Source organism: Pogoniulus pusillus, chromosome 4, assembly GCF_015220805.1.
Source record: "Pogoniulus pusillus isolate bPogPus1 chromosome 4, bPogPus1.pri, whole genome shotgun sequence".
Lineage (NCBI taxonomy): Eukaryota > Metazoa > Chordata > Aves > Piciformes > Lybiidae > Pogoniulus > Pogoniulus pusillus.
In genome coordinates this window covers 7,173,658-7,317,836 of record NC_087267.1, presented here as the reverse complement: position 1 = coordinate 7,317,836, position 144,179 = coordinate 7,173,658, and the positions used below count along the sequence as shown (strand labels likewise).

Genomic DNA, 144,179 nt, shown 5'->3' with positions numbered 1-144,179 from the left:
GACTGGAAGGAGGCAGAAGCTTGCTGGTGTCAGTCTGTGTTTAGCATGCCCTGGAGCTTCAAGCTCCTGTGGGTATCAAAGTGCACTAATTAAATGAGGGGTCCACAATACCGCACTAAACATCAGAACGAGAGAAAGAGTCCGGTGTCCTCAGTGCCTTTGAGAATCCATGGCCCACGCTAATTACCCATTGTTGAATTGACTTCCCATTCTACAAGGAATGAATGGTGCCTCGCTCCCCCCCTTCCCCCGGCTTCCTCCCCCCCTTAGATTTTACCATCTTTGCTTTAGCCGCCTAATTAATCTTATGGAAATCTCCCGAAGCCAGATTCCAGCAAGGTTGCCCCGATGTTTATAATTTGATTTGTGATGATAAAAGTGAAGACACTCGGTGATGGAACAGTGTCATTTTCAACACTCTTGAGAATCGAAGAGGCTATCAATCTTTCCCACGTGCATGGCAAACTGATATCCTAGAAAATTAACTTCAATTAATAACAGAAATCCCCAGGCACTCGGGGAAGTAGAGATGCTTTGAAAGAGAACCTTCAAAGATGTCTCTGGATTGTCTTTTATATGCAGACTCTTCTTTTATATAGAAGAAATTCTCAATAAGGGAATGTGTGGCAATGGGGGGAGTTCCCCCTCTTCCTTTTAATCTGAGCATGATGAGGTAACATCTTACACTTAGTTTAGGAAGAAGTTAAACAAAGGTCTGCAGGTTAAATCTGGTTTTGCTTCCTCTCTACAGATAGTACTACTTAAAGGATTATACTAAAGATTTAACCAAAGAAAACAAAGGTAAACTAAAAACGTGGTTTACTCTCATTCTCCCCTCCCAAATTGCTGGAAAGTTGAGCTGGGCTGCCTGCCATTGCCAGCCTTCTTTGCCTTGACAAGATTTGTGATCTAAAGCTGAATGTTCTATCAGGGAAAAGAAGAAAGAAAAAAATGCTTTACATGTTCTAATAACTGCAATGACACATATAATAAAGGCTCCTATAAAAGCAAAATTCATTCCTCTAAAACCTTGCAAATTATTAAGTTTACTCTGCCAAAAAAAATTTCTGACATGTCTAAATTTGTGAGTGGCATTTCTGTGTTATTACTGCATAGTGTAGCTGGTTAGAGAGCACAACTTCAGTTTATTACTAGCAAAACAGAAACAGATGGAACATTTCACCACTTGTGATATAGAGAAATTCCTGCTGAATAAATAAACAAAATTTACAACATCCTCAGCAATATTTTTTTGTTTCAGTCGGGGTTTTTTTTCATTTAATATACCACAGACAACAACTCTAAGATTAATTTGATGCATAAACAAAACTTATTACCTCGCATCCCAACGTTCATATCGCAAGAAATTTTCAAGATAGCTTGAAATGAACCTAAGTTACAGTCTTAGCTTAGCAGCAAGAATGGGTTAAGTTTATTGCGTTTCAGATTCTTCTTATAATCTCTGTCACGTGAATGAATTCATGTTGTGCCATTTCTTTCTCTCATTACAACCTTTGTTACGAGAATGAGGTATTAGGATTTTAATGCCTCATATATTCTGTGAATTATGTTAGTGTGCTGTACTACTTTGACCTTTTAAGTATTCTGTAATTTGATTGGCTGGCAATTCTAGTCCTTTCTTGTTGACAGCCTCAATAACCTTTCAGACAAAGGTGGAATGGCAATCCAATCAAAATACAGAATATTTAAGAGTTCCAAATATGTAGTATAAAGGGTGGCTGTAGTTCGCTGGGGGAAAACACAATTTTATTTCTTCTAGTGCTTACAAATTGGGACATAAACAGAAAACTGGAGAAACAATGCATTCCAACGATAAAGTCTAGGATAAAAAATGAAAGTGATACATTGAGTTCTGTTAAAACTTTGTGAAACTTATGATAACAATGATAACTTATGATAATTATGATAACTTGAGCTAATTCTAACTGATCAGACAGGACCATATTTTTCTCATAATCTTGTAAATTATCACAGTATCACCAAGGTTGGAAGAGACCTCATAGCTCATCAAGTCCAATCCTTTACCACAGAGCTCAAGGCTAGACCATGGCACCAAGTGCCACGTCCAATCCTGCCTTGAACAGCCCCAGGGACAGCAACTCCACCACCTCCCCGGGCAGCCCATTCCAGTGTCCAGTGACTCTCTCAGTGAAGAACTTTCTCCTCACCTCCAGCCTAAATTTCCCCTGGTGTAGCTTGAGGCTGTGTCCTCTCGTTCTGGCACTGGCCACCTGAGAGAAGAGAGCAACCTCCTCCTGGCCACAACCACCCCTCAGGTAGTTGTAGACAGCAATAAGGTCTCCCCTGAGCCTCCTCTTCTCCAGGCTAAACAGCCCCAACTCCCTCAGCCTCTCCTCACAAGTTGTTGCTTATCAGTACAAATGTTAAATGTCTTCCATCACAAAAGTAATTTTGTGATGGAAGCAACAGCTTCAATGACCATGTTTTTTAGTAGTGATGGAAATGGTTCTTCTAATCTAAAATTTGAATTTTTATGTCTAAACTCAGTGATTTCACCATTTTGCCAGTAGTAGGTCACCTCTGCTGGAATTAAGGCTGCTTAACACACTGAACATTAAATAAAAAGAAAGAATGTGTTGCAGTAAAATGCTTTATATTCAATAAGATAATCACTGTACTTCACATGTGCCTTCTTAAAGTGCTTGTTCCTGTCCTCTGGAGGTGACCTGCAAGTAGCCTAGGAATAGTATTTAAAACTTCTTGCTTTGTTCAGTTAATAATGCATTTGGATTAGCTGTTTTTCTCTTCTGGTGTTCAGTTCTGGGCCCCCCAGTTTAGGAGGGACATTGAGATGCTTGAGCGTGGCCAGAGAAGGGCGATGAGGCTGGGGAGAGGCCTTGAGCACAGCCCTACGAGGAGAGGCTGAGGGAGCTGGGATTGTTTAGCCTGGAGAAGAGGAGGCTCAGGGGAGACCTCATTGCTGTCTACAACTACCTGAGGGGAGGTTGTGGCCAGGAGGAGGTTGCTCTCTTCTCTCAGATGGCCAGAACCAGAATGAGAGGACACAGCCTCAAGCTACACCAGGGGAAATTTAGGCTGGAGGTGAGGAGAAAGTTCTTCACTGAGAGAGTCATTGGACACTGGAATGGGCTGCCCGGGGAGGTGGTGGAGTCGCTGTCCCTGGGGCTGTTCAAGGCAGGATTGGACGTGGCACTTGGTGCCATAGTCTAGCCTTGAGCTCTGTGGTAAAGGGTTGGACTTGATGATCTGTGAGGTTCCTTCCAATCCTAATAATACTGTGATACTGTGATACTGTGATAACGTACATCAGTTCCATGACTGAGAGCCTGGATTGACTGTTGAAAGAGAGACAGAGTGAAGTCAAGCAGTTTAGAAGCCAGTGATTGCAAAAGATGCAGAAAGCAGTTGTCTAACAAGGTCAGGTGTTTCAAATCTATCTCCTTTAACAGAAGCCTTAGCTTCATTCTTTTCTTATTTAACTTAAGAACCACTTGATTAGATTCGTTAAAGTTATACTAATTTAAAAAAAAAATCAAAATTTTATTGGTTTCAAAGTGGACTCTAAATTAGCTAAGTTTTTGGTCCAGGAAAATGATCACTTGTCATTGCACTGACCCATCTGAAGGATAAATAACACCTCGGTACAGCTCCCATGAGGAAAGGAAATTAAACCCAATACATTCTACATTTAATAAGCATTGAAATCACAATTCTGCTCTTTAGTTTTAGTAAATAATAGAGGGCTCAGAGGAGTGCCTTTGAATTCAAATGGTTCACACGAAAGATGAAGTTCCTAGACATGTGAACAAATTACCAAAGGGTAACAAATTCCTGTGTACCCACTTACGGTAACTAGGAAAGTTCGTGCCACTGGCTCGTTCATGCGTCATTACTCACTTCAACTCACTTTCTGAAGATCTAATTTGCAAATGTGAATCATTCACAACTGTGCCAAGAAACACAAAGCGGTATCCACAACGTGAACAGTTAGAAAGGCCTGGTTCAGGGAGCTTGACTGCTTTCTCAAGGTATTTTCCTTCATGTACCTAAAGCACTTCTGTATTTTAAAAGGAGATGTTTTCAGAGAAAATATACAGTGACTTCTTACATAACACATGCTTCCCTGCCTTTCAGCAGTGACTGGAAAAGCCAGGGCTACACTGGGAACACCTGCCCCAGCCACTTCCACAACTCTCCCCTGAAGACTATCACTGCACACAGGAACTGTTCCAACGGGGACAGCTGTGTTTCACCACGTCGTGAGACTATAGACAACTCAAAACCACTCAATGAGATTCCTTACTCTTCCCTGCATTCAACATACAGAAAGAAAATGACTCATCAAAAGTTAACAGTTAAAACTCATTAATGACGGTTAAATTTCTCTTCCATCTACCCACTCATAAGAGCACAGAGTGCCATAGAGTCAGAAGTCACACACAATTTTAAAACTAATGGAGTACGAGTCATGACAGCTGTGACAGGTATTTTCACTTGCACTGATCAAGAATTAAAAGACTGAAAATGTGGGGGGTTATGTGCTTAATTCACAGTGCTCTTCAGACTTTTTAATACTCTAGAAAACTCGTTGCACAGAGAGTGTTCAAACTGGAGTACACACCACTCACAGATACCTCATAAATAACTGCACTCTTGATTCTCACATGTAATGCCTCTGGGAGGACAAATAAACATATTTTTATCAATTAATCAGGCAATCATTTCAGTTAGGTGTTTTTATCCAATCCTTGAAGTATCACCTTTAAGGAGTGAATATGCAAAAATCAAAGATCACAGCCGCTACAAGTGCAAGCGTTTCTCATGGTCTCCCGGCATATTAATTCCTGCTCTCACCTCAGTATCTACAATCCTCAATCTCCAGTGCATGCAGACAAATAAAACTGTTTTCAGAAACAGATAATTCAGTGGCCACATTTTGATCATTACTTTCATACACTCCTGTACATGAAACAGCTTGACATTTTTTATTGCTGAACCAATTTCTATTTCTCCACTGCAGGCCCAAATGAATCATATTGAAGGGAAGTATTCACTTTTTCTTCAGTCAGGAAAGTTACTTGTCTGATTGCAGTGCAAATCGGATCTGGCAAAACTAAACCAGTTTGCAAGACCATTTTTCTCGTTGGAATGAAAAAAAAATCAGATTAAAAAACCCTTATTATAAGGTCATCTCTAAGATTTATTTGGTGTGATACAGAAACTTTGGAGGCGTCAATATGGGACCAGTTGCATATTGCATCTTAAATTCAAAACACCAAGACAATAAGGTTAAAGCAATCCACTTTATGCTGATTCAGACCGGACATTAGATAGTGATAGACTAGCACTATCATCTTCAAGCAGTCCTGGATAGAAAATTTTGTTGCATAAGCAAACAAAGCAGTTAAAATGTCTCAGAAGAGCAGTAGCCTTACGAACTGAAGGGAAGAACACTGCTACGTTTTTTATTCCTTTCCTTATGCAGCGTACTAAAACGTTCCTCTTTTATGGAAAACCTGAGGTTTTAATTGGGATGCAATAAAATACTTAACAAGAGGCAATGACTTTGCCTGAAGATATTCTGCAGACACAAAAGGGGCAAAAAAGGATCTTCTATCAAAACCAGTTTCGTTGCAACAGCTATTCTTCCTATTTTTTTTTCCCATTATGCCATGCTGAAAGTTCAACCAGTTTGCTGCACTATCTCACAGTAGGCCCTTGTGACCCAGAAACTTTTCAAATATTATCCTCCAGGTGAATAACTCTGTTTCATATGATCTCCTTCTCTTGATACGTTATTTTGCATTTTTCTGCTTTGATTCTCACCTATCTGAACTTATTTTCACTGAATATTACTAACCTCTGCAGCCTCCATATTATTTTTCTGCCCTGACAATCACTTGCAACACCTCCCAGTTTTGTATAACTTCCAAATATGAAGCCTTGTTAATGTCTTTTGGGAGGAAAGAAAAAAAATAATATGGAATTAAGCAGAATTAAATCAACTGTATCTATAAAATAAAACTCCAGTTTGGTCAAATGACTCCATACTTATGTGAATGATATTAAAGAGCAGAATGAACCTTCTCAATCTCAATGTTGATATATAGCAGGTAATAGATCCAGAACCAGTGAAGTAAATTCAAAACTAGGAGCATTTTCATTTAAGCAATGAACCTGGAATACTGATCATTACTTCTTCAACACATCTCTGTGAAACACGGTCATTTCACTGACCAGGCACCAACCAGCAAACACTTTCACCTCCAGTTTGGTCAATATGGTAGGGATATGAGGCTTCCATAGACAAGTAGCCAACTTCCGAGAGCAGATTGTGCACAGACATAGCAGTCAGCTCCCGTCCATGTCTTAAGTAAGGCATCCTTGGCTGAAGAAAGAGCTAAACAAGTGACTGTTTTTTTACTTATGTTAATACTACATTATCACTGCTGCAATTGTCAGCATATGCTTTGCAAAGAATTGAAAAAGACAAGGAAAAAGGTAAGTTTCATTCCAAGAGTGTAAATTGATTGCAAAATGTTCAGCCAATAATCAGGCTTTATATACTTTGGCTGTTTTACTTAACATAGTGTGATAACATCCTCAGCTCGACTTGACACAAATATGACTTTCCCCTTGGAAATAAAAAATAGCAAACTAAATGAAAGCTATTCCACAGAAGCATAGCAATGTTTGAACATTTTAATGTCTTTTATAATTTCCTTGCTAAGGGTCTCTCAATATTAAACAGAAATATACTGTTGGGGTACTATAAGAATTCTTCACAGAAGTTACCTGAAGAAGAAAAGTTTTAGTGCCAGTCAGAGAAGATATTAAAAGATGGGCTCAAGCTTACAAATTTCACTGATGCCTCAAAGCATGACCTTGACTTATTTCCATTTAATACACATCTATTATCACTAAACCAATAACAAGTAGAACTGAAACCAGTACAAGACAGGAATGCTTAGAGCAAATCTGTGTAACAGATTTACCCTAAGCAGTGATATGTTATCCAAACATATTTGTATGTGAGTGACGAGAATCAAACATGTTCTAATCTATGCCTTCCTTACTATTTTGTCTAGGGAAAGGATGACAGAGGTGTGCACTTTAGTCTTCCTAGATCATTTTCTAATAGAAACCATGAATGCAAAAGATGACACACATTTTATTAATCTACTTCCAACATCTTCTTTTATAATCTATTCAGAGCTTTGCTTTTCCATTTTTAAATAGGAAAAAAATTGGTTTGGGCAGTGTAAAAAGAAGAGGGAGAAAGCTTTTCATTCTTTACACAGAGATTTTCTTCTTCTCATCCCTGATAGTTTTACCAAGAGATAAACCCATAGAAAGACACAAGCATTTGCTTCTTCTGTAGCATATCTGACTACTGAAGAAATATGTCTTTGACTTAGGTAATCTTCATCCTCAGAATACTCACCACTGATGGCTATTGAGATTTTTACAGTATTATACACACATCCCATTTATTATTACCATAAATGTGAACCTCGTGTTTGAACCTGCCAGAGAACAGGGCACACAATAGCTCCACAGACTTTACTATTCTAAGTCTTAAGAGCCAGGCAGAAAAGGGCAGGGGCTCTCCATAAAGGGCCTCTTGCTGTAGGAAGCAGCAGCCCATCATTTAGGCAAGGCAGTTCCCTGTGAACACAATCGATGATCAAACTTTTCATGCTGGCACTTTCCATCCTAATGCAAAATTAATTGATATATGCCTATTCTGATAGTCACAGACTCTTCCAGGAAATTGGCAATAGTTATCTTAGAGATTCTGCTATTCCCTTCAGAAATAAAGTTCTCATTCTACAGAGGCTTGCAAGCCCTGGTAATTGAGCTCTTAAGGGATCATGAAAGATCCTGTGAATTCCTTCATGATAATCATGCAAATAAAGGCATTTTTAGATTTAAGTACACTGTTTTTTCAGTTATTGAATCCATTATTTGACAGAAGCTGAATACTTCATACAGGTACACAGAAAAACTTATCAACTGCATAAGAAGAATAAAAGGAAAACACAAATTGGTGGTCTTTGCCAGGTTTTAAATAGCTAAACAAGATGCTCTGGGACATATAAACTGTAAGTGCCTAGACAGACTAATACAAGTCTTACTGAATTTAGGAGGGAAACTTATCTAGTTAGGTAATATATCTGCCACTTCCTCTGAGACATAAATGATATTGGATAAAACAGCAAACATGGCTGGTTTGTGAAATATGATAGCAGTTGCAGCCCATCATGCTTCTACCTTCTTTTATATATATATATACACACATATGTGTGTATCTTGGAAAGAAGTAGGAAATCTTCAAACAGATGAGAATAACAATTGTCTTTCAGAAATTGGTTAAATATTGCTAAGGACTGACAGCTTTTAAAAACTCATTTTTGCATGCTTTATGGGAATGAGTTACCATTCCCAATCCCATTTCCTTAGAAAGTAAGCACATGGTAAAAGTAATATGGTGAAAATGGAATCTAACAATATTTAGATTGCATTTTAAGGGCAATATACCTTTAAGCCACTAAAATACTCTTTATAGGGAAGAGCATACAACAGTTCTGTACTGGCAATTGTTTTTTGCTTATGTCATTCATAATAATATAGATCTTTTTAGACAGAAAATCCAAGAAGAGAACCTACTGAATCTACTAAGTCTCTTCTCAGCCATTCAGAAAAAGAGCAGAATACTGTGAAGCGTGTTCTTTTTGTTAGCCTCCTGGTTTCTTATCCAGCCTCATTCCCTCTTTCCATTCCTCTCTTACTCAAAGGAGAATCTTGCCTCTGTTTTAAAAACTATGTTTACATTAGTCTGGAGAACTTTGCTCTGCTATCACTTGGATTCCTGAATAAGAGAAGAGTTGGTGACTCTGATATGTGATTTTAAAATATTCCTCATATTTGCAAGCATCAGGAAGGACCACAAAGCAAAGACGATCATGTATGCAGGAGATGTATGCACTATATGTTTGTGCCCTTCTTCCTGTACTTTATTTTAGGGCATAAAACTCAGAAAACTTCCCTCCATCGTTCAGATGTTGGGATAGCTTCTGAGCATACTATCACCCAGGTACAATGTGTTCTCTGGAAGGAACATCACACTAAGCTTGTTGTAGACAGTTGCCAGATTCTTTGACTAGTTACAGGTGAAAACTAGGCTTTAAAGTCCTGTCAAACCAGCACTGGGTTTGTAAGACATTTTGTGAAGTTATGCTTTCTCTGGAATAAGGATAAGCCACTAGAGAGACATATCCCAACAGATCCACGAGAATTTAAGGCCACAAATCATAAGACTTGTATCACATCACATACATTTAATATCTCACTGTTTAGAAGTAGAATAGGGCAAAACTAATTACCTTCTAATACTTAACAGTTGATATAAATGCTATTCCACTACATCAAAGGTGAATTCATCCAGCAGTTAAGTATACAAATGACTTCTAATAAAGTGGTAATTTTTCTATACTGTATAAATGTAATCATGTTAAACTCAAATTAGTGAAAAGCTAATTCACTTTTTAATGAGCTCCTTTCTCATTTCTGATTTTTTTAAACAACTTTGAACTGAGTTGGTTAAAGACAGTTAATAAGACAAAAAGGGTGGGCTTTTTATAAACTCAGACAAAATATACCACCGTATATATGTGAGTTATTAAGATAGTGTGAGGTAAGATTAAAATTCAGGTTTTGCTGCTTCATTTCCTTGTGAGCTCTGAACTTTGAACAGAGCAACCTGGGGTGTGGAGGAGAGGTATCATACCACTGCCTCTCTGAAACATGTATTTTCTGAGGAATGCTTTTAATTTTCCTTTTGGACATGACTGAAATATTATTGATTAGGACGTGTTCTTCATTCTGACTCATGAGAAAACAAAAATACTGCAACAGTCAAGCCTGGTTATGCCATAAAATCTAAACGGGTCATTATGAGCTTCTGCATTGACTCTGACACTGCACAAAAGGACAGGAAATTATTTTTGAGGCCCCTTTAAGGCCAGTGTCCTAATTCAGAGATATTCAAAATAAAACTGATTTCCCCAAAGCTTAGCAAAAGTAAGTTATACCCTATACACCTCTGCCAGTTTGCTGTCTGCAAGCCTGACTGAAAGCTGGCCAAAACAGTGGATATCTTGAAGATTATTTCAGTAGGAAGTGTGATCAGGGTCTTGAATGTGTGATTATGTGACCATTATCAATCTAGTAATGAAAAAAAAAAGCTCACTAATTGAAATCCCACAGACACAAAAAAATGTCTTTTCTCATATGCTGCTCAGCTCAGGCCTCAGAAGGAAATCTACTCTTGATTTGCTCTGGCATAATTGAGCTCTGGACCTGATCTACTCTAGAAATTGCATTGTGCAAGTGAGCAGTAGTTCACTGGCAGCTTACAGCTGTTGCCAACCATCAGAAGGTTCACTACAGAGAATAAAATCGAAGCATCAGAGAGACCTAACAGTATCCACTGTCTTCGCATATTTTCCCTGGCATAACTTGGAATAATCAACCTCAATAAAATGTAATATGTTAGAGCAAAATCCTGGTTTTTCCACACATCAAATTTTCTCATGCCATTTGTGTTTTAAGATTTGGAATCACCGATTCAATGAAATTATAGCTTTTATTCATGTTTTGCAGCTGTTGGACCTGAAATTGAAGTCCTCCCTGGTCACCAGTTAGAGAGTTTTAATGATTAGGAGTTTGAATGAAGGTCATTATATCATATCCCACATTACATGCAGGTAATAAAATTCCTTTCCTACTTTGATTTTAATTGAATACAATCTTTCAAGTGAAACATGATATCAGAAAGAAAGATTTGCTTTGTCTAGATAGTAAAGTAAATGTGGCCTATTATTTGTCAATTTCATTGTCATTAAATGCTTCATTGTTACAGAAACTCAGTATTGTTTCATTTTCATGCTCTTCAGGAACAGGTCAAAATGTTTTGGAAACCCTTTAAAAGTTGGAACAGTTTGCCTGCAAGATGAGACTCAGGATTCATGGTTTTGTTACACTAAACATTCCAAGCCAGGAAACCGCAGTATTTTCAGAGCCTCAGCTTCTCTCCCTCCTTAAAACCTTGCAGAACACTTTGGTTTAAAGACTACCTTTTGGTTCACAATCTTAGTGTTCATTTGGTTTAGATTCTTGCCTAATTCTGAACAGATGGATATCTCACAACACTGACATAATCACACCACTATTTGCAGAAACCCTAACAACTGTGATAAGAAGCTCTTCAGAAATGACTCTGCTCACACAGCCGGTTTGCTGCTAGCATCTGTCCCCTAAGAAGCGCTCTGGCTGAGTGTTTGGGTGGCACTTCTGAGCAGACAAGCAGGTGGGATAACATGCTCCCAGAGCATCTGCAAAGTATTTGTCAATCAGATCTTTTGTTACTCAATACTTTTAGCTAAACCTCAAGGATTGACAGCTCTGAACCTTAGCCTATGACTTAGCTAATTCCACATCCACTTGATGAATAATGATGCGGAGCTCCTTGTTTATTTGCTTATTCTGAAATCAGATATTGTTTATTCTGTGTCCCTTTCTAGTCCTGATATATAACTAATTGTTGGCAGATGTGGCAAGTATCTAGGGCCAAGATATATTTGTTTGCACAGTCTGATTTTTGAGCCTTAACTAGTATCAGGCAATTGCAGATGGTTTTTATCAAGACTTTGTACACTGTAGACAGTCCACCTGGCAAAACAAGATTTGCCCATACGACCTTCATATAAAAGCTCTAAATACAGGAGTTCTACTCAAACAATGTTTAATACTTTTGAAAATATCTAATTAAATTAACCAACTGAAGAGAAATGCTAATCAGTGTTTATACGTGTAGAAATTGCCCTATGGTTCATATACAATGGCTTGACAGTCTTGTTAATTTTGATTTAAAATTTGAACCATATAATAAGGGTGCTAATTCTCTCAGACAAGCTTTCCTTTTTGCAACCTAGCCAGTGTCTACATTTAATTATCATGCTTGAAAAAAATGCAGAAAGTTACCATTTGTCTAATGTTTGGAAGCAAAGGAAAAACAAGAGCAGTAGCAGAAGCAAACAGCATGAGTCCAGTTTAGCTGATTAGCATCAAGACTTCTTTCTTTTCTGATGAGGACCTCTCCCTTTGAATATGCCCACATTCCAAATTTTTCTTTGTGAGTTGCTTTTACAACTTTCTTCAATTTTTAAATACAAAGAAAGGATTAACACTGAAGCCAACTTGTTTACTTTAAGCTATAAATTCTCTGAGCCACAGCAGTACTTGTGTTTTCAACTTCCCATGCTCTTCTATCAGTGGATTAATGCAGTTGACTTGTTTCACCCACCCAAAAGTATTTTAGAGGTGCAGCACTGTGGAAGATTGTTTATGTGAAGTGATAGTGAACAATCTGAAAACTCTGTGGCTATGTGGTACTATTCCCTAATAAACTGGAAAATCTGCATTCATTTTCTGTGCTTGGTCTGTCACTCTCAAAAGCAAATCTGAGAAGAAGAACAGACTGTTTAGGATTATGTCAGCTGATGGAGTGGAAATCCTTCAAGCTAACGTGACTGAAAGATAAACCATTTCTTTTGATTTTAATAACACCTGCAATTTCATTCAGAATTGTCAAATGCCTGTGTGAATTTAAATAGTGTTTGTGGTCTCAACAAAAAAAACAAATACAAATATGAAACTAACACAATATTTTCTTCTTTTGTTATCAGCCAATATTTCTAATTTCACTTTAGAAAATCCTTCCCTTCTCTTGCACAACATGTACTTCTTTCTTCATATCCCATTCCACTTGAAACTGAAATAAGTCCTACAGGTCTGTGGGCTGAATCTTCCTGCTATTGCACATGTACAGCAAAAACAGCTGATAGACCATGATCTGTAAACCCACCTCAGTGTCACGCCTGGAGTAAGGGAAGAAAGAGTCATTGGATACTGGAATGGGCTGCCCGGGGAGGTGGTGGAGTCGCCATCCCTGGAGCTGTTCAAGGCAGGTTTGGACATGGCACTTGGTGCCATGATCTAGCCTTCAGGTCTGTGGTAAAGGGTTGGACTTGATGATCTATGAGATCTCTTCCAACCTTGGTGATACTGTGAAATGTGTGCTTGAAATGAAGCATGGTTGTGACTACAGTTCCAAAGTGATGCACAGTTTTAATATGATACACCAATTTCTCATGCCTGAACAAAAGAAGAAAGTTGAATTCCTTTTAGAGGCCTGAAACATATTTGTAATGTTGTTTATAGACTCATAGAATCATAGAATCAACCAGGTTGGAAAAGATTTCTGCCCAGTGGTACTTTTTATAAGATGATGCACTAGACTCTGTTTCTAAGCCATTGAGTATGATTGCAATACCACAGAACTTATCTTCACTTGTCATGGACATTCCCCACATATTTCAGGATGATTTAGAGATTTTCTTTCTTCTCAGTGACTGAAAAACTAACTTAGTTCACTCTTTTGCTAGAAAATAATATGAGGCCTCAGTAATTAAGTGTCTGACCTAGTGAATTCCTTTTGCTTTCGTGTTTTGTCCACAGTCCATGAAAAATTGATGCTCTCTCAGGTAACATGCTTCTTTTTATCTACATGCAACACATTGATCCCCTTCCAATTTGGAGTTAGCTTGTTCATTTCACTATCATTCCCAAGGTAACAAATGATATTTTCATAGGCATGGTTAGTAATCAATATACACAAGCTACTGCTATTGATCTGAGTAAGACCCTTGATCTAGAAAATCACCAATTATAGCTATTTAAAACAGACTCAGCTGGATCAGGTGGAACCTAGAGAAAAACATTACCAGGACATTTTGCATAATGATGTTAAAGCTAAGGTGAAATAATTTAATTAGATGATATTTACACAATGAACTTCAGACTTTTACCACCTTTAAAGAAACTGCTTTCTGAAGAGTATGGCAAATGTCTTGATTTGTACTTATATATGTACAATTATTGCAGAAACCTACATAGAACAAGGCCTAAATTTGTTTAGTAACTTAATTTTTACTCAATGCAAATAATTACATTTAAATGTTGATGTAATTTCTTATATTACAACCTCTTACACTGGAAAGTGTGAGCTGCTTTTTTGAGCTTGAGCCTCCCACACTCTGCTGTATTCTGTGTATTCCAGCTGCAGCTATTCTGCAAACAAGTGAGCTTCCTACACCTGCACAGCTCAGGAAGATAGGACCAGACAACACACATTTCCATAACCCTGTACAGCAACACAAGCCATGATAAATCAGCTGCAAGTATTTAACCATATAATTCACACTCACTTTAAAGACTCTTTGTTCTGCCAAAGATATCTGAAGGGGCTTTAATATAGCAGTGAATCAAGCCCAGTGACCAGCTGTAGCTTGGTATTTCCAAGCTTTTATCAGTTTTCACCACAGCTTTCATGTTATTTTTAGAAACCGGCTGGAATCAGAACTTTAGCCTGAAGCTGTCTGAGTTTGAAATGACTGATTTTGGCTCCATTTTTTCCCAGCCATTATGATTCTACGATTCTACATAAATGCCTCTGACTTTGCTCAGGCATGCATCCTATCTTTCTCTTCTCTGGTGGGCTGTACATGCTGTACCCACGGATTTGGTTCCAGGAAGGTTAATAATCCTCAATTCTTTCACTGTTTGCACAAGCCACTTTCTCCTGTTTAACCAATAAATGGATGTAAGTTTTGATGACACCGCTGTGATCTGTACAGAATTATACAGCTGGAATATCCACACAGAGTATTCCTTGAATGTGTTTCAGTACAAAAGAAAAGTGCTTTTGGATTTCGAGGATGTAAAGGGACCACACAAAACACACAGTGTCTTGCAAGACAAAGAAGAATCGTTCTGCAAAGAGGGAAGGGAAAGTTGTAGGGGAATAGGCAAATAATTTTGCAGACAATCACAAGAAAGGAAATGTTCTCCTTTCTCAGCATTGCAACAAAAATTCCTATACAAAGTCCAGCAACAGGCTTTTTGCAAGTAGGGAAATTTACATATTCTCTCCCTTCCTGCTACCTTGAGTAACTTAAAGCTTTAATCATGTTGTGGCCTGCTACGGGCTCTGCAGTTGCTTGTGATGGGAATATTTGGCTTGATGATCCTTTTGAAGCCAAGACAGGCTGTGGATACCTCTTCCCTGAAGGTGCTCAGGGCCAGGTTGGATGAGGCCTTGAGAATCCAAGTCTAGTTAAGAGGTGTACCTGAGGGAGGTTGGAGTAGATGATCTCTGAGGTCCCTTCCAACTTGAGCCCTTCTGTGACTCTGTGACAGTATTTGAGCATTGTAGTAATTCATTAGTAAGGAGCAGCCACTACTGTCCATGAGAGTAGTAGTATGACTGTGAAGCATGGCTAAGGGAAGAAGGAGGGTATGAGAGCCTGAAAATCACTTTTCCCATGAGGTGCACAAAATATGAAGCGGATTGATGTTGTCCAAAACAAGCATTTGTTTCCAGCTGACAAGCTAGAAACAGTATTTCAGATCAAAAATGTCAAAATACTTCAGTCAAAAAACCAAACATTTAGGCAAACCTTTTCTGTTGATTTTTTTCAAGAGAACAAATAAAAATAGCTGAAATCGTTCTATATCTTCTGTATCTTTCAACTGGTTTAGATTCTCTAATGACAGATGTTACCTCTCCCATTAATTTTCCCTTCCATAGTCTTAAACTACAACAGTTGCAATACTCCCACAGAGAAAGTTAAACTCAATTTCATGACTTCAGCACGGGTACAAAACCTAAATTAGGCTGAGCAAGGCCTATGAGTTTCAACCCCAAAGCACACTGTGGAAGCTGAGAGGAAAACGTGGTAGACGTGAGAAGCTAGTGGAGATGACATGCATAACATGGAGACATTGCTCAGTGTTTATGCAAGGCAAAAGGTCTTCCTAGGAAAGCCTTCTTGAACATTATCTCAAGTATTTTTACTAATTTAGTCTCACCATATCTGATTGAATTAAATGTAACCACCAATTAATTCAAAATTCATGACTTAACCTACCTCTAGGGATTTTCTGCAGCATGTCAGACATAATTGTTTAGGGATGTTGTTACTCAAACAGCCCAGACTCCAAGATGTTGACTTTCACATTCTCCATTTTGAAGCTACTGACAGGCACATCTGTTCCACAACAAAAATCACCATATGTTGACCTGCCTATCCTGTTAGTGAGCTTATTTAAATTTCTTGGTTTATTGCCACCAGAGCAATTCTGTTAGTAGTGGGCAGGAGGCACGAGTGAGCATCTGGTGGATAGCCATCCTTCTCTACCAGGGCTGGATCATGCAGAGGATTTAGCACTAAGTTGTAGTATGCTAAAGCTCCTAATCACTAGTTAGGCCAGTTGAGGTTTCACTAGTGTGAGTGGGCAATTAAAAGACATTTTAGAAGGCAATTTTAATGAAACTGCTCATGTGCAAAAGGCTTTGGCCTCTGGCTCTGAAATAGGGTATTAACATTACCAATCAAGATGTCCAAAGTTTTATTGCATTGCAGTCTGCTTAGGCAGAAGATCTAATCTCTGGGTTTCCTTGACCTTCTGATCTTTTACCTCAAGTGAAAGTCTGTGTTCCATTTTAGAAATGTAAACATTATTAGTGCATATATGAAAGACCACCTCAGCTCCATGATGGAAGATAAATGAATCCAGAAGAGAAGACCAAGACCTAGTCTGAATCAGCTGCATGTGGTATGAGCAACCAAGTTACCAGAAAGAAAAGAAAAATAGAAAGTCTTTATTGGGTTATATGAAAAGATGCAGAGAGTTAAGAACACCAAATAGTTAAAAAAATGTTTTATAGTATTTAACCTAGATACTGCTTTTGAAAATTTCAACTCTTGACTTCATATATGAATATATGTACAAATTCTGAAGTTTTTATACATATAGAATCATAGAATCAACCAGGTTGGAAGAGACCTCCAAGATCATCCAGTCCAACCTAGCACCCAGCCCTACCCAGTCAACCAGACCATGGCACTAAGTGCCTCATCCAGGCTTTTCTTGAACACTTCCAGGGATGGTGCCTCCACCACCTCCCTGGGCAGCCCATTCCAATGCCAATCACTCTCTCTGGGAAGAACTTCCTCCTAACATCCAGCCTATACCTCCCCTGGCACAACTTATATAATTTTACAAGTAATTTCTAGATCTATTTACTCCTCTGGGTAATGCTTCCATGACCACGTGAAGAACCTTTTATTATTATAATTAGTGGTCAGGTGTGGAGAGATTTTTGCTAACAGGATATGAAATGATAAACATGAGCAACCCATGCTGGGAAGTGTCCTTGAGTCCATCTTGGACTTAAGATACCAGGTGCTGGGTGGCACCCCCTACAGGCAGCTGCAGGGGATGGAGTGCCAGCTGCATGTGGGCAGAATTAGCCAGCCCAAGGGGACTGGGTTAGCTGGCCCAGGGGCTGGCCCTGTAGATTGCTATTGTATGATATCCTATGCGTACCATGCTGATAAGCCTGGACCAACCATGAGCTATCCACATGTACCAATCCTAAACTGTTAGCTGTGCACGCCTCTTCTAAGTAAGCACATAACTCACTGTAACACGGAAATAAAGCGGAGAATGACCATCTAACCATACTGGTGAACCAAGAGTCATTTTATCCCAGATGCAAGGCCAGCAGTCGGGGGGGGGGTGAGACTTCTGAATATCAAAATTAATAAACAATATTCATTTAGGAAAAATATCATCTCACATTAATTAATTACCCCTCTATTACAGGCAACTGAAGTGACCAACCCACTCCATATAGTATCCGCAGCCCTTACTCATTGCTACTTCATACATTTCTGAACGTATCACTTTGATGTTACCTCAATTTCTGTAAAAACTGTTTAGGTTTGAGTAGCATTTGTATATTTCACTATGTCACATACCCTTGGTGCTTTTAGATTCAAAACTAATTAGACACCTTATTTCACCAGGGTATCTTTCCTCCAACATACAAAGCTCTGCTTACAAAAGGCATCAGCTTGGGAACTTTAGAATGGAAAAATAGTTTTGGATTGAGTTTCTAACTTTTTTTTCCACTGGAGAAATGTGAGCAAATTGCCAGCTGAAGCATGGACTTGAAAAACAGAAAAACTGACACATTGGCCATCATACTTTATTTATCAGCTTCAACTTTGTTGTGAGGGAGTCAAAATAGCAACGTTGCTATGTAAACGCAAAATTTGCAAGCCAGGTAAAGGCAAAGCTTTTCTGTTTCCAAAAATTAAATGCTAATTTCATAAAATATATTTCTCTACCAAATATTCTCTGGTTACTGGCAAGAACAGAAATGTTGTGTGTCTTGTGTGTTGTACTAATGAAGCTGAAAGCTTTTTGTGTAGAACAGTGTGTGCTTTGAAATAGTTTGAAAGGCTAGCCCTGGTACACTGTAGTATCAGCTGAAAGTGTGAGGAGGAAAAGCAGGCACTCTCCAGCTTTAAAACCTAGAAATGTTTTCCTGAAGTAATGCATGGAGTAAACTACTTACAATAAATGACTGTAATACTGCAAAAATTTTCACTGATAGAGGGATGTGTGTAAGACACCCTGACATAAAAAATAAATCAGCTTTGGCTTCAATTATTAAGTGCTAAAAGTAACATTCTCAGATAGAAAAGGGTAGGCTTCCTGCTTTTTAATGATAAATATGTATGAAAAAGAGAAGTGTCACCATGGAAACTAAAGTCTTGCCATAGTTTTTCAGACAGGCAAATGTTATAATGGAAACTTGTATTCACTGCAAAAACAAACAGCTTGAGACTGAGTGGAAGGTAGTATTACAGCATTGTCAACTTTGTCAGCTTGAGCCCCTTTGCAGTTCATTTTCTTTTATCCAAGTCTTCCTGTGTTCCCATCTGGATTACACTGTCAAACTTCAACCTGCTGTCTAAGGTGAAAAGTTTAGTATTTTTTCAGTTCAATAAAAAAAAAAAAAATTAATAAAGATCAAAGGAAGATAAGTACCCAAAAATATTTCTCATCACCTGCATTCAATCATAATGACAAAAACCAACTTAAATTCATTTTAAATATTAAACAAACAACACCACCAACAACAAAAAGGAAATTAAATTAAGGCACTAATCTTACACAGTTCTTCATGAGTTTACACTCATGAATAACTTTAAGTTTACACTCATGAATAACTTTACTGTTGTGACTAGTGCTGTTATAATCAAGGAGATGTTTGAGTGTTCATTAGCAAGCTCAGAACTTGAATGTACAAGTATAGAAAACACATAGAATAATGAGCTCATAGATCATTATAGAGCTCAGAAGATCATTAAATAATATATCATGAAGAAGAACATGCAAGGAAATGAGGCTAACATGCAAAAACTGCATGCCAAAATACTGGCAAGGATTATGGCCCCTGTTTGTTACTTCTGTTTGGTAAACAGAGATAGTGAAGCATGTGCTAATTTGGAAGCGGTGCACTAGAGCAAGTGCCTTTCAGCATGTCCCCTATGCCAAGATTATATGTCAACTTGCCAAAACACATTACCACAGCTGGGCAGCTCAATGTTGCAGTGCAATATGGCTAAAGCTCACTTTCTTGGAATCAAATGAAGGACCCACGGCTCACAAGCAAGAAACACTATTCTCCCAAGGAGTCCTTTTGGTTTTAATAGGACTCATTGTGTGAATGAATAACCACAGAGGAATGTGTGCAAGAGGTTCAAAACCTGGCTGCTAGATTGCCTCTCTGCAAGTGAAGTCTGGGTAAGTAAAGACTACTGACATCTGTGGCATCATTTCCTGTCATACAAACCTGCATGCTATGAGGCTCTCTAAAAATCTTTATGGTAACTTGGCTGACTTTTTACTATCAACTATTCTATTTCTTCTATACAGCATAGGAGTTCTTTGAATTATTATGGGCTATTACTTAAATGCATATTTAAGTTCCCGTAGACAGGAGATTTTTAACCCCAATAGACTACAACTGCTCCATTAAATCTGTTTCAGCATTTCATGTCTATTTGGCTGCTGCACATACAGAACAATCTGTAAGCAGTTATGAAATTGATTATTTTTAAAATTAGGTTGTGCGTATATGCATGTATGGATGACCACTCAGGACAAGTATCAGTAATCTGGCATTTTCAAAATAGCCCTCAACACTTCTTTGCCTTTTAAAGCCTAATGACCTGCAAAATTTAATTTTAAAGTATTTTTTTATTCATTTCATAAGCTAGAAAAGTCATTTAGTATCACACCATTCCTATATCTTTCTTGTGTGTGACATAGTAAGAGCCGAAACAACTTGCTTCCACTTCTGTTCTAAAGATCATCTGCATTTGAACTAAGAACTTAGAGCTTCATCCCAGAGAAAACTTCAGCATTGGACCTACACCGTATGCCCAACCTTAATTCTATGTGCTCAGCTGTCCCACTGCAGCTAGCAGGACTACTGAAACAGAAAAAATCATAGTGCTGTATTTACAACCACATTTAACTTCACTACCAAGACTACTCTCAGCAGTCAGGTTAAGCATATGCATATGTGTTTTTCCAGGACCCAGGTCTAAGTATTTTTTTCTTTTACAGTACTGGACTCCTAATGGTTTCATCATAAAAATATGAATCAGGGAGTTATAAATGAAAAATACAACATAAATGTACCTGGAACAGCACAAATGGCATCATCATAGTAATCACACTAGAGACTTTCAGGGAGCAAAACAATATAAAATAATTCACATCTTTCTACTGAGAAAAGGAAAAAAAGAGTTAATTGAATAAAGTACTTCAGAGGATTGTAGCCCACTTATGTTTTCATTTAAATACACATTAAGATTTTTCTAAAAAGGCCAAAGACAGCTTTTGTAACACCACATATGGATGTCGGCAGCATATGTAAAATGGAGAGAGAACAGCTCATTCTTGTTAGGTTTAGTGACATATTTTTCTAGGTAAGATCAGCAATAATAGTGGTATTTCATTGTGATTTTGAACCATTAATTTGCTCAATAAAAAGTGCTGGATTTTTAATAAATGGAAACTTCTGAACGCATGCATTTTCATGGTCAAGTGCCAAGCATGATTTAAAGAAGGCTATTGTAAGTCTACTTTTATTGTTCTTCCTAGACCACCAAGATCAAATAGTGTGTGGCCTACAAAGCAATTAGGCGTTTACAAAGGATGCTCTGATGGAGTAGCTTACTCAGAAACAAAAGAAAACCTGATTTGTAAACAGCAAATAAGTCAGAAATCCATGCAGCAATTCTCTGGTCTTTATAGTCTGCAAAAATAGACAAAGGTTTATCATGTGAAAAACAGAGTGGTTATTGAAATTTTCTTCAGGTCACATAACAGTTGAAATTGTGTACTTGATCATACTATTTTGCATGGTGTTGAATGTCTGATCCTTGTGCCAGATAATGACAATGAGACAGTTTCATCTTGCTTCCTCATAATTCTTTCCAAGTTTCAACACTAGGCAAAACAATCTGAAGCCCATATGCCACTCTCCCCTGGTTCATCTGAGTGGCTGTACAGAGGGCTACATGCTGCTTCTCCAAAGACTGAACTAGTGTGTATCATTCACCCTGTCACTCCTGGATTGGATGGTCTTGACTCTCCTTATTTAGCAGTTGATGTATGGGCAGAGCAAGCACTGGGGATGTCTCTTGTCTGTTTCCTCTGTACGGCCTTACCAGCTGGGTAAACAGCCACTACCCAGACTAAGTGCCATACTCTTCAGGTCATACAGGCTTATGAAAAGCTACTAAAGACACACTTTGCCTGAGGCATTGCTGGTAGTAGCCCATTTATTCCTTATCGATGTCCTTCAGCAATGCTAAAGATAAAATTTTGTCCCTCTCCTCTCCTCTCCTCTCCTCTCCTCTCCTCTCCTCTCCTCTCCTCTCCTCTCCTCTCCTCTCCTCTCCTCTCCTCTCCTCTCCTCTCCTCTCCTCTCCTCTCCTCTCCTCTCCTCTCCTCTCCTCTCCTCTCCTCTCCTCTCCTCTCCTCTCCTCTCCTCTCCTCTCCTCTCCTCTCCTCTCCTCTCCTCTCCTCTCCTCTCCTCTCCTCTCCTCTCCTCTCCTCTCCTCTCCTCTCCTCTCCTCTCCTCTCCTCTCCTCTCCTCTCCTCTCCTCTCCTCTCCTCTCCTCTCCTCTCCTCTCCTCTCCTCTCCTCTCCTCTCCTCTCCTCTCCTCTCCTCTCCTCTCCTCTCCGTTGAAAATATCCAGAAACCCAAAATGTAACTTGTAAATAATTTTTGGCTTGGCAAGCTCTCATGTGCACTAATGGTTTACATATTGTTTTGATTAGACAAGCTAAACATGGTACTAAATATGCAGACGTGTTTCAACTCATGATGACAGCTTGTGTATGATTTACAGCTCTAGCTGCTAACAGCAATTGTTCTGGTTCAATATTCCTATTTATTTGTGCCAGTATTTTGCTGTAAACAAAGCCATTGATGTATCAGATGGCTACTGACAAACAGTTCAATACCAACAAACATATATATATCTCCACACTTCAATATGTATGTTGGCAATCTTTTATTTTTCTGGGCTGAAATCAGACTGGAGAGAGATATTTCTATGGCAATTCAAAGGTAGGGCTTATCTAATTCTCTTTCCTCATAAACAGAAATTAAATGTCAATCAGTCTGGTAATATCTCAAACACAAAAACAGCGCAAATGTGATGGGTAAGGAATCTCCACAGCACAATGTGGAGAGAAAAGTTATCCAAATATTTCCTCCTTTAGGTCAAAATTAATTCAAGAGAATTCTGTTTCCTTGGGCTCACAATGGAGTCAGGCCACACCTTGAGTCCTGTGTCCAGTTCTGGGCCTCTCAATTCAAGAGAGATGTTGAGGTGTTGGAACGTGTCCTGAGAAGGGTGACAAAGCTGGTGAGGGGCCTGGAACACAAACCCTGTGAGGAAGAGGCTGAGGGAGCTGAGGTTGTTTAGCCTGGAGAAGAGGAGGCTCAGGGGTGACCTCACTGCTGTCTACAACTACCTGAAGGGACATTGTAGCCAGGTGGGGATTGGCCTCTTCTCCCAGGCAACCACCAATAGAACAAGGGGACACAGTCTCAACATGTGTTGGGGTAGGTATAGGCTGGGTGTTAGGAGGAAGTTCTTGCCAGAGGGAGTGATTGGCATTGGAATGGGCTGCCCAGGGAGGTGGTGGAGGCACCGTCCCTGGAGGTGTTCAAGAAAAGCCTGGATGAGGCACTTAATGCCATGGTCTAGTTGATTGGGTAGGGCTGGGTGCTAGGTTGGAGTGGATGATCTTGGAGGTCTCTTTCAACCTGGTTGATTCTTTGATTCTATGATTCTAATACTACATATACAGATATGTACATACACCAGCAAATAGCTGGCATGTCCTGGTGAAGCAGGTTTACAAAGTTCAAAAGCCATATTGTCTGCTCCAAATTCCTTTACTATGTGACCAGAGCACAATGTCCTACCTGCATAGGCAGAATGGGTAGCTTCCATTAACAATGAATGGCAATAAAAACAAAGTCTACTTTAGTGAGAAAATCTGTGATGCTTTTAGCAAATGTGATGAAAATAGACTTTCTCTATCTCAATGGGTATTGGATCCTGGACCTTTAGTAGTTATACATGAGCTACTACACCTAGTGTTTCCCAAGAAGATACTGTACACATATGCTTTTCCCTTATCTGAGCTAACAATCATCACACTTAATCCCTATTTCAGTAAAAAGTAATTGTCAGATACCTGACCTCATGCTGCCAAACCAGTGGTATGTCTAGCAACTCTACTAGTCCATAGAGCAGTGAGCAAGTTACCAGCTTGGAATAGAAAGTACAAAGCCCTAGCAAAAAGCAGCATAAGCAAACAGAAGTCTCTGGAATTATTCTTTCTGCATCAAAATATAAGGTAACTTCCCCTACCTAATACTATTCTCTTTTGAGACTCCTAATTTGCAAATTTCTTTCTTCTCTTTTATTTTACAGGATGAAAGCCCATCTCCAGAGCACACATACTGGCCACAGCATCTAGGAAGGAGCCTTTGCTCCTATTCTGGGTAAAATTCCCTTCTCATGGTGTATGGGGGTTTTCTCAGTAGCCACCAGTGGCCACTGGATTTCCTGAGAATTACAACCTCTGCCAGAAATCTCTACAAAAGCCATGGTGTCATTCAACACACAGAGAGACATCTTCTCAAGGAATTAACATAGGACAACAATGTGGCTAGCGCTCCTGCTAAAGAACATCACCTATAACCCTTCCACACTGATCGTGATTTTTTTCTCCTACATGAACATAAAAAAAGAAAAACAACAAAGAAATGAGCAAAACCCAAAACCAACCACCCAAAAAAAACCTACCTAAAAAAAAAAAAACAACAACAACAAAAAAAAAGCCCCTGCAAATCACAGGAGTATCTTAATTGAAAGCTGCAGCTACTACGGATAACAGGTGAGGGGGCTGCAGAACAAGGACACTTCCAGAGATAATACAATCCTTTCTCATTTTCCTAATTTATAGTAATAGCAAAGCCAAGGTCCAGGAAAAGATGAACTAAAAATATTGGGGTCATGGGTCTATTTAATGCGGCAGTTATCAGCAGTAGATTTACAGGAGAAACTAAGGGGCACACACTTTGGGTCAGGAGCTGAAGAAAATGCTGCTCTTTCTGTATCACCATTACAGCTGTACCCAGCTCCAACTAAGTATGTGGTAGCCCTCCCCCATCACTTACTAGGATGGGATGCTTCCCAAAACAGGCAAGGCGTGGACTCTCAACCTTAGCTGTCTCTTCGTAATCCCTACTCTAATGCAGTACTGGGGCTGCTCTGTCCCAGGAGATGGGTAGGAACTACACAGCTTATTGGGCAGATACTTGTACTTAATACATTTCTTACCCCTGACGCATGCCAAAGGCAGCAGAGCCCAGTGGATATGCTGCGAATCGGGAAAACTGGGTTCTGCGTATGACCACTCTGTCTCTCTGGATTCATTCCCTTTCCCTTCAGTACAAAAGAATAATGAATCTGGTCCTTTTTTTCCCCTTATGTGAGCCCTAGCAGTAATGACAGCCCTCAGGCTACAACGATCTGTGTGGAACTACTGTAAAGGATGAAGAAATTAACTGCATTGAATGTCTACCAGGATTTCAAAACAAAAATGGCCTCCTCATGCAGAAAGAGGGGATGAAGAAAGCTTCTTATCCACACCTCCCTCACCCATAATGGAAAGAAATTCGCAGCCACTGGGCTCAGAAAACTGTCCAGCCTTCTCAGTCTCCCAGGATTTTCCCTATTCAAGGAAGGAGGGACTTTCAACATTGAGACAAGAAGATGCTCACTGCTTGCAGGAAACTTGTGAGTTTAGAGATCTTGGTCTACAGGTCACTGGTTTTACCCTCAGCATTGCCCTCTCTGACTTCAAAAATCTATTTCTTTCTTCACTTGAGCAATAGAATTTAAATACACAAGTTGATAACTGCACAATTGCCTCTGTAGAGGTAAATCAACAATGTCTCATCAGGTGCCAGCAGCTTCAATAAAGCAGGTCAACAGTCTCATAGTGTCAGCCTACCTTAGCAAAGTGTAGGTGTCTGGCTCTGCATAAGCCATGTATATTATGGTCCAGAGCCTGGTCTATTAAACATATAAACAACATAATTATAGTAAGAATTTTGACTGCGAGATTTTCTACTACCTAGCACTTGCATAACTTTGTGTGCTTTGGCAGATGGAGTGGCAATAATTGAAATTGGGAAAGCAGCATTCTAGACTCACACCAGGAAGGTGGAAACAGTGAGAGAGATGCAAATGGAAAATCAGACCCTTTAAAATCTTTAGGAAAAGGATTTTTTTTTTAACTGAACAAGTAATTTGTAACCATAAAAGGAGTATCAAAGGACACCTTTGCTTTTTAAGATATGGAGTGCGATCTCACAAGGCTGTAAATAATCAGTAACTCCAGTGAGACTTCCAGCTGTGTTGCAGCAAAAGCAGTGTAAATAAAATCAGAATCCTGACCCACACTATCATTTTAACAATCTCAATAAAATATTGTGGGGAATATGTACCCATATTGTAACTCCACAGTTTGGTAGTAGGCAACAGGCTTCAGCTTGAATTCTTTCAGCACAGCCTGAATGGTGTGGTTATAGGCCCAAAATAATTCCATACAGTGCTCTTTCTTGTTCAAGTCATAGTAATTTTTGCTACAGCATCTTTTGCTTTCTGTGGTATTTTTCATCTCCTAGTTTTGGTCAGGTTACATCACCCTGCTGCTACAAATTCTGCCCAGGGAGGTGGTGGAGTCGCTGTCCCTGGGGCAGTTCAAGGCAAGGTTGGACGTGGCACTTGGTGCCATGGTCTAGCCTTGAGCTCTGTGGTAAAGGGTTGGACTTGATGATCTGTGAGGTCTCTTCCAACCCTGATGATACTGTGATACTGTGTGATACTGTGAAATTGAAATCCCTTTGTTTCCCCCCACCGTTGTGCAGTGCTTACCTCTGTGTTTAACAGGAGAATCTCCTCCCTTATTCTAACTTCCTTCAGGATGATACTGGCATTGGTTTGTTTCAGTATACTCTTTGCCTCCTGCATGCAACTTTATGTACTAAAGAAGATGCTCTCCACTCACCTTCCTCCACCACCCTCAGAAACTGGAAAACTCTTTCTATCCCATGGATATTTATATTGCCTTCTAGCTGATATCAATGTGCTTTGCTATATTTTCTTCAGATATGGTTTGTCTTGTTTGTAGGAATTGGATTCTGTTTGCATTGAGTTCAGTTTCCCTCGAATCCTTCACTTTTATTCATCAGAAGAACATAACTTTTTTTTGTTGAACTGGATGATGCTGTGTTTCATCTGTGTAGTGAATAGAAGGGGAAAAAAAAACATCCTACAGGAATTTGAAACATCAACAAATAAAGATTTAAAAAACAAATTCCTTTTTTTAGTCATGATAATGTTGCAATAAAAATTCTGATTACCAGAGTTAATATTTCTTTTATTAGAAGAAAAATGCACTACAAATTGGAAGCAGTTATGGATTAGAAGTTTACTGACAACTTATATGCAAAGGGGGGTTTGTTTGTTTGCTTGTTTCGTTTTGGGGTTGGGGGTTTTTTGGCTGGTTGGTTGTGGGAATCTAAGTATCCTAGGTGTCCTGAGAGAGTGTCTTGCTGTCTGTTTCATAGAATCATAGAATCAACCAGGTTGGAAGAGACCTCCAAGATCATCCAGTCCATCATAGCACCCAGCCCTAGCCAGTCAACTAGACCATGGCACTAAGTGCCTCATTCAGGCTTTTCTTGAAGACTCCCAGGGACGGTGCCTCCACCACCTCCCTGGGCAGCCCATTCCAATGCCAATCACTCTCTCTGTGAAGAACTTCTTCCTAACATCCAGTCTAGACCTCCCCTGGCACAACTTGAGACTGTGTCCCCTTGTTCTATTGCTGGTTACCTGGGAGAAGAGGCCACCCCCCACCTGGCTGCAATGCCCCTTCAGGTAGTTGTACACAGCAGTAAGATCACCCCTGAGCCTCCTCTTCTGCAGGCTAAACAGGCCCAGCTCCCTCAGCCTCTCCTCATAGGATTTGTGCTCCAGGCCCCTCACCAGCTTTGTTGCCCTTCTCTGGACACCTTCCAGCACCTCAACATCTTTCTTGAATTGAGGGGCCCAGAACTGGACACAGTACTCAAGGTGTGGCCTGACCAGTGCTGAGTACAGGGGAAGAATAACCTCCCTTGACCTACTGGCCTGACCTACTGGCCACACTGTTCCTGATGCAGGCCAGGATGCCATTGGCTCTCTTGGCCACCTGGGCACACTGCTGGCTCATCTTCAGCTCACTGTCTATCAGTACCCCCAGGTCCCGTTCCTCCTGGCTGCTCTCCAGCCAGCATATTGTTTTGTCTGGTCAAGTTTTCAATCTTTTGGAAGCCACGGTGAAAGTTCAAACTTCTTTGCTGCAGTAATACCCCTTGTGTATTAAAATATCCGATGGTTCATCCAGTCAGCCCAACATCTACTCATTGCATGTTCCTCTGGCACACGGCTCAGCGAGGCACAGCAGCCCGAGCGGCGGGACTGCCCCTCCGAGCGCCGCCTGCACCGTGCGGCAGCGGCAAAGCTGTGACGAGAGAGACCTCTAGTGGCGACAGCGCCGGGATCGCCGCCCAGGGCCTCCTTGTGCTCTCCGCCCCACAGCGCCCGCCGACGCCTCTTGGTTGGCTGCGCCCCGCCGCGCCGGGCGCTCGGCCCTGGGCGGAGAGTGAGCTGCGGAGCGGAGGCAGCGAGGGAAAGGGTCGCGCTGCGTTGTTGAAGCGCATCTTGCTCTTGCCGGGGGATGATTCGGCTAAACGGGCACAAACCGCGTTTCGCTCGGTTTTGGGCTTTACTGCGTGATGCGGCAGCATGCTAGGGGAGGCCGCCTTAGAAATTAAAATGTTGCTATAAATCCCTGATAAATAAAATATTTCAAGGTACAGAAAATGAGTTTTGTGTTGCTGCAGCTGTTTGTGGAGCCCTCGTAAACTCGCTCCAGTGAGTAATTCAGGAAAAGAGAATTCAGTGATGCAATTTGTGTTCTGGCACGCAAGAGCCTGCCCTTTGCTGGCACACCTTGATAATTCGGTACATAAATGTCCACTTTCCTTGCTCGAGGGAAGGAGCTTCCATTTGGTTTGTGTTTGGTTTTCTTTTATTGTTCCCATTTCACCTTAGCAGCCCAAAGAGTAGCGATTTGACTCGTGTCCTTTGCAGCTACAACCACTATTCAAAGCCTCACCTCGCAAAGTCTTTATTTCTGGATGCAGCGCTGCTGCAGGTGATCCTGTTACTTTCACAGCTGTTAACACAGAGTTGTGCCTGCGGGACAGCTCCACCGTCGTGCTCAGTGCAAAGAGTTTGCACAATTAGGCCCAAAGCATGTGAAATCTAGGGGGAAAAAAATCATCAGGGCTATTTCTTAGTTTAATAAGCAGATTCAAAACACACAGGGGCAGAGAGAGAGAGGAGACATGCAGCGTGTATTAAGTGCAGGTTATCAAAAAGAAACTGTCTCTGGATTATGTACAGTTTCACTTGACTGAGGCTTCATGGAAGATTAAGCTTCTTTTGTTCTCTGTGCTGTTTCACATAGATCAGTTGATGATGTGCAGAATAATTTTATCCACATATTAAACAGTGGTTAATCTAAGATAAGGAGAGGAGCAAATATGAATAGTGAATGGTGCTTTTTATCCTTCATGCTAATTACAGATGGAGGAAGCAGTACATCAGAAATTTAAACTCTTTGTGCAGGGTTCTCAAAAATACATGTATGAAAGGCAGGCCTGCTTACTATCACAATGTTTACCAGCCAGTCTCCTGTGTGGTACCCATAATTTAGAGAGGAATCAATCACTTCTCTGCTTTATGGAGAATAATAGCACTGAGGTGACTGACTTCTGGGACTGCTGCAGACACGGGAAATAAAATAGGCAGAAAGTGTTAAAATCCAGGACTCTGTGTCAAAGAGTTGTGAGCTTTAAGCTAGTTGGGTAGCATTTTAACAGGAGAAGGAGGTGGAGTTCTGGGGTTCTGCAGCATATAAAAATAACACATTATAGTCCCTTTAAATTATGGCATCTCCAAAATAGTGTGCATCAGACTTTTGCTGGCCCCACAGGAGACCTTTTCAGTGCCTTTTGTCTCGTGAAGATTGAATTGATCTCTTTTGAGGCTAGGAGAGATCTAATATTTTGCAAATCTATTTTTATTTTCAACTTTTTTTTCCTCAATTCACTTCATACACCTTTAATTTCTTCATTTGAATTAATCAAGCTCTCCTCAGATATACGAAGATGATGATATTTTTAGACCCCATTCATCATGCAGGTTATTCACAGTTCTTCCAGGAATTTTAGCAGCAGTTCTCAGCAATTTGCAGAGGAAGGAAACCTATGTGTTCCTTGTGTGTGTTTCAGCAAGCCATGGATCAGACAACTGGCACTTTGGAATTTGCAGTGACAGTGTTCATCCTTTTCAATAGACGCTAATAGCTTAGAATGTTTTCATATATAGCTTGGTTTTCTATGTGACAATAGGACATCACTGGGGAAAAGAACAAGCACGTAATAGTTTCTGAAAGCAATGACATTATTAATAGAAGGAGAAAATGCTTAATTCCTTCCTTCTGAACTCTTAACTTCTTGTTTTCTTTTTCGTTTTTGAAAGACAAAAGGCAAGGTAATATTGTGGCCCATATGCTGTATTATCTCCTCCAAGCCACTTGCTTTTGTGCTCTGAACACATTTACCTTTATATGGTGCATCTTCATTTTTCCTTCCTGATCCTTCAGATATTTATTTCAGGAAAATAAGCCTTATAGATCAGTTCCTTGAATATATTGATGGCAGAAGAACTATGGGGCCTACTGTGATGAGTAACTTCATTATCTTTGCCTCACCACCTCCAATCAGATAGCTCAGCTGTATTTCCCCTGCAGGTGGACTCCTCTCTACTGTTTAGACTGTTGCCGGAGGTGATCTTCTGCAGAAATGTACTTGGCATGGCCATATTTGTGCATAAAAGTATGTACTGATCTTTTAAATATGAACAGATTCATTGCTAGTCCTGCCAAAAGGTAAAATAGACCTTGAAGAAGTGTACCTTATTAGGAATGAACAGGAAGAAAACGGTTTAACAAATGTAACTTACCAATCATTCCTATAAAGAACAGCACATGGTTTCAATTTTCTTATTGAAAATGAATTATTAGTTTAGAACAGGTTGGCAGAGTAAAACCATTTCATATGTAGCCATGCAATATTCCCTTTCTTTTTAATCTCCAAATATACCTGACAAGTTCAGAGATTGTTTTTGAGAGTTAAGAGATCCCAAACTACTACTCCTCCTCACTGTGATTTTTTTTCCTCACTTTTTACTTTTCACTTTCTGATAGTACAGGTAGGACTTTATAAGCTTAAAATGTTGGACAACTCTTTCCTCTTCTTTTTGAATATACATTTCTTAAACCTCTGAAGAAGCAAACAAACTCTGTTCCTATGCCTTCTTGCAGGAAATAAAAGCGTTTAGGAGTATACTTTTTGTGGGGAATGAGGTTAGTTATATATGCCATTGTTACTTGCATTGCAGGAGAATGCACCTAGGAAAAGTTTTTATTCCTTTTGTCACTATTACAAACTATAGGAAACAAATATTCCAGTGTAAATGTTAAAGAATACCTTAAGTAACCATTACATTTGTTAGTTTTATTGTACAGTTAATTTTTTCTATAAACATGCAGGCAACATGTTGGGGCATTCACAACTCATGCTCATTTGTCTCCTGGGTTTCTACATTATTCATGTGCTTGCACCATAGAAGAACAATATTTTCTTGCAAGTTATCTGTAGTTGCTCTCTTTTTGAGGCTATTGGTGTTCTTTTTCATTACAGTCTCTTCAACACTTGACTTTAATGAACCTGTTTTTCCTTGCACTGAGTTCACCATCAGAGAGCCCAGCAACCAGCAACAGAACAAGGGGACACAGACTCAAGTTGTGCCAGGGGAAGTACAGGCTGGATGTTAGGAGAAAGTTCTTCACAGAGAGAGTGATTGGCATTGGAATGGGCTGCCCAGGGAGGTGGTGGAGGCACAATCCCTGGAGGTGTTCAAGAAAAGACTGGATGAGGCACTTAATGCCATGGTCTAGTTGACTGGCTAGGGCTGGGTGCTAGGTTGGACTGGATGATCTTGGAGGTCTCTTCCAACCTGGTTGATTCTATGATTCTATGAAGGGTGAAAGCTATGACAGAGTTGTGATTGCATCTCACACTGCTGTAGCTGCTTTGCAAACAAGGTTACACCTACAAAGACTTTCTTTTCATGAACATACACATAACTACCAAAGTCCTGGTTGTCATCAGTCACTCAAAGCATCATATCCTATCAAAATTTATGCCCTGCTTCACTTAACCTACTAGTCCCAGTCTAGCAGATATCTTTAGTGCACATTCAAGCTACACCAGATACGGTTTGGAGAAGACTGTACACAGTAAATCAAAAAGCAGTACTCTGAAACTCAAATGGCAGCTGATCTGAAAAAGGAGCCTGATCTTGGGTCTTTTGTTGTCAAAGAAGCTGCATGGTTCTTACCACTAGGCTGTTATCTTGTGCTGATTTCTTAATAATATCTCCTGACAGTTTTGTGTCCTGTTAAAGAGAAAAATAAATTAATTTAAAAACAAAACAAAACAAAACAAAACAACCAAAACCTCTAAATTAACTGGGAAAATATTGATGCTTAATTTAAAGTGCTTCTCAGTACATGGCTGGAAAAACCGCTAGTCCTGACTTTAAGGAGGGACAGATAAAGTTTTTTATTTGGTTGAGGAAGACTTGATGGTTAAATCTTGTTTTGAATTTTCATTTAAATGCCACATGCTAAGGAAAAATCAACAGCTGCAAGAAGGGCAAAACAAAGTGCATCACTCTGGCACACTCAAAAGGCAGAAACTGTCCTTTTTCTGATGCATCCCAGAACATTTACAGAATCATTCTGGGCAGTTGGTTCTCAGATCCCTGCCCTGTGATGCTTAATTAACCTTGATCTAATCACACTGAACTTGAGCTAGAGGTCTTGTACACCTCTTTGTGAAGCCCTGTGCCAGATGCCAAGCCCAGAGGTGCCCCAAGCTTCTGGAGAGGGAGAGACTAACAGCTGCAGGGTACCCCACGATGGGTGAATCAGGCTGTGAAGAGAAATTTGGTTGTTTTCTGTGGTTTGCAATAAATGATGAGAGGGGGCAAGTTGAAAAGTTCCAAAGAAGGAGGAGAAAGGACATTCGATATGAATGAAGAAATTGTGATGACCGATAAAGACTTCCCAGTTTGGGTCAACATATCTCATAAAAAAGAAAAGCTACATCAAACTTACCACTGCACACAGGAGCACCCTTGGTTTCTTGACTTATCACAACAAATGACATCATAGAATCATAGAATCAACCAGGTTGGAAGAGACCTCCAAGATCATCCAGTCCAACCTATCCCCCAGCCCTATCCAATCAACTAGACCATGGCACTAAGTGCCTCATCCAGTCTTTTCTTGAAGACCCCCGTGTCCAGTTCTGGGCCCCTCAATTCAAGAAGGATGTTGAGGTGCTGGAACATGTCCAGAGAAGGGCAACAAAGCTGGTGAGGGGCCTGGAGCACAAATCCTATGAGGAGAGGCTGAGGGAGCTGGGCCTGTTTAGCCTGGAGAAGAGGAGGCTCAGGGGTGATCTTATTACTGTCTACAACTACCTGAAGGGGCATTGTAGCCAGATGGGGGGTGGCCTCTTCTCCCAGGTAACCAGCAACAGAACAAGGGGACACAGTCTCAAGTTGTGCCAGGGTAGGTATAGGCTGGATATTAGGAAGAAGTTCTTCACAGAAAGAGTGATTTCCCATTGGAATGGGCTGCCCAGGGAGGTGGTGGAGGCACCAATCACAGAGCTGCTATCTCAGCTCCAGAATGCAAAAATAGATTTTTTTTTTCTAAAATAAATAAAATAGAGCTAAGAGGTAAATAAGATCATGGCTCACAAACAGTAAATTGAAGACAGGAAGAGGCTCTTGGTTTTTTTTTTTGTTTGGTTTGGGTTTGTTGTTTTTTTTTTTGTTTTGCTTTGTTTTCCACATGGAATCCTTTATTAATGCCATATACATAGGGACAGCTTTTTGTTCATAAACAAAAGAGTGACTAATTAATAATGGTTGCCATCACCCTCATGCTTTTTCTGTCAGGCAGACCCTCCAAGAGACTCACGGATGTGGGGGATGTAGTTGTGCCTTGCAGTGGCCTCCTCTTATTTCTTCTTTTTAGTATTAGAAAGCAATCTTTTGCCTTAGCTAGAAGACTCTATTTCTAGGCAGCCCTGTCAATATCTATTATTTCTTCTGATTTCTATACAATTATGGAAATATTGAAAATTTTATAGATCACTTACAAAGGGATATTTTAAAATGTGTGTTTTCTTACTGAATTACAAAGCATCTCTGAAGTAACAGCTAATGATAGTGTTTATTTCCAGTGAACCTTGCAAACCTTGATCATATGCACTTTCAGAATCTTGAAGAGGATTTTTTTCCCTAAATGTCAAAGGAATATTTCTTATTTTAACCTAATGGATTTTTCTGTGACACTTTGTAAATTTAAATACACTTTATAATCCATTTGAAATGGGACAAGTGTAAGTCTGAGTGGAATTTTATCTCATAAACATTTGTCTTTTGTTTATAAACAGTTCTGTTCGTGAAGAGGAAGATATAGACAAAATGCTGTGTCTGAAACATGAGCAATTCTAAACCTTCCTTCCAGACTGACCCACAGAGACAAAGTTCTGCTCTGTGACTCCTATAGGGAAAATGGCCACTGGCCACAGTACAATCATGAGGATTTCTTACTTTCCAGTCATTGCTGAACATGTTTAAGACACTTACGAACTGTTTTGGCAGATACTTATTGATGCATTTGAAGTCTTTTGTTAGCTATACTCTTTAGCCATTTTAGTACATTGAGAACTAATCTCCAAGTCTGTCAGTTCCATTTTGCATTACAAATCATTTGTAGTTTTATAACTGTCATTTCCAAGGACATCTGGAAAAGATGGATTTATGAAAGGTTATCGTGCATTCTAAGGAGGCCGGGAATTAGCATGACTTTGTAAAGGTTCTTGTAAATTGAACAGCAGCCATCACTGGCAATAAGCTGTTTTCTGCTCTAGTCAAGTATTTTTATTTAAATATTAAGGAAAAGGTGTGACCTTTGGCCTCAGAGATCACTATGATACAGCGATAGCACAATCTATTAGCTGTCAATGAAGTATTATGGCCCTGGCTCTCTCAAGACACCTATTTGTGGACAGTGTTATAATAACCCCTCCATTAGGCATCCCCAAGGCAAATAACCTTGGCTTTAACAGAGTCAGTTTAAAATTCCTTGGAGTAACATTAAGAGAATATCTGGTTTGTGTCAGTTTAGGATCAACTACCAGGATTAGTCTCGTTCTGTAAATTGTAAGTAGCTATGGATTGATTTGAATTTTTTTTATACATGCCCACAGGTAAATATTAAATACAAAGGATGTGAAAACTTATATTGCTTTCTACTTCCTATGAGGAATATATGGATTAATGGACACCTGACAGGTCTGAGTGTTTTAAAGCAGAATCCATTTTTTACTGTATACATTTTGTTCCTTACATGGATGCGCAGTGCGACTAGAATTAAATTGCACTCATAAATATAAATATAGAGAAAGAAAGAAAGAAAGAAAGAAAGAAAGAAAGAAAGAAAGAAAGAAAGAAAGAAAGAAAGAAAGAAAGAAAGAAAGAAAGAAAGAAAGAAAGAAAGAAAGAAAGAAAGAAAGGAAGAAAGAGAGAGAGAAAGAGAGGAAGAGAGGAAGAGAGGAAAAGAGAGAGAGAGAAAGAGAGAAAGAGAGAAAGAGAGAAAGAAAGAGAGAAAGAAAGAGAGAAAGAAAGAGAGAAAGAAAGAGAGAAAGAAAGAGAGAAAGAAAGAAAGAAAGAAAGAAAGAAAGAAAGAAAGAAAGAAAGAAAGAAAGAAAGAAAGAAAGAAAGAAAGAAAGAAAGAAAGAAAGAAAGAAAGAAAGAAAGAAAGAAAGAGAGGGAGAGAGGGAGAGAGGGAGAGAGGGAGAGAGGGAGAGAGGGAGAGAGGGAGAGAGGGAGAGAGGGAGAGAGGGAGAGAGGGAGAGAGGGAGAGAGGGAGAGAGGGAGAGAGGGAGAGAGGGAGAGAGGGAGAGAGGGAGAGAGGGAGAGAGGGAGAGAGGGAGAGAGGGAGAGAGGGAGAGAGGGAGAGAGGGAGAGAGGGAGAGAGGGAGAGAGAGAGAGAGAGAGAGAGAGAGAAAGAGAGAAAGAGAGAAAGAGAGAAAGAGAGAAAGAGAGAGAGAAAGAGAGAGAGAAAGAGAGAGAGAAAGAGAGAAAGAGAGAAAGAGAGAAAGAAAGAAAGAAAGAAAGAAAGAAAGAAAGAAAGAAAGAAAGAAAGAAAGAAAGAAAGAAAGAAAGAAAGAAAGAAAGAAAGAAAGAAAGAAAGAAAGAAAGAAAGAAAGAAAGAAAGAAAGAAAGAAAGAAAGAAAGAAAGAAAGAAAGAAAGAGAAAAGAAAACCAGAAAGTTAAATAAAAAGTAGTCTAGGTAGCAGTCATATGAGTTGGTATGTTGTCTTATCGTGAGGTACATCTTCAATAAGATTAGAGGACTATCTAAAAAGCTGAGAGATTTTCACATGTTTCTTGTTCATCTCCCCTGTGTTTCCTGCTCTTCAGGTGCCACCATATTTAATACTCAAAGCTAAGTCCAAGAGCAGGTATTTTTAAACTTGTGGGATGTTTAGGACAAGTCTTTTCTTCATGTCTCCTCTGTTGTTTAGACAAAATAAACCTGATTATACTCCTCTAGTATCAGCTAAACTGCTTTGAAAACTGCAAGAGTTTGACTGCTTATATAAGATGAGCTAAAGTGTTGGGTTCTTTTCACCTTCTACGAGAGACCAGCTCTACAGATACCTTTTGTTAGAGGTAACAATGAAGGTCAAACTCCATGTAAATACTTTGAGAAATCAAAAGATACCTGCAAGTATTAAAAATAGCCTAGCAAAAAATCCTGTTAACGTTTCAAACATTTTGGTCAGTATACTGCTTAGAGTGTTTCTTCTGAATCAAGATTTAATGTCTGATACAAACGGGTTTTGTTGCTGAATTAAATGCTAGCTGCTGTGAAAACAGGAGTTTGGCTTGTTCTGCAAGAGCAGCTTCTATGCAACTTTATCTTCTGCTGCTTTTTAGCAGTAGTAGGTCATTTCATAGGCAGGAATAAAATCATTTGTTTGATGGCAAACTACACGAGCTGTCCCCTTGCGAGGTTTAATGCCTCCACATTACCTCCCTGTCCACAGAATGGCTTTGATGAAGCCAAGGCAGTAATGGATCCCCTCCAGCCACTGCCCCCAGGACTCCTCTGCTCAAGGAAGGTTTACACATTGCAGTGGAAGAAAGCACCTGAATTAAAATAATTCAGTGGTAAATTGGCCAGTTCTTTTTGCTTAGTTTTGAAGAGTCCCCTCTTCCATCCCCTCACCACCTGCAGTTCTTGACCTCCTTAGAGGGTTTTATAGGATGAATATGAATAAAGGAAAAAACAGCTATGGAGGCATAGTCTATCATGCTGTGATCCACCTCCTAATGGATGCATTGGGATTTACTCCCTTGCCTAATGAAGGCAGAATAGACAACTTATACCTGGGTCAAGACCAGAAATAATCAAAACTGCCAGTCCAGATTCACACTATAGACAAGAATATTTGACTTCTTTACAAATGCCATCACTAGTCTGAAAAAAAATGGACTTCAGGATGAGTCTTTTCATCAAGAGAGCTCTGCTGTGCACTAGCATGTTCTGGTGAGGCAGCCAGCCCCTGACAAGAGAAAGAAGCTCCTGAGTCAGACTGGACAATGCTAAAATTTTCCAGCACCCTGACATTTTCAGAGTTAAAATCCGTGGGTCCAAAAAGTACTGCACAGTGGCCTCACCTTTCTTGTGACCCTGACAAGCTTATTTCAAGTCAGTGCTAGGAAACTCTGCATAGTTTCAAAGCAAACTGTTAAGATGAGGATTACAGTAGTTGTTTTCAAGTGTTCAGTTCTCACATATTGCACACTGTCAAGGCAATATTCATTCTCAATAAAGGGCACTTGACTTTTGGTTCATTCTCCCTTTAGCACTCCTCATACAGTGATATTGGATAGAAAGTCATTTTCTTTCATAGGGGCGATACATGGCAGAATCTAAGATGTAATTTAAGGGCCTCTATTGATGTCATAAATTACAAGAAGTCTGCTGAAGCAGTTTATGAATGACAGTAAAAATCTGAAACTGATTTACATCATTAGAATAATGCACCACATACATATATTATTATTTAGAATATAGACCTAAGTATCCCTGTATTTTATAGACAAGAAAGATACTGTAGGATGTTTTGCTAAATAAGAACAGGACTTCCTCCCTCTCTTGCTAGCACCAATAACAGAATAGAAAAGTTATGTTTAGGAAGTTATTTCATTAAAGAGGGAAAAAGCTCATGTCCAGAGAAGGGCAACAAGGCTGGCGAAGGGTCTTGTAACACAAACCCTATGAGGAGAGGCTGAGGGAGCTGGGGTTGGTTAGCCTGGAGAAGAGGAGGCTCAGGGGTGACTTCATTGCTGTCAACAACTACCTGAAGGGAGGTTGTAGCCAGGTGGGGGTTGGCCTCTTCTCCCAGGCAACCAGCAAAAGAACAAGGGGACACAGTCTCAAGTTGTGCTGGGGGAAGTATAGGCTGGATGTTTAGGAGGAAGTTGTAGGCAGAGAGAGTGATTGGCATTGGAGTGGGCTGCCCAGGGAGGTGGTGGAGTCACCATCCCTGGAGGTGTTCAAGAAAAGCTTGGCTGAGGCACTCGGTGCCATGGTCTAGTTGACTGGCTAGGGCTGGGTGCTAGGTTGGCCTGGATGATCTTGGAGGTCTCTTCCAACCTGGTTGATTCTATGATGATTCTATTTACCTTGGAAAATGCAGTATCACTGTAATGCTTTCTACAGCACTGTGCTACTCTCTGAGCAACATCTTAGCTCCACACACTAGAGTGAGTTTGAGAACACCGAGGGTCTTAACTATTTCAGTAGGCATAATCTGTGTCTATATTTCAGCATCTGTATATAAATCTGATTTGGCCAATAGCTGTAATTTAGATTGGTGTTGCTGTGCTTTTCAATTCTTTGGCTGCTACCACAATCTAACAAAAGCACTTTAACAACACAGTCAAACAAAGACAGGAAGAACTGTAGGAAAGCTATAGCCTCACAGAAACAGTCTGTGAACAGTCCAGAACCACTTGCTCTCAGTTCACTTAAGAAATTGGCTTCCCAAAGCAAAGTAATGCACGGCCTGTATTCAGACAATAGACACATGCTTGTAGGAAATGGGTTTTGAAGGGGAAAGACCAAATAGATACCTTTTTGTAAGCATTTTTTGTGTGAAATGTATTTACTTTTTGGCCTTGCTACATTGGTAAATGAGGCTAATAAATGCAGAAATAGCAATAATTTTATTGGCTCATTAAACAATATAATTTTGTAAGCTCAAACATAAAACCCTTTGGTTTACTGTCCTCAGTAAAGCCAACAGACCTGTGATGTAAAGTCCATCCAGTTATCAAGAGCAAGCCACATGCAGCTCTTGGTAACACTGAAAGTGCCCGGAGCCAGCAACCATTGAGTTTGGGATTTCAAAGACCTAAATAACACCAACCATCTATTTCTTGCTGGATTTCAATACACTGAGCATTTAAAAAAAAAAAAAAAAAAGAGTTCTTCTGAAATGGGAAGACTTAAAGGACAAATAAATTTTATTCCCATACTTGCTAACATGGAGGATCAAGATATGTGGAAAACTATTTATGGCCTGCTTATAATCACGTAGTTACTTGTCACCAGTAGTGCATTGACACTGTTTCACAGCTACCATCCTGTTAAACACTGAATGTTCAGCCCTGTACAGCTGAGGCTGCTGATGGTCTCTGACAAGCAGGACAAGCTGAAGCTCCTCATGCTTACATCAGCACCTGGATGAGAAAGAGCAGTAAGAAATGGGAGAAGAAATGATGTTTGTGGCTCATGATCCAGAATTTGGAACAGTTTCAAAAGGTAGAGAAAGATGTGAGAGAGATGAATGAGGAGAGGTACTCAGAACTTATTGCACTGTAAGGTAAAAATATACAGCAGTAAGATCCTTTCTTTTCCCGAAGGAAGAGACAGGCACTGGCAAAACCCAGCTGAGTATCCCCCTGCCTGTTTTTCAGGCTGACATTTGTCTTTGAGCAGACATTTTCCTTATGGTGCATGAGAGCTCATTTGTAATATTCTGGGATCGAGTATATACCTTCTTTTGGTTTCTATGGCCCTTAATCTCAGTTCTCTTAGGCTTTGCTTTCACTTGCCCAAAGGATGATCTGCCCACTGCAGTCAAAGTCTGCAGGTCAAGTCAGATTTAATGCAATTTTGAGTGCAAATTCCCAAGTGGAGCCAGTGTTTATTGCAGAAGTCAGTTCTCTGGTCTGCACTTGCAGCTAGCCAGCTTACTTTACTTTGCAGTGAGATTAAATGACTCTGTGTCATTTTGGTTTCATAGCAAACTGCATGCATATTAACTGTCCTGCTGTAGAAACTGCTTTCCAGCAGAAATACTGGAATGGTGTTTCTGCAGTGACTTTACTTTTTAAATGTCTGTGTATCAGTGCAGGACTTTTTTCTTGCTAAGTTGCCCTTTCCTGATGACGAGGTAAGGTGCCCATGACACAGATCAACTCAAACCAGCTGTTATATTAAGCATTTTTAATGCTATCATGTTATATTTTTAAAAGACACATTTCCACTCACTCACTCTACTCCTGGGAGAGTATGCAAAATACTCTCCTAACAGTATTTTTCTAAATTATATATATATTGGACTCAAATAATTTGTAAATATTTGGTGACTGAAAGCAAGTCTATTAGAAGCAAAATCAACGTGCAAATGTAAATTCATGTAAAATGCTTAACACTCCTCTTAATCAACCTTCACAAATGAATGCTCTCACAGGGCTTGTAGAAGGGAGAACTCTTGGCCTGCGCTGGATTTGGGCTACCTTCTTGTTCAAACACCTTTGAGCTTAGTGGAGGAAGCCTGGAAAGTCTGCAGAGAAGCTCAAGCGCATTGCCAAATCCCCGCTTGTTGTCATGGGCAACCAGATCGTGTAACCTCAGTTTTGTACTTACAGCTTTTGGACCTATAGGTGTTAGCTGAGTTGCAAGGTGATTCTGCTCTGGATTTGATGCAAGATGATTAGAAGACCCGAGCCAGATCTGAGAAAGCAGACCAAGTAGAGAAAGTGAAACTTGAGAGAGGTTTCCCTGCCTAGAGAGAAGGGAGAACAAGGTTCACAAGCAAAAGCTTTACTCCTTTGACTCTGCCAGTGGTAGATGGTTGCAGAAATGAGCAGTTGCCATTACTGTCATCTACATCGCACAGACACATGGTCCTGGGACATCCCTCGAGTATCATCAGGGAGTGACATAAGGCACATAAATATGCACTTGAGCTCCAGAAGCCTAAAAGAGAAAGTCCATTTCTAAGCCAAGGAGTAAGTTTTTTAAATGCTAAAGCACTTTGCGGAAGTCACAGTATCACAGTATCACAGTATCATCAGGGTTGGAAGAGACCTCACAGATCATCAAGTCCAACCCTTTACCACAGAGCTCAAGGCTAGACCATGGCACCAAGTGCCACGTCCAATCCTGCCTTGAACAGCCCCAGGGACGGCGACTCCACCACCTCCCCGGGCAGCCCATTCCAGTGTCCAATGACTCTCTCAGTGAAGAACTTTCTCCTCACCTCCAGCCTAAATCTCCCCTGGCGCAGCCTGAGGCTGTGTCCTCTGGTTCTGGCGCTGGCCACCTGAGAGAAGAGAGCAACCTCCTCCTGGCCACAACCACCCCTCAGGTAGTTGTAGACAGCAATAAGGTCACCCCTGAGCCTCCTCTTCTCCAGGCTAAACAATCCCAGCTCCCTCAGCCTCTCCTCATAGGGCAGTTCTGCTGCTGCCAACAAAGAAGCTGTCTAGGAATGTTTATGTTTTGATCCTTGAAAATCAATAGTTATAATATTACTCCACTCAAAGCACCTCACAGAAAACACTGTTTATTGCCTCCTTTCACACGAAGGGAAGTTTCTGGCATTAATGTATCCGCCAAACACAGCAATCTTTGATAATCTGTGATGTATCTTTCTGAATAACCCAGAACTAAACAAAAAAAACCCCAAAATAAAACAAAAAGTAATAAGTGAAAGGTAACATCTGAAGTCACACCTAGAAATCAAAGGGGGAAAGATCTTACATCTCAATTCAAGAGAGATGTTGAGGTGCTGGAATGTGTCCTGACAAGGGCTACAAAGCTGGTGAAGGGCCTGGAACACAAACCCTATGAGGAGAGGCTGAGGGAGCTGAGGTTGTTTAGCCTGGAGAAGAGGAGGCTCAGGGGTGACCTCATTGCTGTCTACAACTACCTAAAGGGATATTGTAGCCAGGTGGGGCGTGGTCTCTTCTGACAGGCAACCAGCAATAGAACAAGGGGACACAGTCTCAAGTTGTGCCAGGGTAGGTATAGGCTGGATGTTAGGAGGAAGAGTGATTGGCATTGGAATGGGCTGCCCAGGGAGGTGGTGGAGGCACTGTCCCTGGAGGTGTTCAAGCAAAGCCTGGATGAGGCACTTAGTGCCATGGTTTAGATGACTGGCTAGGGCTGGGTGCTAGGTTGGACTGGATGATCTTGGAGCTCTCTTCCAACCTGGTTGATTCTATGATTCTATGATTCTATGATCCAGGTGCTGCTGCAAGAACTGCTAGGTTTGCCAAGGAAGCAATATGACTAGGATAATCTGCTATCCAAATAATTCAAGATAGAGAAGTTTTTGAGATAGAGATGCTAATATACCAAACTGAATGAATGGAATTATTGTAATAGCTATGATCTTAGCACTTTAGTACAAATGCTCTTATTTGGGGTGGGGAAAAGAAGCAGTTTGGAAAGTAATGAAGATGACATTTCAATAGAAGGTAGCTATATTCATTTTCAATGATATGTGGAGAAAAACAATTAAATGGTTATTTCTTATGTTTTAGGGTATGTCCCCTTCTTATACAAGGTGTTATCTATCAAACTCATAAGCATATGAATCTCTTTGACTATACTATTGTTCAATCTGCCTGTTCATAACTTAGCCTCTTATTCCATTATAATGCTTGAATGATTCACAGGCAATGTTTCCAATCCACTTTTCCTGTCTTGTGAAACTTTTTCATGAAATGTTAGCATTTGCAGGCACCAGATGTTTTGACATAAGGAGAAGCAATATGTAAATTTTAATCCATGCTAGGAACAATAGCCTGGAGGCACCTTTTTCTTATTACATGAATCATATACTTAACCACAATGTGGTGGATTATATCAAAATCATCACCACCCTGAATATAGAACACTTGTCTTGTGGTTGCCAATTAATGAAATGGATATATATTTAACTTGATGGGTACTAGTGGTGTAACCAACAAACCTTAGCATACTTCACTGCCGTGGCTTCCTTTATAATTACAGATTTGCTCTGATTATTATCACAACTTCATACATTTTCCTCTAAACTGCCACTGGTTGTCAGTATAAATGACACTGACATTAAATCTATTTGTCTTTCAGATGTGAATATCACTACTTTTAATCAAGCAGTTTATCACATAGGGCTTCTCTAATCTCTGAAATCACTTTTATTTTCGGATGCTGTGTATTTAATTGTTAAGTGTCAGTCTGCAACAGGCTGAGCACTGCCTTTCTTCAAAGTGAACTGAGGGCTCTCGCTCCCTCACAAATGAGCTGAGTACCTTTTATGATCAAATCTTAAGTATGTAATAAATATGTAAAAAAAAAAGCAAAGCTTTCCATGGTTAATCATTGAACCTTAAATAATATTTATAATAATATTCTGCTTTAATACTGCTAGGAGTGTCTCTATGATTTGATGAAATAAAGAGCCTGAAGAACATCTTTGTTACGAATAGAATGTTTAGCTGATGTACATGAACGTGAAACAATGAACTATTACAAAACTATACTGATATGTGTGTTACTACTTTGCAATCTTTATGTGATTTTGTGCACAGGAAGCACCAAATGTCTTGTAAAGAAAGCAGCACTTGATCTATTAGGAATTCAAAATGCAATCCGAATGCTTACTTAATTCATTAAGTAAGAATATCTTTGGGTGCCAAATGCTACCTAATTATCAGCTTTAAAAACATGTTTTACATCCTAAAATACAATATTCTGTTTATCCTAGATTGTCTGGGGAATCTAGTACATTAAAAGGCTTTTGTAGAGCTTCTTAGTGATTTAACTGATATCATCATGCCTGCTAGCAATTCTGCAACATTCTGAAAACACTCTCCATAAATCAAAGCCTTAGCAGCAGGAATAAGCAGATGGTAGGAGACCATATTAAAGAATGTATCAATTATTTTTATTAATGGGTGGCTACTGGATCATGATGAATCATAATGGGCTAAATGTTTAGCAATTGTGAAGTGTTTTGTCTGTTAGGTATCTCAGATGTTCTTAGCGGATGTTATTATATTGTCTTGTGATGGCATTCTTCGAGGGATCGGATAGTGAAGTTTCACAAGGGACATATAAAGAGATCTTTTAATTTCAGCCCTTTAATTGTATTCATACAATAAACATAAAATACCAGCATGTATAAAATGTAATTTTAAAAAGATTGCATGTACAGCACGTAATAAAATACATTCTGTCTGCGTACGTTGACTTAGAAAACAAGATACTGTATGGTTAACAATGAAAAATAGCAATTATTATCAAATCTTCTACAGTCTCATAACAGTAATGTAAATGCCTTTACTTATCTAAGACTTAACATAATTTTAAATTACAGTAATTTTACATTCCCCATTCATATATACAACCCTATTAAAGTCAAAAGGTATTATGCTAACAATGTTATTATTGAGATTAAATGACTGAATTATATTTAGTAGTCGTTTTACTACATAAAGCGACTGTGTTCCTGTTTGTTAAACTGTTTGCACTTACTGGAGCTTTTCACACTATCCATGCTATGCACAATGAAATAATTTAGGTTTCTAAGTATAGTATCTGTATCAATTTCATGAATTAAACAGGATGTTAATATTTCAACTCCCTTTCCTTTTGTGTAATTATCAATCCACTGGTCTGTGTATTCTGCGAGAATATGTCCACCAGCTTTGAACAGCTGCTACTGAAAACAAGCAAGAACTCCTCATTTAATACATTTTGACAAAAAATAGACACTTCTCCTCATTCCCTGCCCTGCTTGAGGTCAAACTCTCTAAGTCTTTAAATTATTTTTTAGGCCCAGAGCCACAGACATATTATGCATCTCTTTCATGAGATTTCATTAAACAGATCTCTGTAGGAAATAGCTAAAAAGTGTATTTTGCTTTAGGATGTCAGGATATGTCCCTGTAGTCATGAAATCCCTTACCTCTGTGCAAGCTGTTAGGACCTTACTGTGCTCTGCTCTAATAGTCCTCTCAGTTTCACAGCAGCCTCACCAAACCTGGAGTAGAAGAGGCAGTGTTCACTCCAGAAAGTCTAGAATACAGTTATCAGCACAACTATCTCCTACACACCTTCAGTACCACCTATTCATCCCCCAAATGTCTTAGGTTACTGTTTCTTACAGCCAGGACTGCCATTTAATTGCAAGAGTGTATGCTGTTAGATAAAATACTACTTAAGGTGACTTCCTACTAGAAAAAAACCTAATGGTAGTGAAACAACATTGCCATAATATACACCTACAGGTATGAATATGTTTAGTGTTTTGGACAAGGGGGTTGGGGACTTTGTGTAACTGAAGGCAGCTCGAATATCTTTAATGATAGATGCAATATGTATACTGCAAAAGGGAGCATTCTGTACCTTCTGTTAAGCTTCTCATGCAGGAAGAGGGGGGGAAATGGTGCTTCACATTGAAGCAGTTGTCAGAAGAATGAAAATCAACTTTAAAAATTTAATGGATGCACTATAGTGTTTTTTTAGAACAGTGCTTATAAAAGTGGTGAAATTCAGGATGTTATTTAAAGTCAGTATAGTTCAGGAGTATGGTCTAACTCCCATGCAAAAGTTCAATGGGAAAATCATGTAATGCATTCATATTTAATTTCTTTTTCTCCATTATGAGCAATCCACACTGGTGTATTTAAAACTAATGTAGTAGAAACTGCAGTACAAGGACAAATGGCATTTGATATCAGTCAAATACCCCTTCCTCTCATCAGCTGAAATGGACAATATGCATCCTACACTAGACATAACGTGAGCACAAATGTTACTTTTAATTCATCATACTTTGCATTCATATGCCAATATTAGCTACTTTTTGGCGAAACCATGACAGTGTTTCCTCTTTTAATAAGCTTAATTTATAGAAGTATGCCAAATAAAATGTGCATCAGTCCCATGTTCTGTTACCTTTGGTTAAAAATCATTTGTATTTCCATTAATTTCCCCAATGCTACAAAAAAAAAACAAACAAACACACAAACAAACTCCCCCCAAGCATACAAAAAAAGCACCCCAAAACTCCACACAGAACCCTGTTTGTTCTTATTTTTAACCATACAGAGGAATCTGCTTCTAAGGGAGACCACACATATGTAACAAGATCGGTTTCATTGCATTCAGCTTACCACCTAAACTTCTTTAGGTGGTTTCCACAGGCTCAAAAAAATCCTTCAGCTTTCAAAAAACATAAGTATTCTTGTGAAACTGGATCCTCCATCATCTTTCATAGCCATTCAGACGTAATTCATTCTCCCACTGCTAACTTTCCAATTAAGAAACTATTGTGACACTCGCTGAGTTGGTCAGGAATGGGCTGCAGCACTAAAGGAACACAAATCTCACAAGGACTGAGAGGAGGGCCCAAGGACCAAGAACAGACGAGGCAATGGGGAAAAAAAAAAACAAAACAATTGGTCTGTTCTTTGATAATATATTTAAATGCATTTAAAATGTTCATGCAAGCACTCCACTTCAGTCTCTATCACTATCCTGTGGTATTTCTGGGGCGTGAAGCAGGCTCAGTGACAACAAATTAATACATGCTTTGGAAATATATTTTGAATCATTAGGGAAATCCCTAATGTGATCTTTTGGCTTTGGCTGAGGAAAAGCTATGAAGAACCTCTGCCAACTTATTTTCTCATGTATTAATATTACAATTAGAATGATTAAACATAATGTCCTTCATGAACATACATCACTCTCCAGAATTTCACTATGTGTAGAAATTATATGCCTTCTACCTGCCCTCTGACTAACAAGCCTTTAGTGAGTCATCAAAAGACAATTTCTGAATGATCCTTCCTAGGAAGCTAGTTATGAGAAGCAGTGCATCACACAAACACTTCTTAATATCCCCTTCAATTTGAAAAAAAAATCTTCCTTTTAGGTTTTTATTTAGTGAACTCAAAGCTAAAGTGGAAATTAAATTCTCTTTGTTTCAAGTGCATGCAACAGGAATCTAATTTCCCTCTGTTTCCAAGCGGATCAAAGGCATGCGTATGGCTAGCATCCCTTTGAATAAAACTTCACCGAGTGTTGGGAATCACGTTCGGTGGAGCGCTATGGGAAGATGACTCTTTATTCACCAATATGGTTAGATGGTCAAATCCCCTTTATTTCCGTGATACAGTGACTTATATGCATTCTAGCAAGAGGCATGCTCAGCTTAAGATTGGTTACAGTCAGAGGGTCCAGGGTTACATGTAAGGTGTGCATAGGTTAACTTATCACAACATTCTAAGGGTCAGCCTCCCAGACCACCCACTCCAGCCCCCTTGGTTATCTAGTCTCTGCCCACTGCAGCTGTGTGTGGGGTGCTCAGTTGTTTACATCTCGATTTCCTAGCCTCGCTGGGAACCAAGGACGTTCTCAGCGCCAGTTACCCATGTTTATGACTTTATGTCCTCGACTGGTGAGAAATTCTTCCACAACCGAGGTGCCAAAGGACACTGAAATATTGTCAAGAAGCACACTGGCATGTCTCTGAATTCTGATCTCTTTCTCACAAAAAAGGACTCTGAATATTCTTTGAGTAAAACAGTTGACACAGCGTTGTTACCAGTAGCGCTTATTTTAAATTGTGCTAATTGCTGAGTCTTGTACATCCATGCAAACCTTCTGCTGAACTGTCATATCTTCTTCTGTCTGCCTTTGAGTCTGTCATTATGTTAGTTTCCATTTTTCTTCTGCCTCATTAAAGTATATATTAAAAATCTGTTCTCATTTCTACAAATGATTTTTTTTTAACTGCAATTCCATGAAAAGCTTAATGGATTTTTTTTCTCCTTTTAAATAGAAGCCTACACGGTTAAATTTCATGCTCACTTCACCTGTGTGAAAGTATTACCCTCTGTTTTTTTTCAGATATTAAAACTTGGAATGTCTCTACAGTTCCCAGCTTAAACAGTTTTCTATTGCTTCACGTTCTGTAGAATTTTTAGTTATATTAGGGGGAAGGGGAAAAAAAATTAACAAATGACTGGAACTCACATTTATAGGAAAGAAAAGTGAACACAGATTGAAGTGAGTTTGCATACACTTTTGTAACACGGGTATTCCTTTCATGATAACCATTTTCATAGTGCTGTAAGAAATCATGAAATGATAGTAAAAATGTTCCCGGTAAGGAAAGATTTGTGCAAGTGTCAGCTGTGAACAGATGGTGTGAATTTGGGGCAAAGTGGTATGAGTTCGTGTCCGTCTCATTTTCCTGTGAAGTAAGGGCTGATTTAAACCCTTGTCGTGTAGTAACTTCTCTTCGCAGTGGCTCTCCTTATTCGTATTTCAAATAAGCACAAACACCACACTTTTGTTCAACGCAGTCATTTAGCAAGTGTTTTAGAGAGTATAAAGCCCATTCTGCTTTTATAACTCATCTCCATCATCTGTGCTAAAGCTGCTTCTCCTGCTGCTCTCTTTTGATGCGCCTGGGGATGTGGAGGACAAGAGTGGGTCTGTCCCAAACGGTGACACTGTGTCATCTAGTAAAATCTCTTCTAGTCGTTGCTCTTCTTTTAAAGCTGCACTGAAGGACAAATCCGTAAAGTGTGAAAGCGGATCAGAAAAGGCTGTAGATCCATCACAAACATCAGAATTTAGTCCATGTGCCAGAGGCATTTGTTGAGAGTAGTCTACAGAGTTCTCCTCTGAGTAAGATTGTTGCTTGATGACCTGTGCAGCTAAATCGACTGCACTGAGTGAAGACATGACTGGGAGGCCATGTGCACGTGCCTGGATCTCTAGTTCCTAACATTTAAAACAAAAACAATGAGATAATGACTTCAAGAGATGAAAGTGTCTTCGGAACTATTGCAATAAGTATATGGATTGAACATGCGGATTAATTATACCTTTGGCCTAGTTGTGAAACTACATTTTAAAATATGAAATGGTTCATTTCATGACGTTTGATATGAGAAAGGTTTTCCCTTTTATTTACCCCTCTGCTGTTAAAAAACTGTCCTCAGGACAGGCCTTCCAAAGCCATTACTTACTGCACCCACTAAAGGTGACAGAAACAGAAGATACTTTACTTGATGCTGCTGCTGATATACAGATATATGTGTAAATCACCATGTATGATGATTGATTTTATGTACACCTGTCTATCTATCTACCTATCTATCCATTTACCTCTCTACTTGTCTGCCTCATCTTCATATGTGTCTGTATTCAACTCTCACGTTTCAAGGAGTGCAAGGCTTCATGTCACAAGCAGTTACAACACTGAAAACTGTACCTAAACAGTTCTAATGTGTGAAGTAGTTACAAAGGGAAAACAAATATCCTGAATGGAATTTTACATCCAGTATTGATTTTTGGCTGCAGGGATATATTTTTGATTCCTTTTTTTGCCTCCCTCTGGCTCTAAGAAACACAAAAGGAGACTGCTTGTACAAATACTTTATTAATTTTCCATGTATTCCCTTATGTAACATCTAATTATCAGGAGAATTTCCTAGTAATCTAAAAAAAACCAAACCCCACCTCCTTCCCAGTATACACAGCAATAAATAGAGAAATTCAATTCACCTCTAATAAATGCCATTTAGGGGAAAAAAAATATATATATATATATATATATAAATAAAATTTGATGAGGGATATGTACTGAGAAAGCTTTGTAGTTCATGGCAATGCTCTGATACAAACCTGAATTCGGAGTAGAAGCCTTCTGTTAGCATGCTCTAATTTCTTCTGCCTGTGTTCTAATTCTCTGGCTCTCTGTTGTTCTTTTTGTAGCCACTTGATGTACTCCACTGATGCTTTTAAAATAGTTCCTTTGTTCCAGCGCATATCACTGCAGAATGTAGAGATAACCTTTTCACAATTGTGCATGTCAGCAGAATTCATAAGAACTTACAAAATCTTTTACATTAATATGAAATAATGATTTACATGACTATTATTCACTCTTAGATATTATTGCTTCTGAATGGAAATTTTAATAGAATAGTTAAGAAGCCCTTATATAGTAAAATTAATCCCAGAATGAAAATAAGTGTCAAAAGAAAGTAATAAAGTGACTTTTTGTGGGAGAGCTAAATGCAATATCATGATTCTACCATTACAGTTTTTATATTTTTAGTGAAAATTGCTTTTATTATTAACTCTAAGATTAAAATCTATGTGCAATATTTCTGCATTAATGAACTAGGAAATATACATTACTGAGGACTTAAGCCTAAATTTTTAAAGATCATTTTGAATATACTACTCCTTATACCTGACTTACTAATGAGGTTGCTTTTATGCTTGTTGAGAAAAATATGATCTATGTTGAATGCCATTGCTCACTGACAATAGACCAGACAAATCAGACTTTTGTAACCACAGCAGCTATGGAATGACAAAAATCGCATTTTAAAGTCTTGAAACAATATAAATCAAGTTAAAATTCACATTTACATGTATACTCCAACTCAAAATAAAAGCCTTGCAAAACACTAGGATTAAACTTATCCATCATTCAGGAAAACATAATTTTAAGTTCCAGCTTACAGGTGGTTTTACTAACAAATAAACCCTTGTTAAAGTGCATCTGTTCAAGGATGTAAATGCATGCATTTTTGATCTTTCTGTGTATTCCTTTATGTAAGGTCTTGGAGGCCTTGAAACACAAATAAAATTCGTTGGAAATGCTTTATTTCTAATAAAATTAAGTATTTTATGATACAGGATGGGCAAGCTGGATCTTTACAGTGAGGATGATGGAGCACTGGAACAGACTGCCCAGGGAGGTTGTGAAGTCTCCTTCTATGGAGACTTTCAAAACCAGCCTGGATGCATTCCTGTGCAGACTACCCTAGGTGATCCTCCTTTGACAGGGGCATTGGGCTTGATGATCTCTGGAGGTCATTTCCAACCTCTAATGGTCTGTGATTCTGTAACATACAGACAAAAGGGTTTATCCAAACTACCCATTTCACTGAAAGGAGGCTTAGACTGATCAGAAGGCTGGTAGAGATTCTGGCTCTCTAAAATAACCCTGAGAGGCAAAAAGCTATAAAGCCCAGTAAGGATTTGAGGCTGGGAGTGACAACTTGACATCTTAGTGCATTTATTTGTACTACCTATCCCAAATACAAATATATTGGCATTTATAGAGTCAAAAAGAAATATAAATTATACTCCAGTCAGTCATTGCTTTCCATTATTCATTGGTTACTTTATTTAAAGAGACTTGCTGCTACTCACATGCACATCTATGGTGAGTAAAACAGTGATCTTGGATGGATTTACTGTGTACTTTACATTCAGCATCTCAGAGTAAGTGCCTTAGTAACCTTGCATTTTTACCCCAAGGCTAAGCACCCTTAAAGACTTCTTGCAAGGCAGTTATATCATAGATATATCATAGAATCAACCAGGTTGGAAGAGACCTCCAAGATCATCCAGTCCAACCTAGCACCCAGCCCTAGCCAGTCAACTAGACCATGGCACTAAGTGCCTCATCCAGGCTTTTCTTGAACACCTCCAGGGACGGTGCCTCCACCACCTCCCTGGGCAGCCCATTCCAATGGCAAATCACTCTCTCTGTGAAGAACTTCTTCCTAATATCCAGCCTATACCTACCCTGGCACAACTTGAGACTGTGTCCCCTTGTTCTATTGCTGGTTACCTGGGAGAAGAGGCCACCCCACACACAGTTGCCTTTGTTGAATATATAGAGGAAATGCCAGGCAGGTACAGGACTAAGGGACCTACACTAGGGACAAAACCATATGGAGCTGACAGCTTTAAAAATTCTCAAAAGAATATACAAAATTATTTGTGATAGAGCATCGTGGTGTTCAACCATATCCTAGCATTTATGTCAGTTGAGAGATCCAGCTTTTTGATCAGGCAACCTGAATTCACATCCCCATCCTTTCTAGGCAACACGCAAGCCATGGGGTTCCAGCACACTGGGATCTCCCACTGTCTCAGTGAGGTGGGCCAGGAATGCACAGCTTTGGGGATTAGAAGGTGGAGAGGTCAGAGAGAAAATAATGTGTCTCAGACATAACATCAGAGGCTGCTTGCTGCAGTGAGCATGTATTCTCATTTAGATATTCCTGAGTCAAAAAAAATAAAGCATAGATGGAACTAGGAGCCAAGAGCAGAACTTGTCTCCCTCACGGCAGCTGAATCATCTCATGGCAGTCCTTCTGCTTCCTTCTTCCTCTGCCTCCTGTACTTCCTGTCCAGGTGGAAGGACAGAACGTTTTCCTGTCAGCATCCCATAGACTCCCTTTAGGAGAAGACTTTCTCCTTGCATCTAGGACAAACTGTAAAGGTTAGCTAAGCTTTTTTAGTACATGCAGTGCTTATTTTCTGGACAACTCTTTGATTGCCTTCACTATATTAGAATCTTATTTTCTTTGGTCCTCTTTGGAAAGTTAGGTAAAATACTGAGGGGTCCCAATTTTCACCTGAATTGCAGAGGAGTTTGAAAGACAGTCAGGTGCCTGTTTGTCTGCACCCAACTGCTTCTGAATAAATAGGAGCAGCTAAAATTAGGAGGACAACATTTCAAACTGGGAACCTCCACTGCCATCTCAGATATGACCTATTTATGCTACATATAGGAGCAGCTAAAATTAGGAGGACAACATTTCAAACTGGGAACCTCCACTGCCATCTCAGATATGACCTGTTTATGCTACATATAGCTCAAAATTGCAGTAGACATTTGTTTAGTTTCAAGTGAAAATGACTGATTTAGGACATTTTCATGACAACTTTGAAAGCACTACAGTAATAAGTATATCTACAGCATAAACTTTGCAAAAACACAATTTGCCTAATTAAAAGAGGGTCAGATTATCCTAGCAAGTAATTATAGAATCATAGAATCAACCAGGTTGGAAGATATCTCCAAGATCATCCAGTCCAACCTATCCCCCAGCCCTATCAAGTCAACTAGACCATGGCACCGAGTTATGCCAAAACTAAGCCAGTTTTGGTCTGATGGTCTGAACATAAAAATGTAGCACTAAGAAATTAGAAGCTGGCAAATTGGAAATAATTAAGGTGCAACAGAAGGATTAAAAATAACCATATATCACCCATCTGGCAAATATTTCATAGTGATTTCATGAACAATTTCATGTTGTCAGTTATAAAATGTTGTGAATCGAAGGAAGACAAAAATACTTTTTTTTTTCCCCCCTGATTTACATATGAACAAGCCATGCATTCATTGTTCTTTGGTATCTTGTGATTAAATTCATTCATGTTACACATAATTGACAACCTTTGTGGTTTGGTTTAATTTTAATTCTTGTTGCCATGATAGTTTGATTTTTTACATATAGGATAGTGATATATATTTATTCTCATAGATAGCATTGTGCCCAGGTGGCCAAGAGAGCCAGTGGCATCCTGGCCTGCATCAGGAATGGTGTGGTCAGCAGGAGCAGGGAGGTCACTCTGCCCCTGTACTCTGCACTGGTTAGACCACAGCTTGAGTGCTGTGTTCAGTTCTGGGCCCCCCAGTTTAGGAGGGACATCGAAATGCTTGAGCGTGTCCAGAGAAGGGCAACAAGGCTGGTGAGAGGCCTTGAGCACAGCCCTATGAGGAGAGGCTGAGGGAGCTGGGATTGGTTAGCCTGGAGAAGAGGAGGCTCAGGGGTGACCTTATTGCTGTCTACAACTACCTGAGGGGTGGCTGTGGCCAGGAGGAGGTTGCTCTCTTCTCTCAGGTGGCCAGCACCAGAACAAGAGGACACAGCCTCAGGCTGCACCAGGGGAAATTTAGGCTGGAGGTGAGGAGAAAGTTCTTCACTGAGAGAGTCATTGGACACTGGAATGGGCTGCCCGGGGAGATGGTGGAGTCGCAGTCCCTGGAGCTGTCCAAGGCAGGATTGGACGTGGCACTTGGTGCCATGGTCTGGCCTTGAGCTCTGTGGTAAAGGGTTGGACTTGATGATCTGTGAGGTCTCTTCCAACCCTGATGATACTGTGATACTGTGAAATCTTCACTGAAGGGCAAGTTCCTGGATTCAAACTGCCAGAGAGGGGATCTGGCCAGTTTCTGCAAGAAATACATGTGGATAGATATCTCTTACAGTAGTAGTTACAGATTTGAGAGGCAAAACCATCATAGAGCTCTAGGATGAAAATGCTATGTTTACTACCATGTAAGAGACTTATTCCTTGTATGTCATGTGGGTGTGCCTATGCACAAAATCTTCTCTATCTCTACTCATATGTACATATACTGGACTTATTAAATGAGGAATATTGAAGTTGAATCTTCCTATATCTGAAGATAACACAGCAAAGGATCAGATGATGAGCTTAGAAGTCAACATGTCTTTCAGTCCATGTCTCTATTTATAGCAGGATCAAAAGAAAACACTGAAGATATCTGTGCTGGTTCTGCATTGCAGACACTCTCCATCCACTCTACCTCAAAGCACCATACAGCAGCCACAGGACAGTGCTATAGCAGCACAAGTAGTGAGTATGGAGGTAAATGGAGGCAATGGCAAGGGGAGGTGCCAGCACAGCAAAAGTGCACTGCATCTAATTCTGCTTAGCAGGCAGGCAAGCCTGCTAAGATGAATCTCTGGTGGGAAATAAAAGAACACCTAAGCATTTAAAGATGGATAGATGGATTAAATCCAGGTACAGCAAGTACACATGAACAGTTCAAAAATTCTCTCTCTGAAAATGCTGATTTCTAAATAGGTGCAAATAAGCATCAGAAAAAGTATAAAAGTAGCACTAGGAAATTGTGTGGTTTGATTTTTAGGCATTTATATATTGTGCTTGCTCAGTAAATAATCCAGATAAAATCTGAAAGGGTAAAGTCTACAGACTCAATTTGAGAACCTTTAAAAACTAGAGCAGTTTATAAAACCAGACCAAACAGTTGCACTCATAACTCTGCTCCTATTCTGTAGAATCATAGAATCAACCAGGTTGGAAGAGACCTCCAAGATCATCCAGTCCAACCTAGCACCCAGCCCTATCCAATCAACTAGACCATGGCACTAAGTGCCTCATCCAGGCTTTTCTTGAAGACCCCCAGGGACGGTGCCTCCACCACCTCCCTGGGCAGCCCATTCCAATGCCAATCACTCTCTCTGTGAAGAACTTCTTCCTAATATCCAGCCTATACCTACCCTGGCACAACTTGAGACTGTGTCCTCTTGTTCTATTGCTGGTTGCCTGGGAGAAGAGGCTGGACCTCCAAAATGAGCTATAATAGAGATTAGACAGTCTTTGGATATGGCAGATTTTTTTATTTTAATCTTTTACTGCCTTTTTTTTTTTCTTCATGTATGCATGGTCCCATCCTGTAAACACTGAAATACATGGAAAACTACATCTGAAGCAAGGCAGTTGAGAGCAGCAAGAAGTTTTCTTTTCCATTCTGATCAATAACAATGACTGTGCAAAGGGGTGCTGTGTCTTTGTCTCTGTGTAGGCATGTGGTACCATATTTTGAATTGTTTTATATGCTACACATTCTGATTAACAGAGTTCTACCATGCTTAACATGACTTGCATGGCAAAGTAGCAAGTGAAAAAACACATTGTGGTTTGTTAGTCTCTGAACCCTAGATCCTCTTCACTTTGCCAAGTGAATCTCTGCGAATCCCAAGGGTCCAGCTCAAAACATGACTCGTGGGTAGGAGAGTATCTCATTTAGGGGAAAAGGAACGGCCATCAGACTGGTACTTGGCTCAGTTTTGTTAAGGTAACTTTTGTGCTAAAGGAGCTTCACTAGTTTACACAAGTCCTGTTCAATATCTTTTTTGATGATCTGGATGAGATTGAGTCCAGCAACAGTAAATTTGCAGATGACACCAAGTTAGGAGCAGGTGTTGATCTGTTGGAAGGTCGGAGAGCCCTGCAGAGGGACCTGGACAGGCTGGATGGGTGGGCAGAGGCCAAGAGGATGAGATTTAACAAGGCCAAGTACAGGGTTCTGCACTTTGGCCACAACAACCCCAAGCAGCACTACAGGCTGGGGGCAGAGTGGCTGAGAGCAGCCAGGAAGAAAGGGACTTGGGGGTACGGATAGATAGTAGCTGAAGATGAGCCAGCAGTGTGCCCAGGTGGCCAAGAGAGCCAATGGCATCCTGGCCTGCATCAGGAACAGTGTGGCCAGTAGGACAAGGGAGGTTTTTCTTCCCCTGTACTCAGCACTGCTCAGGCCACACCTTGAATACTGTGTCCAGTTTTGGGGCCCTCAGTTCAAGAGAGATGTTGAGGTCTGGAACATGTCCAGAGAAGGGCAACAAAGCTGGTGAGGGGCCTGGAACACAAACCCTATGAGGAGAGGCTGAGGGAGCTGGGGTTGTTTAGCCTAGAGAAAAGGAGGCTCAGGGCTGACCTCATTGCTGTCAACAACTACCTGAAGGGAGGTTGTAGCCAGGTGGGGGGTGGTCTCTTCTCCCAGGCAACCAGCAATAGAACAAGGGGACACAGTCTCAAATTGTGCAGGGGAAATACAGGCTGGATGTTAGGAGGAGGTTCGTCCCAGAGGGAGTGATTGGCATTGGAATGGGCTGCCCAGGGAGGTGGTGGAGTCACCATCCCTGGAGGTGTTCAAGAAAAGCCTGGATGAGACACTTAGTGCCATGGTCTGGTTGACTGGCTAGGGCTGGGTGCTAGGTTGGCCTGGATGATGTTGGAGGTCTCTTCCAACCTGGTTTATTCTATGATTCTATGATGAGAGCACCTGATCATCTAAGATTAAACTAATTTATGAAAACAGAATTTGGGAGAGGGTAATAGTCACAGAGTTTGCCAGATAGAACATTTATTAGTCAGAAATAGATTTGTGAAGTTGGATCTATGTTTGCAGACCATTTCTTTCCTTATTTCTGAGAAATAAGCTGTAAACTATGCTTGCTCAAAGAAATACTTTGAAGGACTTTGTACGTGTTTTGGTGACCTGTGCAATTACAAAGTGTATTCTCCTGAAAGAGGTAGCAAGTTTCCACTTTATAATAGCACGAGTGAACACAAGCCTTTCCTTTATAAGAAACCTGTCCGTGCTGGCAGGTCTGTCTACAGACAACAGAAAGAAGGTCAGGCACCGGCAAATGCAGAGAGCAGAGAGGAGAGAGTGAGAGCAACCCACGACTTCTGCCCAAATTCTCATCGGTTCTCAACACAGCAGTTCTGTAAGGTGACCAGAATTCTTAAAGGGAAGACTTTTTCTTCTTACTGTTTCTGACAATTCTAGCTCAACTACCATAAAATGGTTCTTGTGTAAGCATTTCAAGACTCCATTACAACCTGAAGGCTTGTTAACGATCTAAAAGGTGGATTCTGAAGTGCTGAACACAAAGGACCCATGAGTGGAAAGGTAGGCATATTTAAGGGGGCAGGTTATGAGCTTCTCAGCAAAACATGCCTGAGTATTTTTAGCCTTTCTGTAATTCTATTTTTGAATTATTCTATGTAACTGTTTTGCATTTCTGCACTTGGATAACTAAGCATTGAAAATTAAACAAAAGAGTCAAAGTTCTTTGCAACTTATCTCCATTTCTAATGCTGATGAAGTGAATTTAAAACACCCATTCATTTAAGCAATGTAATCCACACTTTTCATCATTAAATTAAAAAATAAAGGAGTGAAAAGAATAGAGGTTTAAGCCAGTCAAAAGAAAGTCCCTGTGGAAGCTCTGCAGGAGCCAAACAAGTTCATTATATAACTAACAAAACAAAAGTGAAATAAAGCCCCCACACAACACTTCTAAGAAATATAAATCATAAAAGGTTTCCAAATAGCATCAGAAATGTCCTTTTTTGTTCCTGAGTCTGAATGTAATCTTCTTGAAGCAAGCCATCTGGGACAGGCATGCTAACCACAATGGCTTAGTTGTAGTATTTGCTCTTCAATGCGAAGGCTGATTTGCTTCACTGTCATTAGTCCAGCCATCAGTAACATTTCTCCTTTTACAGCTAAGTTCCTACTGTAAGAAGAATCTTCTAAAATCAATATATGAGGTGAAAATGCTACGTGTGATAAAATGTTACAGATAAAGTGTTGTTAAAAAAAAATGATACAGCTCTTCCCTTCAAAGAAGGGAGCAGATTGGGGGCACAGGAAGGTGTGATGAAGGAAAAAGTAAGAACTGAAAGAGAAAGCAAGGACACTGAATTGTAATTTGGCAACACAGGACTATACCAGAGAGTAATAATAATTTTGATCTGCTCAATCAACAAAGCAACATAGTCAAATTTCCACTCACACATGCATTTCTTAAAAACTGTTCATCCTTCTTGGGAATAATTTAACCTGTCACAGCAGTTACGTTATAATCCAGGTTTTCAAAAGCACCTTTTGATGCCTCTTTTTCCTAAGACCACCTTGAAACTTCTCTAGTAAGTCTCTTTTCAACAGGAATACTGATTAACAGATTTTGAAGACAGCAGTCCTCAGAAAGTGAGATACTTAAGGTGACCTCATGCTTTTGTAAACAAAATTGACTTTGGGTTTGTCACACTGTCGAAGTCAGTCATGGGTCTGCAGACTAAAACAAGAGAAGGGGATGTCTTCAGCATCTATACACAAACATTTTTCATCAGGCAACACCAAAACTTGTGGCCAAAATCCATCATTTACTTACTTGAGCACTTACTGCAGCAAAATTATGAGTTCAGATCCTTCACTTTATGAAGAGCTTAAGTGACTGATCTATGTTTTGGGGTAAGTTCATAAAGTAAATCCAAGTCCAGACTAAAACATGTAAGTGAAAGACCTCTGTGGGCAACCAAAATATCAGCTGGAATTTGCACCTCATGCCCATTTCTAACTGCAGTATAACTTGCTTTCATTATTGCTTTATAGCTGCAAACCAACAGTGCCATCCACTGTTTTTCTGAGAAATCATTCAGTTATTTGCCCAAATCATCCTGCATACTGAAAGAGCCACCAGCAATATTAAAACTTTTCTATCACTCTGTGTTTGCAATGGATCATATGTGGCCAAACTTTTACATAGGTACTTCAGGCATTCCTTATTTTAGCTCAACTCAATGCTTATTTCTATATTAATGACAAGACCATGCCCAGGTATCTAATCTTGGGTAGGTGCTGTAGAAGAGATGAGTTCATGAAGTTTCTTGAATGGATGCAGTATGTTAAGTTTCTGCCTGATGATTTCACTCCAAATGGCTTGTTATGTGAAGCTTTTACTTAATGCAAGTCTCATATAGCTTTATATTGTTACATAAATCCTTAAGATAATCAAAAGGAGGGGGAAAAAAAACCCAAACACTTAAATATCAATAAATGTTTTCATTTGAAGTAGCATGCAGGTCTGTATTCACATGAAAATGTAAAGACAAAATCTGTACAAGCAGTCTTATGAAAGTCACAATCATGCTGTTGCATGGTCTTGAGGCTTCCCTGAGTGATATCAGAAGCCTAAAGCTAAAGCTCAGCATTAAGTATCACACAGAACTGCTGTTGCTAATCTTGCAATAGGCTTTCCCAACAAAATGGCTTTTTTTTCCTATTGATGATATGTTTTAAGGGGATGCAAGTATAGTTTTTGCAACGTGCATTTTGGTACTGCTGAGTATAGGCATTGCTGCAAAACGATACTATTATAGCAATTATAACTATTCTTTTTTTTCAATCTTCGTATTTCAGGACTATTGTTTTCCTTCCACTGCATAGAGGAGTCCTAAAAACTGTTCAGCCCACACACTCTTAAAGGTGTTTGGTTTTTTTCCTTAGGCAAAGGACAGCGACAAGATGCATTTTGTTTTATCCCACTAGAGGGCCCATGGCAAGGGCTGAAAATCGCTCCTGCGTTCTCTAGAGGCACCACGCAATTGCATCAAGGGACAGAGCGCAGGACTTTCTGTTGCTTCGCTTATCTTCTTTTTCCTCTTCTTTTTCCCCCCCCCCCCCCCCCCCTTTTTTTTTCCAGATTGGTTTTGTTTGTTTCTTTGCTGGGTTTTTTTTTGTTTGGTTGGTTGGTTGGTTGGGTTTTGTTTGTCTGTTTGTCGACTTGCTTGTTTGTTTCCCCAATGACATTGCAGTCTCACTCCCAAACTTACCCTGGAGTTACTTCGATTTTATTTTCACATCAGTTTTCCCAACAGGCACAAAAAAAAAATCTGTCAGAGGCTTCTTCGTTTAATAGTCTGATCTGAGTCAGTGACCCAGCAGGGAAGATTTTGTATCCCATTACTCAGTCCTATAGCCAGTATACACAACTGTCTTTTTCCACCCCCCCTCTCTGTATTTAAACTATAAACATTATTATAGTAAGGACTGTTGAACTCACGGATCATTAGACTTGGGGATGAGTGTGCCAAGCTCCTTGATTCGGTAATTAATATTATACCTCCTCCTTCTTTCAACTGTTAAAAAGAAACAGTTAAATAGTTACTGTTTTTATGGTGAAAGTGCTTGGAGCATTTCAACATAAAGCATTTTACTTGTTAAAAAAAATTCAATCGATGTACAGAAGATTTCTTCCTAAAATAGACATCTCAGCATCCCATTTGCAACTACACTCCTGAAGACTTAGTCACATATTGCTTAAATTTGAGATAATTAATTTTTCTGATATTTCTGCACCCTTTCTCCACTCTGCCCTCACACAACAGAGTTTTCAGCTTACTGGATTTTTGCAGATGACTTCAGCAGGGACACAAGACAACTCATCCAGCATTTAATATTTTGGCAGAACTCCTGATCACAGTTAGCAGCTTCAGTATCTTTTTTCTTTTTCTACATTTCTCAGCATTGCAAACCACACTGCTGCAAGCACATCCCTTCAAAGAAAAGATTATGTACCAAACCCCCATCATCCACAGCACCTCTGTTTCCTTTAGCAATGGACAGCACAAGCATATTTACAATCATTTTATTTTAATACAGGAAATTAAGAGAAATAGAAGAGTATAATAATATACATTTTATACTTCTAACTCAAACCACATATGGTATCCTTATTTACTTGTAACTTAGCTGGAAGTGAAAATAAGTGAAGATAAGCCTCTTAAAATTAGCTCTCCTTCTCTGCATACTCAGTCTACTCTGTATCAGCACTGTGCTGGTATCCAGACTGGATTGTGTGACCCTTCTTTGCACAAAAGAGTCTGTCACCTTTCTGCTCCCTTTTCACTGATTTTGACAAAATGATCTTCTGCTTCCTCACCAGCTTTTCTACAATCACTTTTACAGGCAGAGACTTCACATTTTCTAGTGAACAGGCCCAAATGACATCTCATCATTGTGAGGGATTTCTTGTCCATGATTGTGACACAGAAAATATATTCAGTGCCATTAGCTGTTAGAAACCAGCAGTGAAGTCATTACAGGGGTGGACTCACACTTTTGTCCACTGCTAGAATTGAATTGGATTGTTTTCCTTATGCTTTGCTTCTTGCAAGATCTTACCTTTAGTGAAATGTGCTGATGCCACTGTACTCTGTTAGATCAGTCCTGGCCTGCCTAGAATATGAGTAGAATGTAACCACGTTCCCCTTATCCATTAATGGACTTGTGCATTTGAAGTTTGATGGTCTGGTTTTGAATATATATTAGAAATGTGCAGTCAAGGGCAGCCAAGTGGGTGTTCCTAGGCTGACTTTCAACTTTACACAGTCATCCAAGCACACTGCTTTCCATCTCAGTCTCACAACACATCCTTACTTTTTCCAGTAAGATGTTTTATCTTCTTGCCTGTGTGAAGCTCTTAAGTTTTCTGCAGCAGTTACTTCCTCCCCAGCTGATTCCATCTCAAGGAACTTCCTAGCTGTTATTATTTACCCTGATGAAGTGCTCTGCCTTGGTGAGATTTTATCTTGTCTACCCTCTATAGGAACAAGTATTTCACTCAACAGATAAAAGCATCTCAGGTTTTGTAGTCATGACTTATATGTTCAGGAGACAGGACTGTTATCCTGAATTGTACTGTTAAGTGACCCTGTGCATCCCATTGACACGTTTGTGTGTGATCTCATCTGAGAATGCAACATATAGCTGCATGTACCAACTGAGCAATGTAAAAGATAGATTTCAGTTCTATGGGCAAAACAATGACAGGGCAAACTGATTGAAAGAATATGCATTAAATATACAATCCTATGGCATAAAAGCTGTTCAATTAATTTTTGGAGCACGGATAGAAGATACTCATCAAAAAAAAAGGTCAACTATATGTTGGCTGAAAAAAAGGCAGACAGAATTTTCTTTACATGTGTACACTTACAGAATTCACTTTCTTTGTTTGGGTTTTTTGGGTTTTTTTTTTTTTTTGTTTTATCTGAAAAGAAACTTCCAGTGGTTATATTTTGAAGCTTGGAAACATGTTTCAATAGAACTCTCCTGATTTATATCTGTTACAGTTCCAAAGGTGTCTTATCAATAATATTGCAAGCATGAAATGATACTAAAACCAAACCAGAGAATAGTTTTTTTGAGCTACATGGACAGGATGAGCATATAATAAACAAACTGTACAGTCTTAATGGCTTGTTTGGAAAAAGAAACCTCAAACAAAACAAGAAAATACATTTAGTAATGGTTTAAAATCTTGCTGTGACATGAAGAAGCAGTTCCATTTCTTAAATCTACGTCCTTTATCATGGCTTCATTTTTTATCTAACCTTTCAAAGGGTTTTTTTTCTTCTAATTCCTCCTTTGTGTGAGAAAGTATAAGAACATTTCTATAAAATATGGACTTAAATTCAACCTGAAACACTAATAAAGCCCTTATGTGTAATGCATTAATATGTCCAAGACATCAGAAAGTGGAGCTATCGAGAGAGAGACTCTGACCTCTGAAATATTCACTTAGAGCCAAACTATAAGAGTTGTTGCATGTCTGCATACTCTCATCCTGGCATATAATCTTCAGCACATCGCCACTGGTGAGGGACAGCTCTCAGACATGTTTTCTGTGTTTGAGAAAGGATGAATTCAGAGCCAAAAAAACCCCAAAAGGATGAATTCAGAGAAAAAAAAAAAAACCCAACAATTAAGGCAATGATAAGACTTGGTACCCCTAACATCTGGATGTACCTGTCTTTTGCCTTGCAATTACAACCCTGACTCACTGCCTTTTCTAGTCTGGCAAAACCTCCCCATTCCTGCCCAAGCAAGAATAGCAGCAGCTGCAGTTGTGCTTCAGAGAAGGTGTGCTAGCAACAGGCCTAAAAATATACATGGTCTGTCTGTAATCCATGAAAAATGTACAAAGAAAAATAAGGATGCCTTCTGGAAAGTCAGAGTAGCAGTAATTTGTCCACAGTGGCTGCGAGCTAGCACAGTGTACCAGTGGATGTTATACTTCCAGGTACGTAATCTCATGCCAATAAAGCCATAAATCTCTCTAAGATTGTCAGAATTGCTAGAGAACCAAGATATAAATAAAAGAACAAATATATAAATAGTGTCTACTAAGTAATTACTAATTTAGGTTTAAATTTATAGAATCATATTAATACCTCAAGTTGAAAGGGACTCATAAGCATCATATTTCTGCTGCAAAAGAAGGAAAGGAAAACTGCAAAATGTCATTGCTTTAGACAACACTTTTCAAAATTAATCCTTTAGGGTTTTGTTTGTTTCAAAGTCCTCTTTAAGAGGGAAAAAATGCTAAATACTTTCAAGATTTTTTTTTTCCTACTCTAGATATATCACAATGTTTATTTTTGTAAGTTTACTATTTAGGAGGCATGGAACTATTAATTTCATTATACCTCAAGCCTCCTCTAGAATTGAAATGCCCAATATCTTCACATGGCTTCACTGTTCTTCATAGAAGAAACAGAAGTATATCCCAGCCTACAGAGTTTAGGAAGCTTATGTATCACAGCAGAGTCAGAACACCATGAGTCTCGGTCAGTCCTGCCCTGTGACATACAATTTTCACAGCTTTAAGTGCTTAACTAGTGTTTAGAAGCTGTCTGATATCCTCTGTAAGTTCTTCTTGTTTTGTCCCTACCACCCATAGAGATACACTCTCTTGCTTGGGTGCTTCAGTAAGGTGTGAAAACTGGATTTTCACTGTTTTCATCATCTCTATACTTTCTTATCTGTTTTGCACTGTAGTTCATAGAGACAGCAAGTGTGCAGGATACATGTAGAATGGCAGAATAAAATAATAATAGCAGGAGATGATATAGAAAGAAATTAATTACAATATGCAAAGTGTTTTGAAAGACAAATATCAAAGACAAAAATCAGTTTTAGGGAAGAAAGCTCTGTGGTTGGCTGTTTGTAGACAGTTCAGGGGGCTTTTATTATCCTGGTAAGATGCTGATCTACAAAAAGACAAGAGATGTGGTAGCTACTGTATATTGGGTTTGCATTACCCATACTTTCCTTTGAATGAGATGGAAGATGAACACATACTTACTGAGATTGTGGTTATCCTTTTTTTGTCTCTCCTTTGCCATTGCTCGTGTATCTGCTTCTGACAGAAAGCAACATTTATTAAAACAGTCCTCACATTGTAATTCAATACTTTCCCTTTTCAAAATGGCCTTCTGCGACCAAGAGCAGCCTTGTAGTCATTCTACTTCATTACTTCTTATTATTAAACAAGATCATAAGAAAATCTATATTGTACCAGTACTGTATTTTGATCAAATCTGGCAGGTTTCTTCAGATTTTGTATTGTGCCTTTTTTTATTTAAGAACACAGAAGTGCCATGGAGGGGTATTTTTCTCCAATTTGCTGTATTTTACAACAGGATAAAACATACAATGCAATAATGTGAATATGGATTTGTATATCCCATAATGCAAGAGTTAATCAGATTTGTAAGATACTCAACAAACTCCCTGTTTCCTCTGAGTGACACTAATAAACTGTACATAGTTGTTAACATTCCTTGGATTAATTGAATGTAACTTTTAAAGTTGTTAATCCACTAATATAGATTTACCTTGAATAGCCTTATTGTAAGGTTCCAAAAGAACCATTTGTTCTACCCTGGAACAAATCTAATGGATGATAATTTATTTATATCATTGGTTAGGAGCCAACATGTGTTAGAATCCACTGTTTCCTAAAATAATTAGCTTTTATAGAATCATGGTGTTCATCAAAAAAAACCAAAACAAAACCCAAGATGAGAACATGCTTTCTGAAAGAGAAGAACAGAAACAGAACTTCTCTCCTTGGGTTTGGTTTGTTTTTTTTTCCTTAAATGAAACTAAAAAATGCAAAATTCTCAGGAATTTAATTATGGACATCTATTACATGGCTAAGATTTATTCAGCTTTTAAAAGAAACACCATCACTTCTGCAATTATAAAATACTAAAAGCTGAGAGTTCTTTTACCTGTGAGTTCCCTTTTTACTGGCAGATTTGCTGGGCAAGAAGCATTTGTGAGACCCATATTAGCTGGTGCCGTTCCCTGGTCACTGTTATATATATCCAAAATACTGCTAGATAGCTTGAGGGATATGGGAAGAAAGGGGAATAATTAAAAAGAAAATTTAAAATATTTAAATAAGTTCAAGGCTTAAGAGATGTTTAAAACTTAAGTACAAAGAGAAAAACTTCTTTGAGTATGAGCCTGGCGTTCTTTAGAAGGATCTGTGTGCTTGTGTCTAAAGGGAAAGTTTATACTGTTACGTAGTGTTAGGTAAGATTGATTGGAAGTGAGGGGTCACCGTCTGCCACTGTTCCAAAAGCAGCTTCCTAAGTGCCATTTATATGGGTTTCAGATGCAGAGTGATAGCAGGATATGGCCCCCAGTGTCTGTTTTTCAATTACTTCTATACTCTATTTTCCAATAACAGGATTACCACAACTGCACTTCAAACATGAATTAGGTTGAAAGCAAAAATAACCTTGCTGATTTTGACCTACTCCCCAGTGATGTTTTAGGGTTTCTTTTTAACCACATTACTTGGTAGTTCACACTGCACCTGGCTTAGCAGTGTAAAGATTCAGTGACCCAGTTAGATGCATTAGTTAACATTAGAATGGGCAGAACATCAATAACCTTTAAGGAAGCTGTGCTGTGCTTAGGATAGATGAGGTAACCTAAGGTTTTTAACATACATACCATATATGACCATGTATACCATTATCCCTATAACCTTACAAAATGCCATATAACAGTATTTAAACAAACCCCTATAATGCACTTAGAGAGAAATAAGACTAAAATATGTTTCTAATGATTCCAGATAATCACTCAAATATTACTTCTGCTTGAATAATTTCACATATCTGAAATAACTGTAAGATATGCACCCTCAGCAGGTTTGCAGATGACACCAGTTTAGAAAGGACACTGAGATGCTTGAGCGTGTCCAGGGAAGGGCGATGAGGCTGGTGAGAGGCCTTGAGCACAGCCCTACGAGGAGAGGCTGAGGGAGCTGGGATTGGTTAGCCTGGAGAAGAGGAGGCTCAGGGGAGACCTTATTGCTGTCTACAACTACCTGAGGGGTGGTTGTGGCCAGGAGGAGGTTGCTCTCTTCTCTCAGGTGGCCAGCACCAGAACGAGAGGACACAGCCTCAGGCTGTGCCAGGGGAAATTTAGGCTGGAGGTGAGGAGAAAGTTCTTCACTGAGAGAGTCATTGGACACTGGAATGGGCTGCCCGGGGAGGTGGTGGAGTCGCCGTCCCTGGGGCACTTCAAGGCAAGGTTGGACGTGGCACTTGGTGCCATGGTCTAGCCTTGAGCTCTGTGGTAAAGGGTTGGACTTGATGATCTCTGAGGTCTCTTCCAACCCTGATGATACTGTGATATTGTGATACCAAGCTGTGTGGCACAGTCGACTTGCTAGAGGGAAGGGATCCATCCAGAGGGACTTGGGCTGGCTGGAGAGGTGGGCCCAGGCCAACCTCATGACATTCAACGATGCCAGGTGTAAGGTGCTGCACCTGGGTCAGCACAATCCCAAGCACAGGCTGGGTGGCGAATGGCGGAGAGCAGCCCTGAGGAAAAGGACCTGAGGGTCTGGGTTCCCAGCACAAGATGGACATTGAACTGTTAGAGCAAGTCCAGAGGAGGGCCACAAAGCTGATCAGAGGGCTGGAGTGCCTCTGCTATAAGGGCAGGTTACAAGAGTTGGGGCTCTTCAGCCTGAAGAAGAGAAGGCTTTGAGGAGACCTTGTAGTAGCCTTCCAGTATCTGAGGGGGGCCTACAGGAAGGCTGAGGAGGGACTATTTGCAAGGTCTTGTAATGACAGGATGAGAGGTAATGAGTTTAAACTGGCAGAGGGGAGATTCAGACTAGATGTTAGGAAAGGGTTCTTTACAGTGAGGGTGGTGAGACACTGGAACAGGTTGCCCAGGGAGGTTGTGGCTGCTCCCTCCCTGGAGGTGTTCAAGACCAGGTTGGATGAGGCCTTGAACAGCCTGTTCTAGTGAGAGGTGTCCCTGCCTATGGTGGGGAGTTGGAACTGGAGGATCTTTGAGGTCCTTTCCAACCTAAACCATTCTATGATTCTATGGTTCTGTGATATGTAAAAACTTAGTGAAGAACAGTTCAACCTTTGCTCATTTCCACTGACAGCATAACCAGCATTTCAGCACTGATGTTGTTTTACACAGTGCAACATGTTGGTGTGAAAACAGCCATATGAAAGGAGTCCAAGTAGTTCTGCTACAGTTCTGGGCCCCTCCATTCAAGAGAGATGTTGAGGTGCTGGAACATGTCCAGAGAAGGGCAACAAAGCTGGTGAGAGGCCTGGAGCACAAATCCTATGAGGAGAGGCTGAGGGAGCTGGGGGTGTTTAGCCTGGAGAAGAGGAGGCTCAGGGGTGATCTTATTGCTGTCTACAACTACCTGAAGGGGCATTGTAGCCTGGTGGCAGTTGGTCTCTTTTCCCAGGCAACCACCAAAAGAACAAGGGGACACAGACTCACGTTGTGCCAGGGGAAGTATAGGCTGGATGTTAGGAGGAAGTTGTTGGCAGAGAGAGTGATTGGCATTGGAATGGGCTGCCCAGGGAGGTGGTGGAGGCACCGTCCCTGGGGGTCTTCAAGAAAAGCCTGGATGAGGCACTTGGTGCCATGGTCTAGTTGATTGGTTAGGGCTGGGTGCTAGGTTGGACTGGATGATCTTGGAGGTCTCTTCCAACCTGGCTGATTCTATGATTCTATGATTCTATGATTAGAAGACAATCATATATCACTTCTATCATATATATATAAATGCTTTGTGGTGGGTTTTTTTTGTTCCCAACATGCAAGGATTCAGAAATTGAGTTTTGGTCCACTTAGCCAAGGGGGGAAAAAAAACTACTGGCCTGAAATTAAAAAAAAAAAGCATTAAAGGAAACTAGGAGTTATTTAGGAAAATTCTTTTCATAGACAAGAAAACATCTTTTTACAGATCTGCCCTGCACTCAGGGATCTTAAAACAATGGAATTTTTTAGACAGATCACTGAGACAACAACCATATGCTTCTGCAGCACTCTTTAGGGGCATAGAATCATAGAATCAACCAGGTTGGAAGAGACCTCCAAGATCATCCAGTCCAACCTAGCACCCAGCCCTAGCCACTCAACTAGACCATGGCACTAAGTGCCTCAGCCAGGCTTTTCTTGGATGTCTGGTGGGAAGTAGCTTTTTTTAAACTGATCATTTCTCATCTTGCAGGCAGTGAGATTCATGAAGAATTATTCTGAACAGCAGCGCTTTCCTAGGTTTTTATATTGAATCTGAAATTTTAAAGAGGTTTTATTTTTAAAGGAATTATTTTAGTAGCTTAATTAATAACTTTACTAAATTATGTGAGAACTTAGTTTGGATTCACTTCTCCCAGCTACAGAACTTACAATGCAATAAGGCAAGCAGGATTCTTTCTCAATGCTCATAAATGACATTTTCAGTTTTAAAGTAGGTTTATTACTTAGAGGAACGGACAATTTTAAATACCATTAGAAATCAAAATGCTAAGTCAGATTTTAAAATCTGCTTACATATTTGATCCTCAATGAAAATACTTTTTAAAAGAATGTTTGGAATTCAGCTGATTATTACTCAAGGACAAGCTATGTTTAATGTGCAGGATTTGAATGCTAAGCGCATTCGCAAGTTAAGCACCTTTGTTTCATTCCAGAGTGGTAAACTGACAAATATTACAGAATCCATTGCAGCTTTGCCCTTGCATTTCCTTTATTCCAGGGACAGCACAGCAATATTACAAGACTGAACCCATATTAGTTCTAGACACATATTTAATTACTTCCTACATTCACCTAAATGAATTTGACTTACTGAAATTATATGAAAACAGAATTGTGTAAAAAGAATTGAGGGTCTGTGTGACTCCTTCCAGTGGACTTTGGATAAGGCTGCCATACAGTTTATGCTACTACTACTTTGTGTCACAGTATCACCAAGGTTGGAAGAGACCTCACAGATCATCAAGTCCAACCCTTTACCACAGAGCTCAAGGCTAGACCATGGCACCAAGTGCCACGTCCAATCCTGCCTTGAACAGCTCCAGGGACGGCGACTCCACCACCTCCCCGGGCAGCCCATTCCAGTGTCCAATGACTCTCTCAGTGAAGAACTTTCTCCTCACCTCCAGCCTAAATCTCCCCTGGCGCAGCCTGAGGCTGTGTCCTCTCGTTCTGGTGCTGGCCACCTGAGAGAAGAGAGCAACCTCCTCCTGGCCACAACCACCCCTCAGGTAGCTGTAGACAGCAATGAGGTCTCCCCTGAGCCTCCTCTTCTCCAGGCTAAACAATCCCAGCTCCCTCAGCCTCTCCTGGTAGGGCTGTGCTCAAAGCCTCTCACCAGCCTCGTCGCCCTTCTCTGGACACGCTCAAGCATCTCAATATCCCTCCTAAACTTGGGGCCCAGAACTGAACACAGCACTCAAGGTGTGGTCTAACCAGTGCAGAGTACAGGGGCAGAATGACCTCCCTGCTCCTGCTGACCACACCATTCCTGATGCAGGCCAGGATGCCACTGGCTCTCTTGGCCACCTGGGCACACTGCTGGCTCATGTTCAGATGGGTATCAATCAGCACCCCCAGATCCCTCTCTGTTTGGCTGCTCTCCAGCCACTCCGACCCCAGCCTGTATCTCTGCATGGGGTTGTTGTGGCCAAAGTGCAATACAGTCAATGAACAAAATAACAAAATCAGAATTGCAAATGACAGGTTGCCATGAACATGGGATACTTCTAATTGTCAACCAAGAATTTATCTTCATCCTCAAAATTTATTTAAATTTCTAGAGTCTACCCACAGAGGTGTGAACTTGAACAACAAGGCTCAAATACAAGAGAAGAGGTCATGAATGGCAAATTAAACTGGTGATGAAAAAAGTAATACTAAAACACTTGAGAAGTTCAGAAGTGCATGAGGGTTCCAAAGAGTATGAGTAAACTGCACTTAAAGCCACACCTGAACATTTCAGCTGGATTTGTTTACAGAGTTGATGAAGGTACTTCCATGTAACTCAGCTGCTGCTGTCTGGAGTGGTAGGAATTCATACGTCTCCATCCCTAGCAGAACCTCTGGGGCAGTGTAATTTCACACAGCTAGGCCTGCATGTGACTATCTGTCCATTGCCTGTATCCAGCTGCACTAATGTTTCCTTTGAGCAGCAAAAGGCAGTAAACATTTTCCCAGCTGTCCCATTTCATCTTTGTTCCACTGAGGTCATCTCCAGCATTTTCCCCCTCGTTACTTGGCAATTTCATCTGGTATTAGGAAAACAGAGTCATAACTCCATGTGGAGATGATGAAAATGAAACCCAAACCCAAGTCATTCACATACTGATAGCTGCAACCCTGTGACCTCACTAATTAGAATGATCCATGCATGTCTTAATCCAGAAGGAATAGGCAAGGAAGGAGAAGAGGTAGATGTAATCTTGGGTGTTAGGGAGTGTTTTGACTTTGTAGAGTTCAATGATGGTGGTGATAAGGTTGTTTATCAGTAAGAATCAAGGGGAAGGCCCACAAGGCAGGTATCTTGCTAGGATTCTGTAATAGACCACCCAACCAGGATGCAGAGACAAAATAAATGTTCTACAAGTAGCTGGAAGACATCTCACAGTGGCTAGTCCTTTTTCACATGTGTGAATTCAACTTAACAGATGCCTGCTGGAAATACAGGGCAGCAGGGAGAACAGTTTAGGAGGCTCCTGGAATGTGTGGAAGATAACTTCCTGACACAACTGGAGAGGGTTCCATTTAGGGAAGACACACTACTGAACCTGTTGTTTGCAGAGAAGGATATGTGGGTGACGTGATGTTTGGAAGCCATCTTGAGCGTAGTGATCATGAAATGACAGAGTTTTTGATTCTTGGAGAAGGAGAATCAGCACAACTGATAGCTTGGACATATGGAGGGCCTGTTTAGTAGATTGGTTGACAGAGTCCCTCAGGAGGCAGTCCTGAAGGGCAAAAGAGTCAAGAAGGCTTCACATTATTCAAGAAGGCACAGTCTTTTCTTGAACAACTCCAGGGATGGTGCCTCCACCACTTCCCTGGGCAGCCCATTCCAATGCCAATCACTCTCTCTGGCAAGAACTTCCTCCTAACATCCAGCCTAGACCTCCCCTGGCACAACTTGAGACTGTGTCCCCTTGTTCTATTGCTGCTTGCCTGGGAGAAGAGACCAACCCCCACCTGGCTACAATGTCCCTTCAGGTAGTTGTAGACAGCAATGAGGTCCCCCCTGAGCCTCCTCTTCTCCAGGCTAAACAACCCCAACTCCCTCAGCCTCTCCTCATAGGCTTTGTGTTCCAGGCCTTTCACCAGCTTCATCACCACTCCTCATAAGTCACATAATTTCCAACCCTTCCATTAATGACACACATATTTTTGTATGGGCATCTGAGAATTTAGATGCAAGTGACTCATGGGGGATGAATATATACACATTAAAAATAACACTATCAAATTAGCAGGTTTTCTTGCTTCTTAAATACAGCCATCTTTAGACAAAAGAATAACAATCTTTCACATAGTAGATGGTTAAGTGGGAATAAGCAGTGACAATGTGGTAAAGGAAGAGAATACTGTACCTAATTAAACCTCCAAGAATTACAGAGAGCAGGCTGTAATTAGCAAAGCTAACATTTGGCAAGGACACTGGGGTTAGCACTCATCCTTCTGTATAAAGTGTCATGGATCTTCAGTGACTGTGTGCAAAGACTGGAACAGGAGAATTCCCATTCATGGATATCAGTCCTGGAACATGCTCAACTTTGAAGTCTATTATAAAAGAAACCTTCAGCTGAAGTAGCTGAGTGAGACTGCCTGGCTTGAGCTTAGCAGCACCTCACAAGAGTCTGTGACTTTGTGCTTGCTGACAGTGTCCAAGACAATGACTGTGCAGGCCTCCTCCAGAGAAATGTGTTATATTCAATATTTGAGGCTGAACTGCTGCACAGAGAGGATTGTGAGGCAGGTATTAGGAGTCCATTGTATCACAGTATCACCAAGGTTGGAAGAGACCTCACAGATCATCAAGTCCAACCCTTTACCACAGAGCTCAAGGCTAGACCATGGCACCAAGTGCCACGTCCAATCCTGCCTTGAACAGCTCCAGGGATGGTGACTCCACCACCTCCCCGGGCAGCCCATTCCAGTGTCCAATGACTCTCTCAGTGAAGAACTTTCTCCACACCTCCAGCCTAAATTTCCCCTGGCATAGCTTGGGGCTGTGTCCTCTTGTTCTGGTGCTGGCCACCTGAGAGAAGAGAGCAACCTCCTCCTGGCCACAACCACCCCTCAGGTAGTTGTAGACAGCAATGAGGTCTCCCCTGAGCCTCCTCTTCTCCAGGCTAAACACCCCCAGCTCCCTCAGCCTCTCCTCCTAGGGCTTGTCTGCATGGATGTCTAGCAATGGGCAGCTGTGATTGCAGTTTGCAGTGTCTCATAGCAAGTTATGTTTGGTGTTTTGGTTTTTTTTAACAGAAAACATTACTAAGCCAGGAAAACCTTTGCCTCATTCAGGGAAAAATAATGTGGTATTCTAAATCCCACAGTATGGCTGCTATTGGAAAATGTAATGTAATTTCAATGGAGTCTTAAACCAAACAGCATTTCCATAACTTCTGGGCCCCTCAATTCAAGAGAGATGTTGAGGTGCTGGAATGTGTCCAGAGAAGGGCAACAAAGCTGGTGAGGGGCCTGGAACACAAAGCCTATGAAGAGAGGCTGAGGGAGCTGGGGGTGTTTAGTCTGGAGAAGAGGAGGCTTAGGGGGGACCTCCTTGCTGTCTACAACTACCTGAAGGGAGGCTGTAGCCAGGTGGGGGTTGGTCTCTTCTCCCAGACAACTACCAATAGAACAAGGGGACACAGTCTCAAGTTGTGCTGGGGGAAGTACAGGCTGGATGTTAGGAGGAAGTTGTTGGCAGAGAGAGTGATTGGCATTGGAATGGGCTGCCCAGGGAGGTGGTGGAGGCACCATCCCTGGAGGTGTTCAAGAAAAGCCTGGATGAGGCACTTAGTGCCATGGTCTAGTTGACTGGCTAGGGCTGGGGGATAGGTTGGACTGGACAATCTTGGAGATCTCTTCCAACCTGGTTGATTCTATGATTCTATGAAGAAGAATTCATAACGTGGGTTGTCTGTACCTGTAGTCCCTAGACAGCTCTATGTCATGACATGATCACATACTGTTTGTTTTTCCAGAATGACTAATTTCTGCATTACGTGTCTGTCTGACAGTTACACTCAAGAACTGTAAGTAGCATAGTTCTATGAGAATCAGTGTTGCATAGCTAGAAAATAACAGTCCAACACTCTTCCAAAGTCAGCTAAACCTAGATTTTTATTCTTAACTTAAAAATCCTGCTGAATGTAGTAACACCCAGTCTGGATTGAGTGGACTATCCATTTCCTGGGTATTTAATTCATTTAACATATCATCACATAAGTCATTTCATAAAACATTAAGGCCCTGTCTAAAATCAGTTAGATTCCACATCTCCAATATTTGTACTGGGAGTATGTTCTAAAAGTTGAATGATTGTAAATTGTTTATTTCTATTCCTAGGTATTTTTTGTGGGTGTGGTGGTGGTGGTTTGGTTTTGGGGTTTTGGTTTTTTTTGTGTGTTCCTTTAACTTACAAGCAATTAACTTACATAGTTAATTGCTTAACATCCCTGTGTGATTTTTGGTTTGCTAAGTTGAACAGGCTATCAGTTCTTTAGCCAGACTTGCCATGTTATGATGCATCCTAAAAGGCCTCTCTCTGCCTTTCCCACCTTGAATTATTCTTTTTCTGAAGAGTGGATACCTTTGTCTACAGGATCCTAAAAGTTCTGTAGCCAGTGAATTCTGCAGTGGATATTGCCTTGTGTCTCTTGGAAGCCTCTCTCATGATGGATCCTAAGACCATATTTATCTCCTTTTGATGGCTTATAGTCATCCTCTGAGCAACTAATGTAACCAGATCTTTCTCTGTCATCTTCAGTTAATGAGCTCTCAGCTTACTGCAGACGTTCTTGTTATTAGTATTTAAATGAATGACCTTACACTCGATACTATTACATTCCTTCCATTTATACTCTTCTGTCATCACAGTCATATAATTCTTCCTCTATGATATCCTCATCCTCTTTTGTATTGGCAATACTTTTGCTACCCCAGTAAATTTCATTAGCATAGAAGTATTTATGCTAATATTTATATTAAATATACTGAGGTTGAGGATTGGTTCTTGGGATGCTTTTGTATTGGCAATACTTTTGCTACCCCAGTGAATTTCATTAGCATAGAAGTATTTATGCTAATATTTATATTAAATATACTGAGGTTGAGGATTGGTTCTTGGGATGCTTTTGTATTGGCAATACTTTTGCTACCCCAGTAAATTTCATTAGCATAGAAGTATTTATGCTAATATTTATATTAAATATACTGAGGTTGAGGATTGGTTCTTGGGATGCTTTTGTATTGGCAATACTTTTGCTACCCCAGTAAATTTCATTAGCATAGAAGTATTTATGCTAATATTTATATTAAATATATTGAGGTTGAGGATTGGTTCTTGGGATGCTTTTGTATTGGCAATACTTTTGCTACCCCAGTGAATTTCATTAGCATAGAAGTATGTATGCTAATATTTATATTAAATATACTGAGGTTGAGGATTGGTTCTTGGGATGCTTTATAGATGCCTTCTTTTTTTAACAAAATCCTTGTCATGTCTTTATTTTGCCTCTTCACTTGGAAACAATCTTGTTCAGTCACTTTCTAGATAACCTCTACTGCATTTTACTAAAATGCATTCATAAAAGAAGGGTACAATCAACCAACTCTGGATATGCCTGACTAGGTAGAAAGAATAATTCCAGTGGCAAACAACCCTCCATACACCCAAAAAGATGTCACTAATTGTGAAGAATTTTTAAAGAGCAGACACCTGTTCTAGGCATCTAAAATAGCTAAATCCTTGGATAGCAAGAGCTTTTTTCACCAAAGGCATCTGGCCTGTTCTGACAGGTCAAAACAATTCACTGCTTTTTCTTGAGGGACCCAAGAATAAGCAGTGTTTCTCCAAGGGTGATATTTCCACGAGGTCACATTCACAAATCCAAGCATATGATCAGAAGTGTCAAGAGGCCCCCACAAAATACAAAAGTCAGGACCAGACTGCTTGTTTCAGAGGTCTTAATTCTGACAAGGTCCAAAGACTCACTGAAAGGAGGGCAAGTGGGAAGCAAGCTGCAGGAATAGTCCTGCTAGCAGAAATTTCCTTTGCTACCCTATTTTTCCACCACGTGTGTCTACATTTCTACACTCTACTCCTATCTGGTAAAACCACACCTGGAGTACTGCATCCAGCTCTGGAGTCCTCAATAAAAGAAGGATATGGACCTGCTAAAGCAGGTCCAGAGGAGGGCCATGAAAATGATCAGAGGGCTGGAACACCTCTGCTACAAGGACAGGCTGAAGGAGCTGGGGTTGTTCAGCCTGGAGAAGAGAAGGCTCTGGGAAGAACTAATTGCCACCTTCCAGTACCTGAAAGGGGCCTGGAAGAAGGCTGAAGAGGGACCTTACAAAGGCCTGCAGCAATAGGACAAGGGGCAATGATTTTAAATTTGAGAATATTTGGAATGAATGTTAGGGAAAAGATCTTTACAATGAGGGTGACTGAGCACTGGAACAGTTCATCCAGAATGGTAGTTGAGGCCCCATCCCTGGAGATACACAGGGTGAGGCTTGACAGAGCTCTGGGTGACCTGATGTAGTTGGGGTTGTCCCTGCTGACTGCAAGGGGGTTGGACTAGATGACCTCTAGAGGACCCTTCCAACTCAGGTGATTATATGATTTCCTGCAGTATCAGAAGTATAGCATACATTCAGAGCAGTTGTTGTTCTGCACAGACCTTTGAATTAGATGAAAAGTCACAGTTTACTGAAACACACATTGAACATACAAGAACTACCCCACTTTCCCCCTTCTCAAAAACTGGAAATGCTCATTATACCAGATACTACTGTTTAGAAAATAGATCTGTGATGAATGAATTATTACACAGCTACTAAACAATTCACCATTTTGCAAATTCAGGGCACACTTTGAAGTTAGCCAGTGAAAAAAAGTTTTATTTATCCACAATGAATAAACAGAGAAGGAATTCCGAGGCCCTTTTGCAATTGCAATATAAAATACTTCTGTTTGAAAATAGATGATCTTTAATAATAACTAACATCCAAATTTTCCAGTTTCTATTTTCATTATCTACAGAGAACAGCAGAAATGTTTCACCTTTCAGACTTGTTTTCGTTTGAACAAATTGTATCTCCTCCTCTATTTATATTTAACATGGTTTGTAATTACACACTTTTCAACCAGGGACTTAATGTTCAGATATATTACATGTTATATATTATGCATGAAAACTGGTTCATTTTTTATCTTCAAATAATGATCATCAAGCTGGTTCATTATTCATCAGAGAAAAATGAACTCTGCTCATATTACCTGTTACAGTACATTCCTGCCCTGATCATATGCATAGAAGTCCATTGCCTATAGAAGTATAACCAAGCAAAGGAATTTTCTGGAGAATCAGCCTTTTAAGGGTCAGTTCTATACTTTCAGTTATCATCTCTTAATTATACATTTTTGGCTGTTCTTGGTTTTTCTGGTTACAAAACTAACATAATAGACGTAGAAGAAAAGTGAAGTGATGTTGTGATAGCATCATCATCTAACTTGTAGCTGGAAATCAAATGTCACTGTACTACTGCCCCATTACTCTCCAAGTGTTTAAATCCAAAGATGAAAACTACATAACAGTTGTGTTAAATGTTTTACTGAGCTAATCATAGAATCAACCAGGTTGGAAGAGACCTCCAAGATCATCCAGGCCAACCTAGCACCCAGCCCTAGCCAATCAACTAGACCATGGCACTAAGTGCCTCAGCCAGGCTTTTCTTGAACACCTCCAGGGACGGTGCCTCCACCACCTCCCTGGGCAGCCCATTCCAATGCCAATCACTCTCTCTGGGAAGAACTTCCTCCTAATATCCAGCCTGTACTTCCCCCAGCACAACTTGAGACTGTGTCCCCTTGTTCTTTTGCTGGTTGCCTGGGAGAAGAGGCCAACCCCCACCTGGCTACAATGTCCCTTCAGGTAGTTGTAGACAGCAATGAGGTCACCCCTGAGCCTCCTCTTCTCTAGGCTAAACAACCCCAGCTCCCTCAGACTCTCCTCATAGATTTTGGCTAGTAAAACCAGAGAATGCATTAATTCCTGTCCCTACCCCACTTCTACTTCTCTGGCTACTGTATGTAAATACATAAACCAAATCAGGCAACCTGAAAACAATGAAAAAAAAATGTCAGCTGTACCTGAGGCTCAACAAGTGAAAAAAAAAAAAATCAGGATTAGAATATGCAACATTTTTCTCTTAATATAGATGTTAGCATCTCTGTTATCTGTATTTATATGCTACATTTTATGATGCTATTATGTGTTTTACATTATGTCCTCCTACATTTTTCACATATTCAGATATTCACATAATCTGAATCCATTACAGTAATATTTCTGTGATGTAGTATGTTCAAATGGATTAACATGTGCCATCACAGGTTTTGTTTTCCATGCAAATCCTTTCTCCAGCAGTTGATTTCAGATACATTCACAAGCGTTTATTTCTAGTGTAAATATCAATGCATGGTTAACTACTTCATAAACTACTGTACACAATTAGTAAGTGTTGTATAAGGTCTTGGCTGAGGGAGAAGAGGTACTAAGAAGAGCAATGTTAACTTTTAGGAGTTTATTTCTCAGAATAGCTTTCAAAGACATCACTGTATTTTCAACAAGTTAGCTTTATCTTGCACTAGAATGCTTGACAGGGTCTAGAGAAGAACAAAGTGAGTGGCCACTGTTTTTGTCTCTGAGCTCACAAGTTTTTTGTTCAACCTCTGTAATTACTAGTGACAGAAGTTAGTAAAGTTTAGCTCCAGAAGTGATCACAGCCTGTATGTTACAGACCCCAAGGTGCTTAATGCAACTGTCTCTATTATTTGCCATCTATTAAAAATTTCAGGTCTTGTAGTTCTTGTATACAGACAACACAAGATATGCAGCAGAGGCTGTGCATTAGTCCTTTTGGATAGGACAAAATCAACCTGCTGGCTCCAAACAGCAGGAATTTGCTTGCAGACCTGCTGCACAGGAATGTGTAGTAGGAGAATTAGAAAATTGTTTTATCTTATCCTTTTAGCTCTGCTCAATGTATGTTAACCTCTTTTAGAGATGATGATGTTTATAGGAGGTTCTTCTATAGAAAAAAAGGTGTGTGTTTTAGACTAATAGTTATATTTTAGAATAATAATTAAATTGATATCTAGTTACCTTTCTAAAAAAGAAGAACAAAGAGGAAAACAATGACTTTTTCTTTCATTTCATAGTTATGAAACAATTTACTCTAGTTTGAGTCTTCTGGCTCACTTTAGCCAGAGAGGTCTATCCCAAAACAGAGGATAGTTATTTAGACAATTTACTCTAGTTTTGAGTCTTCTGGCTCACTTTAGCCAGAGAGGTCTATCCCAAAACAGAGGACAGTTATTAGACATTGTACTCTTATAGCATTATAAGACAGAGCTGAGCTAGTCAAGCATTTTGCACATCTTTTGAATACTGGAGCCACGTAAAAGTGAGCTACACATTTTTTTCCTGACCTAAAGGATTGAATTCTCTATCCTACAAAGACATTTATTACAGCATGAGGTAAATTGCAAACACTCATATCCAATCTATTTGGAGTACTGAGAGCAAGCAAAAGAGCCCATTTCAGCCTCAAACTACTATCTTGTGTGAAATACTGAGAACAAACTTCCATCTGGCATCTACATGACATTCAAAACAGCAGCACCGATGATAGCAAAAGACACCTCCAGCTGCAGAAAACAAGCCTGAGTTCACAGTTTGTGCATTTCATTGTTAATTCTCTGCAACTGAAAGACATGCTGTCCTATCTAGCACCTTTATACTGTTGAAGAAGGACAAAGAAAACATTTGCTCACCAGTTTTATTTTTGAGGAGCCTATTATTTCCTCAATAGCTACTGCCTGTTCCTTCTCCTTCATTTTTCCTGTTTGTTAAACTTGGAACTGATACCAGGGACTGGTAGACAAGTTTATATGCTTAGGTGAACTTTGATTCTTCCTTGGACTTTAAGACTAATCTAGTCTAGAATGTGATTGACAAAGCATTTTCATTGATGTTAGGCTGCCTTTTCAAGTTACCCAACCTGAGCAAATTACGTTGTTAATGTTTACTCTGACTCTTTCTCTAAAATTATTTTAGCAGATTTTATAAACTTATAAAGGTCACCAAATGACAGCACTAATCACTAAATTGAAAACAGGCATGATTATACAGTAGGGGGCTGCCTAGATCAGCAGCACTATTTGCACCACTAATGGAAACCTAGTTTTACTTCATGATTGAATAATCACAGCAATTACTGAATAAAATACTTCAGAAGATGCTTACTTTAATTATTGTTTCTGTATGATTTCTGGCAATGAGAAACACAGCAGCTTTTGTAATACATCCAAATAGTAACCATTACTATTTGACAAATAGTTAATACAAACTACCACAACACAAATTATTAATGCCACGATAAGAAACTGTGACCTCAAAGACCTTGTAATAGCAGAGAGACTTTAGAGAGTACACTGTGCTTTATTAATAGCATCTCTATAAAATCAAATGCAGACTTAATAGACTTAACCAGAACTTTATACTAGCTGTAATTAAGAGAGAGATAAAAATTAAAGAAAGAAAACTTCTATCCTGTCTTCTTCTGATCAAACCTCTACTCCATGCCTGTACAACACAACCTTTTTTCAAATATCAAAGAAGTTGAACAAACACAAATGAGCCGCAGTGAACTGAGGATTGTCTCCGTAAGCGGTTTTCCTGCAAGAGTGACAGAAACAGAGCAATCCCGACTGACATGACTTTGAAGTAAACTGGAAGCAGTTGTATGAATGTATGAGCTGAAGTCATGAGAATCCCTCAAGAGGTGACCTACTGCAAGACAATTCCTTTTCACAGCACTATGCCCCCCATTCTGCCACTGTTTGCTCCCCGCCACCCCAACACAGCCCTGCCATCTAACGGCTAGCAAAGCTCCTGCGCTTCGGCGTGCCCAGGTGCTTTTGGTTTCCCTCTGTTGGAGATTCGATTCTTCTTCTCCCAACATATAAATATCACATACAACGAGTGAGATTCAGAGGAAGAGTGGAGAACTTCGGTTACCTTCACAGACAGACAAAGCTGCCAAGGACAAACTCATTGTTTGTGACAGCTGCAAATCTCTGAGGTGATGTGAACTTCAAAGCACTAACAACATCATCATGATTTCAGCATGCACTTGGAGCTGTAGCTGTTGGAGGAACTAATACTGCTTCAACTCTTTGAAGTATTTCTTTCTTTTAAAGGGAAGAGCCATAGTGGAAACTATTTTGGAGGTTATTTTTTCTAATAACTTGATTTAACAGATATTTGCTCCAGTTTTATCAGGGGCTACCAAAGTTGTTCTATTCCCTGAGTGAGAATAAGTCTTCTCTAATGGTGCATTTATCCATATATAATAATAACAACATCTCTACTTTCTATTGGTTAGAAGCCAATGCTTTCAGGAACATAGAATCATAGAATCAACCAGGTTGGAAGAGACCTCCAAGATCATCCAGTCCTACCTATCTCCCAGCCCTGTCCAATCAACTAGACCATGGCACTAAGCGCCTCAGACAGGCTTTTTTTGAACCCCTCCTCTTTTAACACATCCTTATGGCAAGCTCATTTAAGAGGATAATTAAATAAAACATGTCTTAAACATTACAAATAAATCAAAATAGATTTTTTTTTTTTTCTATTTGGTAGTGAACACAGGAACAACTCAGTAAAAAGATTTTCCACTGAGAAGTTTTCCATTTTCTCCAAAGCATCTGAAAGGAACTGCTCCATTTGGTTTAGTCATTCAATACCTGCTACACCATCAACAGTGAGCCCAACTGATTTGACTTACCATCAGCTGGGGCACTGCTGGTGAGTTTCGAAGCCTATTTTTATTTCAGTGCTTGGCCCCAAGCACTGCTCTGCACAACTCCTTAGCTCTCACCACCAGCCAACTAATTGATACAGAACCTCTGTCCTGAGGTTTCTTTAAGAATACTTCTGAAAGCTCTTGTTTTCTTGTGCACCCAAATCAAAAACAAATTAAAGGCCCTGGAAAGGTTCACAGAATAAAATTAATTTCCTGCTGGTCCCACCTAATATGGTGCAAGAGATGCCTGTGCTCTTGAAAAACATTAATATTCTTTCATTTTATTCACATTTCAAGCCAGTCAATCTCCTCTTGCTTTTGATGTAAGTTCTAGTGGACTGCATGTCAAGTACAGGACATTATCCCAGTAGCTGTACAGTGATTATCTGGGTTATGGCAGTTCTTTCCAAATGATGATACTGGTAAAATGCCAAATGTTTCAGAGAGATTACTGTTCTGCTTGCCAAATTACTGGGTTTTCTGGTGAGTCATAGATCATAGAATCATAGAATCAACCAGGTTGGAAGAGACATCCAAGATCATCCAGTCCAACCTAGCACCCAGCCCTAGCCAGTCAACTAGACCATGGCACTAAGTGCCTCAGCCAGGCTTTGCTTGAACACCTCCAGGGACGGTGCCTCCACCACCTCCCTGGGCAGCCCATTCCAATGCCAATCACTCTCTCTGGCAAGAACTTCCTCCTAACATCCAGCCTGTACTTCCCCTGGCACAACTTGAGACTGTGTCCCCTTGTTCTCTTGGTGGTTGCCTGGGAGAAGAGGCCACCCCCCACCTGGCTACAATGTCCCTTCAGGTAAGTCCTAGGGCTGTATACATACATGAGCAAAATAAAACTGTTTAATAACAAGTAGAGGTTCACTAGGTCACGTCATCAAATCACACTCTGAAAAGCACAGAGATCCTATTTTTTAACTGTTTTTTCCTAGTTCTCTGTGATTAGTGCTCTCTATGTCTGCCTTAATTTAGCATGTTTCTTAAACTTCCCTTTTTCATATGTTAAAAGGAGTACAGACCACAGCTTTTCAGACCTTGCCATAAACTCCTAATGATGGTTCCGTATATGCTTTACATTAACAGACATGTACAACTACATTCTCTGTCTTCTAAGCATTTGGACATTAATAAACTTGAATTTCACTACACCACGTTGAATAGACTGTGAGGATTTTGAATAAGAGTAAATGCCTCAGAAAAAAAAAGAAAAATGTTTTCAGATATCTGTCAGAATATCTGATCTGCATAACATTAGTTTGCTTCTAAAGCTAGTATCTTCCTTGTTTCATTTTTGTAATGATTCCTGTAAGCTCAGGAATATACCTGTTGCTCTTAATACAATACTTATGAGAACAAATTAATTTCTTACAATGTAGATAAATATGTTACTGTCTGTTACTAAACAGTTTCATAAAACTAAATTATTCTGACAAGGAAAAATTAATGTAAATTGGGTTCATCTTCAACTTATAAAATTAAATCTTACTCTCCCCATGGTGAACAGTCATCATCAAATGATAGTTCATAAGACTACTTATATTGTTCCAGCTATGTTTTCTGGACAAAGAGTCATTGGGCACTGGAATGGGCTGCCTGGGGAGGTGGTGGAGTCGTCGTCCCTGGGGCAGTTCAAGGCAAGGTTGGATGTGGCACTTGGTGCCATGGTCTAGCCTTGGGCACTGTGGTTAAGGGTTGGACTTGATGATCTGTGAGGTCTCTTCCAACCTTGGTGATACTGTGATACTGTGATACTGTGAACTGTGCCATAAACACTTTCAGAAGAATTAAGACTTCTTTCATAGAGGGAGGACCTAGTATTATACTTTAAGTGAACTTCTAAAACATTATAAAATGTAGGCTTCTACTATTACATACTATCGTGAGTAACAGAAGGAAAGACAAGAATCCCTACTTTGAGCAGCTTTGAAGTTGTCATCCAAAACCACAGCACTTTATGAAACGATGAATTTGAGTTTGAACGCAATAAAAGCCAGACAATCCACTCTTCTGAAGCTGTAATCATTTTAATGAGAGATGGAGAACTGTTCTTGTTTTCACTTCTCTGGTTTTACTAATATAGGACTGTAATTCATTAATTCAGGGTCAGACAATGAGCCTCTGAGCAATTACTCACATGAGTGGTCTTACAGAATTCAATGTCTTTGTTTAATGTGTCATTAAAATGGTACATGGGTGCACCTAACTAAAGCAAACACTAATTCACTGCAACATGCAACAAGTAGCACTGAAAAGTTGCTGATCTCAGCCACCACCTATTCAGACAAATAACAAAAGAAAATGGCTTCATGAATTTGTGTTCTTCAAGAAAAGACTTTGCTGGAAAAACACCCAAGTCTTATACCACGTTCTGACATGCAAGAGACTAAGGCTTTTTCAATGTCTTAGAGAGATTACTCTGCACAATTTGGGAAAATTCAAGACAATGCCATACAGAGAAAAATTGAAGATGAAATTCTAAAAAGACTTAAACATTACACTGGAAAACAATAAAGAGGAAGCAAGTACTAAATTAGATACACAGCAACTCAATCTCAGTTGTGATCTCACACTATGCTGACAGCAGCCATTATAGGCAGGCATCTTGTGCAGATGTACATAAGAGGTAATATGAGTCTTTAAGTACAGCAGAAATAAATTCCTCTTCTGAGGGGAATTAGATGTTCTCTCATCTCTGATCATATCTCCTAGCACAGCACTGTTTAATACAGTAATAGTTTCTAAACTATTTTTTTCTGCTTGTCTCTTTGTCATTCTCAATTGCAGAACTTATGGCCAAAATTTTGCAGGCAGATTTAAGATGTTGCTGGAAAGATGCCATAAAACCTTGAATCATAAGCTAAATGCCTGAAATCACCTCCATATGCCCATTTCTTTCCTACATTTTTTGAGTACACACTGCCAAAAGTGAAGACAGAAGAGGCATAGACTGCTTAATTGCTTCCACACTGATGCAGTTTACTGCACAGAGACTTGGAAACACACACTATTCTCTGGTTTACCTAGTAGTCTGGTGATTCCCTCCACACAAACAAAAGTCTAAATACAATTACCTGGTCCACAGCACTGCAAGAATCTCAAATCATTGCAAGTTAAGATTCTGGCTAGACTTAAAAGCTGTTGCACATTTCCTTGCTTGTCAAGAGTAGGGTATTCAATACATTTTAGAGAGGTATGTCCTTCATGGCTGAAAATAAAGGCTAACGAGGCTGGAATTAGCATAGATTAACATCATCCAATTTTAAAAGGTGTTGAGGGAGTATGGGTCCAATCCAAAAGCAAGAATTCATGCCATCTCATGGTACCACACCAGAAAGGATCCTCCCCTGCCTCTCATTAATTTGAACCAAAATATTAATTCACTCCCCAGGGAACATTTCTTTGCTGTGCTCTGTACTGAGATACATATAAATCAGTCTGGCTGTATTAGTTCTGCAGCCAGCATGTGAATGCCAGGTATTCACGGAGCTATTAATTGGCATTAATACTGGACTGTCTAGTAGGCAACACAGAGGAGTAGATATCATCTCTCCAAAGGTATTTTTGTAGCCAATGATGGTCTGTAGTCAGAAAAAGATGTTCCTCCAGTGAGTGATTAAGAACAAGTACCCAATTCTGTATTCTGAAATGAACTTTGTAGACTGTCAAAGCTTATGAAAATCCTTCTGCCTTCACCAGAGTGAAGTTTCTCTTTATCAGTGTCCATTTAAAACCCTGAGGACAAAATCTACAGAAAATGGTAAGATAAATTAGGATTGAGAGGACAAAACCCATCTCTTCTATAAGGTGTGTTGCACTACAGTAACCAAAAGATGTTATTTTCATGACTAATCATAGAATCAATCAGGTTGGAAGAGACCTCCAAGATCATCCAGTCCAACCTAGCACCCAGCCCTAGCCAGTCAACTAGACCATGGCACTAAGTGCCTCAGCCAGGCTTTTCTTGAAGACCCCCAGGGACGGTGCCTCCACCACCTCCCTGGGCAGCCCATTCCAATGGCAAATCACTCTCTCTGGGAAGAACTTCTTCCTAATATCCAGCCTATACCTACCCTGGCACAACTTGAGACTGTGTCCCCTTGTTCTATTGGTGGTTGCCTGGGAGAAGAGGCCACCCCCCACCTGGCTACAATGTCCCTTCAGGTAGTTGTAGACAGTAATAAGATCACCCCTGATCCTCCCCTTCTCCAGGCTAAACAGGCCCAGCTCCCTCAACCTCTCCTCATAGGATTTGTGCTCCAGGCCCCTCACCAGCTTTGTTGCCCTTCTCTGGACATGTTCCAGCACCTCAACATGTGTTGTGTCCAGAAGAGTTCCATCCTTCCACTTCAAATGTGTCACATATGAAATGTAAGTAGCCTTTGTTAATCCTGTGTCATTTCTTTACAAAAATACATTACAACATTATGTTTGTTATGCTTATTCACAGAAAGCATTCAGTCTAAAAAAATACATTTGTCAAAGTTGTCCTTGAAAGTGTTCATCTAAGCGTAACTTGCCTGTATGAAAGTCAAACCCCTTGCTTCTGCACAAGATGCTGTAGAAACTATTACACAGAGAAATGTTGACCTTTTTAGGTGTAGCAGAAGGATTGTTAAGAAGGAACGTAAAAGGCTTTCAAGGGTCTAGACATTCCTCTTATCTTTAGCTCTGCAGTAGAATTATTAGCACCTCCAGTGTGTTATGCACTAGACATGGTGCTGGGCTAGAACCCCCAATTCTACTCAGACCATTTTAGAACAGCGTTGTCCCACCACAATGGAAACCTTTCCTGTAATATTTCTTAGCAAAAAGACAAGCAACTGAAAAGAACGAGTAGACCACTGATAGTACCACTCCAGCCTCTGAAGTGTAATGTGTGCTTGAATCCCTTGATGGCATTTTCTATTCTAAACAGCAAGATGAAATTCCACAGAATACTTACAGTCCTTTGCATTAATAGTGGAGTTTCAGAACACCCTATCCCTTCATCATTAAAACTTGACTCCATGTTGATTATGTCTTCAATCACCTCTTCCATCTGATAAAATAATATTTTAAGACTAATCATTACAAATAATAATGGAAACAATGTTATTCTGAATATACAGAGGAACTAATCTTAAGTATTTATTACATCAATAAAAATGCATTTCAGAAGATTAGGTCTCGAAATTCAAATTACTCAAGCACTTTTACACAACATTCACCTTTTGCTTCTTGTGAAAACTGTTTTTGTGGTTTAGCAAGTTGGTTCTTTCCTCCCATGCACCAGTCCATTCCCCCTTAACTCCTTATTGCAACACTAGGATCAGATGACAGGAGTGCTTTGCTAAGTTTTAACTGTGATCTGTCACCTTCATCAAATGTGTGGTGCCTGCAGTGTATTGTTGCATTGGTGCAGGAAGGCTGAGAGGAACCTGCGGTTCTGCAAGATCATGAGTCACTCAGGATTTGGTGTTGCAGGCAAAGGTTTGTGTTGTGATTGGCAGTACACTGGATACTTCTGCAGACAGTCTTCTGGTCCCATTTTTGTTCTAATCTGAATCAAACACTGCTGAAACTGATGGAATTGTTAATTAAGAATAAAACAGTGAATACTTTGTGGTCCTATGCAAAGAACAGAAGTATCACACAAGCCAGGGACCTTTCAAGGCAGTCTTTTAGGCCACAGAGCCCAGCACAGCTCATGTGTGCACTCCTCTCCTTCTCTAAAAAACATACATGTGCTGCCCTAGGAATTGTGTCTAGAGTCATGTAGGAAAGTGCTATTAGGGCCAAAAGGATGCCAAGACATGCCAGCAGTTAGGCAATATAAACACCTACAGTTCACTGACCCAATCCATGTGTTTACTCTATATTATTTACTGATATAAATATATAGCCTATATTGAACCCCAAGGCACAACCACAGTAGAAAATTACACTCCAACAGTCACCTCCCTGACACTCTGGGACAGGATTATTCAAATACTTGGAAAGATATTTGCAAGGATTTTGGCCAGTGCCAGCTATCACAGTCCCAGTCATCATCAGGCATATTCCAGGAGAGTGGTTTCAAGAAGCCATCTTGCTCTCCAGGACACACAGATTCACAGAATGCCAAGCTGGAAGGGACCCCAAGTATCATCTGGTCCAATCTTTCTAGGTGAAACTAGCTTAAATAAGATGGCCCAGCACCCTGTCAAGTCTTAAAACTGTCCAATGGAGGGAAAGTAGCTACTTCTCCTTGGACATTATTCCAATGTCTAACTGATTATTCCAATGTCTTTGCACAGAGAGCAGAGCAAAGACAGGCACTGGTTATTTCTGGTCAGATAGCCAAAGTGCCTGAGAATGGTTCCAGCACACTGCATTTACCACCACAGGGATGACCACAAAGCCTCCACAAAGGCTATATAATGTAATTTTTGCAGACTAGTGAGTCCAGAACTCCATAAACGTGAAATAAAATGTCAGTTGTCAATGCAGAAGAAATGGAGGGGCCCCAGATGGGCTCTCCAAGAAGTGTCAGGCTTATTTTTTTCAGTTCTTTCATGCCTAGCTGCATAACATCCAAATGCTCAAATGGGTCACAGTGTATTTGTAAGATTCTTCTGTCCTGTTAAAGCCCAAGATATGATATAGCATCTCCATTTCTCATTTCTGTAGGAATTCCCCTTTTACCTATTAAGTAGTCTCCTTTGAAATCCATTGAAGTATTAAAGGCCATAATGATCTACAGCTCACACTGCCTGAGAATCTGACATTGTATAATAGCTATACCTCTATTAAAATCAATGGTGGCACTAAAGTTAGCATATCCATGCCAATTTACCCAAGACAACCCATATATAAATATATCAGCTAACCGACAAACGAATGAGTGATTCTTTCAGTTATATCTTTAAGCCAATCAGTATTTAACTTTGTTATGCAGCTAGGATAACACATTTAGATAGAAATGTTTCATCTGAAAAAAAAAACTGGTGTGCTAGTTTGAAGCAAGCTAGAATGTTTTGGTAAAAGAACTTGATAACAGGCAGTGGAATGAAAAACATGGTGTCTCCTTCTCTCACAGTTACGCTGAGAGCTCTGGGAAGAAGAAAGATTTTTTTCTCCATTTTGTCTTTTCTTCTGCCTTTGCCTTCAGACCTGGTCACATCTCATTAACCTTGCTCCTACTAACCTTGCTCCCTAACCTCTTGGCTGCACCTCTCTTCTTCCTGAGAACTGGGGTAAGGTTGAGAGGGCCGGGGGAGGTGTTGGGGTGGTTTGAAAGCCCCTCCTGGGGACTCAGGTTTCTGGGAGGGGAGTTGTGCTTTTGTATTGTTTATCCTTTAGTATATTTTTGTATATAACTGTATATAACTGTATATATTGTAAATAGCTGCTTGTAAATTCTGCTAGCTGTAAATAAATTGCTTCATCTATATTCCCAGGGTCCGTCTGAGTTAGCTGGGTACCTACAAGTGTGGGGGGGTGGGATAACCCCCAAACCATCACAACTGGTTTGCATGGTAAAGTACATATTCAAAAGATGTACAACAAGCTGTGACACACTGATAAGAGGATGCAACAGTACATTTTAACTGGCAGTAATTTAGCAGCCTCATCACCCAGTAAGCGACTCCAAGGCATTCACACAAATCACCCACGTAACTCAAAAGGATGCAGGGAGCAACTGCTGCAACCAAAGGCCCCATGGAAGTAAAGAGAGTCATCTCTTGCTCACTACCAATACAAGGAGGGTCATGCAACCTTTTTGCAGAACTACCCTGCTCCTCTCAGCAGCCCTGCCCTACCGCATGTTCGGGTTCGCTTCCGAGGGCCAGCAGCTTGGTTACAGGGCTGTCCGGGGGGCCGATGTCGCTGACCGGAGCCATGTGTCCGTTTCGCACAAGGGAGGTCACTCCCACAGGCTGGATGGTGTGAGAGTGGGACAAGGAGAGCGTCTGGCTGGACAGCTTGGTGTCGAGGGTCAGGTACTGCTTCACCTGGTGCCTCTGGCTTTGTTGTATGTGGTATCTAGACTGATTTTCCAAGTGCGTTTGTACCTGGGAAGGAATGGAAATAGCTGCTAAGGTTTCAAATCACTGCTGCCAGTCGGTATTTGCCCAGATGTTCACTTAAAGACCTCAAAATACATTCAGCTTTAACAACATGTAGATAGAATTATTATCTGATCTAATTTATTTTCTTTTAGTTTTGCTTCTTTACACATATCCTGTGTGAGTACTATCATCCCCTAACACAGCTGAGTCAACCTCAATAACTATAAAAGAAAAATAAAATTAGAGAAGTGAACATGAGCCTGAGGAAAATACAGCAGTATGCTACGTGTTTCTCATCTCACTTAAGAGTTGGAATCACCCATCATTACAACCTAATCTACAAGCATAGAATCAACCAGGTTGGAAGAGACCTCCAAGATCATCCAGGCCAACCTAGCACCCAGCCCTATCCAGTCAACCAGACCATGGCACTAAGTGCCTCAGCCAGGCTTTTCTTGAACACCTCCAGGGATGGTGCCTCCACCACCTGCCTGGGCAGCCCATTCCAATGCCAATCACTCTCTCTGGGAAGAACTTCCTCCTAACATCCAGCCCATACTTCCCCTGGCACAACTTAAGACTGTGTCCCCTGAATATCACAGTATTTCCTCTTTTGTACTAGATGGATTAAATAAATGTATAAAGAACAACATAATCAAAGCAACTTCAATTAATATCAACGTCACCAGACATTCACTCATACCCAAATACACAGTTGGCACACCTTGTAATAAGTGGAGTCAGTTAAATGAAGTATTGCTGTACTTTTGAAAAACAAACAAACAAAAAGCAGACACACAAACAAAAACAAAACAGCAAAACAAACCCAAGCTATAGTCCTGGATAACTGTTTGCTACTCCAAAACTGCAGAGTCTTCTTGAGGAGAGATCACTTAGAATCATAGAATCTACCAGGTTGGAAGAGACCTCCAAGATCATCCAGTCCAACCTAGCACCCAGCCCTAGACAATCAATAGACCATGGCACTAAGTGCCTCATCCAGTATTTTCTTGAACACCTCCAGGGATGGTGACTCCACCACCTCCCTGGGCAGCCCATTCCAATGCCAATCACTCTCTCTGGGAAGAACTTCCTCCTAACATCCAGCCTGTACTTCCCCTGGCACAACTTGAGACTGTGTCCCCTTGTTCTGTTGGTGGTTGCCTGGGAGAAGAGGCCACCCCCACCCGGCTACAATGTCCCTTCAGGTAGTTGTAGACAGCAGACTTTTGGAGTTGGACTTTATAAACTGAATGGTCATGCCAAAAGGACCAACTGAGCAAGACTTTGGACTATCCTTTGATTACAGAGATTGACAGTTGCTACATCAAACAGCTCTCATTTCAAACCAGTGTCACATTCCAGCTATTTAACTACCAGAGGAGCACTGCATACACAAACCTTACTGTCATTTCAGCCCTGTGGCTTTCTTCCCTTCCTATGGCATGACTGGTCACAAATTTCTTCTAATAATTTGTTTCCTCAAGTGGCCTCTGTGTAAACCTGATTAATCATTTGTTAAATAACAGCAAGACTTGCTTTGCAGTGCTTCTTTTTTCAAAACAAGAAATAAAATCAGACATTTAAACAAACTTCTTTTTAATTCCCCTAACATATACAAGCAGAAATAAATAGCCCATAAAAGGACTTTGCATTTAAATTAGCTGTGGGTTTGGACAATATTGCAGTGCCTACTTTATTTTTAATCATGTTATGGTAGAATGTCTAGAATTACTTTAATTATATTTCTTTAATCTAATTTTCTAGGCGTATAAAAAAGATGAAGCCATACAGTAATGAATATAATATTACTTTTCTTGATGAAAGCCTTAAAGTTATTAAATAATATTCCATTAAAATATTATTTGATTAAAATCTTAAATAAACTATTTACATTTTCTGCTGGTTTATGTTAGGAAGATATATATCCTATGCAAGATTTTAAAAACTATATGTCTATTCTTCCCCTGTACTCAGCACTGGTCAGGCCACACCTTGAGTACTGTGTCCAGTTCTGGGCCCCTCAATTCAAGAGAGATGTCGAGGTGCTGGAACGTGTCCAGAGATGGGCGACAAAGCTGGTGAGGGGCCTGGAACACAAACCCTATGAGGAGAGGCTGAGGGAGCTGGGGGTGTGCAGCCTGGAGAAGAGGAGGCTCAGGGGTGACCTCCTTGCTGTCTACAACTACCTGAAGGGACATTGTAGCCAGGTGGGAGTTGGTCTCTTCTCCCAGGCAACCACCAATGGAACAAGGGGACACAGTCTCAAGTTGTGTTGGGGGAAGTACAGGCTGGGTGTTAGGAGGAATTTCTTCACAGAGAGAGTGATTGGCATTGGAATGGGCTGCCCAGGGAGGTGGTGGAGTCACCATCCCTGGAGGTCTTCAAGAAAAGCCTGGATGAGGCACTTAGTGCCATGGTCCAGTTGACTGGCTAGGGCTGGGTGCTAGGTTGGACTGGATGATCTTGGATGTCTCTTCCAACCTGGTTGATTCTATGATTCTATCTGGGATTTATTTAAATCATAATATTAATTGTCTTAGCTGAGATCTTTGGTTTAGAAATTATATAATGTACTACTCCTTTAAGCTCTGATTTACCTTGTGTAATGATACATGTAAAACCAGCCCAAATCGCTCACTTAAGGCATCTATTTACTCTTTCAGTTTGTAGTGAAAGTTGGACACTCAAGCAGCTTTTTTTCCCATTAGACATAAAAGCTACTGCATGCCAGTTTGAACAGAACATTGATCTTGAGTGAAATGCAGTGTGGTGACAGAAAGAAAATATGTCCTGCCCAACACAGATGTTTCCTGTGCACCCTGGTTTCCTGCTGCTGTTTCAGAAACACCCACAGACACTTCACGTTTGTGCTGGACTCCAGGGTCACTGAATGAATCCAGAGACAGTGACCACTACTCAGACCCTTGCACTGCCTACACTGATTAATATCTCTTCCTAGCATTGCAATCAACAGTACTGGAAGCACAACTTCTTCATATAGCATAAATGGGAGTGGGATCAATGCATAGGCTACAATCGCATTCTACTGCATTTCACCCCAACTACTTTTTTCCTCTCAAACAAAGCTGATGATCACTCCATAATTAGCAACGAAGTGTCACCTCAGAAATTCTACAGTCTACCTGAAGCATGAAATCCAGAATACCACATACCTTCAAATTAAAGGGGAAGCATAAGAAATTTGCAGTGCCTGAAGCCTGTGCTACCTCATTTTAGATATTCTTTTAAATGAGGAAGTGGTTTCTGCCACAAGAAGATAGCTGAAAAGTCAATGGCCTGATTTTTATTTTCCTCTGGATTTCAGATTTCTGTTTGCACACCAAAACATCTGTGCAGCCCAATTTCCTCATGAAACCACCACAGTTCAATCCCACCAGGAAAGGGGAAGATCTGTGATAGACAATCAGCTAACTACTAAGTAAAAAAATCAAGCTTATCAGAAGTACAGATTTTTTATTCTTGCAGTGCTCAGATACTGTCAACACTATCCTGAACAAACAGGAAAGCATTACTAATGGGATCTGTTGCTATGGTTTTGCAAACCTCTCCATCCACTTTACTGTGCCAGTTGCAGTCATTACACAAGACAGCAATTGAGGTTAAAAACAGAATTATACCCTGATTTTCAGACAGTACCTAAATTGTCAGTCCCTTTTGAAAGGGGGTCTCAATTCAAGAGAGATGTTGAGGTGCTGGAACGTGTCCAGAGAAGGGCGACAAAGCTGGTGAGGGGCCTGGAACACAAAGCCTATGAGGAGAGGCTGAGGGAGCTGGGGGTGTTTAGCCTGGAGAAGAGGAGGCTCAGGGGGGACCTCATTGCTGTCTACAACTACCTGAAGGGAGGTTGGAGCCAGGTGGGGGTTGGTCTCTTCTCCCAGGTAACCAGCAATAGAACAAAGGGACACAGTCTCAAGTTGTGCCAGGGGAGGTCTAGGCTGGATGTTAGGAGGAAGTTCTTGCCAGAGAGAGTGATTGGCATTGGAATGGGCTGCCCAGGAAGGTGGTGGAGGCACCGTCCCTGGAGTTGTTCAAGAAAAGACTGGATGAGGCACTTAGTGCCATGGTCTCATTGATTGAATAGGACTGAGTGATAGGTTGGACTTGGAGGTCTCTCCCAACCTGGTTGATTCTGTGAAAGTCAAACCACTATATAAAGGCAAAGCAGAGCTGGAATCCTATTTGTATAATCACACTGTAATGTATAATAAATGGGGAAAACAGTCATGCTATGTTAAAAAAATAGTAGGCTTACAAGTGAAGCTCTCAGCAAGCAGAAAGGGCTGTTAAAACTTCCCTCTCAACATGTGTGCAACAGGAGCAGAAACTCAAAACTGAGTAATTTTGTAAAAGCAGATAGCTCAATGTCAGACACTGAGCATGCCTGCTTTGTCCTCCCCTGGGATTCTGGATCCCTACTATTTTATCAGTATCATTAATCCAAGTTTCAGTTTAGGTTCTGGTACACAAAACAATTCATTTTAAAAATGTTAAATCTCAGAATAGAAGCATCATTATTTTGCTATATTATCCTAGAATAGCATTCTCCAGCAGTGCTGGGAGGCAAATTTTCTGATTCCTCATCTTCTGAGGAGTTCCTACAACCTGTGTGGAAATGTTGCCAGAAACTATATGAAATGTTTAGGTGAAGGTCTCTGAATCTTACCAATCTGGGAGTCTTCCCATACATAAAAATCACTAAAGCTTCTTTGGACCAGTGACCTGCAATGCTGATGGTGACACACTCTTTACTGCCACAATGGTCTGAATATAAAGTTTACCTTATTTGGGGATCAATTAATATTTAATCATTTGTTTAAAGCAGAGCAGCTTTAAAAGAAGACACTGAAATGGTTTTTCAGAGTAGAACACTCAAGAAGCTCACAGCTGCATTGAATCTAGATTCTTGTCACTGACAAATTAAGCAGTGGTGATTTGATAAAGATTCCAGCTCTCAGCAGACTGAATTCTACTAAATGCCTCTCTAACTTCCTTTTTATTTTTGTGGAAGGGATGACCTTGACTGCTGACATGCCTGATTTCTGGGAATCTTCAGAAGAAACAGGGACCTAGTGTCCACCTCACAACCCATATCCTGACTCAAGTCCTCACAGTCCACAGCTTAGTGTCCTATTGACACATCCACTCTAGGTGTCAGTATAGTCAGTGAACTGACCCATCCTGCAAAGTGCTCCTGAAGTTAGATAGGTGTGCTAGTTTGAAGCTAGCTAGAATGTTTTGGTGAGAAGAACTAGATCATAGGCTGTGAAAGGAAAACAGTGGTGATGTCTACTGCCCTCAGAGTCTTGCTGAAGAAGGGAAAACATTAGATAACACTCTCGCCATTTTGTCTCTCACTCTGCCTTGGACTTCTGACTGAACTGCAGCTCCCTAACCTCACCTTCCATTTGGCCTAACCCACCTTTGCTTCTTGGCTGAGCCTCAATTTCTTCCTTGGGACTGGGGTAAGGTTGAGAGGGGCAGGGGGAAGGTGCAGGGGTAGTTGAGAGCCCCTCCTGGGGACTCAGGTTTCTGGGAGGGGAGTTGTGTTTCTGTATTACCTTTTACCTTGTATATTTCTGTCTATAACTGTATCTACTGTAAACATCTGCTTGTATATTGTGCTAGCTGTAAATAAATAGCTTCATTTATATTCCCAGAACCCAGGTGAGACTAGTCTGGGTGACTTCTAAAGTGTGGGGGGGCAGGGAACACCCAAACCATCACAATAGGCTCTTTTGACTATTGTGTGTGCAAGGTGCAAGAAGGTGACAAAGATATTTCAGGTCAAGTGCTAGCTCTCTTCCCAGTGGTTGTGGCCATGTACTTTAAATGTTAACTATTTCACAGAATTTGAGGAGGGAAACATAGCATCCAGTTGAACAGTAAACAAATTATCCACTTCCACCTGTGCATTCTTTTCATCTGTTCCCTGACTTTCTTAATCAGGGTGAAATTAAAGCCAATTCAGAACAGAGCACGCAGGAAGCCAAAAGCATTCAGTCCAAACTCAAAAATTTATTCTACCAGAAAAAAAAACAACACCTTTAATAGAAACAAACACTTTGAGATGGATGTTTTAAACCAGAAAATATTTCAATACACGTGTAACTGACTATCTATTTCTGTGTTATGCCTCACAATGCAGTTCTGCAAAGAGCATAATAGCCTCTCAGTATTACAGATGCACATTCAAACTTCTTCAGTTGCCTCTTCTAATTTAAGCACCGATTCTCGTGTTGTAAAGCTGTGGTAGAATTGTGTAATTGTTTTTCCCACATTCACAGTAATTTTGCTTTCATTTCTAATACATTGCACAATGGTGTAACTAGATTTTCAGGACTTTATTTGCATGAGCTGGTTTACTTCCACATTTGCTGATGAGACTTTTTTTTCCATTAGTAAAAAATACACCTAGCAAGTCAAAAGTAAGAAAGAGAGCATATTTAGGAGACATGAGCAATCCTGGGGGTGTCAGACAACAAAAAAATCTCAACACCAGCCAGCACTGTGCTTTTGCAACTCAAAAGCCAACTGTGTCCCAGTCTGCATCAAAAGAAGTGTGACCAGCAGGACAAATGAAGTCATTCTCCTCTGTCTACTCTGCTCTCATGAGACCTCACCTAGAGTACTGCATTCAGTTCTGGTGCCTTCAACATAACAGAGACACTGAACTGCTGGAGTGGGTCCAGAGGAAGGCCAGGAAGATGATCAAAGGGCTGGAGCACCTCCATTATGGGGACAGGCTGAGAGAGCTGGGCCTGCTCAACCTGAAGAAAAGAAGGCTCCAGGGAAACCTTATAGTAATCTTCCAGCACCTGAAGGGAGCCTATGAGAAAGCAAAGAAGCATTTTTTTACAAGGGCTTGTAGTGATACAACAAAAGGGCATGGAATAAAGCTTGAAGAGAGTAGATTTAGACTAGATATGAGAAGAAATTATTTACAGTAGGGGTGCTAAGACACTGAAACAGATTGCCCATAGAGGCTGTGGATGTCTCCTCCCTGAAGATGTTCAAAGCCAGGCTGAATGAGACCTTGAGCAACCTGGTCTAGTGCAGGGTGCCCCTGACCATGGTGGAGGAGTTGAAACTAGATGGTTTTTCACATCCCTTCCAACCCAACCATTCTATGAGTCTATAAACACTGTCAGATATCCAGGCAGTAGCAGGCCTACATCTTTATTTTTAAAGTTTGGGTTTTTTTGGTCCCTATCCCTGGAATTGTTCCAGAGATGCTTGGCCATAGCATTTTGGGACATGGTTTCAAGGCCATGGTGGTGTTGGACTGGGTTTGATGATCTTGGAGGGCTTACCTAACCCAAACAATTCTATGACAACACAGCACCACTCTCCTCTGAGCTTCCAGTTCAACCAAGAACTTAAGCTCATCATAAAGTAAGCAGAAAGAAGCAGCTAAACAGAGAGGAGCTCAGCTTAAGTAAGGAGGCCCAGCCAGCACCAATGGGTGAGGTTAAATTGATCATCAAGCCTATACCCTGCCTAACCGGGGGGCCATCACCAGGCCCCCCGGCCTTTAAGATCCCACTCCCATTCACCCGGTGTGCACCACAAGGACTCACCAGTGACGAGGGGTGGAGGATCCCTCTGCCCAGTTGGGCAAGCTTAGGGCTTCTGCCTTTCCTGGGGCCAGTTAAAAAGAGTGGGTAGGGAGAGCAAAGTGGTCACACCTGGGGTGGGAGGAGACTGCAACAGAATCCAGGTGCTCTGGGTTTTGGGGATAAAAGGGGCAAATGTAGGGGTGGGGTAGGAATGAGGCAGACAGGGTGGGAAAGGAGAGGTGCTGCTAAAATGAGGGAAATGACAAGAAAAAGAATGGAGATGAAAAGAGGAAGATGGAAAGAGGAAGATGGAAAGAAGGGGAGGAAGGTGGAAAGAAAGGGAGGAAGACGGGGGAAAACAGGTGATGGGGAAAAATGGAAGGCAAAGTGGGATTTAGAAACAAAACAACTAGACTGTAAGGAAACAAAACAAGCAGGCGGGGGGGGGTTGAACTGGATGATCTTTTGAGGTCCCTTCCAGCTCCTAACATTCTGTGATCTTATAATTGCATTCTGGTAAGGGCAACTAATGACATTTGTACTCCCAAGCTGCTTACTTCAACACCAGTTCTGGGAGAAGTAATAGGAAAAATAAAAAGAGGTTCAATTAATAAATTATTTTAAAATAGGAATATAATTAATGCTAGTCAATATAGTTCTGTGCAAAATAAGCCTTGCCAAACAAATCTGCTTCTGCTCTTTGATGAGATTTCAAGTTAGATTGTCAAAGGTAACGACGTAGGTATAACATATGTCAACTTTTGTGTGCCTTTTGACTTGGTGTCATTCAATATTCTGATTAAAAATATAGCACTACACAATATCAATAAAGCATGTTTTAACTGGATTAAGAATTTGCCAGCAAACAGGCATAAGAAAGTGGTCAGCAAAGGCTCAGGATCAGAAGAGGGGCTCTTAATTCTTGTACTAATCAATAATTCCATTCAGTGATTTGAGACTAATGAAAAATAGAACTAACTAAAAAGAAGAAAAAAATTAGAGTATTTATCCTATTAAAAGAAAATGTTCCCTGTCAAACAAGTACATATCTACATATGCTGGAGGAAGAAATACTGGATATATCAGTGGAGAAAACTGAATGGAGAAAACCCCAGAAGCAACAAGTCTGTAAACAAAATTAGGTAATAATAAACCAGCAACTGAGCAGGAGTGTTCAGCTGATGTTACAGCAAGAGAGTTAAAATGGCACAAAAGAAGTACTGACCAGGAGCATGGGTTTATTCTGCTTTTATATATGGGTTATGAGAGATCAGTAATGGAATCCTAAACTATTTCTCTCTGAAAAGTTTGAAAGGATGGAGAAAATAACTGTAGGAGTAATTGAAAACCAAGAAAAGGGTGTTTGCAAAAACAAAGAAAAGAAAAGAAATTCAGTTATGTTCTTGTCACCAAACTGAAGTTTGTGGGAGATGCTTCAGTAAAGTTCTTATCACCAAACTGAAGTTTGTGGGAGATGCTTCAGTTAAGTTCTTGTCACCAAATTGAAGTTTCTGGGAGATGCTTCAGTTAAGTTATTATCACCAAATTGAACTTTGTGGGAGATGCCTCTGTTAAGTTCTTTTCACCAAAGTGAAGTATGTGGGAGATGCTTCAGTAAAGTTCTTATCACCAAATTGAAGTTTGTGGGAGATGCTGAATGTGACAATCTTTCAGCTCTCACAGAACATGGCAAGAACCACTAGCCACAAGCTGATGTTAGGCAAGTTCATATAGGAAATGATGCGAAAACCCAGTGAAATACTCAAGAGGAAATGCTCTAACTGATGTTTTCTTCAAACTATGGGTGAGTGGCAGGAAAAGATGCATTAGTCAAATCCAAGACATACCTTTATCAAACATCCTTGGACTCAAAGCTGAACACTAAAATAATAATGAAGTGTAACACAAAAGTCTGTGAGGAACACAGCCAGCATCCTGGCCTGCATCAGGAATGGTGTGGTCAGCAGGAGCAGGGAGGTCATTCTGCCCCTGTACTCTGCACTGGTTAGACCACACTTTGAGTACTGTGTCCAGTTCTGGGCCCCCCAGTTTAGGAGGGACATTGAGATGCTTGAGCATGTCCAGAGAAGGGCGACGAGGCTGGTGAGAGGCCTTGAGCACAGCCCTACGAGGAGAGGCTGAGGGAGCTGGGATTGGTTAGCCTGGAGAAGAGGAGGCTCAGGGGTGACCTTATTGCTCTCTACAACTACCTGAGGGGTGGTTGTGGCCAGGAGGAGGTTGCTCTCTTCTCTCAGGTGGCCAGCACCAGAACAAGAGGACACAGTGCCAGGGGAAATTTAGGCTTGAGATGAGGAGAAAGTTCTTCACTGAGAGAGTCATTGGACACTGGAATGGGCTGCCCGGGGAGGTGGTGGAGTCGCCGTCCCTGGAGCTGTTCAAGGCAGGACTGGACGTGGCACTTGGTGCCATGGTCTAGCCTTGAGCTCTGTGGTAAAGGGTTGGGCTTGATGATCTGTGAGGTCTCTTCCAACCCTGATAATACTGTGATACTGTGATACTGTGTGAATTAGAAAGTGTTTAAGTTTTACAGATTTTTGCAACTAAGAAGTGGCTATTCTTAGAAACCTTTTCTTTACTGAAAAAAAACCACCTCTGAATTTAAATGTTTCGACCTCTGCTACAAAATAATACACTTGAATATGGTCATTGTATAGCAGAGGGAACTTGGTAGACTTCACTAGAGTTTGCCATTTATGATGGAGGTTAATTTGTTACAGTGTTTTTAATAGCTTTTGAGGTAAAATTCCTCACCCTGATGGGATCTCATAATTTATCATTAGTCCTGAACATAACACCTCTCTGAAAGTGAGTTATGGACTTCATGTTCTTTTCAGACACTGTACCAGAAAATAAGCATCTAATTATGAACTTTTAAATTATTAAAATGTTCTGTAAGTACCCAAAAAGTCTAATTCCATTTTAAGATAAGAAACACAGTCACACCACAGACAAATTTAGCTCAATTTCTGAAGACTTTCAGATGGACTTTTAAGGGGGGAAACAAAAAGATTTTTAGCAATGAAATAATCTTTTTTAACTTCTAGTACAAATGAAGATCAGTTGTTTGTTTGTCCTGCTTTTTCTATTAAACTTCTGGAGAAAAGTGTATTTGAGATATTCTTTCATAGTAAAAAGTCATTTCAATTTAACTGAACAATTATATTCTTCAATTTCATTTTAAAAACTCTCATCACCAAACAATGTAGCTGCTCACTTTATTTTCTTAGTTTACAGAAGCATGTGTGATTATGTCAATTACTTAAGCTAAGGACAGTAATTAACTTAAAAATTGGATGTTTTTCTTATTGAAACTTTGATCTAACTAGATGAATCATAGAATCAACCAGGTTGGAAGAGACCTCCAAGATCATCCAGGCCAACCTAGCACCCAGCCCTAGCCAGTCAACTAGACCATGGCACTAAGTGCCTCATCCAGGCTTTGCTTGAACACCTCCAGGGACGGTGCCTCCACCACCTCCCTGGGCAGCCCATTCCAATGCCAATCACTCTCTCTGGCAAGAACTTCCTCCTAACATCCAGCCTGTACTTCCCTGGCACAACTTGAGACTGTGTCCCTTTGTTCTATTGCTGGTTGCCTGGGAGAAGAGGCCAACTCACCCCTGGCTACAATGTCCCTTCAGGTAGTTGTAGACAGCAATGAGGTCCCCCCTGAGCCTCCTCTTCTCCAGGCTGCACACCCCCAGCTCCCTCAGCCTCTCCTCATAGGGTTTGTCTTCCAGGCCCCTCACCAGCTTTGTTGCCCTTCTCTGGACACCTTCCAGCACCTCAACATCTCTCTTGAATTGACGAGCCCAGAACTGGACACAGCACTCAAGGTGTGGCCTGACCAGTGCTGAGTACAGGGGAAGAATAACCTCCCTTGTCCTACTGGCCACACTTGTTCCTGATGCAGGCCAGGATGCCATTGGCTTTCTTGGCCACCTGGGCACAGTGCTGGCTCATCTTCAGCCTACTATCTATCAGTACCCCCAGGTCCTTTTCCTCCTGGCTGCTCTCCAGCCACTCAGTCCCCAGCCTGTAGCGCTGCTTGGGGTTGTTGGGGCCAAAGTGCAGAATCCTGCACTTGGCCTTGTGAGACCTTCTCCATTAAAATACATGAAGAAAGAATATAAAGCAAAAGACAACCAGTCTGGAAACTCAGCTGTATTTAGCTGATGCCTTACAGTAGCTTTCAAGTCAAGAAAAATTGCCATGTGACTCTAATGCACTATGTTTCATCTTATTTAACCTCTGACACCATACTCATCAGGAATTTGTCAATGTTCTTTCAAGGGTGAAGAGAGTGAAGAATAAACATTTTAAAGGCAATTTGACAAAGGAAGTGAAGAATAAACACTTTAAAGGCCCTCTGACAAAGGCCATGTCTTCAACAATGCTTCTGCATTTTGGTACCTCAGTATCTAGAAATAGACTGTAATTATAAATGTGGGATAGGAGAGAGCAAACAGAAGTTTTCCATCATGCTGCCAAACCATTGTGAAAAGCAAGAGGAATGTCAGAGCAGAAAAACTGCTGAGCAAACTTTGAGGAAGCCAGTGCTGGACAAGGAAACTTTCTCTGCACAGCATGGGCAGCAGGACATCATTTCTCTTGGGGAGAGGAAGGCAGCAGAGCTCTCAGGATTGTGGCTGTTAGAGGACAGATCTTACAGCTAACCATTTTCTGTCAAATCCTCACGCAGACACAAGGATTTTGATAGCATTTCCCCACTGCAGCTTTCTCTAGCACTTACTGAGCACTGATGGAACTCTGTTCTTTCAGGTATTCCTCTGTGCTAACCTTATGCAATCAGAAATGAGTTGGGGGAAGCCAACTACCTGCACTGAGCAGCTACAGAGACATTATCAAAGCAAGCACTTCCATTTGCACTGATATACCAGAGACACTCTTGGCTTCTTAATTGAACTCCTGCAGTTAAGATACACACAGCTCTGATGGCTCCTTATCCATCATCAGCTTGACTTCTGAAGGAGGGATCCATAAGGTCTTAAGGCCAGCTTGTCATGTTTTAAAATAACAATGAGACTCACTGACTTTGTGGTCTTCACTGGCAGAAAAGACTCAAGTTTTTAACATTACACTATAAAAACAGCCTATAAAGTTAAGCAAAGCAAACTACAGGAAGTATTTCTACAAAACTATCCTTTTGATTCAGGTTAGAATTTAAGCTGAAAATCTAAACTGTGAATAAATCCAACCACTACACTTCATAGACCACACAACCATAACAATGGACCACAATCGAATTATGAAACCCCAGCAAATATCTTTACTTTGACTCTGCCAAGTGACCTTGTTCATGCTCTCATTGATTCATGAGATCTGTGAATATAATAAATCTTTACTGTTCCAGTTTCTCTTTATTGTTGGTGTTATTATAGGACAATAAATGTGGCTCCTGCATTTGAAGAATGGAAAGAAACTTTCTGTATGGCTAGCTATGTTTGAAGAGTTAGGTCCTGGTACCTTTACTCAACTACTTGTTTCTGTCTCCAGATGCTGTTCAAATTAGGTCACTAATAAGATGCTACTAAACTGAGAAGAGAGCATCACAAACATTTTCAAGGAAAACCAGTTTTGAATATGGAAAGCACAGTCATCTGGGGTTTAAAGTCATCCTTTAAAGAACTTCCACTACTGCAGTTTGTTCAGCCCTTGTAGAAAAAACAACAACAACCAAAAAACCAACCAACCAAACAAAAAAAAACCACCAAAAACCCCAAACCAACCAAAACCAAAACCCAACACAAAAACCCCCACAAAAAAATAAAGTTCTTCTGTATTTGTCAGCTGCAATAACTAGCACAGATCCATAAAAAATACAGTTACAGTGCTGTAGGAAATCCATAACTAGAATGCTGCATTTTATGTGGACATTCAAGGTTTGCTGACAGTACACCAAAAATAAAAGCCTGGATGAGGCACTTAGTGCCATGGTCTAGTTGACTGGATAGGGCTGGGGGATAGGTTGGACTGGATGATCTTGGAGGTCTCTTCCAACCTGGTTGATTCTATGATTCTATGTTTCTATGATTCTATGTAGCACTGGGAGGATGAAAATGCTTGCAGACATTAAACTTTACATTTGAATGTATATTTTTTCACTATTTAACTTCAGACAAAAGCACTCAGAAAAGACAAAATATGACTGTACTATGAAGATCCACATAGTCTATTTTTATTGTCTATCTTTATTCTTCTCTCTTGATACCCGACCTAGAGTGCTGTGCACAGTTCTGGAGTCCCCAACACAAGCAGGACATTGAACTTTTAGAGCGAGTCCAGACGAGGGCCATGAAAACGAGCAGAGGGTTGGAGCACCTCTGCTATGAGGACAGGCTGCAAGAGTTGGGGCTCTTCAGCCTGAAGAAGAAAAGGCTTCAAGGAGACCTTGTAGTAGCCTTCCAGTCCAGTATCTAAAGGGGGCCAACACAAGGGCTGGGGAGGGACTATTGACAAGGTCTTGTAAAGACAGGATGAGAAGTAATGGATTTAAACTGGCAGAGGGGAGATTCAAACTAGATGTTAGGAAAGTGTTCTTTACAGTGAGGGTGGTGAGACACTGGCACAGGTTGCCCAGGGAGGTGCTCAAGGCCAGGTTGGATGAGGCCTTGAGCAACCTGTTCTAGTGGGAGGTGTCCCTGCCTATGGTGGGGGGTTGGAACTAGATGATCTTTGAGGTCACTTCCAACCTAAACTGTTCTATGATTCCATGATTCTATTTTGTTATCTATATGTAAAGTTTGGAATACAGGTCTCACATGAGAGAAAACCACCAGGTATGTGTACTGCCTGTGTTCCAGTGAGAGTCAGGTGTCTGAGTCTCAAAATTAATGGATCAAAAAAGCAAAAATTACTGGTGTGATGGCTACTTCAACGAATTCCTGAATAGCTTCAAAATAACCCAGTTTGGAATATCCCACCTGTTCAACTACAGACAGCAAGAAAGTCAAAGAATGACCCAGGCTCTAAATGACCTCCAAAGGCCATCTAGTCCAACCCCCACTGCAGTCAGCAGGGACATCCTCAACTAGATCAGGTTGCCCAGAGCCCTGTCGAGCCTCACCTTGAACATCTCCATGGATGGGGCCCCAACCACCTCCCTGAGCAACCTGTTCCAGTGTTCCACCACCCTCATAGTTCCTAACACCCAATCTAAATCTGCTTTTCTGTAGTTTGAAGCCACTGACCCTAATCCTGTCACAACAGGCCTTTGGAACAGTCTGAGAATCACAGAATCATAGAATCAACCAGGTTGGAAGAGACCTCCAAGATCATCCAGGCCAACCTAGCACCCAGCCCTAGCCAGTCAACTAGACCATGGCACTAAGTGCCTCAGCCAGGCTTTTCTTGAACACCTCCAGGGATGGCGACTCCACCACCTCCCTGGGCAGCCCATTCCAATGCCAATCACTCTCTCTGCCAACAGCTTCCTCCTAATATCCAGCCTAGACTTCCCCTGGCACAACTTGAGACTGTGTCCTCTTGTTCTATTGCTGGTTGCCTGGGAGAAGAGACCAACTCCCACCTGGCTACAATGTCCCTTCAGGTAGTTGTAGACAGCAATAAGGTCTCCCCTGAGCCTCCTCTTCTCCAGGCTAAACAACCCCAGCTCCCTCAGCCTCTCCTCATAGGGTTTGTCTTCCAGGCCTTTCACCAGCCTTGTTGCCATTCTCTGGACACATTCCAGCACCTCAACATCTCTCTCAGGTACTGGAGAGCTGTTATTAGATCTCCCCTGGGAGCGTATTTTCTTGGTATGGAAGGATATGGACATCAAATGCAACTTGGGGGGGAAAAAGTAAGAGGGTAAAATAGTACTCTTGTATTTTGATATATAATTTTACCTCTATTGACATTTCTGAGGAAGGGGTATGTCTTTTGTCCTCATGCCTTAATTCTATTAGACAAGCAGTTTGCACACAAATGGTAACATTTAGAATGCACCTCCCAAGAAATTTATTATGCTTTGGCAGCACAATTTAAGGAAGAAAAGGATAAAAATTGAGCATACCTCTACCTCTAATGTGCTCTTTGAAAACAGTGAGTTCAAAGGGCTTAGTGATTTTTAGCTCAAACCATTGTTTGTTCCTGTTTCTAACCTGAAAAGTTCATGAGTGTATGCCAAGGGACTTCCTCCAAAGAAGTGAAACCTATTGTTTGAAAAGCATCATCAGTTTGCTGAAGGTGATAACAATTTCACCACCAGATGACAGCACTGCTTATCAGTAACCCTTTTTTAGGTGTTTCAATCCTCTCTCGTTTTGAAAATAAATTGTACCAATGTATGCCCTGCCAGCCCAGGCACTGCAAGAATAGAGGAAACAAAGCTGGTGGCATAAAGTGGTTTGGTATCAGGGAAGATATTCTGCTGGACAAGTTATTTTAAGCCTATGAAGTTGCAGCTTCTGCAAACAAAACTAGCTTCAACCTAAGAAACATGTTCTCTGTCTCTCTGCTCAGCCTTAGAATGACAAAGACGAAGAGGGCAAGGGGGGAGGCTTTCAAAGGAAGTATCTTAGGTTCAGCTTCACAACGTGATTTCTGTGAAAACCAGCAACGTTATTTTGAGCCAGCTTAGGAACTGGCCACAAAGTGTTCTTTCACATGAAGGCAGCAGACTTAGTTAGCTGACAGCAGTAGGTGACATTCCCATCAAAACCAAGAATGGCAAGTCAAGGAGAGCTTATGATAAAAAAAAAAAAAGGTAACAAAAAATATTTCATATCAGTTGTTCAGAACTTTTTTTTTCAATCCACCTGGTCCATTATGTTCTGTGGCTGCAAGTGCCAGCAAGTCTGACCGTGTTCATGCTTCAAGATGCTGTTGGCATGCTGTGCATGGTGTTAGTAAACATTACTGTTTGAACACCATCTACACATCACTATTCTTTCAGCAGTGTACTTCCACTTATGCTCTGAGTAGCAAAAGTGAATTTGCAGTGCAGTAATTATGTGGTCCTTGAATATTGCAATAATTTCATAGGATGTACGTTTGCAACTATTCTAACAAATAAGAGTTAAATCAAGACTGTTAGTGAAGAACAAAACCTATAATATTATCTGAAATTATAATGAATATAAATTTTTACTTAAAATTGTGTCATTTAGTTTGAGAAGTCTTTTTTTTCTGGGTAATAGCACTGTATGTTTGAGTCTGAAAAGATACTTTTCAGCCTAACAATGAGCAACATTTGCTAAAGAGAAGGGAAGCCAAGAATTCATTCAGTGAACACTTACAGAGTGCAAGGCTCCAAGCACTCATCTTTTGCTGTACTCCACTGTTGACTAGAAATCTCATAGAAGTCTTGTAATTAGTACTTTCACTACTGAACAGAGCAAGCAGTCCTGCTTTTTGATGTGCATTTAAAATGTTAGTTCTCAACATCTTCCATTCAGTAGTAATGAGGAGGAAAAAGAAGAAAATTCCAATTTACATTAGAACAAAATTTAATTATTTAAAAAATTATTTTAAATTCTGAAATCTGACTTTAAAAACCTTTAGAATAAGAACTACCATAAAGTCACTATAAAAAGAATCAAAAGGGAAACTAGCTTCATTGCCCTTCTCTGGACACGTTCCAGCACCTCAACAGCTCTCTTGAATTGAGTGGCCCAGTACACATCCTTCATTGATGAAATTATGCTTCACAGCATTCCCATTTCAGTTTAGGTATGACATTTGTGTGCTTAGTAGGCACTGCAGTTCTGGGCCCCTCAATTCAAGAGAGATGTTGAGGTGCTGGAACGTGTCCAGAGAAGGGCAACAAAGCTGGTGAGGGGCCTGGAAGACAAACCCTATGAGGAGAGGCTGAGGGAGCTGGGGTTGTTTAGCCTGGAGAAGAGGAGGCTCAGGGGTGACCTCACTGCTGTCCACAACTACCCGAAGGGAGGTTGTAGCCAGGGGTGAGTTGGTCTTTTTTACAGCAATAGAACAAGGGGAAACAGTCTCAAGCAACCAGCAATAGAACAAGGGGACACAGTCTCAAATTGTGCTGGGGGAAGTACAGGCTGGATGTTAGGAGGAAGTTCTTCCCAGAGAGAGTGATTTGCCATTGGAATGGGCTGCCCAGGGAGGTGGTGGAGGCACTGTCACTGGAGGTGTTCAAGAAAAGCCTGGATGAGGCACTTAGTGCCATGGTCTAGTTGGCTGGCTAGGGCTGGGTGCTAGGTTGGACTGGATGATCTTGGAGGACTCCTCCAACCTGGTTGATTCTATGATTCTACAGAATAGGAGCAGAGGAAGTGGTATCAGAGTAAGCTCACACTACTCAACAGTTTTCAGCCAGTATCTACTAAATAAAAACACGTTAATTAACAAAAGATGATTGATTTTACTGGTATTAATCAAGAGAAACTCCTACTTAGTTTAAATGAGACTCCTATGTGAATATGGACTTAAAGATTAGTACTGGTAAGTCATTATTAAGAGCATTAATTATAAGCTGTATAGTACAGAATAAGTCTTTCAAATGCAGCGGTCCTAATGTGGAAAGGAATGTGTACGTTAAAAATAAGTCAAGTTAGAATTAGCTAGAAAAATCAATGTCAGAGGTATGTATTTTTTGAAAAATCTGTCCATAAATTATTTTTTTCAGTTGAAGCTAAGAGTATTTAATCATGATAACAGTATTTTAAAGAGACTTCTGTGTGTTGCCACAGAACTTTCAGCAGGAAAACATGCCACGGTGTTTGCACTGAAACAAGGTGTGCTGCGAATGTTAACACTAATACTTAGTAAGTGTGTTTATGAGTATTAACAAATGTAATTATCAAGTGAGTTAATTAGCATTCAGCAGCATAATTAGTAGGCCATATTATTGAAAGAAGGCAAATGATAGTCTCTTCGATCCACTTTAAGAAGATGCCAGATAAAACTGTGACTGCCACAGTGAGCAAGAATTGATTGGCCTGATTTTCATCATGCAGGTAAAGTGCAGAAGTGGTTAGCTACCAGCAGTGGCTGCATTTTCATCAGCTTTATCACCTCTACAAAACAGCCTTGCCCCTGAGCCCAGGTACCTGAACACAGCTGGCAAACAAGACTAGTACAGATCTGGCCATGAATAATGTATGTTACGGTTTGTTCATTGTTGTATCCAGTTGGTTTGAGAGGGAGAAGAAAGAAGTGGTTGCTAAGGATATTTCCTTAATTCTAAATGGAATTTCCCTTAAAACAGAAGAAATGAGACAACACTTTTAAGGAAAGAAGCTTCCTATCTATGTCTTAAGCACATTTTTAACTGAAGGATAGATGATGAAAAAATCAATATCATAGCATTATGGTCATATTAGCAATTTCCTTCAATTTTTCAGTCTGTCGTTACTTTTGCCATTCTAAAGTCCACAAAGCCTAAAGACAGAGGCTGAGCTCTTCCTGCTACAGTCTTTTTATTATTATAATATAAAATGAGCTGATTATCTTTAACATCAAACACTAGGGTTATCCTCAAGCCAGTTCAGTCACCATTCATTCAGTCCTGTTTCAATTTACCAACATTTACTTGGGCTCATTCTTAGCTTTTCCTTAGCTGCATGCAGAGCAATTTTATAATGCCCTTATTTTTCTCTTTCAAGTCCAGATTTTATCCTTATTTTGGCTCTCAGGACCATCCCACTGAATTAGCAGGTGCTCCAATGTTTGCCAGAGTAGGGAAAAATTTCTTACCAAAAAATTGACAGAAAGGACAGCATAGGTCAATGTGGCCTCAGACTGCAGCTCTACAGGCTTGTCTCTGAGCTGTTTGTTTCCCTTGTCCCTCCTCCTTTGACCACAGCTGCATGAGTGCACAGCTCACTGTTATAATCAGAATGGTTTCTATAACGGGTAAGGATATTCCTCCCTAAAGATTACAAAATCCCACTATGTAAGTGGGACATACGCTGCTGTCTTTCCCCACTGCTGGATTTCCAGCAGAAGAATTTAGCTCAGCACATCAATCCATGACTCTCCAGCTCAGTTAAATTTAACCTACATTTTCAGCTTCTGAACCAAGATTTTCATGTGACTATTGAAGTTTCATTTTCACTTCCAAGGTTCCATTTTACATTGTAGTAGTTTTCTTCTTTTCAAAAACACTTATAGTGCAGTTGAGTTGAAATTTACATTTGACAAGGTAAGTGAATAGGTCCTTTTCAATATCATCAACCCCGTTTTCCCCTGCACAAAGGTCTCTATAAACCTCCAATGAGAAACTAAGTATAGCAGTATCGGCAGAGAATATTCAAGTCACCTGAGATTTGCAGATGGCATTATCGTTATTATTATTCCCTATTTGCTAGAAAGCTTTATGGGGATGCTCAGAGTAAAGGGAAGAGCAGGAAATGCTGACTGAGGATGAATAAGCACAAAACAAGAACTGGGTTTAGTACAATTGTGAAAGAGGCTAACACTATGACTAAGAGAAAAATAGAAAAGCCAGACCATCTGGCTAGATTAGGCTGTCAGTTTAAATAGAAAAATGTAGGGCTTGATAAAAGCTGTCAAAAAAATGAATGATTGACAGAATATCAATTTCAGTTTCTACTTAGAAGATATTTCAAGTATCCCTGTATTCCTAGACAGAATACTTGAAACCATAAATAATGTCCTTCACAAACAAAACAGGGAGAATAAAACCGTGGAACTGTGATGGTGCCAAATTTAGAACTGTCCCTGTCAATAAAAAGCACAAAGCAGTGCTTCCATAATGAACATTAAAGGATTGGAGGTCCCTATTTTGAGTGAGGAAATGTCCTGAGTGGTTGTGGAGAGTAGATGTTCAACTTTTAAACAAAACACAGAAACAGAAGATATTCAACATAAAAACAGGCTCAGATGTAGAAAATTCTGGCTACCTCACTTTCTGTATTTGCACAGAACAAAGAGTCCTGCTGTTACACCTGCAGCTGAAGAGACTACAGGAGTACATCAGTCAGAAAACCCTTTGCCAGGGTGGGGTGAAGATCATACAAAAGACTCCCAGCAAAACAAGAAACACTGCTAATCCCAACCAGGCTTTTGATCAGACCTAGTTGTTTTGTTGGTAGAGTTCTCTTCAAGTTGGTGAAATGTGGGCTAGAGAGAGAATAGGTTGGCAAATAATTGAAAACTACTTCATTAAAGCAAATTACAATCTGCCCTCTCTCAAAGACAAGACAACAGAATTAGTAGTACAGTTTCACTGTTTAGAGGATGTACATAGAAACTCATTTAATACAGATTTTGCACCAAAGTGTGCAAGGGTACAATGTGCAAAACCTGCCATGGATGGGAGGGGAAAGGTGTCTCATGGCATAGTAGCTCTGGGTGACAGCTAATTTTGTTACTGGCCATACTGCAGATAATGAGAAGTGAGTGCCATGCAGATTTGTTTGGCTAAGGATTTGGAAAACTCCACAGCAAACACTTCTTCTCCCAGTTCCAGTACACAATCTCAATCTGTACCAGGTCTCCAGCAGTCTTAGCATTTAGAGTTCAATGAGATGTCTATCTTTCAAGAGAGCTTGGCTATTAGCTTCTGTTATGATTCTGATGTACCTTTACAGCTCACCACCTGAGAAATCTGATACAAGGCACTCCGAGATTCCCTTGGTGTGACAGGTATAGGATAAAGTATTTTCACAGAGACTTGTCTTACAAATTAAAATGAATCATAGTACCAGTGACTGTTGCAGACTAAATTCTAAGTCCTTTTACAATAGGTTTCAGATCTGGACAAAGTCTCTGAAGAAAATGTGTGAAGACAAAGAGAAGGGCTGGTAAGAAGGTGAAAACAGAGGATTACAACAAGAAGTGTGCTGCACAGCTGTATGAAGGAGAAGACTACATATAAAACTTCATATATACATATTATTCACAGTCTGAATAATGGCATAAATTTCAGACTCTGTTTTACAATTGTGCAGTAAAATCAACTGTTTTTAAAATAGAGCATAGAGAGTACTGCAGATCATGAAAATAAAAGGGACTTTTTCAGGACTGGGACCGTCTCTACTAGTAAGCAATGGAAGTTGAAGGCCATGTCTCCATCCTTCCAAGTCCAAACTCAACAGCTTTAACAAGACAGGGAATACAGAAGAGGGACACAAAAGCAGCAGTTGAGCTGAGACTGAATGACAAAATAAACACATTTGACATTTAATATCTGCATTTAACATTTAGTATTCTCAAGAATCACTTGGTTCCTTCCATTTTTCTGTTTCTCTAGAACTTTTTGTGGTGGCATAGTTTTTTGCTCCAAAATCAATTTGTCTGTATTTATCCAACTTATTTCCAGTTCCCAAATTTCCTATTAGCTACTTAGGAGCTTATTTTGTCTCTACTGACTTCCATCTCACTGCGGTTCAGCTGGGCGGGTGAGAGTGGAGGAATTCTCTGCTTTTCTTTAATCACTATTTATTGCTACAAGTATGTCTTTATCCTTGCTAATCCCTTTCTAGGCCCAAGACTTGAAACTACCTACATTATTTTCCCATTTTATCCTATCAAGGGCTTTCACTGATTTCAGGGGAATACTCACATGGACAATTGTTTGTAGGACTGGAGCTTTAAGCAGTAATTGTCAGGGGTATCCTGCAGTAGTGAGCTGTGAAACAAGCCCTTAAGAAGTGTACCACTCTGGTTATGCCACAAAGAAGTCATATTTTACACCTATTTACATTACAGAGAATTAATCATAAAAAAAAAAACTTTTAAAAGCATTTGCAATTTTCAGTTTATAGTTATAAGGTATTGTAACATCTCACCTGCTCTTCAAAGCAGTAATAACTTTAGCAACACGAAATGTATGTCTTGAAAAAAAGCAGGATGACAAGCTGGCATTTCTTGTTAATGGAACATTCTTTAATCACCAGACCAAGTTGTGGCTCCGCTACACTGGGCTCTTCCTGAATACAGCAAAACAATCAGGCCATTCATTGGAAAATCACTCTTTCCACAGCACTTGCCAGTAATTTAAGTTACAGTGGATCAGCACTTCAGAGCCCTGGGTATTCAGTCCCTGCCCTTGCTATGTTTTCCATATATAGGCTTGAGCAAAATAACTAACCTATTTTCCCTGATAAATGTGAATAATAACATTTTTCACTATTATAATGTTGTTTTCATTTCAGAAAATCTTTAGGATAAGGATTATTTCAGACCCATTGGGACAATGGTACCTTCTCTTCACTGGGACCTTTAGCTGAAACACCTCTACTTCTACTACTGCTGCTACTATTACTATCCCCTTAGTAATCCCAAATAAAAAAGAGAGTAATAAATTTTATTTTTAAAGGTAAGAGATGTGGCTTTGAAGCTAAATATAAAAATGCAGTCTTTTGTCTTGTATGACAACCAATTAATCCATGTTAGTAGACTGATAGTTTATGGACAAGAGCAGACATGCAAGTATTTTCCTACTGGCATAAGATTTATTCTCCCAGATTTCCTATAACAGCCTATTAAATAAATTGTTGCATCACAAGAAAATTCACTGCAACCCAATTTCATTTGCTTTTTTTCCTTTCTTTTTTTTTTTTTTAACCAGCTAAGTAAGTTTGCTTTAATATGTTTGCAATATAAACACCCATGTGGATTTGGTTTTAATCTATAAGGGCTTGACAAGAGTAGATAGAAGTCTGGATATACCTTCTCATTTTGTCCTTTTATTGATAGAACGTGATGTTTCTATTCTTAACTAGAAATGTCTTCCCTCCTCATATTTATGTAAAACAGATTTTTTTTGGAAGAGAAGGGAAAAAAAAAAGAGGCACTGTAACATCAGAAAGAAACATCAAAGGACTAGAGGCAACGTCTTAAGGCTTTTATCAAAGTAGTGAGGGAATGCATTAAAGCAACAATATATGTAGCTTACAAATGATAGGGCTATCAAATCCAATGGTATGTCTGATGAACATAGAGTACATGTTCTACATGCACTCTTTGTTTTAAAAGAAAGAGGTGAAGAGTCTCAAAACCACGTGAGAAACATAAATTTTAACAATGTGTACTCGTGTCTTTAGGTTCTGTCAATCAATGCAGCTGTAGTGGAGCCCAAAGCATCCAAGCCCTCTGATACCTGGTGGAAAGTTATACTTTCACGTTTTAAAATACCTCTGGCTTCAACACATACACAGGAAACATATTTGGCTTTTCATTTCTCTCCAGTGTTTCACAGTACTGGGACCCATAGTGGATAGTTCCAGTAACTCGGAACAAGTCTGCTAGGAAATGATGCAGTGTGCCTACAAAATAGCACAGAATCATAGAATCACAGAAATGTTCATGTTGGAAAAGACCCTCGGGATCACCAAGTCCAACCAATAACCCTACTCAACAAGGTTCACCTTTATACCATATCCCCAAGCATCACATCCAAACAACCTTTACAACCACAAAATCATAGAATCAACCAGGTTGGAAGAGACCTCCAAGATCATCCAGACCAACCTAGCACCCAGCCCTAGCCAGTCAACTAGACCATGGCACTAAGTGCCTCATCCAGGCTTTTCTTGAACACCTCCAGGGACGGTGACTCCACCACCTCCCTGGGCAGCCCATTCCAATGCCAATCACTCTCTCTGTGAATTTTTTTTTTCATAATATCCAGTCTAAACCTACCCAGTCACACCAATTACCTGTGAGAAGAGACCAGCACCAACCTCTCCACAACATCCTTTCAGGTATCACAGTATCATCAGGGTTGGAAGAGACCTCACAGATCATCAAGTCCAACCCTTTACCACAGAGCTCAAGGCTAGACCATGGCACCAAGTGCCACGTCCAATCCTGCCTTGAACAGCTCCAGGGACGGCGACTCCACCACCTCCCCGGGCAGCCCATCTGGAAGTTCCAGGTGGCAGTTTTGCTAACCCCTGTTCTTGTTCCCCAAGGATAGAGAACTGAATCATCTCATGAACACTGAGCCCTAGACTGTCTCCAATCTCTACTTTCCCCACAAGTTCTCCCCTGTTCACAAGAAGCAGGTCCAGGAGGACACCTTCCCTGGTTGGCTCCCTCATCACTTGTGTCAGGAAGTATCTTCCACACACTCCAGGAACCTCCAGGGCTGGTCTCTCCCTGATGTATTGTATTTCAAGCAGACACCCAGAAAGCTGGATTCTCCCACAACAACAAGGGGTAGCAATTGTGAAATCTCTCTGAACTGCTTATAAAAAATTTAATCTACCTGTTCATCCTGGTTGGGTGGTCTATAACAGATTGTCGCCACCACATCACTCTTGCTGGCCTTACTCCTGATTCTTACCTATAAGGACTCAACCCTATCCTCATCTTCATTAATTTGCATGGTTCCATATGTATCCCTAACATAGAGGGCCACTCCATCACCTCTTCTTCCTTGCCTATCGCTTCTGAAAAGTTGGTACCCTTCCATTGCAGCACTCCAGTTGTGATAGTTGTCCCACCAGGTTTCCATGATGGCTGCTATATCACATTTTCCCTGTAGCACAATGGCCTCCAGCTCCTCCTGTTTATTGCCCATGCTGCATGCACTGGTGGATAAAAATTCCAGGGAGGGAGTTGAGAACGTAGTAGTCAACCTTGAGGAGGGGTAGACTTTCTGGTTATGTAAGATGCCAAAACATTGCTCCACAAGTGTTGGGCTACTACACCCAAGGTTCTCAGTGGCAATGCCAGCTACATCCCTATCCCACTTTAAAACTAATTTAAATCCTTGTCAATGAGCCCAGTCAACTCATGTGTAAGGATTCTTTTCCTCTTATGGGACAGATGAACTCCATCTGCCACAAGTAGACACAGTGCCAAGAAAATTTCCACATGGTCAAAGAAACCAAAGTTCTGTTGGTGGCACCAACCTCTAAGCCATGTGTTACATGGATTTTTTTTTCTTTCCCTTGATATCTCTTCCTGTCACAGAGAGATTGAGGAGAACACCACTAGTGCTCCCAAGCCCTCAAGTAATCTCCCACACTGCATCAGGAACAGTGTGGCCAGCAGGACAAGGGAGGTTATTCTTCCCCTGTACTCAGCACTGGTCAGACCACACCTTGAGTACTGTGTCCAGTTCTGGGCCCCTCAATTCAAGAGGGATGTTGAGGTGCTGGAGCATGTCCAGAGAAGGGCAACGAAGCTGGTGAGGGGCCTGGAGCACAAATCCTATGAGGAGAGGTTAAGGGAGCTGGGCCTGTTTAGCCTGGAGAAGAGGAGGCTCAGGGGTGATCTTGTTGCTGTCTACAACTACCTGAAAGGGCATTGTAGCCAGGTGGAGGGTGGCCTCTTCTCCCAGGTAACCAGCAATAGAACAAGGGGACACAGTCTCAAGTTGTGCCAGGGTAGGTATAGGCTGGATATTAGGAAGAAGTTCTTTACAGAGAGAGTGATTGGCATTGGAATGGGCTGCCCAGGGAGGTGGTGGAGGCACCGTCCCTGGGGGTCTTCAAGAAAAGACTGGATGAGGCACTCAGTGCCATGGTCTGGTTGATTGGCTAGGGCTGGGTGCTAGGTTGGACTGGATGATCTTGGAGGTCTCTTCCAACCTGGCTGATTCTATGATTCTATGATTCAAAGTCCTGAAGTCTTTCATACTCGCTTTTCTACTACTGTCCATAACCTCATTGCTCCAAATCTTCACAACCAGCAGCTGGTAATAATCTGATGACTGTACCAGACTGGGAGTCTCTTAGAAATGTCCCTAACCTATGCCCTGGGCAGGCAGATAACCTCCCTGTGGCCCTACAAATTGGGCCCTTGATTCCCCTGAGAAGGGAATTCCCTACTACTACCACCTTATATGCCTTATATTTTTCTGTCAATCCTACTTTCTAAAGTATTTCAGAAATTTCTACAGGTACCAGGAAAATGTTGTTCATTGTTTCCTGTATAAAGCTTGCATTTAAAAATCTTTGTTCATACAAGAGAGACACCATTATGCAAAAAAACTCCAGACGTGCCTGTGTTATAGGCAGAGTCACCTGGAGCCAATCACTATATGGAACACAGCTGCCTATTTTGGCTAAATGTATGGGTTTTTTCTACCTGCCGCAGCATTCTGTTTGGAGAGCAGCCAGACAGAGAGGGATCTGTGGGTGCTGATCGATACCCGCCTGAACACGAGCCAGCAGTGTGCCCAGGTGGCCAAGACAGCCAGTGGCATCCTGGCCTGCATCAGGAATGGTGTGGCCAGCAGGAGCAGGGAGGTCATTCTGCCTCTCTACTCTGCACTGGTTAGACCACACCTTGAGTGCTGTGTTCAGTTCTGGGCCCCCCAGTTTAGGAGGGACATTGAGATGCTTGAATGTGTCCAGAGAAGGGCGACGAGGCTGGTAAGAGGCTTTGAGCACAGCCCTACGAGGAGAGGCTGAGGGAGCTGGGATTGGTTAGCCTGGAGAAGAGGAGGCTCAGGGGTGACCTTATTGCTGTCTACAACTACCTGAAGGGTGGTTGTGGCCAGGAGGAGGTTGCTCTCTTCTCTCAGGTGGCCAGCACCAGAATGAGAGGACACAGCCTCAGGCTGCACCAGGGGAAATTTAGGCTGGAGGTGAGGAGAAAGTTCTTCACTGAGAGAGTCATTGGACACTGGAATGGGCTGCCTGGGGAGGTGGTGGAGTCATCGTGCCTGGAGCTGTTCAAGGCAGGATTGGACGTGGCACTTGGTGCCATGGTCTAGCCTTGAGCTCTGTGGTAAAGGGTTGGACTTGATGATCTGTGAGGTCTCTTCCAACCCTGATGATACTGTGACACTGTGATGCTGTGATCAGCAACACAACACACAAGGAGGTGTAGGAACAATAATTTCCATAATAAGAGATCCAGAGACTTTGTTCATGGGAGGAATGCACGTTAAAAAAAGTATTTGGGGTCCAGTTCTTGCAAATTATTCCAGCTGGATCATTATTACAGCAGCTATGTTTTCTGGAACCATTTTACTCTGGTCAAGGACAAGGACAAATCATTAGCATCACTATGCTCCCTCTGCATGTCTGCTTTACCCCTTAGTGATGTGCCATGAGTGTGTTGCTCTGTGCAGGGTGATGTAGGAATGCCAGTCTCTTACAATGTGTTCTGTGGATCTGCAAGCTGCAAGTTCACAGGCAGTGACTAATCCATGTGGACATGGAAAGCAATTGACAAAAAATTAGTATAGGGACTTGGAAATAATGAACAGAATCACAAACCTCAGCTGCTGGAGTTTTAGTACAAAGCATAGTATTTAGGGGAAAAAATTCCTCTTCACTGTGACATTTTTATATGCATATGTCTACTCTCTTTTTCAGTACAGGCTGTGACAAAGTTAGGGTGTTTGTGAGGCTGTATGGCCAGAGAGCAGAAGACTCCCTTGGGGCAGAAGGCTACAATTCAGAAAGTAGTTATTACTCTTGAAAGCATAACTCTGAAGTTCATGGTGAAACCAGGACATTTGTTTATGTGCATCAGGTCCCTAAACTGATTAATGCTCACTACAGTGGAGATTTATGGACCTTTCTTTCTAGTAGCCCTTCGGTGAGCCCACTACAAGATGATTTTTGCACTTTCTAATTCTCTCATCACAAGCTTCTCAATCTTTTGTACTACAAAATGTCAAAGCAGGTCAAAGCTGTCCAGTAAACCTCGCTATTATTTATTTATCACATTATAGCAACACAGAAAAATGGTAGAGCACAGGCAAGGAACAAAATGGGATTCCAGCCTCTCATCACCACTTACGTCTACCTCCTGCCATCTTGGCATCCCTGCATTGCAGGTTGCTCAGCAGGCACAATCAGACCCACCAGCTTTTTACAATGTGGCAGGTTTCCTGATTGTTGACCATGAGTGGAAATTTTTAAGCTTCTGAAATGCAACTCTGATTTTGACATAAACTCTAAACCTCTTGCTTCTGTAATACTGATAAAAATCCAATACATAAAAACTTCTTTGTTGAAATTGAGGAAGTCAAAAGGGCTGAGAAACTTGACAAACATCCACTTTTGCCTGTCTCTTGGATACCTTCATTAGGATCTAACAGATTTATGAAAGAAGTAATAACAAATAGAGCTCTGAAGTAACAAGAAAGAGAGCAAGAAAAAGAGAGGGGAAGTACACATTCAGTGCCTATTAATTGCCTTGTGATACGATACGGTCCTCTGCACTTGTGGTAAGTCATGTTTTAGAAACAGCCATGCAGATAACCAGCAGACACCATGATACCCTTATCCATACACTTGCAACAGCTAATAAAAGAATGTCAACTTCTTATGAATATTCAGAGTTCTTTTGTTAATAAAAAGGAAGGGACTGTAATCGCCAGCTATTATGTAGGCTGACACCAACTGTTCAAGTTCTCTAACGAAAAAATAATTGTCTGTGAGTTGTATTGCTAATGAAAGTCAGGTAGAAGGAAGGAGGCAGACATCACAAACATCTTCATCCCACTCAGGCCCCACCCGGAACACACCAGTTATCCAATTACCAGACTAACTCTACAGTAGGCACAATCTTAACTAGCCCTTGTGAAAAAGGACTATGTGGCTACTTCATACATGTGTGAGAGCACTATGACTCAATGGTCCCAAAACAATGCATGGCAGGGCCTCTAATTACTCTATTGTCTCAAATAAGGTGTGGCATTACCTGGTCTCAATAGATAGAGTGCTGGCTTTGATGGCCTTGATAGGTCTGGAGGAAAGCTGCTGGCCTGACAGAACAGCTTAACAATGAAAAGAGGTAATTTCTGGAGAGGTGGGAATTCCTTCTTTCCTTATTTTAAAACCACTGAAGGGCCAATGGTTTGCCTCTGCGCACACCTCACTCATGTAGGACCACAACTTCTGGAGTCCATGCGTTGCATTTACCACAGAAGACTCTGCTGGAATGTACACCCACCACAAAGAACTTATACTATACCTGTAAAAATCCTTACTGTATCCAAGGAGTGATATCTTTTTCTCTTACTGGTGCCAACACATTCCTCCACAAGCATTTGGCTACTACACCCAGAGTTCTCAGTGGCAAGGCCAGCTACATCCCCATTCTCCTTTAAACCCACTTATTTCTTAACTCAGTCTTTCCCTCTATATTCTTTCCTTTCCTTTTTCTTCCCACTTTCCTTCTGCACTGGTCCATTACCAAGAGTTTTCACTGGTTCCAACAAATTGTTTGAGGAAAAGGAGCAGAAAAGCAATGGTACCCCCAGATTTCCAGTACATGCTGAATATATATGACTTTTAAGCTACCAAAGTTAATTTTATTTAACAAAGTTGCTGATGTTTTCCAAATAGAAATTTGTGATTGTCCTCATAGTTGCACAGTCTTGGCACAGCTCCCTAATATACAAATGTAGCATAATGTCTTCTCAGCTAGAATCATAGAATCATAGCATCAACCAGGTTGGAAGAGACCTCCAAGATCATCCAGTCCAACCTATGACCCAGTCCTATCCAGTCATCTAGATCATGGCACTAAATCATAGAATCATAGAATCAACCAGGTTGGAAGAGGCCTTCAAGATCATCCAGTCCAACCTAGCACCCAGCCCTATCCAGTCAACTAGACCATGACACTAAGTGCCTCATCCAGTCTTTTCTTGAACACCTCCAGGGACGGTGCCTCCACCACCTCCCTGGGCAGCCCATTCCAATGCCAATCACTCTCTCTGGGAAGTACTTCCTCCTAACATCCAACATATACTCCCCCTGGCACAACTTGAGACTGTGTCCCCTTGTTCTATTGCTAAATGCCTCATCCAGTCTTTTCATATAATCTAATTTCAATGGTATAGATTCAGAAACTGATAGAAAAATATTTGTGCATAAAACCAATCAGATTTAAACAACATTCAAACAGAAAATAAACCATTTCAGTTATTTTCTGACATAAATAATTATGATTCAAAATACTGAAGTGACAAAAGTTAAGTTTTATCATTATGTATGAAGTTGCATTATTAAATGAAACAGGAAATCTGAAGCTTGGATCTAACCTTGCAGGAAGGCTTTTTATCATTTAAATATGATTTGAAGGAGGGGAAGGCTCTCTGGCATGTTACTGTGGTCTGTTTCATCTTTAACCCTTTGTGCATTTTTCAGAATGAACAGGAGTTGTGCACTTCAAAGAAAGAGACAAATTCGATTAATTCAGTTTGGTTAAAAAGTAGGAAATTTTCACTTGCTGTCATATTATTCCCTATAAACTAAAATTCCTGTTTATAATTGGTTGCACGTTTTTTCCAGGGACTCCTCTGTAAATAACAAGAATTACAGAATCACAGAATGTTAGCAGTTGGAAGGGACCTCTAGAGATCATTGAGTACAAACTCCTTGCCCAAGCAGGCTCATCTAGGGCAGGTTGCACAGGAATGCACCCAGGTGGGTGTTGAAAGTCTCTAGAGAAGGAGACTCTACAACCTCTCTGGGCAATCTCTTCCAGTGCTCTGTCACCCTCATTGTAAGGAAGTCTTGAGGTGGAATCTCCTGTGTCCTAGCTTGTAACCACTGTTTCTTGTTCTATCACTTGTGGGCACCAGTGAAAACAGACCATCACCTTCACCCTGACACCCACCCCTCAAATATTTATAGACATTGATAAGATCCCCTCTCAGTCATCTCAAGACTTAAACAGCTCCAGTTCTCAGTCTCTCTTCATGGGAGAGACATTCCAGTCCCGTAATCACCCTGTAACCCTCTGTTGGACCCTCTCCAGCAGAACCCTGGCTCTTCTGAGACACAGTATTCCAGGTGTGGTCTCGCCAGGGCAGAGCAGAGGGGGACATATACTCTCCATTTACCTGTGGGAGCCACAGGCCCTTCCAGAATTATTTGCTTCTGAGGACGGACAGCCAATATTTAGGTCCTGTCTTCCCTCAGAGATTCTTTTAAGAAACAATAACTTTCTCTTTATTCATTTAATAGGTCATGAGTGCTTTAAATAGCAATCTCAACATCATCCACTCCTAGATGGAGCACAAAACACTCCAGAGGCATTCAACATACATCTGTAAAGTCAATCCCAGTTACTTACGATTCACTAAATAGACTAAGAGCTTCTTTTACTGTGGTACCAGCCTCATACCTATCACCACCCACTCAAGACACCCTTCCTTCAGTGGAAACCAGCAGTAGGAATCATGTTACCCTGAAAGTCCTAACACATGGAAACAGAACCTGAACATTTCTCATGCTGCAGTGGAAAGGTTTTATCTTCATTAAATATACCTTCATTAAATATATTCATGTCAATGGGCTATAGATACTGCTAGTTAAATGGGTTTGGAGTTATTTACCATGAGTAAGGTAAACGACCATCCTTTGTATGCTGGTCACAACAGCTGAGATCACAGCCTGCCATAAGACATTCCATTAAATCCTAAGATATAGTAGCTGAATATCTGGATCTCTTTAATTAAAGTTAATATGCCACCACAATCTATACAACAAAATTTTAACCAAAATTCTTCAAGAAAGATAGCCTAAGACTAGCAATTAAAACTGAACAACCTTTGCCACTCTTTAAGTTGACAGAAGAGTCTAAGAAAAAGTAGTCTGAGTCATGTCTCTACTGCTCAAAGCCATTACATTTCACTGTCCTATTTTTAGACTTTTAAGTGAAAAACTGAAAATTGAGAAGATGAATAAGAACACTGAAGTTTTTCATTAGAAGATTTATGTTAGAATAAAAAGGCAAAATTTACTTGAGTCATGGGTTAAAGTTTGCTCAAGTAAGCATCTGAGATGTTGATGTTTTAGAATTATTTCAACATATTTTGTTTTATTTTCATTTAAAAAGAATATTTCTATCTTTTGAGTCTGCTATCTCATCTGTCTCATGTGTAAATAATTGTCTGGGTTTTGAAACTCTTTTCATTTTGTTTCTGCTTTACTTCCTTTTCTTCTGAGTGTGGAACATATCTAATGTTGGAGACAATCAATATAGTCCAGTGACTCCTTGTATCTATATTCATATGCCATCTATGATGCATTTCTGCAAAAAAAATCCCAAAACTTGAAGAATAATTCCTTCTTATCAGGCGTATTTATTACATTTAGCCAATGTAAAGGAGGAAGAGAAAATGTGCAAAGTGATTTAAAAAGTTATTTCTGTATTTCCAGCCCATAACCCATGTGCTATAGATTGTGAATTTCCACTTACAGCACTATCTTCAGTTAAAAATTAGTTTCCTTTGTTTATTTGGCCATTTTCAAATCAATCCAACTGAGAGCAGCTGCATTAAAACTGTTGCTGAACTGTTTTGCAGTGGAATTGCTTTTGGCTGGCTGCAACCATTAAACAGGCTCTCAAGCTGGCTGCAAAACAGACTGAACTTTTTGGGGTTTTTATTGGTTGATGTTTTGGGGTTTTTTTTGTGTTTTGGTGGTGGTGGTTGTTTGGTTGGTTTTTAGCATCTGGTTTTCTTCCAAAACTTTCAGCACTTCCTTTTTCAGATTAGGCTGTGAAGTGTGAGAATTTTCTTCTTATCCCTCCTACTCTTCATCACTCTCAGGCTTTCAGCTATTGCTTAAGACTGACTTAACAAAGAAGTTTGGAGGAGCATGTCAAAATTAATAATATAGACCATATGCACAATACAGTGGATCTGAGATATACAGGGAAAACTTTTGTCTCAGGACATCAAGAATACATTCCTTCCAATGACTGAGTGTCTGGGTCACTTTAGATAACTCCTGCCACTTCTTAGTGCCATCCTTCTGTTGCCCTTTTGCCTACCTTCCCTAGATAAATGACAAATTCTTCAAGGCAAGTCTTATTTCTTGCCATACACTCATCTTGCCCAAGTTTAGACACTTCACATTTAGACATCTCTACCTGAGATGATCCTCCTACTGGAGAGAAGTGTTCAGGAGGCGATTTATATGACCAGTACTTGACAGCTGAGGACTGCACAGAAGCATCCTGAGTTCTCTGCTCTGTTTCTTATAAAGGTAATTTGTCATTAGTAACTCAGGCAAAGACATCCAGATTCTAGACACAGACATGAAAGCATATGAAGTCTCTGTAATGCAGCCTGCATGACCATTTAGACACTTAATACAACTCTTTTTCAGTTTTATATGAACGAGTTTGGACTTCCTTTAGTTGAGCAGATCTACTCTTCATTTTAAAGTCACAATTCGTTAGGCAATCAAAAGGGGGGAAATTATTTTGTGCTGCAGCATCTTGCTTGAAGCAAATCTTTGCAGCACATTCAGCCACCCAGGAAGGTAAGAGTGAGATTCCACTTAGGCAAAATCAGGCAGCTGGGTTGAACACTCTCTGAAGAAGGGAGGATTTGAAACATCATGTGAAACTTAGGAAAACAACAAGTATTTCCTACAACATTCTTGAGAAGTAGCTTCCCCTTAGCCTGTGCTTAATTTTTTTCCTGGAAAAAATTCAAACCAACAGGTTTTGCAGACTCTTATATAGTCCCTGACAAGATAAAAAGTTAATAGATGTCATTAGTTTTGGCTGCTTGATGAACAGGGTTATTTTGCACTTGGCCATGCCTGGTTTTGCAAGCACTCCTTTACTGAACCACAGTATAGTTATTATTGCTTGCACAATTGAGTTTGTTCAGTTGCCAGCCTTGTGTGATAACAGCCTGCAGCCTTATGCTACTTCCCCTGCTTTCACAACTCAGCAGAATCAGTCCCATTGGAACAAAGCCAGTCACAGAGTTACAGGCAGAGGTTACCACAGTATTGTGCAGCCCAGATTACCTATCATGTAGATAGGTAACATACTGGTACAGTCCTAAAAAGCCTCCAAAAGCATCAGACTGTGAAACAAATCCTGGCCCTCCGCCCACTTGCTCACCATTTATTGTCAAGGTGGCTTTCAAAAATCTGGTGACACAGCTTCCTATGCCTTTGTGCAAAAAGGTCCTCACAAAGATGCTGCCTTTCTCTTTTGGTGAAGGGAAAACAACTACTAGAGAAAATTCAGTCTTATTCACTGCCAGTACAACTCTAGAAAGGTGAAGCAACACAGAGTGGACAGATTAAAACACGACACATCAAGGCAAAGCACAGCTCAAGGGCATCTGGCCTTTTACTGACCTACTTTAACAACTTCTAATTTGCACCTTAATTTTCTTAAGTACATTTGCATTTACAGTAGCTACACGCTCACATTTGTATTCATCTAACACAACCAGTTATCCTAGCACAAAATACCTCAGTGAGTCTAGCAAGCATTAACCCCAAGACTGATGGTTACATTCATCTTCTGCTCAGTGAGGACACTGGGCTTTCTTGAGTTTGGGGTGCATGCAGTAGGTCAATATAAGGAAGAATGAATAGCTTAGAATCTAACCTTGTGGGGTTTTCTTTATTTGTTGGTGTGTTTTCAGCAATATTTTTTTCATAGAAATTATGTCAATGCCAGAACACAAATTTTGTACTGAATCAGAGAGTTGTATCCTTGATTATGTCTAAAACAGGCAAATTGATCTGTGTTAATCTTGCTTCTCCAGAATAATAACAGGCTTAGTCCAGATGTCAAACTTTTAGAACAACAGAGATAAAATAAACTAACTAGAAGCAGCTTTATAATGTATCGTGGGATAAATAAGCACGGATATTACTCAGTCCTGTCAGTTGCCACAGCAGTACCAAAGTACATTCCTGTATAGCTCTCTACGGTTTTCCAAAAGTCAATTGCTCCCCTCAGCATTGCAGGGAGCATATTGACTTTGATGTGAAATTATGCATTCAGGATATCCTTGTGAGAACCACAAAGTGACTCAGGAATGACAGTTCCCACTGATCTTATTGTAAACCATGCTCTTAAATCACTTTCAGGCTTTGAAGACTCATCTATATTTTGAACATCCACGTTTGAAAAATTTATCCATGACCATGGAGGCAAAAACACCAAGTATGATCAAGTTCTTTAGAGACCAAAAAGTAATTACAGGTTTGGGGGATAGAGGGCCATTACTGCTTTGGGTTTGGCTTTTGGGGTTCTTTTTTAACTTGGATTACTAGTGTTGACTTTCCTTTTCCCTTGGGGACACACTGTCTATATTTAGAATCAAGTTTTTATAGTGGAGAGTTTAATTCATATGAATGGAGATGTCTAAACATTCATATACATGGACTTAACATCTGTACATGGTTAAAGTCTTCATAGTTCTAAAAAATATTTCATCATTAAATATAGAGTGAACAAAGGGAAGGCATAAACTGCATAACAGAAACTTGTGGCACGATGTAGGAATTGCTCTGAATTTGTCAGCAAAATTTCACTGAACTCAACAGAAGTTTTGTGTAAACAAGCAGTAAAGAGCTTGTGTTGTTTCATATAGTACAACAAATTTAATCTTATAAAACAGGCAAATGAAATCTCCTTGTTTCCTCATAGTTTATTAAGTTAATTGTCTAACTTAAGCCCAGTTAGCTATGATGCGATGCTATAGCTATAGAAGTAGAATGGTTTAATCATATGGGAGTCCAAATACAAATGCCATTGAATGTATCTTTTTAGCCAGCCAGTTCCTGCCACAAAAATGCACTGGAAGTTCAATGGCAGTTAAAATACAAGCATTAATGTTGATTATTAGTGACTATATAATTAAGCCTTGTGCAGATGCTGTTCTCTCACAAGCCCCCAGGAAGTAAGCTGCTGCCCACAAGGCTCAGATAGGAATGCAGGAAGTCCCCAGGGCTGCCATCTCCACTGCAAGGGCCTGTACCCTCTTCTGCAGTCCCTGAACCCAGGTTAGATCCTGACAACTGCTTACCCCCACCACCAAGAAAGAGAGTGATCCCTGGAAGCAGATACTTGACTGTCCCCATACTCACCCTAGCTGTTTAGTCATATGGCAGGCTGCAGTTGTGACTGGCTGGCTGGAGGTCAGTAATGCTGAGGGAAGCAAGCACTCAGGGGTTTCACAGATCTTGCTTCCCTCCCCAAGAAGGGTGGGGAGGTTCATCTCTTAAGGAACTACTAGAAATTTGGTTCTATATCTGACTTTCAATGGCTGTTAAAGACAATTGCTTAAAGCCTGTGCAACACCATCTTCCTCTCACAAACAAAACACGAGTTTTGGAAGTCAGGTGGAAATTTTCACAACTACTTTAACAGTTTTAAAGTCCTCAGAAATATATGAGAAAATCTGCCCCAAAAGCTAGAGCATAATAAGATTGCATATACTGAGACAAAATTAATATAAGATGAGATGACTCTTTCATCACAGCAGGAAGACTGGAGAAAAAAAAGGCCCTGAATATGGATCAAGGTTTTGGGTATTTAAGAGGGCAACTCAGGTGCACGTGGTGTTGAAGACATGTTTATCTTGGATTGAGATTAAAAAGTTCTGTAATCAGGCCAGGCTCTTGTCATGTAATGATTTCCTCCAAATTACAAATAACTCAAACTCACGCTAAGACCCCAAAGCCTTTTTTTAACCTTTCTTGAAGTAGTGCCTATACACTAAACCCTTGAGGGAAGCAATTTTGTCTCTTTTAAACCCAGAATTTATAGATACTGTAAATATTATGAGCATATTTGAATCTCCATATTCAAATAATTTCAAAGGTGGCAGTTACATCCCTGAGTCTTATTCAGGAAATAGCCATTTTCCATCATACACTGTTATTCTCCATGTAACATTAGAGCAAAGGATTCACCTAATTCTTCATGAGAAGCAAGGATTAGGATACACAACAGCTATAACTAGCATGGTATTTTCCTATTTTAATTATTCTTCACTTGAAAGATGCTAAAATACTTTGAAAGGTCTCATTCACAATCAAATTTGTGGTGCATTGCTCATTGTTGAGCTTCAAACAGCAGCTCACAATAATTGGTAACAACACTGAAGTTAATAGGGTCTCTGATCTCACCAAGCAAGAAAGAGGTCCAATATATCTATAGAGGAACAAACCCCTCAAACAGAGATAAAACACTCAGACACCACCTACCTTGGACACTAAAACAAAGCTGCTTTCTCTTAAAGCTGCTGGATGTGCCATTGCTCTTCCCACAGCATTGCTAAACATAAATATATCTATATATAAAAATATCTGGACTTACACTGGCCATCACCTCAGCTCTGCTCTAGACAGGGGCAGTCTAGCTCGATGGGCACTTGAAAACCTGAGACCGATGCAAAGCTCCACAAACAAGACAATGGTCACATAAATGTTTGCCTTTTTTTTTAATGAGATAATCTGCTTGGACTTTCAGCTAAAGAGAATGCTGGCAAGTGATACAAAAACATCATGAAGGATATCAGAGTGGCAAAGCAGACAAATGTGGAAAGGCTGACCTTTGGGAAGAGAGGAGAGATGGACTAGTCACTCTGTTATTGGTTGGCCAATGACACATTAGCAGATATAACATTTAATTCATTCTCTTCATGTGTTCCTTGTTGTTTCTGGCTTCTGTGCCACTGATTTATACGAAAATTGGATGATCAGGACTCTTTCCAGCATCCATCCCTGCGCCCCCCAGCATCCTGCTACCCTTTCCCCTGCAATCCAGAAGTGATTGCTTAGTCTTCTAAGGAATGCACTTCGTGAGAAAGGACAAACATTGATAACAGAGGTCAGCTCTCTCCCCTCCCCAAGCTACAAATGTTTTGTTTTTTTCACTGTTAGTGAAATAATTGCATTAAAATGTCATTAATGTTTCCCTGCTACATAAACCTTTCACCTAAAAGTCACAAAAGGCTTTGTCCTGGTAAATATTGTTACTTTTAAGACCCTAAGTAATAAAAGTTGTACATGACACAGTCCACAAATAAAACTCAAAACCACAGCTTGTACTCCCTGAATTGAATTATGACTATCTTAGGCTTTTTCATTCCTAACATGTCAAAATTTGGGAAAAAAATCGTTTTTCTCTCCCAGACCCATTTAGCCCATGTTTTACTAATGGTACCACTAAGACACTGTGTAGTGAATAACAGGACAAATGAAATCATATGAAATGGAGATTTAAAGAATCATTTTTAGCAGTCTACATTCTGCTAAGTTTACAGCTTTGAGTTATTCAAGACTACAATATCAGCCAAACGAACTCGCCAGTTTAGAAAGTATCTTGTTTTCAGTCAGACACCTAAGGGTATGTTGAAATGCCTTTTTTTTCAGGGAACAGTGATTTGAACGGAAGCTGAGCACTTCTCTGACTGCAGGCCAGTGTGGATCCAGCCCCTAGGTCCCTTCCTATGGGAACACTAGGCAAAGAGACCTTTTTTCAAAGGAGGTCAGCCTTTGAAACACGAACTGACCTTCAGCAACCAAGACTCCCCTCTCTTTTGCAGTCTTCTTGCACTTTCTATTAGAAAGCAACTCAGCAGGGTATATTCTAATTCTTATCTGCTAAACGTCCTTAAAAGCCTGGAGTTGTTCCTGTTTTCACTAGAAGACAGGAACTGAGTGTGTTTGAGAGACACAGGACTGTCACTCAGCTCTTCTTCCTTTGCCTTTCCCATAAATGGTTAGTTCTGCTATCAAACCTAAATCTATTTCTGTGCTATGTGAGCAATTTTGATCATCAGTGCTAGAAAGTAGGAACTCCCTGTGTGTTTCTGGGAAATTTGTTTTGGGGGGAAACAAGGGTACAAGCCAGTACCTGGCTCATTCAGCTTGGTGCCATTTCTTGGGGGGAAGAGGAGCAGATATCAGTGCCAGAGGTGCAGCTGCTAACAGAAGAGGTAGACATAGATCTACTATTGTCATTTCTAGGACAGAGGAGAAAATTAGAAGGCACAAGCTGGAAAGAATGGTCTCAAGTGGGTTGAGATCCCACATGCCAGCCTCAGATCCAGACTTGTAGCCAGCTGATAGAGTCAGAACTCGCACCCTAAACAAAGACAGACTTCCTTTCCTAGTCACATAAATGGAAGCTGCTTCGAAAAGCCCCACATCATAAATGAATTGTGACGTCCAAAGTGAGACTAGTGCTTTTCCCCACAAGAGCAGCTGCTCTTTCATGGAGGTTGATAGGTGAGGAAATGGAAAAGTTGTACATTCACTTAAAACTAAGCCACAGAGCTTTCTAAATCAATATTGGTGCCCTCAAATCTCAGACCAAAAAAATACCTGTCAAAGAAAAAGAATGGCTGTTCTCGTCATTCTGGCCATCAAAGTTATTTTGATCAAGCCTGTGTGTATTTTTAATAACGATTTTCCTTCTCTCCCAAAGTCTTGTTATTCACTTGAAGGTAAAATTATACAAAAAGAGGAGCAACTTTCTGAAAAACTGAGAGAACCTCTGGGACAAGATCAAGCAGTATTTTGTCAGCTAAGGATCTTGAATTGTAGTCACAAAAGGCACTGTGAGCATGGATTTTCACAATGCAAGTAGCTTAAAAATATTTATTTTAACAACATGTAACAGTGGCAAGTCTAAAATAAACCACAGTTTGCTGTTTCATTAGCACCTTTAATATTAATTACTGTGAAGATGATATATTGTGGGTTCCCAAGACCCTGTGTAAAGAGATCATAGAATCATAGAATCAACCAGGTTGGAAGAGACCTCCAAGATCATCCAGTCCAACCTATCACCCAGCCCTAACCAATCAACTAGACCATGGCACTAAGTGCCCCATCCAGTCTTTTCTTGAAGACCCACAGGGACGGTGCCTCCACCACCTCCAATTCCTTAGTGCAATGAAAAGCCTCCACCAAAAAAAAAAAGTAGACTTTAAACTTAAAGAAAACAATCACCCTGAAATTATCTCACAGTGTTTCACATGTCTTCTAAGTCATACCAAGATTTAAAGAAGAAACCTCTACCAAAACTAGATTGGATTGAGGAGAGGGGAAAGCAAACATTCCAACCGCTTTGCCATACTAGTCTTGTAGCACTATTTCCAGGGCTAAACAGTGACCTACCACAAATACTTAATCTTTAAAAACAACACTTTAGGAGGTGTTTACTTTGGATTTATAAATACCTGCTATTCAGTTTAGAATATGTGCTAATGTCAAAAACTGAAACACTTCTGTCCTTGGCATGGGCAAAGTTAGGTATTCCAATGGATAAATCTGCATACTGGAAGAGATAGCAACAAAGAACCACTACACACAAATCACTCACAACATTATTTCAAACAATATGAGTGCATTAAAAGGGAAGGAGGCTGCTGGTCATGCCTCATATTTCTACTTGTATTTATACAAGTATTTTTATTATAAAATATTTATACTTTATAAATACTTGTATTTATACAAGTATTTTATTATAGAGTATTTATACTTTATAAATACTTGTATTTATACAAGGATTTTATTATAGAGTATTTATACTTTATAAATACTTGTATTTATACAAGGATTTTATTATAGAGTATTTATACTTTATAAATACTTGTATTTATACAAGTATTTTATTATAGAGTATTTATACTTTATAAATACTTGTATTTATACAAGTATTTTATTATAAAGATAATCATATCTTTATTTGAATATTTCATGCATGTTATACTCAGAAATATGACTAAGAACAGAACTAAATGCTTCAAGCTATATCAGGAACTTTTTAATCTAACTTTGTTATTATTCAGAATTCTACTTTATGATTTCAGAATTACAAAATGCAGTTGTCCTGAAACGAAATCCTGCAGGAATTTTGTTTAAGCTATTTAAAATAGACAGTGACATAACAGAGATTAGAATATGACCTGTAACAGTTAGACAGCCAATAGTTGCACTATAGGAGGCAGTGACCTCCTAAAAGAATTGTCACAGAATAGGAAGTCTACAGATTATTGTCCATAAGAATATGGAGCACAATTTGTTGTTAAAAACATTTATGGCATTTAGTGCATTTGTTATGAAGCAAAATTTAAAACATTCTCTTAAGTTAAAAGAAAAACAATTTTAGATTCGTTTGTGTTCGTGTTTCCCAAATTTAACTTACTTCTCAAGTTTTTCAACTGCTAAACAAAAAGGTTTTAATCATAGTGCCACACAGTTTTTAACTATAAATGATAATGAATGTGATGGTAATAAAATAATAACCAACATATGATATAGTCTATAAATGCAGACAAACAGGCATGACAAAATGAAACAGCAGAGGGAAAACACACATCATTCACTCATTGAAGACAACTGCTCTAACATTCTGCTGTTTCTTCTATTCTTTATGAAAAGCTGCTCTAATTAATTAAATACCTCCACATCAGCCAAATGAACATCTTATGACAGCATTTACACTAGAAACAAAACACAGTGGAGATTTCAGTTCTGCCCCCCCCAAGAAAAAAAACAAACTCAAACTCCCCAGGAAAATTTTGTGGATCGGGAAGATATTTTTCCAGTTTAAAGACAGGTAGTTTTCCTTTTACTGCAATGCCACCAAAATGAGGGGATAACTGCCTCTAAACTGTCTCCATGAGTATGCAAATAACGGGATGTACATGTGATGCATGATGTCAAGAATTCTATTTCATTTCTTACAGCTGAAGGAACAGAATATAGATGCTGCTGCTATAATTAGGGTTTGAAGTGGAGTTATACGTACCTGCCCATACCAACTGTATTCCAGCATTGTAACCTCAGTGATCACCACGTCTTAGAATAGGCAGAGCAAATTCGTGAATATGAACTGTTTCATGTAAGACAAAGCCTATGACTATGCTGCTTCTTTCCCTTTCAAGGAAGTGTGCTACAGTCTACAACTTTTTACTTAGCCACTAGCACGGCTACAATCATAGCTTTGTTGAAGTGTTGTGCTCTTGCAGCTAAAACCTGTTGATAATGAACCTGAACCCATTATTTTGAGTCAATGAATTGAAAGAAATAGGGCAAAGAATGAAAGCCACAGGGCCAATTACCAGCATTCTTTGATGTATTACTTGCTAGCACCCACCAAATCACTTTGTGTCTTTGTCTTGATCCCCTCTGTTATTCATTAATTATTCTAGAAGGGTTAGAGTTCAGATAGCTAATTGCACAGACAGTCTTACTTGGTGGGGATTCTCCCTACACTGACACTTTTCCCAACTGTGCCCAGCCACCTTGTATTATGCCAATTAATCCAATTCTTGGCATTTTTGTACAGTCCTCCAGGTTCTTTTAAAGCTTTGCCTACAATATTTTCACTCAGGCTTGTACAACAGAGGCTGGAGAAGATTTGCAAACTGGATAGATAATGTTTTACCATTGTCTTCTTCCTTCCATGTGGAAGTCACTGGCCTTAGCAACACTGATTTTTTTTTCCCCCACATGCTTGTCTCTTTATTTACAAACACAGTGTTTAGTTCTTTTATTGCAATTGTAGAAATGAGAGCTATTTTACAATATGTCATTTTTCCACTCTCTGCTCCTCCCCACTCTTCATTTTTTTCAGAAAGAAATCTTTGTTGTACTGAGAGGTAGATACTGCTTTACAACTGAAGAGATAATTTCTAGCAACGGTTTTGTAGTTAACAAAAGGAAAATACCACATTTCTTTGTTGATAGTAGTGCTAGGAATATTTCCATGCCCAAATTTTCATGATAAAAGAATAAATTGTAATAAAAATACAAAAGCTGGGGGGAGAAGAAGAAATTTTTGAAAAGAAAGTTTCTGTTCTGTAAGGTCAAAGCCCAGACTATTGTTTACAAACTTAGCTACTGTTCATAGGCTTCCAAATCCAGAAAATGGACATTTAGGACTCTGTTCATTTTCATCCAAAATGAGAAAAAACTTTTCTGTGTAATGGGCTTCGTCACTAGTCCCATGGGCTTTACTCTGCTCCCATAGATAATCACGCTCCAGCTCTTACAACCCTAGAAAATCAGGGATTTAAGACAGTATTTTAGGGGCACAAATCAGAAGGGTCACAGTTAGGACCAAACCTATTCATAATTAGGTATATCCTACTTTTTAAGTAGTTCCACTACAGGCAATGTCAGCAATTTTAGGACCTCATAGTCACTGCTGTGTGACTGGGAACTGTAAAATCAATGGCTCTACCTGAAAAGCTGGAAGCTAAAGAATAAAGGTAAAACTGGGCCCTCAGAGAGTACTCTGAGATTCAGTACACACACAAAAGAGGTCCTTTAAGAAAGCAGTTGATGAAATAAGCAGAAAACAGCCACAGAGAACATGTTCTAATTAAGTCATAATATAGTTACAATGTAAGTAGCTAAATAATTATCCAACTATGCAATTATTGGGGTTTTTTTTCAGAGACACCAGCTAATTTTTTAACATTAGACTGCAGACATTAGAGTGTTTGGGAAATTCTACCCAAGAAATGTCATCCTCAAATTACATTGAACAGCTATTGCAATGAGTTAAATGTGAATACTGAAGGCCAAGATGGGAGGGTGGGGATTATCATAGAATCATAGAATCATAGAATCAACCAGGTTGGAAGAGACCTCCAAGATCATCCAGTCCAACCTATCACCCTGCCCTATCCAATCAACTAGACCATGATACTAAGTGCCTCATCCAGTCTTTTCTTGAAGACCCCCAGGGACGGTGCCTCCACCACCTCCCTGGGCAGCCCATTCCAATGGGAAATCTCTCTCTCTGTGAAGAACTTCTTCCTAATATCCAGCCTATACCTACCCTGGCACAACTTGAGACTGTGTCCCCTTGTTTTGCAATAAATCTGTTCTTAAAAATTAGCAGTGTTTAGCACTCCAGGTGAATGCTAATCTCCATTTGCACATAACAGAAATCCAATATCCTTCAAGCAACCAGATCAAAAGAATAGTTCGATAATTACAGGAGTTTCATATAAGAATCTGTAACACACCCAGGAGCTTAGAGTAGTTGAGGAAGATTAAAGAAATAAAATTTGTTTATAGATTTCATGTTTCTGCCACAAGAATCTATATAAGCTTAAGATAGTGCTTCTTTCTGTATACAAAGTCCAGACAGAAAGTTATTAATTACAGCTCTGTGAAAGGAGATATATTTTACCTATAGATTCAGAACCACTCAAGCTCCATCTTCAGTGAATGGTGCACAAAATATTTCTGTTAGTCTGACCAAAATACTGTCTCTGACCTCACTTCTCAGACTGACCTATTGTCTGGCCTAATGCAAACCCCATCATCCATGAATTCATGCTTATTAAGTGTTCAATCTCAAACTTGGTTTCATAAGCTACGTTAGGATCAAGACTAAAGAGCAAGAGTTCTGCAAAGCAATTTATTTGTACATTGTTGTGTCCATGCATAAAATATGGATCTTTCACACTCCATGACTTGACTTTACCTCCATTAAATAGACCAAATATAAGGTTTCTGTCATGTTAATATGTAATTCAGGTAAAGCAGTTATCAGGTCATTTCTCTTCAAAGGACAGGACATTTTGAATATTTGAAAATGATGATAGTTTATGGAAACAGGAGAATATTCTCTAACTCTTGAGCAGAAGAGTAACTTGAGTGCAGACTAAAATATTCCCAAAAATGATTCCTTGAAAGGCACAGAGATTTATGAGAAAAATATTACCAAAATTAGTTTTGGATAATCTAGCCTCCAGTTTTTTAATCCCTTGATAATACTATGTAAAAGGGGGAACCACCACATATTTTCTTATCAGTAGCTGTGCTGAGGAACACCTTCACCAGGTACAGGAGGCTAGGAGGAACTTTAGTCTTCTGAGATCTAACTTCAGAGAACTAAACACAGATTATTATCCATCTCTCAGCATGTGACTGACTTCTCCCACAAGTTTCTCCACTCTCACCTGAAAAAGGCAGCTGGCACAACTACTTGCATTGCTGCTAAATCAAACTTCAATATCACACAACCCTCAACTGTGAGGGCATCTGATCACACAGGCTAATGCCCCATTCCCCTGAATCACTTCACAGCATTTAAAACAGGGTTGAAATAACGCTCTCTGAGACCAGACTGAAGAGAATTTTCAGGCTCTGTACACCAGATAATTTCTATACATCCTCTTCCTAAATTTCTCACTATTGCTTTTTTACACTGCAGGATCAAATAAGAAATACTTTGCTCAGAATCCTAGTTTTTAAGGAAAATGTCATTGTTACAGAAATATTTCAGGATTTCCCATAACCCCTAGGCCCACTCACTGAAGTGAGCCCCAAAGCTGAGAACAGATCTCTATTTGAGAGAACAGATCTCTATTTGAGAGAAGAGATCTCTATTTGAGAGAACAGTTCTTTATTTTGGATATAGCTCCAGCTATTTCTCTAATATAGTAAAGTGAGAGACTGCCAATAGCACTTTAACAAACATGCAGCTTAGGTATCTGTACTGAATGATTACTGCTATCCTCTCCACTTTTTTCTGTACTGATGAATTTCACATTGAGACTTTAGAAGTCTAAGATCTGCTTTCTGTCAATAAAGTCCTTTTCAGCTGCAAGGCCCTTAAGGAAGTGATTCACCATGTCTGTATAATGATTTGCACACTGGGGCACTGATCTGGTTGAAGAAATCAGAATTATCCAATAACTTCTGACTGCAAGCTCTTTCAGTCACGGCTGAGGCTTCTGAAAGTGCTCTGTTGCTGAGGTCAATTAACAATTCCCTACAACTTCCACAGGAGCAGCCCAGCACAGAGGGCTTTCAGAAGTCCCATCTCATGTGTGGGTAGCTAAGATGGAAATCTTCTAGACTCTTTTCTCTACAAAAAAAAACCCAAACCCAACAGTACATAACAAAAATTATTTGCTTCTTGTGTAGTCAGGAAGAATAGAAACTCATATATGTTTATAAATGTTTATAAACATCTGAGGGATGGTCAGGACCAGGGGGGACAGGCTCTTCTCACTTGCTCCCTGTGATAGGACAAGGAGCAATGGATATAAGCTGCAGCACAGGAGGTTCCACCTCAACACAAGGGGAACTTCTTTGCTGTAAGGCTCACAGAGCACTTGAACAGGCACCCCAGAAAGGTTGTCCTTCCCTGGAGACTTTAAAGACCTGTCTGGATGCATTCCTCTGTGATCTGTGCTAGATTGTGCGGTCCTGCTCTGGCAGGAGGGTTGGACTCAATGATATCCTTGGGTTCCTTCCAAACCCTAATATATATATATATATATATATATGATATATAGATAGTCTTATTATGGCTCACAAATTAATATTTACCTCTTCAATTAGAACACTTTAATAAAGGGTCTCCAAGGACCATGCCCTAAGCTAAACTTGCAGTAGATAAGTAGCGAACAGGAAGAGAGGTTAATTCCCTACAAAACCAATTGGTGAGGACTTGAAGAAAAACACAAACAGCAATGAAATTACTCACATACAAAGTCCAAGTTATTCTTGACCATATTATTACCTGCCTGTAAATTATATTACACTGATGGACTTAAGCCTGGGTATCTGAACCTTGCATGAACTGAGCATCACTAGGCTAAAGCCACACGATACTCCAAAGTGGAAGCAAATCAGCAATCTCTCAGTAATACAATAATTAAGATACATCAAGGATTATATCAACTTTCTTCCTAAATTAATTTAAAATGCTGCAGTCCACAGTTACCTGTCTGCTAAATACAGAAAAATTATCAGATGGCCCTGGAACTAGTCACATTAATGCATCTGTCTTTTTCTTCTTTCAGTTTTAGATCCTCTGTCTTAGCTAATAAGAAGCATATCTCATTTAAACAGTGGCAAAATCCTACCATTCTGCTTTCAAATTATTGCCATTGCTTAGGAAATTTGCTTTCCTTTTTTATATTTTTTTTTCACATTTTCCATGAACTCTGATGAAGCAAATTATGGATCTCAAATTTTCAAAGGAGAAGGGTACCTATTGTCTCATGTAGAATGCTGTAAGCATAGCAACTAAACAGAAAACCCAGATCAAAACTGAGCAGGCTATTCAAAACCATTGATTTCTTACAATGCATTTCCCTTAAAGATTTCTTACCCAGGGCTCCCAGTTACTCTATTTTGGATTATTTCTCATGGTCACACACCCTCCAAGGGTTGATGTTATCTGCTGCCTGGAAAAGAGGCACCTGAACCAGTGCCCCACATAAGCCCAAGAGCCTCCACACACCAGCTGCCCTTGCTCATGACTCTGAGGAGTCCCTGTGGTACAATTTATGTTGTTTTCCTTACCAACTTATGGATTTCTATGATGCCTATTGAAACTGGCCTGTAGGTTCAGGAATACTGAGATGGGGAAAAAAGAATGCTCAATCCTGAGCAAACAGATGACAAACACTGTTAAAAAGTGCCACATTTCTTTAGGAAGGTGTGTTAAAGATGACCAAAGATTGCTGCCTTGGGAAAGCGACGTATGCCACTTTGAAAATGAGCCTCCTGGAACAATGCTTCACTCTAAGGCATATTCAATTTTTTTGTCATTTAATTAATACTACACAATCTGAAGAAGCATGACAGAATTTATCACAGAATCAACCAGGTTGGAAGTTTTTCAAGAGCATGTATAAGAGAAAAAAAAATTAGGTAAAGGTAGAAAAGTTTTTCAAGAGCATGTATAAGAGAAAAAAAATTAGGTAAAGATATAAAGATAGAAAAGTTTTTCAAGAGCATGAATAAGAGAAAAAAAATGATGTGAAGGTAGAAAAAGTTTTTCAAGAGCATGTATAAGAGAAAAAAAAAGATGTAAAGGTAGAAAAAGTTTTTCAAGAGCATGTATAAAGAAAAAAAATGATGTAAAGGTAGAAAAAGTTTTTCAAGAGCATGTATAAGAGAAAAAAAATGATGTAAAGGTAGAAAAAGTTTTTCAAGAGCATGTATAAGAGGAAAAAAATGATGTAAAGGTAGAAAAAGTTTTTCAAGAGCATGTATAAGAGGAAAAAAAATTATGTAAAGATAGAAAAGTTTTTCAAGAGCATGTATAAAGAAAAAAAATGATGTAAAGGTAGAAAAAGTTTTTCAAGAGCATGTATAAGAGGAAAAAAATGATGTAAAGGTAGAAAAAGTTTTTCAAGAGCATGTATAAGAGAAAAAAAAATTATGTAAAGGTAGAAAAGTTTTTCAAGAGCATGTATAAGAGAAAAAAAAATGATGTAAAGGTAGAAAAAGTTTTTCAAGAGCATGTATAATAGAAAAAAAATTATGTAAAGGTAGAAAAAGTTTTTCAAGAACATAAGAGAAAAAAAAAAGATGTAGCAAAACACTGATAGTAAATACACAAGAAAACAAACAAAAAAAAAACCAACACCAAAAAAAAACCCCAACCTTGACAAACAGATACTAATCAATCTACACTAAACAGGGTTTTCAAGATGGTGGATTGAACTTAACTATTAAGTTTCTAAAGTATTAGGCTCTGTTCAAGCATCACATCAGTGTCTTGTATAATCTAGTTGCTGACTAATAACTGAAATTACAGTGATGCTTACTGAAACAAAATGCATTAAAAATATGCATTATTTTTGCTGAAGTCTTCAAGAACTTTTAACATTTAATACTTGAGAAACTTCCCTTTTCAATGGGTATTTCACAAACACTTTCTGAAAGAACTAACACGCACGATGAACTTAAGAGCTACAAAGAAAGCCAGTGAACCGAGTGGCTGCATACGGCCAACAATGGCAGCAAGGAAACTGCATTAGAGACTAATAATATGCTTATATTTAGAGGAACATCATAGAACTATAAAGAAAATCCACTTTCATCTTCCAACTGTGAAAGAATTAAGTCTAGAAAGAAATAATTGGCCGTGTAGTTCAGGTTAACTACATGAATGTTACTGACATACCAGAGAGATTTAAGTGGCACTGTAGAACTAAGAAAATTGTATATTGACCTGTTTGCTTCATAAGTTGACACTCAGTTGAAATCATGGAGACTGCATTTCTAAGTAGTGTAGGCATTTTTCTGCTTAATGTACCTAAACTTCCAATCTAGAAGTTTAATTTGTAACATCTACCTTCTGCAACAATAAGCAGTCAGTCAATTTTAGGCACTAGCTTCCATGGGTTTTAGAGACAAGTGAGGATGTAGTAAATACTTTATCAAGACAACCTTAACAGCAATTGTATGTCACTGATTAGTCTGACTTGCAGTTGCTATGCATGAAGGAATCCTTTATGTAACAAAACTGTTGTTGAGACATTAGGAACAACCAGAGATGAGACTCTTAGGCTGCAGACATTTGGGGGTCATAACTGACTGCTTTTGGGCATATAGTATCTTATACAACAGAGTGATAATGGAATGCTCCTCACAGCTTTTGATTTTGATATACATTTTCACACATCCACACAAACATATAAATATATTTTAAGCAGGTACAAGTTATGTGTGGAGGGGGTGATGTATATATATTAGGTTATACCACATAATGACAAAAAATTACTGGCAAAACCCCACCCCTTCTAGTAGATTCTCTTTATATTCTTCTGTCATTTTTGAAAATAAAGTCCAGTTAGACCTCATTTCTTCCAAATCCATGTTCCACAGAGAGGTGCTTTACTATTGGTTTTTGAATCAATGGGCATAAAGCAGAGAAAAAGGTTTCTATCTGCAGAGGATCATCATGTTTCTATGAGCAATACTGCTGTTATCAGAAGAGTGGCTTATTAACTGTAGTGCAGCACCGAGGGAAGCAGTTCTGACCTGCTGCCAGCACTTCTTTTGGTAGAAAGGATGCTAAAGTAGTGTGATGGTTTGGGAATTACACACCCTCTGCTCGTTTTGAAATCACTCAGACTAGACTCAGCGAGCTGGAAGTTAAGGGATGAAGCTTTATACTTACAGCTTAGCACAATGTACAAGCAGATATTCACAATATATAGAGCTATATGCAGAAATATACAAGTTAAAAGTCATACAGAAACATCATGCCACTCCCAGAAATCAGAGTCACCCAGAAGGGGTTTCCAACCACTCTTCCACCTCCTTTCCACCCCCTACCTTATCCCAGAGGATGGTTAATGGTCAAGGTGAGCTGCGAAGATCAGCAAGGGGGGGTCAGAAAGCAGAATGATTAGTTACACAGAATCAGCCCAGGGAGACAGAGACACACACACTGACTGTCCCACTCTGTCTTATCTATGATTTGTGTTCTTGTTTTCATACATCTCAGCAAGCCTATGAGTGAAGTAGATATCACTTTTTTTTCCCACAGCCTATAATCTAATTTCTCTCACTCAAATATTCCAATTTGTCTCAAACTAGCACAAATAGACCTGTACATGTGGACTTGGTTTAAAGACTTCAAATAAAAGTTAGGAAAGTTTGGTGGATTTGTTTGAAGTTTTTTTCCCTTTTATGTCTATTCATTTTTATTCATACAGACATAGGGTTTTAAAGACCTAGATTTCCCTTAAGTTTTATTACTGATGATCAAAAATAATACCTTCTATAGCATATTTTTAAAATAAATAAACACACATCAGCAAAGGTCTGAGCAGACCAAGTCTCTTGGAAGCATCACTGCCAGAAATACTTTCAAAATGCTTTGAGATCTATTTCCCTTTTCAAATGCAGAGCTATTCTTCCTGTAACCCTAAAAATGCTGCTTTTGTAGACTGGAAGTAAAGCTAAATGAAGTCAAATTGTTTTCAGTGAGCTCTGGAATCAGTCCCAAGTCTTTATGACACTCCTTAGCCATCCTGCAGAGAAGTTGCAGAACTACTCTGGTAAACTTTTTTCACATTGTGAATACTCCAGATAAATAATGTAGAGCAGGAGGTGTTCAAGGCCAGGTTGGATGAGGCTTTGAGCGACCTGTTCTAGTGGGAGGTGTCCCTGCCTATAGCAAGAGGCTGGAACTGGATTATCTTTGAGGTCCCTTCCAACCTAAACCATTCTATAATTTGATGATTTAACCTGATAGATAGATATAGATATTGGAAGACATCATATTTACCAGTTCATCTTATCGTACTTCTGCCAGAGGAGCAGAAGGATATAAGATGAGCATATTGTGGGGCAGGTTGTAAAGTTGTCTCTATCACTAGACTAAAATATCCGCTTCAGTTTCCCACAGTCACTTGTGGAACAGTATTTGTTGTAATAGGTGAGGATCCTGCTGTGAAGGAATGAAGTACATATTACTGACTTAAAGGGTAGAAAAGACTTCATGCTTCACTTGGATGTAAGAGAAGTGGACTCAGTCTCTGGAGGAAGATCATCCGGATGGCAAGAAGAATGGCTCAGTGGTTACTTGCTACACAAAGACTTTCAAAAGTCTGGTGCAATTTTCTGCCTGAACATGGGTCCCTAGATAATTTTGAGCATTCAACACAAGTGGTATTCATCTCTAAGCAATAGTTTTCTAAGTTAAGAAAAAACATCTTTTGGACAATAGGAAGAGAAAGGACCTCCAGAAGATGAAAAATTTTCAGATACCTCTGAGTTTATATAAAGGCAGAACTCTTCTTTTTTTTTTCCCTCTAGAATTGCCTATCTCTTATCATTCATCACAGAGGATGATTTGAGCAACTAACCTTGATGAGACGTATTATTTACATGACTAAAAAGATAGATCCATTTAGGTATTCGTGGAACCTAAGCCCTGTACTATACGAAGATGAATTTGTGTCTCTGCATCTTAAATTGTCACATGTAACATGTGACACCTTCCTTCCTTACAATGAGACTGTGGAGGGTGGAACCTTAGTTTTTTTATGACATTGTCAAAATGTCTGTGGGGGTCAGAAAACTGCTTAACATAAATAGATAGAAAAGGATGCTGGAGGCAGTGAGCCCCAACCCTCAAAGGTAGGAAGCTAAACTAAAGGGAAAATCTATAGATAGGACTAAGTTTGGAGTTTGAATTATGTATGAAATCTCTTTTAACTATTAATATTGTCATTTAAGCTACAAAATTCACATTTTCAGTAGCGCAAAGTGAATGACATTGCTTATTTGTGTTGAGCTCCACTGAATTTTTCAAGGCAAAATTCTCACTAAGTTGGTTGAAGGTTGTTGCAGCAACATTTAAATTTTTTTCATTCTTTATGTGTTACACACAACAGCTTATCTGAAGACCTAATGCAACCTATTTTTAATTATTCACATCCTTTGGCCTGTAACTGTAATCTGTCTCCGGTGATATTAAAAAGCCAAGACACAGTTCAATTATTTATGGTTTAGATATGAAGAAAATGTAGAGTCTGTTCTTTAGAAATATGTCCATGATTCATAACTGCAGTAATGATGGTTACAAGCATAGATTTATCACTTGGTTCCAATCCAATGTTAGTTGCATAATCTCTTATCTCAAAAAAAAAAAGCCCCAAAATCCAAACATCAAACCCAAACCTTCTCATTTGCTTTAGATAACACTCGAGATCTGTTGTGCATAAGGAATTGTTTATCACTACAGTCATAATAATGCACGTCACAAAGCCACTAGACCTACATGGTCTACGTTTTTCATTCAACTTCACAAAGCCTTCCCATGCAAAAAACTCTGTAGTAAATTAATATCAAATATCAGTGGGGATAATTGGCATGTAAATAGCAAAGCTTTGGTTATCTGTACATTGGCCTGAGAGGACAGTGTGCAGAGCAGAATCAAACATCTCACTCTGCAACCAGCTTTACTGCCATTACTATTTATATAGTGGCTTGTTTAGCATATCTGCAGCGTTCATGTGATGGATGACAATTCCAATAGCAAAAGGCAATGATTATCACATCTGTAAAGTGAGTGGTGGATATACAGTATTTCTTGCTGCATTCTTTTTATTCTGCTGATTTCAATGTTTCTCTCTCTGACTAATTTTTCATTTATTTGCTTCTTTTCTGTTTTAATCTCTTTACTTGTTTACTATGTCTCCCAACTTTAATTATTTCTCTTCCTGTCAGTCACTTTTTTTTTCTGGTATCCATAATATTGCATCAAGATACAGTTATGAGAAATATAGTTGCTATGACTATGCTGCTGGAATCATTCCTGTGTTGTGGTCTCTACCGAGTTTGATCTCAAATCAATGATTGTAGCAGTCTCAAAGGTATAATGGTGAATATACATTGTGGTTTTGATTAAAGCAAGAGCTTGTAATTCCCACTGAAAAATGCCACCAAGTCAATGGCAAATTTTCATTTCTTTGAACTCTGAATAAGTCAACCATTTGTGTCTTTGACCAATTTGTTTTAGGCAAGCAAATGTACTTGCCTAGGGATCTGAAACCAAATGGGTGGTCTTTGTCCTGGGTGGCCCTTGTTGTCAGTCATAAGCAATTAAACCACCATTGTATTCATATCTTCTGAGAAGTTCTGCTTTAAAATCACAGTCACTTAAAATGTACTCAAATCCAAAACATTATCCAAAACTGGCACAGTTTCCAGCTATCTGCAAAAGGCTAACTGGAAGATCTGAAACAAAACAGCTCTTGGGTTAGAATCTTGTATGCTGGATTAGCCTTGAGCAAAATTTTACAGTGCAGCTACTTAACCTACAGGCAAAATTTCATAATAGAAATCATGAGAGACCAGTAACTATAACCAGTACTACTGGGCACCAACATAATATTTCATTTACACTTCTTACAAGGCAATTTTTGTTAATCTTGCTGCAGGAATGAGAAATCTCATCCCATAGCCCGCAATTCACTACCCTCATGAACTCATAAAAAGGCCTTTTAACCACCGCTGTGATTTTCAAGTGGAAATAATAAAATGGCAAGAGTTAAATATTAATATTCAGTTCTTGCATTGTGCTTTTCTTTGATACCAATTACAACTTGAACTTCACCTAACTCAAAAGACTGCAGACTTCACTCAATTAGCAGTAATAGGATTAAAACATAGCTTTGGAACTGAAGATTTAACTAGGAAAAAAAATTGGCAAATGTACACTACATGTACAAATTAATCTCAAAATAAATATGCAGTCCTGGGTGAAATAAGTGGAATGTGGAATGCTAGAGGTGTGAGGGTTATTGTGTGTGGGTTTTTTTTCCTCTGTCTTGACAACCCCTGCAGGTTGCACTGCTTTGAAAACTATCACGGCTGTAGAAGAGCAATACTTTTTCTTCCTTTAAGTTTATGGACACTA

At 40.0% G+C, this 144,179-nt stretch overlaps 1 protein-coding gene and 1 long non-coding RNA gene across 2 annotated transcripts; both read right to left on the bottom strand.

Annotated features, from left to right (window-relative positions):
• Positions 1–48,241: 48,241 nt before the first annotated feature.
• On the bottom strand, positions 48,242–89,671 carry TFEC (transcription factor EC). The gene is made up of 7 exons (XM_064142085.1): positions 89,515–89,671; positions 86,676–86,771; positions 65,533–65,647; positions 64,602–64,658; positions 60,516–60,591; positions 49,918–50,065; positions 48,242–49,011 (listed from the first exon to the last, which is right to left on the bottom strand). Exons 1-7 carry the CDS (start codon positions 89,593–89,595, stop codon positions 48,631–48,633), a joined length of 954 nt encoding a protein of 317 aa, XP_063998155.1. The 5' UTR covers positions 89,596–89,671; the 3' UTR covers positions 48,242–48,630.
• A 6,111-nt stretch (positions 89,672–95,782) lies between these two features.
• LOC135174681 (uncharacterized) lies at positions 95,783–97,399 on the bottom strand. Its single transcript, XR_010302055.1, has 2 exons — positions 97,365–97,399; positions 95,783–96,613 (listed from the first exon to the last, which is right to left on the bottom strand). It is a non-coding gene; the product is annotated as an uncharacterized LOC135174681 (long non-coding RNA).
• Between the last annotated feature and the right edge of the window lie 46,780 nt (positions 97,400–144,179).

Bases quoted from the DNA above. Each gene is read 5' to 3' on its own strand.
- TFEC (XM_064142085.1), bottom strand. From the start codon at position 89,595: ATGGCTCCGGTCAGCGACATCGGCCCCCCGGACAGCCCTGTAACCAAG. The intron at 64,659-65,532 runs GTAAAAGAACTC...GCTTTCTGTCAG, and splicing joins AGTAAAAAGGGAACTCACAG to AAGCAGATACACGAGCAATG. The intron at 60,592-64,601 runs GTAAGTATGTGT...TCTTTTTAACAG, and splicing joins AAAGGATAACCACAATCTCA to TTGAAAGAAGGAGGAGGTAT.